The sequence below is a fragment of the Phyllostomus discolor genome, chromosome 6 (genome assembly GCF_004126475.2).
Source record: "Phyllostomus discolor isolate MPI-MPIP mPhyDis1 chromosome 6, mPhyDis1.pri.v3, whole genome shotgun sequence".
Lineage (NCBI taxonomy): Eukaryota > Metazoa > Chordata > Mammalia > Chiroptera > Phyllostomidae > Phyllostomus > Phyllostomus discolor.
In genome coordinates, this window is record NC_040908.2 from 26,825,917 (window position 1) to 26,947,812 (window position 121,896).

Genomic DNA, 121,896 nt, shown 5'->3' on the forward strand with positions numbered 1-121,896 from the left:
CCTTAAATTATTCTTATTTTTTAGAATTCCTTTCTCTTTTTACTGTTCTGATTGGGTGTTTCCTGCTACCTTATCTTCTAAAATCACTGATTCAATCATCTGCTTCATGTAGTTTGCTATTGATTCCTTCTAGTGTATTCTTTATTTCAGATACTGTGTTCTTTATTTCTGGCTAAATTTTTTATGGTTTCTCTGTCCTTTTTTATGCTTGTTGTCTTGTTGTTGAAGTTCTTACTAAGTTCCTTGAGCATCCTTATAACCATTGTTTTGAACTACCAGTTTCAAAGTGTCTTATTCTGTAAATCCTTGATTATAGAACTTCTGTCCAGCTAGCCTTCATTTGATTATTCAGATTTATTTTTCCATAATTTAGTTGTAATTCCATTTTGGTCCTAGGAGGAGGTGAGTATACCTGCTACCTACTTTGCTGTCATCTTGGATTCCTAGATATATACCCACTTAAGAGGCTAACGACTATAAAAATCACAGAATGAGTAAACAAAGGATTCAGTACTAATTTAGCTTTTCTAATAAATGTGTTTAAAATAAAATGTAGGGTCAAAAGTTTAGAGACTTTAAAGTTAGATTAGTTATTTATATTTTTGTTTTTAAGTATTAGTAGTTCTATTAGTACAATAGCTTTCTCTCTTGCTACTTATTATCTAAAATTTCATTAATATGAAAGGATATGAATAGACATTTCTCCAAAGAAGATATACAAATGACGAATAAGAATATGAAAAGATGCCCAACATCATTAGCCACCAGGGAAATGCACATCAAAATTACACTAAGATGCCACTTCACCCTCAGTAGTATGGCTAGAAATCTAAAAGTCAGAAAATAGCCCTGATTTGTGTGGCTTAGTGGGTTGGGTATCAGCCCACAAACCAAAAGGTTTCCAGTTTGATTCCCCATTCCCAGTCAAAGCACATGCCTGGGTTGTGAGCCAGGTCCCTGGGTGGGGGTGTGTGAGAGGCAACCAATCAATGTTTCTCTCTCACATCAGTGTTTCTCTCCTTCTCTTTCTCCTTCCTTTCCCCTCTGTCTAAAAATAAATAAGTAAATAAAAATAAAATCTTTTTAAAAGTCAGAAAATAGCAAGTATTGGTGCGGATGAAGAGAAATCAGAACCTTCATACACTGCTGGTAGGTCTGCAAAATGTCCAGGTACTTTGAAAAACAGTCTGGCAGTTCCTCAAACAGTTGAACATAGAGTTAATGTATGATCCAGCAATTCCACTTCTAGGTATATACCTCCCCAAATGAAAATGTATGTCTACACAGAAACTTGTGTATGAATGTTTATAGAGCATTATTCATAATAGCAAAAAAATTAAAATGACCCAAATGTTCATCAACAGATAGACAATAGATGCACAAAAGTGATATATCCAACCCTGGCTGGTGTGGCTTAATTGGTTGGAGCATTGTTCCATAATTGAAAATTTGCAGGTTTGATTCCCAGTCAGAGCACGTAGCTAGTTTCAGGTTCAATCTCCAGTCAGAATGAATGCAGAAGCAAACTGATTGATGTTTCTCTCTCACACTGATGTTTCTCTCTCTCCCTTCCTTTCTCCTTTCTCCTCTCTGTAAAAGCAATGAAAAAAAATCCTCAGATTGAGAATTTTTTAAAATGTAGTATATCCATACAATGGAAAATTATCTGGCTATAAAAAAAGGAATGAAGGCCCTGGCTGGTGTGACTCAATGGGCTGAGCAACTGCCTGCAAAACAGAAGGTCACCCGTTCAATTCCCAGTCAGGGCACACATGCCTGGCTTGTGGGCTGAATCCCCAGTTTGCGGGTGTGTGAGAGGCAACCGATCAATGTATCTCTTGCACATGGATGTTTCTCTGCCTCTTTTTCCTTCCCATTCTCCCTCCCTTTCTGCCTCTCTAAAAGTAAATAAATAAAATCTAGAAACAAAAAAAGGAATGAAGTACAAAAAGGGAATAAATGAACCTTCAACAACGTGAATGAACCGTGAAAACATAAGGTTAACTGAAAGAAGTCAATTGCGAAAGATCACACATTATATGGTTCACTTGTATGTTAATGCCTGGTTGGGGGGATGGGGGATTAGGAGTGTACAGGTATAAGGGCATGATAGTTCAAAGATAAGGGGTTTCTTCTTGAGATGATGAAAATGTTCTAAAATGATTGTTTTTTTTCTTCTGAAATGATGGTTGCATGACTTTGAATATACTAAAAACCATTGAATAGTAGTGCCCTTTAAGTTGATGAACTGTATGGAATGTGAAATATAGCTCAATAGAGTTGTGTTCCCCCAAAATTAACCGTGAGAAAAACCATTTTAGAGAGAGACTTTTATAGAAGGGGAGACGAAAGCCCCAGAGAGAGAGGTAACTGACCTAAAGTCACACAAAAGCTGGGACAGGAACCCAGGTTTCTGGTTCCTGCAGTAGAGTGCATTTCATCCCCCAAGAATAGTGATACAAGACCCCTTTTACTTCTGAGAACAAATTCCAGTGATCATACCAAATGCTTTCAAACTAGCGTCAGCTAAGGAGGTGAAAAGAAAAGTACTCTATCTACAATTCTGCTCTGAACAATGTCACTCTTTGTGGAAAGAAATGGGAAACTGAACAGAATAAGAGAGGAGAAATAGAATTCACTTTCTCACTCTAAACACTAAACCTTTTATGGGCAGACTCTGAAGTGGTCATACCAGTTGTATAGGCTTTTATCAAATGCTATGAAGATATGATAGACGTGAATGAGGCAAATCTAAGGCCCATGGCAAGTCCCACCTCCTCCATGAAACCTTCCAAATAACTTCTGTCCTAACAGTCCATTATATTCATTGCACGTTTTGGTAATTTTTTGTATTTCATTTTAACTGTAATTTATCTTTTTATACAGAATGTGGCAGAAATAGTTTCAGTTGTGAGTATACAAAACAAAATTTATTATAGTATTATTTATTAATTATTGTATTATTTTCCATACAAACTGTAAACCTACTTTTGTCCCATCCTGTATTATTCTTCCATGTTTCTTCCTTAAATATCTCACTCATATAAGTTTTAGCTCCTTCAAAAGATTGTTATTCTTTTTCACTGTTTTCCACTTCTTTATGCTCCAAACTTTCTTGTGTACAGTGATACAGTAGTCAATAATTTAATCGAACTAGTCCGTTTGCCTTTAATAATTTCAGTTATTTGGTATTATAAGTACAGTAAAATAATATAAGTAAATCTAGAAATATATTAGTAATTCCATAACTAATGATTTTCTTTCAGTTTACTAACATATTTCATATATGTAGTTTTTTTTGATGTTGAGGTAATGCCTTTAATCTTTACGCCTCTACTTTGTGAATCAAGTACATATATTTGAATTTTGTTTACTAATGCTATTAAATTTTAAGAACCAACTGCTGGTAGAAGAAATGAGCAATTATTTGAACTGCTAAAAGATAAATTGAAGCTTATCAAAAATCTTAAGAGTTTATTTGAGCAAAATTTAATTCAGATCAGGAGCACCAAACTGGCATGTGCTCCACCCCCAGGAGCTGGAAAAAGATTGTATAGAGAAAAGGCAGAAGCAAAGCAAGGAAATTATTTGATAGGCTACAGCTTAAATAAACAATTGGTTTATTTCAGAAAGCCTAGGTGGCTGTTTGTGATTGGTTGTCTTAGGTTTTGATTTCTTAGCCTTGAAGCATTTACGAGCTTGGGTTTTAGTTTGCTCACGTAATGCCTACTGAGACATTAGAACCCCCTCAGTCTAAGGGGCTCCTTGTTTAATTAATTTAACAATTGCTATTTCTGGATTGCATTTTCTGAGAATTAAGGTATTATGTGGCTCATCATTCCAAATAGTCAACCTGAAAGTCAGGGCTTTAGAAAAAAATCTAAATTAAAACAAATAAATGTTTTAAAAATGTGTATCAGTTAAGGCTTGACTTCAGTCACCTGTAATAGAAACCTTACTACAATACTATCTTAGTCAAATCAGATTTTAATGTTTTCACATAGCAAGAAGTCTAGAAGCAGATAGAGTTGCTGGTTTTAGCAAATAAAAATACAAGGCGTCAGTTAAATTTGAATTTCAGTTAAACAATGATTGATTGATTGATTGATTGATTGATTTTTAGAGGGCAATAGAGGGAGAAAGAGAAGGAAGGAAATATTGATGTAATAGAGAAACATCGATCAGTTGCCTCTTGCACACGCCCCAACTGGGGACTAGGCCTGCAACCCAGGCACGTGCCTGACTGGGAGTTGAACTGGCAGCCCTTTGCTTTACGAGACAGCGCCCAACCAACTAAGCCACACCAGTCAGAGCTGGTGGGATATTTTCTGTCAATAACAAACCACTTGTTTATCTAATTTGGAGCTATCAAAAACAGCATCACATGATGACCTTAGCCAGTTTCATTTTTCTGTACCAGTACAGAAATATTTTCACCATGACTAATGCATTTTTAGTAATTATGACTATAAAGATGAATTCTCAAAGAAAAATAGAAACTTAGTTTTACCAAGCTTTTTCATTTTGTTTTGTTTTTACAACTTGGCTGCCTGTCTTTATTAAGGTAATACTTACTGGATTTCTAGTTACAATAAAAGATTCATGTCTAGCTGAATAAGCAGCATAATTATTTTGTCATGGAGTAATGAAAATGAACATTTCCTCAATTTCTCGGAGGGGATAGTTTTAACAAGCTCTACAGAAGCTATCATTCACATAAGGTCACACCAAATAGAAGTTTTGCTCATTGAATTAAAAATAGATCAGCTCAGTGACTCAGCAGGTAGCTTACTGCAGTTGCCCCAGAGAACATCCTAATTCTTCCTTGTACTACTTCTCAGTGAAGTATTCATGTGGCTTTATGGGGATTAGCTCGTTCAGCTATTAGAAATAAGATCATAGTATATCTAGGACATTCTGTGAGATACAAGGCCCTCAGAGTATTATGGACCAAATTCTGTTTAACTATATGTAAGCACATATTCAGCATAACCATTTACATTTCTTGTGATGAGAGTATCACGGGTCAAATTATGGTTAAGTGTAAGTAAGCACATATTTGAAGATTTATGTTCCTTTTAATATATTTTCAGTAACACAGCTAAACTGAAAGTGTGTGGTGGAATCAGGTTACCAAAAGTACTTGACTGGGCTGATTTTTGGAGCAATGCCTGTTTCATTATTCTGTGGGCCCTCCTACCTGACTTCCCTTCCCCCTGACTAATGGGAAACCTCAGGGGGCCTTGAATGTTTTTCCTTTTTTTATTCACTTTCAGACAGTGGCCAAGTCACTTTCAGCCCTGGGACAATCAGGGGTGGTCTTCCAAGTGGAGCTGTAGTTCTCCTGACAGGAGACATGAGGAATAGAAGCCCTACCTTCCCCCAAATATTTCCCTCCAAATTACTGGCTACCAATAGGGAAATAACTTTAAGCCAGTACCTTCCATCAACATATATTAATATAGCTGGCGTCTATCCACTTGAAAATCACCATCGCATAGTCCCAATATATTAGGGTACTGGAGGAACAATCAGTAAAACTAGGTCTTGACCCTCCTAAGGGCTTCATGTAGCTCCTGACTTATTAGATCATTGAGTAAATAAATAAGTAGTTTATGATGTAGGAGAAAAGAAAAGTAGAAAGATAGGAAGTGGAAGAACCAGGTCTTGCATGGCCTTGCACTGGAGAGTCAGCCGGGGTAGCAAGTCAGGGAGAAGGTGCAGCTTAAGGGGCCTAGGGACTTTGAAGGAAGGGGGAGAAACCAACTCGGAGGCTCTGAGAGGTGCAGAAAACAAGTTTCATTTTCATAGAAATTTAACCTACAGGTAACCTTGGAACTACTGCCTGGTTCAGCCCATTCGGACCTTAGTGGGGCCCTCAACATAACAGAGGTAGCTGAAATTCGTCTTTAGCAGGCCGTCTGGTTTCCTTCTGAGTATGTTTTTCCCCCAGAATCACCAGATTTACTGTACCCTCCCCACACCCCCAGTCACGTGGGGACATTTCATCCCTTCAGTAAAGCTTTAATTGAGAGTAAAAAGTTAAGGAAGGCTTCATTGATAAAGGTTAATGTGAGATCCCTGCTAATAATATTCACATTTTAGCACAGGAGTCTGGGAAGTTCTTAAGACTATTTAGATCAAACCACTAAACTGCAATGTAATGCCAGCCTCTAAGGTTAACTTAAAAGATGTGACATTAATTAGACAAGAGGCCCTTAGACTGAGATGGTTCCAGCACTGTGGTGGCCTACAGAAGCAAACCGAGATCTAAGCCTATAAGTACCTGCAGGTTACAAAATTGAAACTCAAGGACCACCAATGACAAAAATGACCTTATATAGTCAATTAATAATTTAGATTGCTTTCTCCTTTTCTCTGTCAAAGTTTCTCCTTGAGTGGTATTCCTAACCACTTCCAGTTTGGTGCTGCCTGATTCCAACCACTTTTTTTTTTTTTTGCTCAAATAAACTCTTAAAATTTTAATATGCCTGTTTTTTTAAAAAAAGATTTGTTTATTTATTTTTAGAGAGGGAAGGGAGGGAGAAAGAGAGAGAGAGAGAGAGACATGAATATGCGGTTGCATGAATAGGGGCCGTGGCCTGCAACCCTAGCATGTACCCTGGCTGGGAATAGAACCTGCGATACTTTGGTTCGCAGCCTGCGCTCAACCCACTGAGCTATGCCAGCCAGGGCTGCCTGTTTGTTTTTTAACAAAGGTTAACCTTACTCAGAATCTCAGGTCTCTGAGACCTCAAAATTTTACCTTTTGCACTGTGTGCTATTTACCCATGTAAATGGCTTTCCACTCATGTGTTCAGAATGAATGCTATTTGAGGGGTGAGGGGTTGTCAATTATTTATCTGAATCAGAGCATTTAAAAAAATATTTATACTTCCCCTAAGAGTAGACCTCACAGGGAAAAAAAGGTTGGGGAGGGGAGATTGATGATTTTCTAAGTATTTTTCAAGATTTGTCTAGTTTGCTTGGGAGCGAGTACTAAGGCAGATTTGAGGATATCCTCCATTCACATACTGCTCGGAACATTGCTGTTCACAGCCTCCAAGAGGCAGACACTCGTCTGCTGTCTTTGGACCCCAGGATGTGGCTCCTGCCTGACACTGGTCTGGTTGTCAATGGGCTGAACCTCAACAGCTTAACAGTGAGTTGCTTCCAAGTTCTTGGAACAGAAAGTTGTCAATCATTTCACATTCACTGAATCCTTCTTGGCAAAGAAATTGTGAGTTTCTATAAACTGAGTTTATATCAACCCAAGAAAGGGACTTGAAAAAATTTACAAAGCAACATAAAAATAAATAAATGGAACAAAGTTATAGTGTATAAAGTCAATCTAAGAATGTATACTGGTTTTCTTAAATGCTTGAACAAATGTGAAGGCAAATCCAAATTTTCTCCCAGCTCAAAATGAGCCATAAGACTTGACTCTTCTCCTTCCTCTTTCTAAATTTCTTTCTCTGACCTTTTCAAATGTATGTAAGTCTTCTTAATGGCTAAATAAGCTTCTGGCCTGTCTCATAACTCAGGAATGTTTCCTCCTCCAGGGCCTGGGAGCCATCTCTTTGAAGTGTAATCAGCAAGGAAGATCAAGCCCAGTCTCCCAGTTTCCTGGGAGGAGTTAGGTCTACATCATCATCTGATTCTAAATTGCTAAACCTATATAATGGATTGAATGGGTTGTATCCAGGTAACCATATAAAAGAGGGAGATTCATTTCTGTCCATGCATTTCCTGTGGAGGGTTACCTGTGCTGGGCATTAAATTCGGGTTTAATGCTTATTCAAATTTGAACATTCCCACTTTTCTACCAGCGTGGATAACTTTTCTGGCTTGAGAGGTGATTTTCTTTGTAATTATGCTTTCACGGCACAAACATGATCTCAGTTTTCTGGCAGCTCAGGTGTTGATGCTCATGTCGATGAAAAAGGGGGTTCTTTGGACAGTAACCTCACAATGTGATCTGATCGTAAATTCCTAATTGTGCAGGTAATGGTGGCTGGTCACACCCAGGCCCATAACTTCTCTACTGAAAGGTTTTTAGCCAGCCTTGTCCATTGTTCTTGTGTATCTAGGACAATACACTTTTGAAACCTCAGAAGTAATACCCCTCAATGTATCAGTCCTCAAGAGAGCACATAATCCTGTTAACTCCCCTGTACTCCCATCCTGCCTTAGTTGCTCTAATGGAGACACCTCCATTATGTTTCTCCTTGATTTCAAATGCATAAAAGAAGCTGAAAAACTATTAATATCTGGAGAATTTGAGATCTTGTTTCCCAGTGTATGTTGTCAGTCTGGCTCAAATAAATTTTTATAATAAATTCTCTACAGGTTCGGACATTTCTTACATTGACACCCAGTAGGTTCCGATCCTGCCACTAATCCTCTGTTTTCTTTAAGTAATGGAAAACCAGGGCAGCGTAGTGGTCAAGGATGTAGACTCTGAAGTTAAAATGCTCAAGGTCATTTGGAAAGTACTTTGAACTTCTTCTAAGTTTACATTTCCTTACCAACTTTTGCAAGCTTCTGTTTCCTCATCTCTAGAACTGTGAATCAACAAAGACAGACTGTTGCTGGAAGGAGAAGGGCGTGCTGGGCGGGCCGTAACAACTGGTGTGGACCAGGGTTAATCTGCCCCTGGATGCTAAACTCCCTGAGGGATGAGGCGGTGTCTCACTTTAAGGTTTCAGTACCCAACACAGTACCTAATACTTAACAGTTTCTCAATAAATGTTTGCTGAATGAATAAACAATGAATGAGTAAATCTCATAAGCGAAGTTTCAGAGGTCACAAGGCTGAAACACGGAATGTAGAGAATAACAATGGGAAATATTATTAAGATGTAAGTTAGGGCCATAAAGTAGGCAGACTTAGATGCTAGGCTGATGAATATTAGCATTACTCCGTAGGCAGTACGGAACCACTAAAAGTTTATGGGCAGGGGAATAATATGCTCATAGCTAAACCTTAAGAAGAGTAAATAAGTACCTATGTCTAGAATGAATCAGTTGTGGGACTCCTAAGTGGGCGGGAAGATGTTTCTAAAAGAAGGTGATGACATCATTTAGATTAGAGCAGTGGTTCTCAACTGAAGATGATTTTGCCCTTCCAGGGACATTTGGCAATATCTGGAAACACTTTTTAAAAAGATTTTATTTGTTTATTTTTAGAAAGAGGGTAAAAGAGGGAGAAAAGGAGTGAGAGAAACATTGATGTGCAAGAGAAACATCAGTCGGCCGCCTCTCACATGTTGTAGAGACCTGGCCTACAACCCAGGCATGTGCCTTGACTGGGAATCGAACTGGTGACCTTTTGGTTTGCAGAATGACGCCCAACCCATTGAGCCACACCAGTCAGGGCAATGTCTAAAGATATTTTTGATTTTCATAAATGAGGGGGTATTATGGGAATCAGTGGGTAGAGGCCAGGGATACTGCTAAACATCCTACAATGCACAGGACAGCCCCTACAGCAAAGAATTATCCTGTCCCAAATGTCCATAGTATCCTGCTAGAGAAACTCTGGGTTAGTGGTGATTAGAACAGATACAAAGAAGGAAAAGAGTGGGGCAGACGTGGGTGGCACTGTGGAGGTAAAATACACAGAATTTATAAGTGACTGAATCTGTAAGGCAGAGGAGGAAACCGGATTTTTAAAAAACTCCAAGATTTAAAGCAGATAACTAGGCAAATGATGATATCAGGAACAGAGATGTAAGAAGGAGGGCAGAAGAAGTGAGAAAGTTTAAGAGGAAATGTCAAATTTGTTTTGTGTATGAGACTTTAACCGGATACCTTAGCACAATTCCAGAGGCAGTTGAAAAAGTACCTATGAAGTGTAGTAGGAGGCTGAGGCCAGAGACATAGGTTTTAGGAGACACTTGATTTGAGTTATTGGTTAAAGGCGGCAAGCAGATGAGTTTTCTGAAAAAGAGCAAAGAGGAGAAAAGGTCCAAGAATTTTGGAAGACTGGGGTGGTTGGGGGGGGCGGTGAAAGAAAGACTGGGAGAAAAATGCTAAGGTCTATTGTTATAAGACTTAGTAACTTTCATAAAATCATATTATTTTTCAGTATATTTCTCCACTTCAACTAATTTCCTCTGACAAATCCAACACATTAATCAGAGTACCTGGAAGTGAGGCTTTCCTAACTGTTTCTAAACTCTTGTTAAATCCATATCAAAGAGCCTCTTGTTCTCTTGTTTTTAAATAACTGTTGTATTAAATTTCTCAAATCCTCTTATAAATCCCCGACTTACTCTGTAGCTTGGCTTAATAGAACAGTATTTTTGAAGCATTCTTTTTCCTTTTATTTTGTAACCATCTTTAGCATTTAAGAATTGTTTAGAAATCATTTTCAATATTGGCCTTCTGCAAAATTGAGAAATAGGTTATGTGATTTCAGAGCACAGCAAGCTTCTGGCTCTTTTGCTGTCCACACAGGACAAAAGTGTGAGCAGGAGTAGGTCTCCCAGCTCGGCCACTAGGAAGCCACGTGACCTTTGGTAATTTTCTTCCTCTCTTAAAGAGTTTTTGCTGAATTATACCATACCTACACAAAAAGCTACATGTTCTGTCAGAGGCTCATGTGAAACATTTAACACAGTGGTTGCCCACAGATCCGTCCGGCCTACTTTATTGCCCACACCTTTGGCGTAAATTCCTAGGCACAATTTAGAAGCACTACAGATTTTTAAAAGAACTTTCCAAACTTTTCATTCTGAAAGTGTCAAACCTAAAAAAGTTGAAAAAATAGTACAATGAGAATCCGCATAGCCTCACCTAGATTCACTTATTAACTTTTGTGACATTTGTTGCTTTATCTGTGTCTGTCTACCTATCTACTCATCTTCATTTTTTTTTTGCTGAATCTTGAAAGTATGTTATAGATATCATGAAACTTTATCTCTAAATACTGTATATCTCCTAAGAACATTCTGCTATATAACCACAATAATGTCTTACTCCAGAAATTTAACATCGCTACAGTGTATTATCTAATACATATTCAAAAATTTAAAATTGTTCTCCAAGTGCTTTTTATAAGTTTTTTTTCCCCAAGCTTGGATTTAATCAAGGTTCATGTCTTTCTAGTCTACTTTAATTTAGGAAAGTCCTTTGCATTCTTTGGTCTTTTATGATCCTGATAATTTTGAAGATGACCTGCAGTTTGTTTTGTAGCAGCCTTGCAATCTGGAATTGCCTGATTGTTTCCCTTGATTAGTTTTGGGTTAAGTATTTTCACAAATAAACTACACAGGTGATGCTATGTCTTTCTGGTATCACTTCCAGAGACATACAATATCAGTCTGTGCCGTTATTAGTGATATTAAATCTATCACTTAATTAAGGTGGTGTTTGCCAGACTCCTTTGTGAAAGTGGCTTTTCCTCTTCTTAGTACCCCATGAGGTGGTGCTTTGAAGGCGAGCACCTAGCCTCTCTGTTGTGGTCTTGGGGTCCTTACCTGGCCTACCCTTCTGGAATTCTTGCCAGTTTATTGACTGTGGTTCACCAGAATTTTTTTCTTTTTGAGTATGTAATCTAGACTTTATAATTTAGGGTTGTTTTTTCTTGAGTAAGCCAGAAATGGCTTCTGTTGTTTTCAAGCACCCTGACCCCCATAATGTGAGAAAACATTGTGTAAAATTCCTGCCTCACTAGGGTAAAGGCTGGCATTATCTTGAGGGTTTCCTAAGTCAGAGTATTGTTTTACTGAATGTAATACACCACATAAAAGCCATGTGGCTATGGGACCTCCAGAGTTATCTGGGTTACATGTAAAAAAACATTGCTTATCAATACGTGTAACTGGTGGGCCCTGGCAAGGCTTGTTTAGCTCAGCCCCTCCTAGGTCTCACAGACAGACCCTATACCCAGCCAGAGACTAATCATCGCTCCCTAGTTGCACTGAGAATATGCTAATCATGATGCTTAGTCATTGTGACAACCTGTGGACAATGCAGCAATATGGAACTAGTGAGAGAATAAAACAGTAAATCTAAATCCTACCTGCTGGATCCAGATGACCTAGATTTTACAACATTAGGTCATTCTGCTGGAATTTCAGGGTGCCTTGGGCTGTATTTGTAAATATAATAGCTATAATAGCAAAAAAATTCTAGAATCTCAATAAGCGTAATGCAATTCCAGTTGGTGTTTGGCAAATGGCCTTCCATGGAGTAACTCAGGTTTCCAGATTTCTTCCATCTCAAGGTCTGCCATGTTCTGGGGCTTTGGAGTCCTTTGTTTCAGTGGCAGAAAAAAAAAATCACTCAGGGTTTGGGTTTCAGTTTTCGAATTACATGGTTTATTGAATCAATTTTAAACACACAGCAAGTAGCAAGAAAAAAAAGAATGAGGCAGGTAACTAGAGTTAAAATAAGGTGCCAGCACAGTGGACAGACCACCTGAATTCGGTGTCATGCAGTGTTCGTGTATCCTGTGTCTTTCTGCCACCTCAGCCCACCCTGCTGATGGTCTGAATGAGCAAAGAGACTCAGCAGGTGGAAAGAGTCGACTCATACTACATCTGTTGGAGAGAAGCAGGGGCAGGCACAGCTGGCCAATAGCTATGCAGGAGAGTTTCATGGGCCAGGCTCAAAGTGCTGTATTATCACTTTTGCCTGAATTCCATTGACCAGGACTCAGACCACACTTATCTGTAAGGAAGGCTAGGACAGACAAAGAGACAAAGAGCTGCTGAGCAGACAGTCGTTCTCTCCCACAGAGGCTATCAAAGGCTTGGTAAACCCCCAACCCTGGGGCCACCTGTGAAACCGAAAGGGATTGTAGATACCAGAGAAGCTGCAGTCAGGAAACACCCCCAGCTTGATGGTTCTGTTTTGGGGGGGGGGCGCTGGTTTGGCCACACTGCTACAAACTTTTACTTGTATTAAATATATGTTGATGAGTGCTATATTTCATTGCGGCCTCAAACTCACACTCCGCTGCCAGAATACTTCAATGGCTAAGAAGCACTACCTCTACTTTCTTAACGTTTATTTAGAAATGTTGAAGGTGTATATAGCTAGTTACTTAATTGGGAACAGTGTGTGATCAGTTTTATGAAGGAGCTGAGCTCAGCAATGTACAAACAGGAAAGTGACCCCATTCATCAGCAGCAGTTGTAGGCAAATTTCACCTGGGTGAAATCTCAGGCATTATATCCAGTTACTCTCAGATAACAAAGGCCTTTGGTTTCCTTCAAATGTAAAGGAGTCTTGTCTAAGTTTTTAGATGTATGTGTGCCCAGGAGGAAAGTGACAGAGGTTTGTGAGCAAAGACTATCAGAGGTTTGGTGAACCCCCACTTGGAGTTTTACCTTGAATGAATTAATGAAAAAAAAATTAAGTGTGCTGCTCACTGGCATGTTACAAGGAAACCTACAAGGACTAAAATGAAGTGAAGGCAAAAATTCTAAGAGATAAAGTGAGCACCAAAGCTGGCCTAGCCCCAATGTTTCTAAAGGACTTTGGTGACCTTGAGCTTCCACTTTGATGTCTGCACAGTTTGGGGGACAGGAGATAATGCCTAGGGCCTACCCAAGTAGAGAGAGTCTATGAGAGATCTCCATAAAACTGGGACCCCAAAGATCTGAAAGAGAAATACACATTACCCAGAAGTGGACAGCAAGAAAATTCATCTCTCTTAAATTTGACCCTGGGTAAGGACAATAAGACCAAAAATCTCCCCTGAGCATTTGTAACACAAACTGGCTTCGAAATGGATTTTCAGTCCAAGAGCATTCTCCCTGTGATATCTGAAAACCTCAAATGATCATTGAACTTGAAGTGGTCTCAGGTTGGGGGTTCTCCCAGGCTACAGGCAGGAGGACTGAAGTTTCAACCTGGACCTCAAAGAAATTCCACAGATAAAATGCCAAGGCCAATGATTCAGCTCATAGTAAAAGATCTAAAACTCAAGGAAATAAGGCACTTGAAGTGAGAACTAGCAGAAACAGAGGAATCAGATCTAAAAAGATAGCAGACATTGCAATAGTCAGGCCCAAAAGTAATATGTGTTTAAAATGTTTAAAGAAATAAAAGAGTGACTTGAAAATATGAGCAAAGAACGAAAGACTATGAAATTGCTTAGGCAGATATGTAAAGGGCCAGATAATTTCTGGGGATGACAATTTTAATAACTGAAGTTGAAATTCAGTAATTAAACTGAATTCACTCGGTAGGTGAATTAAGCGTCAGAATAGAAACAGCTGAGGGGAGACTTTGTAGAAGAGCCCAGTCAAGGCTTATAACCACATAACTCCAGTCCCGTCAAGGACAATTTCAAAATTCCAGACATGTTCAAAGCTAAACCTTCTCCACTTCCCCAGCTCAGGCCTGCTTCAGGCTTCCAAGCCAGAGCTGGTGGGGGTGGGGGGCCTTGTCAGCTGCTTCCCTCCTGTCACATGGCCTCTCCCACTTCTTAGGGCTGTTCCTGACCTCTGTACCCTGTGCCGGCGGAAAAAGGATTAGGGGAAAAGCAACCAGTCCTGTGGGCCTGGTACTACGTCATCTTGCGTTGGTGCCCTCTGGGTATGGAGACTGTCCAAAGCTGAGCCTTTCTAGATTTTTTTTCTCAGAAGTGCCCCCTCTTCCTCCACATAACCCGACTCTACCTCCCTGAGGTGGACAATACTTCTCTGGCTGCCAGCTTCTGGAAACTCCTTCAAACCTGGGCTTCTGGTGTTTCCTTCACCTCTTGGGAGGTAGGAGGCAAGATTCCCTTTCAGATGATCCCAGGCCAATGCTTTTTCTGGATTCCACTTCGTTCCCTGGGACATTATCCCCTCCGCTGCCTGTAAGTGAAAGTCAAGTTCATACCCAATATGGCCCTGCAAGCAGGGCAAGCTTCAGCCAAAGTCTCCAGCCTCCATATCTGGCGAGGATAAAACCCATGTCCTTCTTCCTGAACCCCAGGGGACAGATTCTGGAAGGTCTTCTGAAGGTGCCTCTCATTCGGCTTGAGGTGACAAGGAGCACACACTCCTCCCTGACCCTCTGTGAAGTGGGGGGAAGAAAAAACATTTTCCAAAGAAGTCCTCTCCTCTCCCCGCATCTTTCCTACCTCAGCTTCTGTATCCTTTCAAGGTAAACGGTGAGTTCATGAGAGCCAAAAATGTTTGTATATTCTTAGCAGAACCAGAGTGACTTGGGAGTACTGGTCAACCATAGTGTTAGTTTCAGCTCAGGGAGCTTGTTCAAAATGGAGGGAAAAGTGCCATACGAGCATCCTATTTCATTGGATTTTATCACAAATAATTGAAATCATTGTATTTTTAAATGAAACAGAAAAAATGCAAGTAAGATACTATGATTTCTCTCATGTCAAAAGTTCAAGGCTGAAAATGCAAACCATAGAGGGGAGAAGATATTCACAATGCATATTACAAAAGGTAATGCACATTTCTCAGGATACATAAGGAATTCATTCAAATCAGTAGAAAAATGGAAATATACTCAAACAGGCTCTTTACAAAAGAAGATATCCAAATAGACAGTAAACACAAAAATGTGCTCAACTCATTAGTTATCAGGGAAAAGCAAATTAAAATTACAACAATTTATATACCATTACACACTCACCAGAATCATCAAAATTAAAAACAGAAAATAACAAGGGTTAATGAGAATATGAAGAGGGCAACATTTTCCAATACCAGTTGCGTGGGAGAGTAAATTGATGCATACGCATGGGAAACTGCCTTGCGGTAGCTATTAAATCAGAACATTTGCCCTAGCAATTTCATTCCCAGGTGTTTACCAAATAGAACATACATGTGGTAAACTAGAAGATGTGCGAATGAGTGCTCATAGCAGCATCATTCATTATAGCCTAAGGCTATAAACAATCCGGACATCTGTAGATAATAGAACAGATGCATAAGCTGTGGTACATTCATAAAATGGAATACTATGCAGGAATAAAAATGAATGAACTACTATTACAACAAAGTTGATAAATCTCACACAGGTAAAAGAAATTGAACACAAAAGTATTTATACTACACAGTTCTATTTACGTAAAGCTTGAAAACAGGCAAACCTGTGGTGGTAAGAGCCAGCGGAGTCACTGGGAACGGGAAAGGGAGAGGATAGTGACGGGGAGAAGGGCTGTCTTGGGGCGCAGGTCCTACCCAGTTTCGTGCCCCATGAGTGGTGCATGGTGTGCTCACTCTGTGGTAATTCGGTGAGCCGTACACTTACGGTTTGTGCCCTTTTCTGTGGCCATTTTGTACTTTGACAGAAAAGAGAGTTTTTAAAGGGAAAACGAAACAAAATAAATTTTAAAAAAACCAAACAGCTAAAAGAAGACAAAGACCAAATGTGGGTCAGAGTTTATATAGAACACTGATTTTGAGTCCATATTGTATCCTCACTAGATTAGGGATACTGAACAAATCACCTAATTTCTTTGAGCTTCAGTTTCTCCATATATGAAATAAGAATGATATCATAATACTTCCTCAGAGGATTCTTGTGAATGTCAAATGAAATAATTGTGTAAACTGTGCTTTGAAAATAGCAACAAGCATCAGTTATAATGAGACACATTGAATAATACAAAACTTCAAGGTCAATGGTTCTTCATAAATTGTTCTTTTAAGAAATCATAACATCCAACTGAGAATCAGGTAACAGGCCTCCCATACAGTTTAATCCTCGTGAGTCACCAACAGATGTACTGTATGGCCACACGGATATGTGAGTCTAACAAGATAAATTTAGAAGCTTTTCATGGCAGCAAAATAGTGGCCTCAATATGATTTACTTGTCTCAATGGACAAGTGTAGGAAAGACTCTTTCGTAGTACTTTTAATCTGGGTGTCTCAGTTACAGCTATTTAGGTTGCAAATAACAGATACCAACTCAAGGTAACCTAAGCAAAAAAGAATGTAGAGATGTCTCACGGAATTCAAGGACAGTGAAGTAGTTGGGCTTCTGAAAGCAGAAGGTATCGGGTCCTAAAGAACCAGGTGGAGCTTGCTCCCTTGTTTCTTTAAGGGCCCCACTTCTCCAAGGGCACCTGCTTTGCTCTTCTATCACAGCAGACTAGCCCTCTCCACTTCCCCAGAAGAGAGTAAGGATGGACGGTCCTGAAACAGCTCTGAGTGGACAGCCTTTCCTCTCTACAGACCAGACCAGGGCAGTTTCTTGGCCTCAAATCAAATTTTTGAGGAGAAAACCAGTTTGTCTTGCCTTGGAAAGAATTAACACCCTGGTTTGGTTAGCTGGCCAGAGGTACGGTGTCATGTGGTACAAATGTGTCTTTTAGGGCCCACCTCACTGGATTAGGGGTAAAATTCTCAGAGGAAAGGGTTTATGAGAGGGGAAGACACCCATGAAAGTTTGTGTTGCAATTTCTGAAAGATTTTAACTGTGGTTGTTGCATCAATCAGGTTGCCTGCCTTCTGTCTTTCCTCTTCTTTAAGAGCTATTCCCCAACCCTGAGAATAGATATTAAAACACATGGCCCTTGTTATCCAGGACAGCTGATTGGGCCAGGGATTACTATCTGGTCCATTCCAGGCCAATTGTATTTTTCCGTCAGAAATTTGGAAATGATATGTGAAGGCTGGGTCAATTACTCATGGGCACTGGTCTTATAAGACCTCGGGAGGTTGATGCTGGAGTAGCCATGACTATACTTACACAGTGAGATACAAACAGATGGATGGAGAAATGGAAAAAAGAGAGACCGTGCTGGCTTTCAGGAAAAGACTGACTGGTTTCTGACATTCCAATTCCCAGGTTCAGTCCCGCACCGTCTTAATTACTGGTCTGCTGCTGGGTTCTGTGAAATCATCGTTTCTGCTTATCATAGATACCTATCTAAGCTAAGCCAGCTTGAGTAGACCTATGTCCATTGTAATCAGGGGACCTGAACATATTTGAAAACATTAGCACCCAGTGACTGTTCCTTCTACCCCACACAGACACGAAGTGATTTTTCTTGGACCTCTGATCACAGTTGTACAAAACCAACAGCTATTTTTAGATTTTCTAGTAAGACATTACTTAGTGCCACCATGTTTGGCACAAAAAAGCATTAACAAAGAAATATGACACATGGTCGGGTCCTCAGGGACTACAATCTGGTTGAGAGGAGAGTACATAGCACACCTAAAACAATTAGAGATTAGCACAAAACAGTGTATCATTAAGTATTAAATTGCACAGTGCAGAAACATTTCTACCTTGCAAGAAAGAGAAAGAGCAAGATCCTTGGGTCTGTAATGGAGATGAGAGAGGAGGGTAAAGGCTTCCATAGTGAGCAGACCAGCAGGACAGGAGAAAAGGGTTCGCATCTCTAATTGGTAGGATATTTGCCTAAAAATAGCTCTCTTATTTCTGATTACTAGCTTCTAGTTGATGGTGAGCTCTCTTGTAATGTTGGGAAATTATAAATGCACACTGCTTTAATTGAAGTTGTCTGCTCTGTAATCTTGTAGCATTTTCAATGCACAGTCTACTTTCACTAACTTTAGCTTGATATAATGAGATTAGAGTCCCTAGAGCCAATCAGCTATTTGTCCTACTCGATGAAGTATTTCTCAATAAACATTAACAATTATGTCTGAAACCTCAAGTTGGCCCAAATTATTGTATGTTGGCCTGTGTAATGGTGATTAATAGCAAATAAACCACAGTACAGTCATCTAAATGTGAACAAACATGCGTCTTCATGTAGCAATAGAAATTCACAAAGTGCTTTACTTTATAATATAATCACCATGGGGGGAGGGTTGGATGGAGGGGCTGGAACGGGAGTAGGGGGGAGAAAACTGTACTTGAACAATGATTGAAATAAAAAAAAATAATGATGTAATGAAAAAAAAAAATATAATCACCCTGCAGTAATTAAATAGAAGTAATACTAGGAAGTTATAGTAAAAGAAAATTGTTACTATACTTGTATATAGTCTTCTGAAACACACACAAAAAAATAGCCAGGAGAAAGAAACAAAAATGTACATATATTCTATATGACATTATTATGAAATTATTATAATTCTAGAGCTGACCTATATAATTAATAAATAGTGACCTTTATTTGGTATTACCTTGTCATAGATTTTATGAACTTTGTGATAACAAAACCACCAAAGTAGTTGTCCTATATGGGTGGGTAACTACCATAACATAGTTTGAAAGCTATATTTAATTTTTTATTGATGACCAATTGTGTACCAAAATAAGACAATGAAAACTATGCTTTAAAATATGGCTATTTGTTTTACTCTATAGCTATTTACTGTATCAAATTTAACCTTCAAGTGCAGTAACAAATATAAGTAGAGAATTTTTATAATGCATTCTCTTCATCCTTTATCTTTTTAACACTAATTCTCTGAAAAAGTTAATTTCACTTTATTTTTTACTATTTTATCATACTTATTGTGGTGACATTGGTTAATAAAATTATATGGGTGGTTTCAGGTGTACAGTTCTATAATACATCATCTGTATATCATACTGTGTGTTTACCACATCAAGGCAAGTCTCCTTCCCTCACCGTTTATCCCCCCATCCCCTCTTCTACCTTCTCCTACCCCCTTTTCCTTGTGGTAATCACCATAGTGTTGCCTGTGTCTATGAGTTTTTCTTTCTTTTTTTTCTGTTTTTGCTTAATCCTTTCACCTTTTTCACCCAGGCCCACAACCTCCTTCCCTACTGATAGCTGTCAACCTATTCTCTATCTACAAGTCTGTTTCAATTTTTTAAAAAGATTTCATTTATTTTTAGAAAGAGGGGAGGGGAGGAAGAGAAACATTGATGTGCAAGAGAAACATCGATTGGGTGCCTCTTGCATGCCCCCATCTAAGGACTTTGCCCGCAGCCCAGGCATGTGTTCTGACAAAGAATATAACTGGCGACCTTTTGGTTCCCAGGCCAGAACTAAGCCACACTGACCAAGGCAAATCTGTTTCTATTTTGTTAGTTTATTTTGTTCGTTAGATTTCATGTATAAGTGAAATGACATGGTTCTTATCTTTCTCTGACTGGCTTATTTCACTTAGCATAATGCTCTCTAGGTCCATCCATGCTGTTGCAAAGGGTGAGATATTCTTCTTTTTTAGGGCCAAGTAGTATTCCACTGTGTAAATGTACTACTGCTTTTTTATGCACTCATTTGCTGATGGACACTCGGCTGCTACAAAATCTTAGTGATTGTAAATAATGCTGCAGTGAACATAGGGGTGATACATTCTTTTAAATTAGTTTCTGGTTTCTTCAAATGTATTCCCAAAAGTGGAATCAATGGGTCATAAGGTGGTTCCCTTTTTAATTTTCTTATAGATGTCTCAAATGTGTCTTTTTTTAAGATTTTATTTATTTATTTTTAGAGAGGGAAGGGAGGGAGATAGAGAGAGAGAGAGAGAAACGTCAATGTGCGGTTGCTGGGGGTCATGGCCTGCGACCCAGGCATGTACCCTGACTGGGAATCAAACCTGCGACTCTTTGGTTCACAGCCCATGCTCAATCCACTGAGCTACACCAGCCAGGGCCCCTTTTTAATTTTTTGAGATAATTCCATCCTGCTTTCCACAGTGGCTGCACCAGTCTGCATTGCCGCCAACAGTGCACGAGGGTTCCCTTTCCTCTGTATCCTCACCAATACTTGTTGCTTGTTAATTTATTGATGACACAGGTGTGAGGTGGTATCTCATTGTGGTTTTAATTTGCATTTCTATGATGACTAGTGACATTGAGCATCTTTTCATTTGTCCTTTGGCCATCTGTATGTCCTTTTTGGATAAGTGTCTATTCAGGTCTTTTGCCCATTTTTAATTGTATTGCTTGATTTTTGGTGTTGGGTTGTATGAGTTCTTTATGAATTTTGGATATTAATCACTTACCAGATATGTCATTGGGAAATATATTCTCCCATTCAGTGAGTTGTCTTTTCATTTTGTTAATGGTTTCCTTTTCAGTGCAAAAACTTTTCAGTTTAATGTAGTTCCAATTATTTATTTTTTCTTTTCTTTCCCTTGCCCAAGGTGATATATTAGAAAAAAATATTGCTATAGAAATACATGAGGTTTTACTGCCTATGTTTTCTTCTAGGATTTTTATGGTTTTGAATCCTACATTTAACTCTTTAATTCACTTTGAGTTTATTCTTGTGTATGGTGTAAGAAGGTGGTCTAGTTTCATTTTTTTTTGCATGTATCTGTCCTATTTTTCCCAACATTATTTATTGAATAGACTATCTTTACCACATTTATGTTTTTGCCTTCTTTGTCAAATATTAATTGGCCATAAAGCCATGGGTTTATTTATGGGCTCTTTATTTCATTCCATTGATTATGTGTCTGTTTTTATGCCAACTCCATGCTGTTTTGATTACTATGGCCTTGTAGTATATTTTGATGTTAGGTAGCATGATTCTTCTACCTTTGTTTCTTTCTCAAGATTGCTGTGGCTATTCAGGGTCTTCTGTGCTTTCATAAACTTTTGGAATATTTGTTCTAATTCTATGAGTTATGCCATTGGTATCTTTTTGAACTTTTCAGAGTTGTTTTAGAAGGATAGGTGTTCTCTGAATTTTTGTTAAAATTCACCTGCGAAGCCATTTGGTCCAGGACTTTTGTTACTTGGGAGTTTTTTTTTTTAATTATTGCTTCAATTTTACTAGTTGTAATCTATCTGTCCACATTCTCTGATTCTCTCTGATTCAGTTTTGAAAGATTTATGGTTTTAGGAATTTATCCAAATTGTCCCATTTGTTGGCATGTAGTTGTTGATAATATTGTCTTACAATCCTTTGTATTTCTTTGGTGTCAGTTTTTACTTCTACTCTTTCATTTCTGATTTTTTTAAATTTGGGTCGTCTTTCTTTTTTCTTGATGAGTCTAGTTAAAGGTTTTTCAAACATTTTTATCTTTTGAAAGAACAAGCTCTTAGCTTCATTGATCTTTCATATTTTTTTATACCCCATTTCATTTATTTCTGCTTTGATCTTTATTATTTCCTTTCTCTACTCATTTGGGCTTTGTAATTCTTCTTTTAGTTCTTTTATTTTAAAGTTATATTATTTATTTGATATTTTTCTTGTTTCTGGGGATAGGCCTGTAATGCCAAGAATTTCACTCTTAAAACTGCCTTCTCTGTGTCCCAGAGATTTGGGGTTGTTGTGTTCTCATTTTCATTTATTTCAAGGTATCTTTTGATTTCTTTCTTGATCATATCATTAACCCATTCATGGTTTAGTAACATGTTATTTAGCCTCAATGTTTTTGTGTGTTTTTTAGATTCTTTTTTTTTGTGATTGATTTCTAGTTTCTTACCACTATGGTCATAAGATGCTTGATGTGGTTACAGTCTAAAATTTATTGCGACTTGTTTTGTGTTCTAACATGTGGTCTATAAGAATAATTATCTTTTAATCTTTGGTGACTTATTTGATCTTTTACTTCAAAGATAATTAGCTGTTCTTTTAATTTTTAAAGAAAATTTATAATTTTTTGTACTATATTTTTTGAATGAACACATATCAAAGATTAATTCATTAATAAGAAAGCCAGTAAGATGGTAAAGCCTTGTTCAAATTGTATCTCTTTAATTTTTTAAAAGTAGTTCTGTTAGAGCTGTGTCCATTCCTCATCCTAGTAATTGAAATTATATTCTATTTTTTCAATGTTATAGTTTAGAGATATAATGTTGGCAGAAATATAACCTAAAGAAAACTAAAAACACATTTAGATGAAAATGCTAATTTAAAATAGTAATGATTTTGTCTTTTTTTCAGATTGGCAAAAAACTTTATTTTTTAAATTTTTAATTTTATTGATTATACTATTACAGTTGTCCCATTTTCCCCTTCACTCCCCTCCACCTTGCACACCCCCTCCCACCCATATTCCCCTGCTTTAGTTCATGTCCATGTGTCATACTTATAAGTTCTTTAGATTTTATCTTAAAGTACTTTTAGAGGTGCTTTTTGAAATCATTTTACATAATAAACTCAAAATGAAGGCTCACAGGTGTACTTCCAAAACACAACCCAAAAATAAAGCAAGCTAAAATGTATTGTAAAACTTCAGTTTTTACTTTGTTTTGCTATTTATTGACTTGGCAAAAAAAGAATTTTGGGGGGAAAAAGAATATTTGGGAAATATACCAATCTGTAAATACCCAATTCTTAGACAAAAATGAGGGGTTTAGAGGGGGAAACCCCAGTATTTATTAAGCTTTGTGCTATGCTAAGCAATCACGTAACTATCTCACAGTAATCCTTACTGTACAAAGTAGGCATGATCTCCTTCTTTTGCAGCAGAAAATCAACCTCACAGCAGCTAAGTAACTTGCTCAAGGTGTCCTAGCTAGTGATTGCTGGACCCCATTTATTATCTTGGAAATTCATACTTTTCTCTTCTCCTTTCAGTGGCTATTTTATTTGGAACTATATCAACTGGTAATTGGGTTAAATTTCAAAATTTTGGAATCCCAGAACAGGACCTTCTTTTTTCGTAAACAAAAAAAACCCTGAGAAATATTTTTCTTATAGAGTTATTTAACATTATTAAAACTATTTGCACACCTGCCTATCTCTTTAAAAAATCAATCTCAAAAAAAGAAGAAGGACTATTTTAGATTAAAATCATCTAAATAGATTGATGAAGTCCAAGACATGGTACCTTCAAATATGGAAAACTTTTTCCTACAAAATAGAACAACAAATGAGATGTGTAAAACTTTTTTTGATCCTGGTTAGGAAAAAGACAGATATAAGAGATATATATTTTGGGGAAGTTTGGGGGAAAATTGAATAAAAATTGAGCATTAGATGACATTTTTGAATTAATTATTGATTTTATTTGATATGATAAGTATTATAGTTATGTAGGAGAAGCTTCCTTTTCTTGGGCCTGTATACTGAAGTATTTAAGGGTTAAGTGTTATGGTATCTGTGGCTTGTTTTTAAATGATTCATCAAAATATAAAAAATATGTATAGATAGATCACTGGAGAGTGATGAAATAAACACAGTAAAATGATAACAATTGTTAGATCTAGGTGGACAGTATACAGATCTTCACTGTAATTTTCTTTCAATTTCTCTCCACATATAAATATGTTCATAGTAGTTTGGGGAGATAAGAACCTAGTCTGTAAACTTCACTTATCCTCAGTTTTTTTTTAAGGATACTACAAATTATATAAATTAAATAGACAAACTTCTATCAACTATCCTACAAATTCACATCAGTTACTTTCAAAAGGTGAGTTTCATTCATTTGTTGAGTACTTACCCAGTTGAGAACATTCTGTTTGTGCAATGCTGACTCAAAAGTGATGTAGAAGACAAGGATCCAGTGTTTGCAATTAGGATTAGCACATGTTGAAAAATTAGAAAAATAAAATAATCAACAAGTTGTGGGGAATTTGACTAATGGGAGATCTCTGAGGACTATAGTAAGTGAGGTCCTGAGTCTATCCTTTAAAAATGGGGAGAATTTGAACAGGAATACAAAAAATTCTGTTGAAAGGATCAAACTGAGCAAAGACATGGAAGTGAGGACGGCTTTAGTATGTTTTGTTAATCAAAGTGATAAAACTGTCATTCTAAACTTCAGATCACAAGGAGATAACTGGTATTTCTTCACTGAGTTGGTATAAATCCAGACTGAAAGTAAGAAGTGTTCAATGCAACTGTATTACAAGTGAATGCATGACTTCCTTTAGGTTTTTGAAATATTGAAAATAACTCTCAGGTTCCCTTGATTACTTTCAGGCCCCATTGCAGGTGAAAAGACCTTAAACTGCTAGCTACTAATATAGGGGTGGTAACATTTATTGTTAGTGGGCATTCGGTCCTTTAGGGGTGAGGAGATGATGGTCTGGACTAATATGGTAGAAAGTCACTAGTGGCAGCTAATAAAATAGTCCTGATGTGAAGGCTAGGCTGGGCCCCTCTACGAGTGTCTCCAATGTATGAGGGAGACAAGCAAATGATCCCTTTGTACATTGTACTAATCTACGCAGGCCATGACCTCTTTGAAGTCATTCTCCGAAGTACAGTCTTTAGTTCTTAAGCATCTCAGCCAATTCCAAAGGCACTCATTTTCACATAAAACTAAAATCTACTTTAAACCTACTGAGTTATTAAGGGTAACAAAGTTCTGGTAGTCAGTATTCTAGGAAGACAGGGTGCATGCAAAGCTCTATAGCATATGTGCATATAGGGTTGGTAGAAAATCCCATAATTTTCAGGAAGGACACTTCTATTTCAGAGTACTTTATCATATTGTTTTAGGTTGGTTATGGTTTTTTTAAAGTTCCTATTCTTACATTCCATGCTCAGTTAAGCTTTATGACTATCAGTTTGCTCTGGGGTTTTGATTAACTGTGTATATATGATAGTATATATTTGCATCAATAGTGTTTTAGTATGGAATTTTCCCATGTTTACAGACTAGGATATACAGACATTGTTCAAACAATAAATAAGCCATACTAGAACTGCAAAAAATAGATGCATACATAATCTCCCCAAATTTTCCCACAGAGTGACACTTCACTGTTATCCCCAACTTTTTTTTCCATTGGAAAAAGAGAATGAAGATCAGGAACAAGACAAGGCTGTCCACTTTCACCACTTCTATTCAATATAGTACTGGAAGTTTTAGCCACAGCAATCAGACAAGAAAAAGAAATAAAAGGCATCCAAATCGGAAAGGAGGAAACAAAACTGTCACTGTTTGCAGATGACATGATAGTATACATAGAAAATCCTATAGACTCTACCAAAAAACTGCTTGACCTAATAAATGAATTTGGCAAAACAGTGGGCTATAAAGTCAATATCCAGAAATCAAAGGCATTTCTGTACACCAACAATGAAATAGCAGAAGCAGAGATCAAGGAAAAAATCCCATTTGAAATAGCAAAATGAAAAATAAAATATCTAGGAATAAACCTAACCAAAGAGGTAAAAGACCTGTATTCAGAAAGCTATGTAACACTCAGGAAAGAAATCAAGGAAGACACAAACAAATGGAAACATATACTGTGTTCATGGATTGGAAGAATTAATATCATCAAAATGTCCATACTACCCAAAGCAATGTACACATTCAATGCAATTCCTATTAAAGTACTAATGGCATATTTCACAGACATAGAACAAACACTTCAAAAATTTATGTGGAATTATAAACGACTCCAAATAGCTGCTGCAATTTTGAGAAAGAAGAGTAAAGTAGGAGGGATCACAATACCCGACACTAAACTATACTACAAGGCCACTGTAATCAAAACAGCCTGGTACTGGCATAAAAACAGGCACATAGACCAATGGAACAGAACAGAGAGCCCAGAAATAAGTCCAAGTCTCTATGGTCAATTAATATTTGACAAAGGAGGCAGCAACATAAAATGGAAAAAAAAATAGCCTCTTCAACAAATGGTGTTGGGAGAACTGGACAGCCACGTGCAAAAAAATGAAACTTGAGCACCAACTTACACCATATACAAAAATAAATTCAAGGTGGATAAAAGACTTAAATATAAAAGGTGACACCATTAAAGTCCTAGAGGAGAATGTAGGTAGGAAAATCTCAGATATTTCACAAAGAAACTTTTTTACTGACTTGTGCCCTAGAGCAAGGGAAGATAAAGGAAAGAATAAACAAATGGGACCTCATCAAAATTAAAAGCTTCTGCACAGCTAAAGAAAACAGTATCAAAATTAAAAGAGAACCAACTGTATGGGAAAACATATTTGCCAATGATACCTCAGACAAGGGTTTAATCTCCAAAATATATAAAGAACTTACAAGACTGCACTCTAAGAAGACAAGGAATCCAATTAAAAAGTGGGCAAGGGACTTGAACAGACACTTCTCCAAGGAGGACATACAGAAAATCCAAAGACACATGAAACGATGTTCAATATCGCTAGCTATCAGAGAGATGCAAATTAAAATCACAATGAGATACCACTTCATACCAGACAGAATGGCCATCATAAACAAAGCAACAAACAACAAGTGTTGGAGAGGTTGTGGAGAAAGGGATTCCTAGTGCACTGCTGGTGGGACTGCAGACTGGTATAACCACTATGGAAAGCAGTATGGAACTTCCTCAGAAAACTAAAAATGGCTCTGCCTTTTGACCCTGCGATTCCACTGCTGGGACTCTATCCTAAGAATACTAAAACACCAATCCAAAAGAACCTATGCACCCCAATGTTCATAGCAGCACAATTTACAATAGCTAGGTGCTGGAAGCAACCTAGATGCCCATCAGTAAATGAATGGATCAAAAAACTATGGTACATTTACACAGTGGAATTCTATGCAGCAGAAAGAAAGAAGGAGCTCCTACCCTTTGCAACAGCTTGGATGGAGCTGGAAAACATTATGCTAAGCGAAACAAGCCAGGCAGTGAAAGACAAATACCATATGATCTCACCTTTAATAGGAACCTAAACAACAAAACAAAGAAACAAGCAAAATATAACCAAAGACACTGAAATAGAGGCCAGGCTGACAGTGCCGACAGAAGAGAGTAGAGGGAATTTAAGGGGACAGTGGGAAGGGTTCACAGGAACAAACTTAAAGGATACATGGTCATAAACTAAGGGGAGGGTGGTGGTGGGAGGGAAGTGGGGAGGGGTGGGAGGGGGGACTGGATTGGGAGTAAAAAGGAGAAAACTGTATTTGAACAATGATTAAAATAAAAAAGAAAAAGAAAAAAGAAAAAGACAATGAGTACATAGGAAAGCAAATGTGGGGTGTAAATTTTTCCAGAGTTTTCTCTCCTGCCTAAAGCTGTCATTGGCAAAAAAAAAAATAGTTTGAGACCAGCTGCTCTATTCTAATTACCTGCCATTAATAAAATCCAAAAGCCTTTTATTTTTTTGGACCAAATAGTGGTCTGAATTAAATGGAGTAAATTTGACAGATACTATGATCTATTAAAAATCCATCTGTTTACATTTTTTCAGTAGAATATAAAATTGTTTATCTGAGAAGCAAACTAGTGATGACACCCTGATCACAGAATTTTTCTAAAAAGTTTATTTTAATGATCAACCATTTAAAAAAACAACCCATTGAAGTAATGTAAGAATTTTTTGCTGCACTCATGGTTAGAATTGACAATGTGATATACTTTGGGTGCAAAAGATGGCTCAATTTTTCTGAGCAATGACTGTTTAAAAGTGTTAAATTGCAAATTTATATTTGCATTAATGAGGTCTGTCCAGAAAAAGTCCAACCATTTTTAACATAACCAGAATGGTTTGTGCGACATTGATGTGATCTGGCATCCAAGGAGAGGGAACTGGAATACACATGTGTGAACAAGGACAACTTCATTGTATTAGTCATTGGGAGTGGTAGGTACCATTGAGTGAGCATGTGTACTGTGTGGCCTTTGCATTCAAAATGACTGAGTAGAGCAATGAATCTGCATCCAATTTTGTGTTAAGCTTGAACATTCCTCTGTGGAAACTAAATTATTCAGATGATTCAGAAGGACACAGCTATGGGCAACTGGTGATTGGCAACTTCATCACAACAACACGCCCGCTCATGCATCACATTTCGTGTAGAGTTTTTTGGTGAAACATCAAATCACCTAGGTGACTCAGCCCCCTACAGCCCAGATTTGGTGTCCTGTGACTTATGGCTTTTCCCAAAACTAAAATCACCTTTGAAAGGGAAGAGATTTCAGGCCATTGATGAGATTCAGGAAAATATGACAGGGCAGCTGATCAGCTGATGGTGATTGGGAGAAATGTGTGAGGTCCCAAGGTGCCCATTTTGTAGGGAACTAAGGTGTCATTGTTCCATGTACAATGTTTCTTGTATCTTCTATCTTCTTCAATAAATGTCTCTATTTTTCATACTCTATGGCTGGATACTTTCTGGACGGACCTCATATGTTACATGAAAATATCAAATATATAAGAGTATTAACTATTTGCTATAAGTGTATGATGGTATGCAAATGGTAAAATGTCTTTTTAATTACAATTATTTATTTTAAGATACCTAAACTCTAGAATATTCTTTGTTTAGGGGACAGGTTAGGTTACAAAAATTTAGAATGAGTGATTGCTCACTGTTCTGTGTAATCTGACTTTACAACTGCTCATACGGTTATAAGGATGGGCCTTAAAAGATGCTATTGCAGGCCTGGTTGGTCTAAAACAGGCAACCCAGCAGTGTGTTTGGCCCATGCATTTTTTTTAATTAATTGAATTAATTCTTAATATTGAAAAGCTGGGAAATTTATGTAAAAATCCAGATGTGAGGTTTCTTTGGGAGGGGAAGGAATGCTTTTGCCCCACTGGGTCTATATTTACTGTTCAGACAAAGTGGTGAATCAGCAGGCTCTTTAACTGGGTACCTGTTATTCCTGTCTTTGATGCTGAGGATTAATTACCATTTAATATCATGCGAGCACTATGTGTTTTTTTTATACTCACCTTCTTCACTCATTTCCTTCCTGACTTCTTAGGCATTTGAGTGTCTAGTATCCAAGTTAGCTTACAGAGGCCTTGGAATATTTGTGGAATGTGGGCTTAGTCCCATATAAAAGTGGAAGGGAGTTCCAATTTCAGTATTGCTGCCCTTATATTTTTAAGAGACTCCAACTAACACTGATTTCTATTCAACTATAATTTCACTTGTCAGCTAATGATATTTCGCTCATTGAAAAATACATTGCCTTATTATTTCTCTAGCTATGTTCTGTGGAATGCCAGGAAATGCTGACTGGAGGACAATTGCCTTCCTAGGCAATTAAGCTTGAGTAGCACTGAATAGAAGAGTCCCCCTTTTATGCTGAATGCATAGAAGCAGCAGATTGAAGGCTCTGAGAAGTCCTGAAGCACATTTGTTTTGCATCTTACAGATATGAAAACTGAGGTACAGGGAAGTTAAGTGACTTTCTTAGTGTCACCTTGCCAATGAGTGGCATCACTGAGATACAACTGCAGGTCAGATGGCTCCAAGAAAGGAAGGGTCTACCTTACTCACATTACTTTATAAGAGTAAGAAAAACTCTTTAAATGCCCCTACTTCCTGTATATTTCCCCTCAAGTATCATTAGCCTGATTGTATTATTTGCATATTCCTAAGCCAATCACCCAAAAGGGGGAATGAAATTATCATGGATAGTTTAGACTAATCAAGATTAATGCCTGGGACTGGAGAGTACCACATTTTTTGGACCATAAGATGCACCCAAGTTTTAAAGGAGGAAGATAGGAAAAAAAATTTTGAAGCAGAAAATGTGGTAAAATATTTAATAACATAAATAACATAATATTTCACCAATGTCAATGTAAACAGAACTCAGTAGCAGCATTAACGACCATTATTCCTCCCAAATTTGGGGGGCGGGGAGGGAAATGTCTTATAGTCCAAAAAATTCTGTAACCAAACTTATCCCTGAGTATCAGCTGAGTGAGGTTCTAGAGCAGGAAACAAGGTCAAGGCAGGGAGGCTGCTAGAAAGGCAACCAAGGGTGTCTGCTACAGGCTGAAGTACCATGGCATCTTGGGATGGACAGATCCAGAAGGCAGCTGAGGATCCACCCAAGGAAGGGGCTGGATCCGCATGTGAGGCTCAGAGGCGTTAAAGCAGTGGCTGTGGTCATGTGAATGGGGCAAATTGCCAAAGAAGGTGGTATAGAAATCAGAGGGCTGGACGCTGAACCTTCAAAAAGTTGAGGGAACGGACGGTTGAGAATTATGTAAGCTGTGTGACAGGTACATGGGTTTCATTACATAATATTACTGTCTATTTTTGCAAGAGTCTGAAAATTTCCCTAATAAAACTTTTTAAAAAACAAAGTGAAAACCAAGCACAAAAACTTTGGAGACTCTCTATCAAAGAGCTTCCTGTCCTTGCTTCCCCAGCCCCTCTCCTCTTGTCTATGGTGTGAACCCACTTCCACACTTTGAGACAAGTTCTGGTAACAAGCAGGGAGGATAGAAAAGGCCTTAATTTGGCTTCTCAGTGGTTTAGTTTTCAGCCATTTCTGCTGCAGGTCTGTGCTGGCTCTTACAGGAGTCTCCGGCTTCCTCTCCCTTTGCCATTTCTACTTGGCTTCAGAGCCTGAATTTCTCAACTCTAGTCTCCAATCTTTCTGTGGCCAGGTCTGATAAAATACCTACTTCTAGATCAGTTATCTAACTGCTGGGATGCCTGCTATTTACCAGAAATGTAAGGCCTTTATCTAAAGGACCTTAAATGTGGGCCTTGTTATGAAACCTTTTAAACTAATGGCACTCAAGTCCTGCATGTCCCTTTCACCATAAATTTTTCATTTGAGAATATTCTTATAGCTATTTCCCTGAACACGTGTTCTTGGAATAATCAACCTGTGGCTTTACTCCTGCATTCATCTCTTTGATGTCTGCTCCATCCTGAAAGTCTGCTTAGACTCTTAAGATGAGCACTCATGCCCAGCTTTAATCGCAGGAGAAAAAGAACTTTCAGATAAGTAAACAGGAAAGGAGTGGTTGCAGATGTGGAAGGAAAATAAGGGAAAAGTAGCACAATGTTTCCTTTAGGTTTCTGAAGCATGTGCAAACCACCATATTGCATAAGCAAATGGCAATGCGACTAAGAAGCAAAAGCTGAAGAGTTGGCAGAAATGTATAGTTTATTGTAAAAAGAAAGCAAAACATAACAAAGCAAATGGATAATGTAAATGAACTTGGGCATACATGCTAAGCTGCTTACATAAATGGCTGATATTAGAGTTTTCCACAGCCAGACCTATTTAAACATTTTGTAGTTTTGCAGCATTTATACAGTTGGGCTCCAAGTGAAGAGTGTCTCCGATACCACCCACTGTGTTATAACCATAATATCAATCATCTCATGTGCGTGACACACACTTTAAAACACAAAGGAGCATCTGGCGCTGAGGCAGCCAGTTTTGGTCTCCAAGGCCTTGGGGATTGCATGCAGGATGGTGACAGCTTGATCAACTTCCTCTCTGAGGAGGAAGTTGGCTATGGGGGCCCACCCAGTCTTGGTGGGGTGGCACTGAGGAAGGGGAAGACATCCAGTGGACTACTTGAGTACCTCTAAATTCAATTAAAAAAATACTTACTGAGTGCCTACTGTGTACAACACACAACAAAGAAATAATGCCCTTGCTGATTTGGAGATTACTGCCCATGAGATGGGTCAGTGAGAAGCTAGGCAAATTCCTTGGTGAGTGGAACAGGGAAACTGAGACAGACAGCTGAACGCAGTGGGTTAGCAATTTGCAGCCAGATGCAGATGGTCACCAGGGGGAAGGCCCTCAGTTTCTAAGGGGGCAAAACTGGGAAAACAAGGACCTCGCCCACAGGGCAACTTCTCCCCTGGCCTTTCCTCCCTGGAGATAACATCAAAGCCTCAGTTGGGTTTCAGCTCCAGGCCCAGAAAAGCAGCAAAACTAGGTGGGCATTGCCAGGCCCGCTGCAATGACTAAAGACCCCCTGCCCTGCCACTGACCAATCATTGGGCATCATGACCCTGAAAGGGCACACCTGGCGGACTGATGAATATTCTGCTGAAACCCTCCCCTGAGACCTCCCCTAAGATTCTTGCCTGCAAGAACTAGATAAAACCTCAAGACAGAGGGCCCAGTGTGTGCTACCTGCTCCATTTCCTTTTCCTTCTTCTCCCCCACTTCTTTCTTCACAGGCAAGTACCTCCTAAACTCTAAGGCAATGGGCAGCTGACAGCATGTCCCAGGCTGATCCCCTGAACTTGTCCCTAAGCTCCCTTTTCTCTGAGTTCTCTGTGCGCTAAGGCAGCCCAGCCTAGGCTCTCCTGTGGCTTCTTCTATGCTAATTCCTTCCTGTTTCATTGCCCCCAGCTTTAAGAAATGTATCCTTATAGTCTCCTGGTCTTGTGTTGTGAAATCTTTCCTACACAAAGTCAAGAGTCCACACACTACAGCTGGCCCTAGGCGAACCCACTCAGGACCAGGACCCTGTTTGGTAACACTTGTAACTTTTTTCCCCCAAAAAAGGTTCCTTTGGTAAATCCTGTGGACCCTACTCAGAATAATGCTTTTAAACACATAAAATTAAGTTCGTAAGATCTTAAATGAAACCAATTATATTGAAATAGTCATCAAACTTAAAAAAACAAGCACATATGTCGTAAAGGAGGGGTGTCCAACCCACGACCCATGGGCCACAGGTGGCCCAGGATGGCTATGAATGTGGCCTGACACAAAATTGTAAATTTACTTAAACCTTTTTTTTTGCTCATCAGTTTTCCTTAGTGTTTATTTATTTAATGAGTGGCCCAAGACAACTGTCCTTCCAGTATGGTCCAGAGACGCCAAAAGGTTGGACACCCGTCAGATAAAGTAATGTAATATGCTTCTTTATGAATACTTTAACAAAATCTAATAGTGAGTCCAACAATTCCAGTAATTTCAAAATAGTGTTGAGTGTAAATGATTATTTCGAGAGGTCTGCAACACCTCTAGTGTGATATGAAAATATCAGTACTTTCTGTTGGTGATAAAGTCAGGTACAGCTAGGGCTGTAAGTGCAAAAACGTCATTTCTTTAAAGTCGACCTTTTCTCCTTTTTTTCCCCTCTTGATCCAAACTGGCCTCATCCCATCTAACAGCACCGTGACTCACCTTCCTCCCTTTCCCTTGCCTATCCACTCCCTCCTTAATCATTACGGCCTTAGGATATAAGGTCCTGGTTAGCATCAGTCTTAGGAACAAAGCCTCATGTCTGTTGACCACAGAAACAGGGTTTCAGTCAAACTGAAGATAACATCTCCACTTCAGTTGTGTTTCAGCCTCAGGCCCATGAAAGCAGAAACACATCTTCACAAAACCAGACAGAACAACGCCCTGGCTGACATCAGGACCTGATTCAAAGATCAACTACTCCCTACCCTGGCCCCAACCAATCAGTTGAGCCCACGACCCCAACTCCCTTAGCTACAATGACTCATAGTTTTTCCCCCGTAGATAATCTGTCCCAGTGCAAACCATCTGGGAGCCAGTCTTAGAGATTAGCTCACCTGTGACCCCAGGCTTGGTGCCATTTCCTTAAATAAACCTCTACTGTCTTTGCTACAGACTCATGTTTGTACTTTATTGGGCTTTGATACGTGCAGGCAATGGATCCCTTTAGTCTGGTAACAGTGCTGCTGTGGTTTGTTGTCTATATTTGTAAGAAAGAAATGCTAAATTTCAGTAGAGGTTAGTAAAAATGTGTAATTTTTTTCCTCATTCAAGTCCATCAACTGGTGAATTCAATCCCCTTAGACTCTGTGGACACCAGGCTAAGAACTTCTCATCCTGTGTGTGTGCATGCATGTGCACATGCATGCTTGTATATATAGGCATGCTTGAATACATGTCCTTCACAGAGGGTAGAATGTTAGAATAATAAATTACCTGAATAATTAAAAAATGAGGCAGAATAGGGTAAGTGTTCTAGACTTGGAGCAGCAAAGTGCAGTAACTATTCAATAGAAAAAGGAAATCAGAAAAGGCATACAAATCTTAAAGGGGAAGAAAAGAAAGTAAGGAAAGGCAGGCATTTTCTCTTCTAGGTCATCTTTTTCTTCCCATCCTCCTCCTCCCTGGCTCATTAGACTGAGGACACCTGGCTTATCTTTGGAGCTAGCCTCAGGTGCAGCACGATTTAGAGCAGACCTCAAATGGTTTTGTCTCAGGACCCCTGTGTTCTCTTACAAATGTTTGAGCATCCAAAGAGCTGTTGTTTGTGTGGGTTATATCTATAAACATGTACTAGAAATTAAAATTGAGAGCCCTAAAAACATATATGAATTCATTAAATAAAAACACAGTAGGTGTTCATATAAATAGCATTTTTGGGTGAAACAAAACTATATTTTCTGAAACAACAAAAATATTAGTGATGGCCCTGAATGGTGTCACTGAGTTGGGTGGGCATCATCCCGCAAAGTGAAGTGTCACTGGTTCGATTCCCGGTCAGGAACGCGTGCCTGGGTTGCAGGTTCTGTCCCCAGTCGGGGTAAGTGCAAGAGGCAACTGACTGATGTTTCTGTCTTTCTTTGATGTTTCTCCCCCTGTCCTTCTCCCTCCCTTCCTCTCCCTCTCTAAAAATAAGTAAATAAAATCTTTTAAAAAATTTGTAGTGAAGGGCACTGTCTATATTTTTGCAAACTCTTTAATCTCTAGTTCAATGGAAAAACTGGAATCTGTACCTGATTTTGCAATGTGTTATATTGCTTCTGCAAAACTCCACTGTTTTCCTCACAAAGAATGAGAGTGAAATAGGCAAATAATGTCATGGTATCATTGTGAAACTAGTTTTGAACTTGTGCACCTCATCTTTAGACCATACTTTGAGAACTGTTGATTTGCGAATTTCTTTTAATATCTCTCTTCTTTGTTTTATGATTTGAATTTTCAATGACAGAAAAAGAATAATTATATTACCAGAAGTAAATGGTAAAAAAATTCAAGTATGTGTGTCCTCAACAGCTCTTTCTGTTCCTCCGGCTGTCCCTTCACCTCTGCGGATAATATATGACCTATGTGAACAACATCAAGAGGCCCCAGTAGGGTTTGGCCAGTGAGAAGCACTCACAGGAGACGAAGGGTCAGGGTAATGAGACCTCTGCACATAACCTCTCCATCTAGATTTCTGCAAACCCAGAATCCTCATCCCTTTAGCCATAGGGGTGATAATATACCTCCCTTTTACTAACCCAAAGGGATTAGACCTTATGACTTGTCTCTACCCTGTCTGCACCTTTGGAAATAGTCCCTTTATTACACTGTTTTCAAAATTCCTAATTCCAGTGCATCATTTGTTCCTTGCTGACTCTGACTAATGCAGGCTGTGAGAATTATATGACATTAAGGATAAACTTCAGTTAAAGTATTCTCTATGGCATCAGATCTACTTGATTTTAATGGAAGTTAGAAAGCTTGAAAGCCCTGGTGTCTCAGCATCTGAGATCTTTATGGCTCTGGAAAAAGAGAGGTGGGCACATGGAAGACCTACTCGTGTCTGCAAAGACTTCTTGGTTTTGCCGTTGCTTGAGTTTATTTTCATCTGTGCATCAATAATACAGAAATATAGCTGTAAAAGTATTTATAAATGCTAATGTGGCCATGTTTCTGGGCAGAAGAGTGCCAGTGTCAGGCAATTAAATCATGATTGGTCTAAGTCGCTGGCTCTCAGAGTGTGGTCCCTGGACCAGGAGCAGCTACTACCAGAGGCAGTAGTAGCATTTGTTAGAAATGCAAGGGCCCAGGGCCCAGGGCCCAGCTGAGACCTACTGGATCAGAAACTCTGGGGGTGGGTCCTAGCAATTTGTGTTTAACAAGCCCTCCAGAGGATTCTGATAGCTTGGTAGTTCAAAAGTTTTACTGTTAACAACTCACAATATCTCAGTTCCCTAATTTTCTGGCCTCTCTTGCACTAGGGGTGCTCATATGATTCCCTCCCACCTTACTGCTTTCAACTTGGACATTTTATCTGAAGCAGCAGTAAACATCCTGCAATCTTTGGGCAACAAGATAATTGCAAAAGCACTGACCCTGACATCACTGTTGGCCTCCAAATGTCTTACTTGCTATGTAAGAAAATGCCATCTCACACCCTTCAATTATTTAAGCCAACATTTAGGTTTGCTGTGAGTTGTGGCCAAATATATTTGTAAATCGTATGACATGGTTTTTTACAAAAAACCTTCCTCCTCACGGTGATAAGAATTTTGAACAATATTTAAATGTTGACATGAGTATTTAAAATGGAGCAGAGAGCAAAATGCTTATGGGTTTTAAAGATAATTTTTAGCACACGTGGCCTAATTCTTGCTAAATCCCCAGGCACCTAGGGATGAAAGGGCCTCAGTGCTAAGCGACACCTCCTCTGGAAATGTTTGAGAAACCCTTTTAAGAGAAACTATGTGTGGTTTCATGAAAGTCAGTGTTGATCATTCCTGAGAAAGTAGTAATGGTCAATAAAAGGGAAAACTTGTTTCCTACTATGTTCATAACACTTCTAAAAACAAATCTGTGGGTTGTTCTCCTCACATTAAACAATTCTGACACTGCCTGGAGTTAGCACAGCCCCCACAAGTATGGAGGCTCAGTCCCACAAGGCTGCCCCCAACTTCGGAAGCCAATCACAAGTCCTGGGCTGTGACCTGCCCTTCGGACCATGCAGCTATAAACCTCGGGTTACCCAAACCTGTCCTTTAGTTCACCAACTTGCTGGAATGGCTCACAGGACTCAGGAAAAGCATTTTACTTACTATTGCTGGGGTGCAACTTAGAAACAACCAAACGGAAGAGATACATAGGTTTGGAGGGGCTTGGAGCTTCCATTCCCTCTCCGGGCTCACCCCCCAGCCAGCACCTCTCCGTGTTTACCAAACCAGGAGCTCTCCACACCCTCTCATTTCAGGGTTTTATGGAGGCTTCATTAAGTCAGCATAATTGATTGCATTATTAGTCGTTGGTGATTAAGTTCATTTCCAGCCCCTTTCCTCTCTCCAGAAGTCCAGGATAGGGCTGAAAGTTCTAGCTCTCTCATTAGATAGCTGATTCCTCTGGCAATCAGCCCCCATCCTCCAAGTAACCCCAGTTAGCATAAATTCAGGTACAGTTCAAGTGGGCTTATTATGAATAGCAAAAAATGTTTCTCTTATCCCTATCACTCAAGAAACCACAAGGGTTTTATGAACACTGGGTCGGGAACCAGGGATGAAAACCAAATATATATTTGTTATTATATCACAATATTGCAGGTAACTTCAAAGGCAGTAGTGCTTATCATCTACCAAAGTACCTGATTCACAATGAATGCTTAATAAATATTTGTAGAGTTGGAACTGGTAGGTTTTTTTCAGTGTTGGATTTTTTTTTTTAATGAAGAAAACAGGCTTATTAGTGGAACATTTGCAGTGGTTAAAAAGGGAATGGATGGATCTACTCAGATCAGACTACTTCAAGTTTTGTTACAATGTAACAGTTATTTTATTATTCTTTTGTTATTCTGTAACAGTTACAGAATGGACAGGGGGAGGGGTGGCAAGATACTGTTACTGAAACATGCCCCCTTCCCTGGGGACCCTCTGCTCTAGGTTCACCTTTGCCTGCCACTGATATGAACTGTGCCTCTCAATGCCAGAGTTTGGTGAAAAGGAAAGGAACTATTTATTCAAAAGTTATACAGGTTTAGAGTAATCTTAGAATGCCGCCGTTAAAATCCCAAAGTTCCTTAAAACACCCACAAACACACACAGTCCTTCCTTCCCTCCTTTCCCCAGTCAGGCCAGTCGGGGGTACCGTATCTCAAGGAAAAGAAATAGAAGTCCCTAGCTCAGCTAGATTCCCTGTTCCTCCCAGGAATCCGTCCTTGGCTAGGCAGGCCTCCCGCAGTCCCCAGCATCATCAACTATGTTGCCTGCATGGTCGCCAGTTCTTAATCTGAAACCACGTGGCTTTTTGAGCCCACCAGCAAGAGTCTTTTCACCCCTCTCCTTCCCATGTGCTCTTGCATGTTCTCTGTGTAAAGGCTCTGCCCCACATGGTGGCCCACCTTTAGTTTAAATCCCAGCCTGGTACCTCCTCTATAACTCCATTCCTGAGTCTTCCCCAAATCAGCTACACTTGCTAGCACTCCCTCAGTTTTCAGCCTCTCTTGGCTGCTATAGTAAGTCTGGGCAGGCATGGCCCCGTGGTGTGGAGCGAACCATTTCTAAGCTCTCACGCAGGCGCTGTAACCAGGGGGATCTGCCTCCTAGTTATATCATGGGTCAAAGTTATGCATACCTTCTGGCTCCATTCAGGCTGGAAGACTGGTCGCTGTTATTGATATATAAAATAACCATTTTTGCATATCGGGTAGAGAAGCTGGCCTGCAAAATAACTCTCAATGGTCCTGTCCTTTCTCCCAGCCAGGCCTATTATTCTATATTCCGGAACACCCCAAGTTCTGGACCCTGTTACAATTTGGCACTGAAACTCCTTGTCAAAGAGAGCACAGAAACCTGCATATTACAGGCATAAAAATATGCTGACTGTTGAATAAATGAAATATCTTAGATTCTAATTCAACTGAGACATGCCCTGTATTATAGACCATATTCCATTTAATCTTTGAAATAATTGTGTGAAGTAGGCAGCCCTGGATTACTAGTGACTCAGTGTGTGGGCTTAGTACACCAGCAAAATTGGGGCACTCAAACTTGTTTGGAGAAAATTTATATTTGATATCTTATTTAAAAAAGAACATCAGAGTACTGTAGCCAACATTGGCAAAATCAGAACTTCTTTTCTACATTACATTTAGTATTCTTCCCATCGTAATTACACATTTTGTAGAACAAAAAGCTACAGGCTCAGAGAACTTAGTTACTAGCCTAAGTCACACATCTAGTTAGTAGCAGAGCCCACTATGATGTTATTCAGTGTTTGTGATACTTATATATAGAGGTGGGCAAAACTGGGTTTACTATGCTATTGTGATGTTCTTTTGAGTTAATAAAGTTATTCTAATAATCATAACCTGCATATCTTTTTCCATACAAACAACTATAAACCTATAACTGTAAACCTACTTTTGCCCAACCCTGTATTTATGATGGCACATACTAATTTTCCTTTTGAAGTTGTGAATCTTTTGGGCCTTAGTGTTTAGTGTTCTAATCAAATAAAGCATACAATGAAGTTAATCTAAATACCTGTTTTGATCAGTTATATTCTAATATGGGACAGTATTCAATATTTTTATTTTTAACAACTGAAAGAATGATGCGCAAATGTTATGGTAGAATGAGCAGCCAGAAGGGAAATGAAGACAGGAAGGAGGGAAGCCCCTGAAATTCTGTGTATTATTTCCACTGTCTGGGAAGAAAAGCATTTGAAATTGTGCTTTCATCCCAAGGCCTGAAAGGCTGGAAATGGCTCACAGTGCCCAAAGGAAAAAGCCCATTAACATCTTTGGTTATTCATGCCTCCTGCCCCTCAAAGCTGGCACCACTTTTACCTGTCTATCAATATGTAACCCCCTGACTCCCCCCATCCTGCTAACTAGGTAACTCAGAACAAAGGACTCACTCTCTTTGGCCACTTGGCCTCTGGCCACCCGTACCCTGCTTTGCCCTGAACCTATGCCTTCTCTCCACTCCCCCGACACCTCAACAAGTCCTGTTTTCTTCCATGAGAAAGAAAATATCACCAGTAAAACCTGCTTGCACACTAATAGATTTGCTGATCTGTAATTCTTTACGGCATCGGCAAGAAGAAACAGGTCTCTTCCAGTAACACAATCATTGGCCTGACTAAATGACTGAGCTTTGTGTTAGTTTTGAGATCAACCAAGGGAAAGTGAAAAAGGAATCAAGAAGACCAAGAAGCTTCTCTGATGCCCTTCCAAAGTTGCTTGGATTCTCAAGTCAAGGGTCCCCAGATATCTTGGAAGCTAGAGTCTAAGACTCTCTTTCCCCTCTACAGTGTGTCAGGCAAAGGAGTGTAATTTAAGAAATTTTATTCTATATATCATTTAAGAAATATTTCCCGAGAAGTGTATGATACCATAGTCATAATAAAGAGGACAAGGGAAAGATACAATCTAAATGGGACTACTTTTTCATCTTTGTTATTTTCTTTTCCAACATGCAGTAGTGGGGGCACGAATTTTAGTTTATGGCACCCTCATTACCTATGCTGGAGGGTCTCAATCATTGGCATACATAAAAAGCACCTGGGGAATTGTTTAAAACCCACCTTTCTAAGTCGTGTTCCCAGAGTCCCTAATATTATAGGTGTGGGTGGCCCCAGGTGATTCTGAGGCTGGTGGTTTAGCTATCATGCTATTAGAAACACTATCCTTATATAAACTTGAGTAGATCAGAAAATCTGAATTCTAATCAAGACTTTATTTCTGCCATCCTCACCATAGCCTGGGCAACTGTCCTCTTCCTGTCTTCTCTCCAACTGCCCTTCTCTCCAAAACATCCACATCCCCTAAACTGAATGGCACTCATCCACATCCCCTTAGCTTAAATTGTCTGCCTAAACCAATTCACACAAAAGAATAAGGTTCAAAATCCTCTTTCAGGGCATTTTCATTAAAAAGAAAACAAAACATTATCTTAAACTATTAGAACGTTTTCATTACACTTTAGTTTTGTTTCTTTTTGGGGGGGATGGGCTGGGTAATTAGCCTAGCAGTACCTTTAAGTCTAATTCGATTGCTGGAGGAATCATGTCCAGTTCTTTTACTTGCTTATTGAATCATTAATTTAAACTCAATTTGTGTCTGTGTGAAGCCTTCCTCGGTAAACCTATCAACAGGGATGATCCTTTATGTCATCACCATCCCTTGCACGTTTCAATTATAGCACCTATCATCTTATACTGGGGTTGCTTAATTTACTTTTGTATCTCTAACTCTACGTACTGTACCTGGCAAATAGCAGACGCTAAATAACTGTGAAATGAACGGGTGAATATCAAAATCTAGGATGAAGGTTTTTAAAATGAATGTTGGCTGAGAAGCGAAACACGGAGATGGCAAGGGCTAAATGCCAGACACTGTGGGCCTACAAGAAACAAAAATTACCATTAACAGCACAGAATTCTCCTGAAGGGCTCACCTATCCCATTTTCTCAGGTCGTTTTTGGCCTCCCCGATACTCCAATTTCCCGCTCATTAAACTCAATTCTTTTCCCTTTCTGGGGACAGGTCAGGCAGGTATCCTAGCTCAGCTGCTCTGATTGGTCCGTGATGATTTCATTGTTAGGACACATCCGGGCTTTTCTCCTCTCCGCAACACCTCCCCCAGAGCCCTGCCTCCCGAGTTTCCCTCTCTCGCGTGCGCCACACCCGCTGGCTGAAGCAAAACAACCGCCACTCCCAGACCTCTCGTGGTCCTCGTCTGCGCCATCCCTCCCGACTCTGCGCCTAAGAAAGGCTCCAGTAACCTCCAATGAGGGCCTAGCAGACTTTGTTAGCCAATCACCAACCAAGCCACCGCAATCCGGGTGGGACTAGGCCTCCACACCTATAACTGGACAGCCCGTTGGCTCCTAAATGACGCTTGTTTTACCAAAGGCTAAGAGATCAAAACAGAGAGGCATGGCCCTCGCAGAACTGTAAGGCTCTCCCCAGGCTCAATGGGTTTGACTGTTTTCGAAGGCGAGCCAATCGTTTTTCGGATACTTCCCCGCCTTTTGCGCGTTCATTTAAAAAAAGCCGGTGTGACGGACTTGGAAATTGTCTCAGTGACGGACACATACCGGAAGCCAATGACTGAAGGCTCTGGCCACCTTTTAGACCAATAATAAAAGAAAATCTCTCTGGCTCGGCTTCGTGAGGCGGAGCGCAGGTGGGTGTTATTTGATTGACGGCGATTTCTACTTATGGCTGGTAGGGTGGGTTGGTCCCTGAGGTCCGGTAGGTATGGCAGAGGCGGGACTGAATGAAGTAAATGGTAATGAAGGGTTGGGTCTCACTCAGTGGGCGGTGTTTGATGGATAGTTGACCTTGCCAATTGAAGGTGGTTACAGATACCCAATGGAACGGTTGTGGGCGGGGAAAACACAGTACCGATTACAAGGGCAGCCGGAGTGGGCGGTAAAGCGGTGATTGACGGCCTGCTCAGCAAACCGAGGACAGCAAGAGGCCAAGCGGCGTCCTAATGGGACGAGGCTGGGGGCGGGGCCTGCCGAGGGGCGGGGAAGACCGGGGTGCGGGGTGGGGGTTGCAGAAGGAGCGGAGCTGAGCGGCTGCTGCTCAATGGCGGAAAAGCCGCCGGTGCTCTGACCGCCTCGTCCCCCTAGCACTTGCGGGGGAGTTTCTTGCCGGCGCGGTTGGAGTCTCTGTTTCTCAGGGTTTGGTGGCCGGAAGATGCTCCAGAGAGACGAGGCTGCGGCGGAGGAGGTGGCGGCGGCCGAATCGGCAACGGCGCTAGGGTGGAGAGAAGGCGGCAGCGGCGGCGGCGGCGGCGTGCGGGGCCCGACGGTGTAAACAGCCCCGGAGGTGGCGGAGGCGGTGGCCGAGACCCCCAGGGGGAAGCGGCGACTGAGGCAAGGTCGCGCCTCCGTTGGAAGCCTAGGCTGAGTGCAGCAGGAGGGCTCTGCGGCGGCGTGAGCGGACGCCCTAGACCTCGCCTCTCCCTCGCTCCAGGTAAGGCCGCTCGGCGCCCTGCCGCAAGGAAAACCGCTCGCGGGCACCGCCGAGGCCGTAGACGGTTTTCGGGGTGTCGCGGAGCAGCGGCCTCTGCTCACCTAATTCTTGCTTCTTTTCTTGTGCCGCAGGGTAGGGGGAGCGGAGCGCCGGGCCTGCCTCCTAGGTAGGCCCCTTCCCCAGCCGCCGCCTCCGCGCTCTGCCGAGGCTGGGAGAGACTGGTGGTAGGGAATTTTAGTTTACTCCAACGCCTGGAAGTAAACTGCTTGCTCCTGTTCTCTGCTTCAGTCTGCGAGCATCTCACGAAAGCGCCGGGGCCACCCCAGGCCTTAACTCATCCCTTCCTGGTGCATGCCTGTTTGAAAACACTGCCTTTTCCCATTTGTTTCCTCATCAGCTTCTGCCCTACTTTGCGCTCCACTTCACTTCCTTGTTAAATCTCTCTCGTTCTTATGTGTCTGCGTCTCGCCGCCTCCTTCCCCTTAGTGGCTTTAAATCGTTTCTCTTTCTCTTCTCCGCAGACTCCGGGCTTCTCTTCCCTGCATTCCCCAGCAATCCTTTTCGGATGTCATTATTTTTAACCATTAAAGTTCTTAAATGAAATTCCTACCAGTTTAAAAAAATAACAATTTAACCGAGGCTACCACCTTTAAAAAATAAATTATCAAACGTAGAATGTGAAAATAACACTGAAGGAATATTAAAATGAAGAGCTCAATGAGTGTTGAAAGTAGTTATTATATTTTTCGAGCTTATGATCTCAAATGTCAGATTTAGCAGAACTAGAAGATTTGCTCATCTTATTTGGCAAAAATGCTTCTTAAGCGTTCGATAGTAGTCCAGACTCGTCAGTATTCAAATTAGCTTAAAAATGACTTGAAAACTTTAAAAACAAGATATTATAGGAACAGTAAGGAAGCTGTTTTGATGAAGTCACAGTTAAAGACCTTTTAAAATAGGGTCCGCATGTTTAGTGTATCAAAATAAAGTTGGCAGGAGTCTTGTAAAAGGATTATTTAGGAATTTGAGTAGTCTTAGTGTTATGTGGCTATTTTGGGAAAAACATTCTTTTTCTGTTAACAAACGTTTACAGCTCCTGTGATGTAGAATTACTGAGGTTTATTGTGGGATTAACACAGGAACTCATTTTATTGAGCTACTGCATGAATGTAGAAGTGGTAAATTGTTCAGGAAGACAGTGTAAGCCAGTATGTTGTAGGAGATGGAGAGACATGCCATCGACACTGAATGTTAATAGACATTATTTAATTTACTTCTCTGTTGTGCAATAGTGAAGTTCCTATTGTTGGCCTACTTTTAAATAGAGCATTTCTGAGTAAATAGTCAGGCAAGTTACTCTAATTATAGTAGTCCTTTCCAAGTGAACGAGCTTTTCTTTTTTTAAATATAGTTGAAGTTACAGTATTAAAATGGTGATTTTTAAAAGAAACTTTTTTAGGCCCCCTGTAAGCACATGTTTCAGTAGAACTTTTAAAAGTATTCAGAATTTTTTTTTTAAGTTTACATATTTTGTTTTAGGGATAATCCTGAGTTTTACTGAGCTTTATACTTTTAATTTTTTTTTGTTTTTTTTTAAATGCTTGTTTGTGTTTTCTCCTCTTCATTTATTTTTGCTCTGAGAAAGTCTTATCACAGATTCTGCAGTGGTTCTTTATGTTGTTGCATTATCAACATGAAATAGTATTTTTATTTGATCTCATACCCATTAGTTAAGATCTTCCCAGATTCGTATACATTAACCTTTGGATTTGTTCATGTTATGATTATTCCCTTAGAAGTGAACAACAGAGCTTACAACACCTGTTTTCTTACTGGGTGTCTTCATTTCTATGAAGATTCCAAGAATAGGTTGAAAAGCCTTTTTAGTTTACCTGCTAGTCAGTCATGTCAGTAAATACAATTTTATGTTAGTGTTTCACATATTATAACCACCAAATTCCTTAAGATTACATCATCCGAAGGAATGGTGTAGTGTCTAAATAGCTGTGCTTCTAAGAACACCTGAGTCACAAGTTGATGTGGTCAGGAAGAGTGGTACTTTCTGGAAGTTTATTTTCTTATTATGTCCATTTTTAAAGGACTGTTGAATTAAAATGCGATACTGATAGATTATCTTTTGGCACTCTTGGGAGAGTAGAATTTGCCATGGGATAGTTAGTGATTGTGGAAATTCATTTAAAACTGGCTGAGCCAATAGTGGATGGATTGCAGTCATACCATTATACACGGGTTGGTAAACATTTCTTTTATTGTACATGATACTGAGAGTGAATTTTTCCCCTCATATTCATTGGTTTTAGTTACACATGTTATTTACATTATATGAATATTTGTATGTTACATATAACTGAATATTTGTGACATGACCTGGCATAGAAAGTAAAATAGTATAATTCTAACTCTACAGTTTAACTTATTAAAATGTGACATGTATTTTACTTTTCCTGTGAAATATGCCTTTCACAAGTTCGCGGATTTAAGCAAAAATTAGTTGGGAAACAGCTGGTATCATCAGACTTGTGATGGTTATTTTTTTTTATTTTCAAAAGGAAATTTTACTAAAATAATGTACTTAGATTAAAATGTAAAATTACAATTAGGGATAAAAGACTTTGGAAGAATATGGTTATTTCTGATTTTCAGTAATATTCTTCATTGTACTTGATTCTTTTTATTTTTCCTTAGGTGAACTAATTTTAGTATTTGGAATGAAACAATACTGGTATTTACAGTTAGCTTTACAGTTATATTGTAGAAAGTATATGTGTGTGTATGTAGTCTGTCCAGAAGGTATCCAGCATATAAAATGAAAAATGGAGACATTTATCGAAGAAGATACAAGAGTTACTATGCACAGGACAATGATGCCTCAGTCCCCTTTAAAGTGGGCACCTTGGGACCTCACATAATTCTCCCCATTGCCATCAGCTGCCCTGTCATATTTTCCTGAATTTCATCGACGGTCTGAAATTTCTTCCCTTTCAAAGGCGATTTTAGTTTTGAGAAAAGCCAGAAGTCACAGGGCACCAAATCTGGGCTGTAGAGGGGCTGAGTCACCTGGGTGATTTGATGTGTCACAAAAAAAAAAACCTCTGCACAAGATGTGATGTGTGACTGGGTCCATGTTGTGATGAAGCTGCCAATCACCAGTAGCCCATTGCTGTGGCCTTCTGAATCATCTGAATAGTTTAGTTTCCACAGAGGAATGTTCAAGCTTAATGCAAAATTTGGTGCAGATTTGTTGTTCTACTTGCTCAGTCATTTTGAGTGTAACAGCCACACAGTACACATGCTCACTCAGTGGTGTCTACTGACCTCACTGACTAGTATAGTGCAGTCATCCTGGTTCACACATGTGCATTCCAGTCCACTCTTCTTGACTGACAGGTTACATCAATGTTGTGCAAACCAGTCTCATATTAACAATGGCTGGACTTTTTCTGGACAGATTGTGTATATATAGTATCAGGAGAATTGAGGATTAAGAGACCTGATTAATTAGGCAAAATTAGATAAGATTATTACAAACTGTGTAAACTCAGGAATTACAACCGAGACTACTTCCCATTTCACTATCCTGTACTCAAACTAAAGAGTGAAAGTAAAATAGAGTAGAATTTGAAAACAATTGGTTTTCTAATTTTTGCTTGTGTGTCATAAAATTTATAAAATGACAGTTTGTTATCAGCTTCTGCTAGCAGATTTATCAAGTAAAGAAAAGGGTACATGGGCTTCACATTCTGGCTTTGTTTTGTTGGTTACATGTTTACATCCAGATATTGATTTAAAGTAACTTTTGGTCTTTTAGATTAAGTTATGTATACTAGTATCTCTGGTTGGCCATTTTGGAATCTTTTTTTCAAATGAAACATTTCTGATGTGATTTTACTTTGTATAGATTTGACTTGGGTTACATTTTTCAACATGCCATCTGTATTCTCCCACCCCCCACCAAAGAAAACCACAATTTAGACTAACTTGAGTGATTTTATCAGGTAGTTGAATCATTTTTATGATTAAAAGAAGACTTTACTAAATTCTGGATAATGTTTTGAAGTTTTCCAAGGTGTAGTCTATATACTGGAGTTTCATTTCTCAGACCAGATTTTAAGATACCTAGGATTCAAATACCAGGGGATAACTCATTTTTTTTAAGTTTTCATTTAAATTTCAGGGTGTTTTATTTCTCCCCTTCAACTTAATAACAGACAAATATTTTGGTCTGAATTATGTATGGTAAGTCATAATATAGGAGTTCTCCAGTAGCTTTTTATTCTTTGTAGCTAACTTGTGACCATATCTACAGTGTCTTACTTCTCGGTACAACATCCACCTTACTTAACTTACAAAGTTGTCTTAACAATCGTAGTATTTTAACTATATTTTTAGGCATTTAACATGGTTTGTAATATTTAAAGAACTGTTTATCTATTTAAAGCTTTTATGACTTACTAAATAGTTTAATATTCACTTGCTAATAAGAAAATATAATCTAAGTGTTCTTTGGAGCAATGTTGAAATATCAAGATTATATTTATTGGCTTTAAATTGATTTATTTCTTAAAAATTAAAGATCTTAAAGTTCAGAGACAACACTAGTTGGAAAACTTGGTTTTCATCAAAAAGAAGATCTACTATAACATGGCCTGATATTTAAAGGAGAGAGTGACAAACATTGACAGTTTTCTATAGATATTGTTTAAGGAACTTACCCTACTTTTAGAGATGGGGCCAATTATTGGCAGCAATGTAGGGAGGATAATGCCTGTTGGTAGTACTGCTTTGTTTTGTCTGTGTAGAACATTCTCCACTTCAAAATAGCTTGTGAATGAAAAGTGCATTTGATAGAAATATGAAAAAAACATTTTCCTTCATGGAAAGCTTTTATAATGTGGTCATGGTGTCTGGTATAATCAAATTTATGATATAAGAAAAAAACCCAAGTGAATAGATTTTCCTTGTTAGGTAGTACGTACAGTAGTCCCCCCAAATCCACAGTTCTGCTTTTTGCAGTTTGAATTACTTATGGTCATATTATCTGGAAAATATCCAAAAATATTAAATGGAAAATTCCAGAAATAGACAATTCATAAGTTTTAAATGGTGTACCATTCTGAGTAGTGTGATGAAATCTAGAGCTGTTTCCTGGTATGTAAATTATCCTTCTGTTGAGCATATCCACCTCACTTCACCTCATCACCTAGGCATTGTATTACATCATCTCAATAAGGGTGAGCACAGTACAATAAGATATTTTGAGAGACTCATAACTTTTGTTACAGTCTGTTGTTATACTTATTCTATATTGTTGTTAATCTCTTACTGTGTCTAATTTATAAAATTTATAACAGGTATGTGTGTATAGGAAAAAAGTATACATAGGAATCAGTGCTATCTGTGGCTTCAGGCATCCACTGGGGGTCTAGGAACATACCCTTCTCGGATCAGGGCAGTCTACTGTACCTGAGAAGGTTTGATAAAAGGTGGTATGTACAGGTGTACTCCTAGCATTGAAAAGAGTTACTGTGTTTTGCCATGTATAATGTGCTTGCATGTTTTGTACACAGTATACATGGGATACCCATGGTATTTAATTATTATACTCATATATAATGTGCGTCCTTATTTTTCCCTCAAAAATTTGGGCCAGCCCTGGTTGGTGTGGCTCAGGGGATTGAATGCTGGCCTGAGAACCAAAAGGTCGTTACTTCAACTCCCAGTCAGTGCACATGGTCCCCAGTAGGGGGGGATGCAAGAGGCAAACACATTGATTTTTCTCTCCCTTTCTCCATCCCTTCCCCTGTCTCTAAAAGTAAATATAATAAAAATTTGGGCCAGAAGTGTGCATTATACATGGCAAAATATGGTAATTAATAGATGTTCTTATGAGTAGGAGAATCTAGGAGTATCCATATTGCTCATGGGTGCTTAACCTTTCTTGGCAAAGAGTTTTGCTTTTCCCTTCTTCTAATAAAGCAGTGAACTCTGAATTAGGAATTGGCTTATCTGTTGAACACAGTTGACCTTTCTTAGCCCCTTACAAAGAGGAAATAATTAACTCAAAGCAACTTGAGATGATAGCCTATATGGGAGGGGAGATCAAGTTTAGATATGAGAGGCTTTCTATTACTTTTACTTTAGGCTACCAACCCACAAGGAAGTAAAAGAGTTCAGTATAGTTTAATAGTATTTGGTCTATAGGTAACCTGCACCCCCAAATTTTATTTTTATGTTTACTGAGTGCTTTTTAATATGTGAGGAACTATTAGAGGCTGGAGACTAAAGAAAACCGACAAAATCTCTGCCCTCATAGCTTTTCCATTTGATAACAAACTCCTTTCCTTAATTTACATTGTGACTGTTTCCTTTGTGGATGGCATAAATTATGATCGGAAAACCTGGGATCTGTGGTGTTTTCTACACTGCTTAAAAGCTGTGATTAGAAAGAGCTTCACTATTTTTAGCAGAGAGGAAAGAAGAGTTTTTCTGTAACTGGACAAAAACTGGAATATGAAAAGAGGAAGTAGGAAGAGGGAAATACTGTTGTACCTAAGATTAAAAATAAGCCAAAAATAGAAAAGATATTATATTATGCATGAGGACAGCTGGGGGCTTCAGGTGTTTCCATTCACTGTTCAACCTTGAATAGATAGTTCCTGGACAGGAGAATGGGAGGAAAGTTTGGATCATGGGAGCAGGATGAACAGCACCTATAGCAACACTGAGTTAAGTAATTTGGGACATACCTATAAAATATATATTGTGATTTATATTTCAGAAAGACCCTATTTCTGTTCTTCGTATTATATAGCTGAAAGATTAGCGATCAGTAGTGTCTAAAATACATTGTCGCTGACTTGTGACTGGCACTTCTGTGCTTCGGTTATTTGACAGTTCTGTTGAAGATAGCTGATGGAGCCAATCTGACTCTTAGTTTATTGTTTTGAAATTGGTTTGTCTGTATAATTGTTACTGTTTCCCTTAATTCCATAGTTGGTGGTATATTACTCAAAGTTATGCTTTTGTTTCCTGCATTGTAAATTTTTGCATGAGAATATCCTATTGCATCTAGCTACGAAGCAGGTGCTTCATTTCTTCTTCGTGTTCTATAGCTTTCTTAGTGATGGTTCAGTTTGGTGAAGATGTCTCCCGAGTTGACACAAACGTTGTGCACTTAAAATAAGTGTGAGAGATCTTTGGTCTTTTTTATTTTAATGTATATTTTTTTTTGTTTGTTTTCATTTGTGAGTCATTTAGTTAGTCTCATGTAATTTTGCTTGTTTCAGTGAACTGATATTTTATTTTAAAGCAAGTCAACTTGTGTGTTTATTTCAGTGCCCTAAATAAGAATGAACACTAGCACCATTCATGACCTAAGAGATCATTTATAGCACCCAAAGAAGCTTTCATATTACTAGTTTCACATTTACCACATTTTTTGGTAACTATTTATCACTATCAAAATGTTGATGGGGTGCTAAGTTTAATCACCAGATTGAGGTGGTGACTGCTACATGTGTCAGTGGACAAGAAACATTTTCTCTTTTGTAATTACCAGGTTATTCATGGCATGTTTTACTACTATGCAAATTCATTTTGCCTTCAGACTTTCACTTGGATTTACTGATTTCTTTTTGAAAGAAAGGATCTCAACTGAATCACCACACTGTGGCTCATTGGCCAAATTTGGCCTACTGCCTGTTTTTGTAAATAAAGTTTTATTGGAACACTGCCATGCTCATTTGTTTACATATTTTCTATGGCAGCTTTTCCACTACAATGGCAGGATTGAGTGATTGTGACAGAAACCATATGGCCCTGTAAAAGCCCAAATATATATATATTAATATATATATTAATTGGTTCTTTGAGGAAAAAAAATTGCTGACCCTTGATCTAGGATATATGTATTGTTTTCTTTTTTCCCATTGTGTTAGTGGTGGTATAAGATTGGTGTTTATATATTTGGTGTTTATATGTAGCTTCTCTCACACCCTAAAATATTATTTGAGGTATAATTGCTTTTAACACAGTTAAAATTGTGAAGTTTTTGCTTATGTCTCCAACATAAAGTATAGCCAACATAGTGTTATACATGTTATACAAATTCATATTTTAAAAACAAAGCAGTTGTAAAAACGTATAAGGAATAATGAACACCAAAGTACCCACAACCCAGCATAGTTTAAGAAAAAGACATTACCAGTGTAGTTGAAGCCCTTCTGTATATTAATCTTCCTGTTTTTTCCATTCTTTCTCTTATCCTGAATTTTGTGTCTGCTTTCACATACATGATCTCAGTGTAAGTTTGTTATAGCTGTGTCTGAATAGCATATAGTGCTGTTTTAAGAGATTTTGTAGTTTTTGCACATAATCATATAGAACTCTTTTTTTTTTTTTGCATTTTCATTTAACATTTTTTGAAGTTCTTGCTGCTATGGTCCTTTTTAAATAGTATTTCATATGTATTACGTAGTATTCCATTGTATAATTATAACACATTTTGTCTAGTCTCTTTGGATGAACATTTGGGTTATTTTTGTAATTGTAAACAATAGTGTTAAAACATAATTTACATGTTATTTTTATATGTATATGTGACAGTTTCTCCATAGCACATACTTAGCAATATAATTGCTGAATTGTAGGCTGTTCTCCCTTACAACTTACCTAGATATTTCCAAATTTCTCCCCAAAGCACCAATTTGTACTTCCACCAGTGGTATGTAAAAGTTTTCATTATCAGTGTTGTCCCATATAAATATAATGTTGGCCATACATGTAACTTAAATTTTTCTAGTGCCACATTAACAAAACAGGAACAAGTCAATAGTCAATTGTAATAATATATTTTATTGAATCTAGTGTATCAAAAACAATCTCAATAGGAATAATGACACATTTCTGCACTGTTTTTCTTTTAAACCTTTGAAATAATGTATATACTTTATAGTTAACAGTAAATCTCAATTTGGATTAGCCACATTTCAAATTCTGAGCAGCTACATGTGGCTTGTCATTAGCTGCTGTGAGAGCCAGCACAGGTCTGTGCCTTGTCTACATTTGGTATTGAGTCTTTTTTTCCCTTCACTCTAATGAGAGAGAAATGCTGTTTCATTGTGACTTTCGCTCTGTATCATACTAGTTTTCCTGTTTGGAAATTTGCTTTTTCCTAGTGAGGGAGAACATTCTCATGTTTTTTTGCCCATTTGAATTTCTCTTTTTGTGTAGTTGCTATTATTGTTTGTCCTATTTTCTATTTTCTGCTTGTTTTTTTTTAACATTTTTAAAATTGTTCAAGTACAGTTTTCTGCCTTTTCCCCCCACCCCTCCCCATTACCCCAGCCCTTCCCACTTCCCTCCCCTGTTTCCACATCTGTTTTTTTCTTAATGATGAAATCTTACAGGCATACATATAGATTTATTTTGGTGTTTGGTGTTTTCATTAATTGCTTTTAAGATTTTTGAAGGATTAATTAGATGGTATATCTGTAAAATTACATTATACATTTTAACCTAAAGGTAATTTTAAAATAACTCCAAAGATATTTGGATTGAAGTGAATGCTTGGAAGCATAGAACAGTCAAACCCCGGTTCTTGAGTATCTTGGTTCTTGAACAGTTCGGTTCTCAACCATTTGTTCATGGAAAAAATGTCTTAGTTGTCTAACAAAACTTCAGGTATCAGTTCTCTTCTCTGACAGCCCTTTCATACCGATACCTATATGATTAGTCAGGCATCTGTCAGATGACCAAGGAGATTTGGTTTTCGAACAAATCGCTTGTCGAACAGTTTTCTGGGATGAATTGAGTTCGAGAACAGGGGTTCCACTGTACTTTAACAGTAATTTGGAGTTGGGGTGACAGGGTGCTTGCTTTATACTTAAGGTAAACAATCTTTACATATACGTATATTTTTTCTCCATTTCTCCCTTCTTTCAGCTTAGTCTACTCCTAAATAATGGAGTTGATTCAATTATTATAAATATATAATATTTACAAAAATACAAATATTAAAATATATTAAATGTGAAACTAGTAATATGAAGGCTTCTTTGGGTTCTATACTACTGTTTTCCTTAGCTGTAAGCCCAAGGACCCCTGGAAGAGCTAGACTGAATGGATTGTGGTCTAGAGCCAAAGAGGCTTTCAAAAAGGTCTGCAGGGGCTTTATGTGGAACATCTGGATAAACCAGGTGATAAATGTATGAATGTGCTCTCTGTCTGTAGTAAGTAGATGTAATTGGTTGGGTGCTTTAAATGTGAAGCACCAAAAGTAAAATTGCTGGAAATCAAGAGCTGCTTGTACTTAAATGTTATAGTAGATGATGGAGGTTAATCAGTGTTCCAGTAGATTTTTAGCTCTCTGTCAATTTAATATTTTTTGTGAATGCTGGAATGGCTGACTAGGATATCCTTTCTTGAAGAAGCGTCTTTCAACATAATATGTATTTTACTCAGTATCTGCTGGGTGCCAGTGTTAAAAGTTAGGGTAGGAAGGGGTATGGAAATCCAAGGTGTTAAAAGAATGTGGATAATTGTGTAGGACTAATGAGAGGGTGGGATGAAGGGTTGGGGATGGCATTAAGAAGGAGCTGTTATTTCATAGGTTAGCTCAAAAGAAGGTCAGACAAAATTGACTAAGGTGGGAAATGACTTCTTGCACAAGGCCTATGCAGGGCAGATTAGAGAGGGAAGTTCTGCACTGGGTATTTTCTGTTTAATGTCAGTTGGGGACTAGGAAACCACTACATCTTTTTGGGACAGTTAAGGTATGGTCTAGGGAAATCAAGCTGGTGGTAATCTTCAGGGTGGTTTGAAGCAAGGGAAGTTGAAGTCAGTTGAGCCCAAATAGGAGACTATTAGATAATCCCCGCAGTAGGAGATGATGCTCAAAATTAGGCTGGAGGATAAAAGAGACTCTTAAAAGAAACATTTGATGAAACATAGTGATGATGTGTAGGGGTTGGATTTATACATACAAGATTTATGGTTTCTGGTCCTTGGTACTAGAAGAGGGATTATGAATAGGTAGATTAATAGGTAGCTAATGGAAATAGGTAGGTTGGGATATGAAGGTGCTCAGTATAGAGTGATTGCTGAAAGAGTGAGATTGGATCAGAGGGCAGATGGCTGTGTTTTTGGTTGAAGGCTAATTACTGTTTTGGAAGGCTCACTTCCCTCTTGAGTGTAGGAGACTGAAGGAAAAAGAAGGTAGTGTGAGTGTTTTAATTGCTAGTATTTTGAAAGTCAGCAGAAGTGTTGAGTTTCAGTAAGGAAGGAGTTATCAACAGTGTGATGTACCACACAGTACCTTATTTTGAGAATGCTACTTTTTAGGACCAGGCTGATGTAAGAGCTCATTCTCCCAAGCAAGACATCAGTGCGTGAGTTGTTTTACCAGGAATATTGGTGATTTTTATACTGATATGGTTATATGTTATATCATGACAAACATTCAGTAGAAAGCATTCCATGTTATGTTGGTCATGATGTTATCAGTGTAAAAAATAGGGCTCTTCCATGGGGTCACGAGAAAAGCATTTTGGGGGCCCATTCATGGAGAATGAAAATATAGTGGTAAGATTTATTGGAGTAGAAATGAGGGACTGCCCCCCAGGTGTTTCCAGTGGCTCGTCCATGACCAGGTGGCTCAGCTCTGTCCCACTGTGGAAGAAGTCATGCCTTGTCTTCACCAAGCCCAGAATAAGGGACAGGGTCCAGAAATTCTGTGCCATTGACTTGGTGTTGGCAGGACAGCCAAAGCTTTTGTAGTTCAGTTCAGCCTCTATCTATTTGCAGCGGTACTGCTGCTTCCAGGCCCACACTTGGGGGCCCGACTTGGAGCCATACTCTGCTGCTGTGGAGAGAGCATGTGAAGCAACAGGCAAATGGTTGCTACCCAGACAGACCTTTGTTAAACTTTGATTATATTACCAGATTGGCCAAAAAGTCCATTACATATTTTCCATACAATGGCTCTAGTAGCACTTAGGTGTCTTTAACTTTACTTGAAACAATTTTATTAAATTGTATTGTGACAGCTGTCATATCAGCATGCATTAAAAAACCAAAACATCAAAATTGGTGAATTTGTTTGCAGCCATTTTAATACTGAAGATGGAAGAAAATACGCAACATTTTTGGCACATTATGCTTTATTATTTCAAAAAAGGTAAAAATGCAAATGAAATGCAAAAAAAAGATTTGTGCAATGTGTGGAGAAGGTAATGTGACTGATCAAATGTGTCAAAAGTGGTTTGTGAAGTTTTTTGGCACTATTGACAGTTTGGCCAAGTAATTCTTTGCTGTGGGGCTGTCTTATGCAGTGGAACATGTTTAGCAGCACCCCTGACCTCAACCCACTAGAAGCCAATAGCGGGAGATGGCTGACATACTCAGAACATCCAAATCAGTAAATTTGCTGAGTGAAAATGAAAAATGTGTCTTTTATTTTATTATTTTTTAATATTTTATTTATTTTTAGAGAGAGGGGAAGGGAAGGAGAAAGAGAAGGAGAGAAACATCAATGTGTGGTTGCCTCTCATATGGCCTCCACTGGGGACCTGGCCTGCAACCTAGGCATGTGCCCTGACTGGGAATTGAACCAGCATCCCTTTGGTTCACAGCCCGTGCTCAATCCACTGAGCTACACCAGCCAGGGCAAAAAAAAAAAAAATGTGTCTTTTATTTTATGGAAAAAAGTGTAATGGTCTTTTTGGCTAACCTAACACCTTGGTCTTGGAGAAAGGCTTTCTTTCAAAGTAACCAGTCTCTTCGTAATTCTAGGAGGGCTCATGCTAGGTCCTCCTCCGCTCCTGTCTCTCTCCTACATCTTCCAGGACTCTGTATCCCTTATCCAGTCCAGTCTTTTTCCCAGTCTGGGCACCTACCAGGAGCACATGGTTGTCTTTCCCCTTCCTCTCCTCCCCCTAGGCATGTTATCTTTACTTTTCTCTTTTTCTCTGCTAAGGTACAAGGGCTTTCTTTTGCCTCTGTAACTTGTTTCCTGAGCCCACTTCTTTTACTTCTGTGACTTCCTAACTAAATTTTGTGTTATAGACTTGGCTCTGAATTCTTTCCTAGCCAAAGCTCAAGTATCCAGGTTGCTGAACCAAGGTCCAGTCTAGCGCCTGGTGCCCTCTTCCTGGGTCATGGTAGATTCACTGTGGATCATAGGACTATAACTATACATTAGAGTCATGTTCTGTTCCACTTCACTAACTACTCATACATACAGCACTAAAATGATTAGGCAATTAAACCTATAAATAAAATTTCTTTTGAAAGTCTCATTAAACCTATGTTGTCTGATATTTTTCTTAATTTGCTTTCTGTAATCTGGAACAATTTACGAGGGAGAAGAAAGAGAACAGCGAGAAGTAAAATCATGTTGCCCTGAACTTACTGTCATAGCTGATTGAAAAACTACTGGGATTAGTAACAGCAGCTATTTTATTCCTGGGCTTCTTTGCGTACTTTAAAAAAGTGATTTCTGTCAATATGTTTGAAATCAGTCTTGTAAAACGATCAAGCAGAAAATCATGACAAAATCCAAAATACGTTTAGCCCGTGTTTCATCATTGAGGTCAGTAGTCAGGTGCAGATAGGACATGAACTCCCTGTGATTTTAACAACACTAGCTGAAAGATTCATTGTTATGGTCCAGAGGGAAATTCTTTTACCTTAGAATATTAAGCATTAACCAGTTGGTGACATGTTCTTCACACAGACCTACAGTACTTTTAGGTTTTGCCTCACCCTTCCAAATCTATAAAGACCTGAAGTTTTTAAAAACCATGGAAGCAGTAAGGAACAAACTTATAATAAACATACGTGGCTGGATCTCAGAAACATGCTAAGTGAAAGAAACCAGACACAAAGGAAGGAGTACATAGTGTATGATTCTATTTACATGAAATTCTAGAAAAGGCAGAAAGAACTCTTCTACCTGCAGCACATCAGTGGTTGCCCAAGTCTGGAGGTTGTGGCGAGATGGACTTCAGAGGGGCATGAGAGAATTTTTTCCAGTGATAATACTGTTCTGTATCTTTATCGTGGTGTTGGTTACACAAGGTTCTATATTGTCAGAACTCATCAAGCTATATATGTAAAATGGGTGCATATTATTATATGTAAAAAAACAGCAACTAAGGGTCTTCAACAACACTTGGACAGGATAATGGAACTTTATGGATTGGACTCTAATCTGAGGATTTCATAGGGAATTGGCCTCCCCCTGCCCCTGCCCCTATAGTAAAGCTGTTTAACACTAGTATCAATAGCACCTGATGTGACTAAAGGAAGCTGTACATAAGAGAGGGTAATTCTGATAAATTCAGTGATTTTATTATATTTGAAATATAAGCAAATATGTGTATGTATGTACAAAATCAACTAAAATGTTCTATCTAGTTGAATTTTTCTTTTTTATGTCTGGAAAGTCATTGAAAAGATTTCAGATATGAAAAAGCTAATAAAGAATATTTAAATACAGTTGAGCCTAGTTGGGAAAACTTGAGAGTTCAAGATACTGTCATCCATAGGATAATCATTCTCTAAACAGATGTTTTTTGGTCTGTTAACTTATGTATGGATCCTGACACATAAACTGTAACTTCTTTTCCATTTGAATACATTGGATTTTATTTGTGTATTAGGTTGGTTATGGTAGACTAAGGTATGCCTTGTGGATTCTAAGGGTAGTGATAGCTGATACTTCTAAAGCACTTTTTGTCAGGCACTGACCTTACACAGTTAACCTGGATTATTTTATTTATGTACTACAACAACTCTTGAGATATGGTTGCTTTTATTACTCTTTTCTCAGAAATAATTAGGTCATGGTCACAGTGAGTGGTCAACCTGGCATTTGAACTCAAGTCTATTTTGTGCTAAAGCTCGTGTCTTAAAAAAAAAAAAAAGTCTTGAGAGGGACAGTGGTGATTTAAAAGAGAGGGCATGACTTGGGGTTTCTGTAAATTCTGTGACTCCTGCTAAATGGATTTTTGATACCCAAGAATCTGGTGTTCCTACCTTTTTGATAGTCCGTGATGGATCTGAGCTAATGGCCCTGGTGGCCATTGGGAATGAAGTTTCTGCCATTCCTCCAACATTCTGGCTCTTTGCCCTTAGAGGACCCTTTCTCGTTTCCTTCCTCATCCTCGCTCCTAACATCCTTAAGTCATTGTCTCAAGTTGGGTTCCCCTGGGAGGCCTCATGGGAACAATACCCCCTAAGTTCTTGAGTGTTCCTAGAGTTTGTTTATACTTTTTTATACTTGAAAGTTAGTTGCTGGGTGTAAAATTCGTGATATTTTCTTTACTTGCACTTTTTTTTTAATCTGCACCTGAGGATATATTTATTGAGAGAGAGAAAGGGAGAGAAACGTCAATCAGTTGCCTTCTGCCCGTGCCCCAAGCAGAGATCGAACCTGCAGCCTTATGGTATATAAGGCAACACTCCAACTAACTGAGCCACTCAGCCAGGTCTCTCCTTGTGTATCTTAAATATCATTGTTTTCTGACATAAAGCTTTGGCGTCAAAATTTGACAACAATCTGGTAGAGCCTGAATGCATATTAGTAGTCACAGTTCAAATATGCATGTAGTCTGATTTTTATAACACACTATATATAGCCAAATAGTGATAGGGTTTTTTTCCTCATCAAATTTCCAGCTAAAACAAAATACCACTGACGACACAGCTAATTCCATTTTATGACCTTCCTTATCGAAGGGCTAGGGGAGTGGTACTGTTGCCCTGATTTGAATTTTCTAGCTACGCTTTTGAGTTAGAACAAAAACATTTAAATTATTCTCATATCTGGTGAGCCTTATTTATCATAAATTAATTTCACAAAATCTGTGACTTCGTTTTCATAATCTATCTAGAGCTGTACTTTTCAACCAATAAATACTATTTGTTAGTGAGCAACTATGTTTCCTTTAAATTTGTTTTGCCCTTAGGTTTCTTCATTTCTAAATGTCATTTATTACCTTTATAATTGGCTTTTTTTTTTTAATTTAGAGAAACATGTTTCATGTTTTATAATGGAGAACTAAAAAAAATGAGGTTAAGTTGATTTTCGTGATCTATTGAGTGGTCTGTATAGCTCAGTAAAGATACTTCTGTATTGAACGATTTTAAAAAATTAATACATGCACAATTTAAAATAAAACAATTGTGTAAAAGGCTTATAATGAAGACAATAAATACGGATCTCCAGAAAAAAATTTTGGTAATATTTGTGCGCTCTTCTGGTAATTGTGTTATCTTTAACAAAAATGTTTATACAACTATTTAATTATTTTTTGAGCTAGATATTATCATTTAATTTTCTGCTGTGGAACTTCAAAGGAATTTTCTGTTTTCTAGTTTTGTTGATGGGAAGTCCCATGGCATTTTGATTCTTATTTTCGTGTCAGTGACTTTCCACCCTATTCTTGGCCCAAAAAGCTTTTCTTTTTTAATGAACAACTTTTAATTGTGGTTAGAAACACATAAAATTTAATAACCTCTTTTAAATGTACGGTAGTCTTATGTGTATTAACATTGTGCTGCAGGTCTCCAGGACTTTTTCGTTCTGCAGACTGAAACCGCACCCGCTAAACAACGGCTTGCCTTCGTGTCCTCCGCTCCGCCCTTGGTAGCCACCTTTCTTCTTTCTGTTTTTATGAATTTGACAACTTTAGATACTTCGTATAAGTGGAGCCATACAATATTTGTCATTTTGTGCCTGTGTTTTTATGGGTTAAACAACTTTCGATACCTCATAGAAATGGAGCCATACAATATTTGTCTTTTTTTGTGACTGACTTATTTCATTTAATATGACGTTCTCAAAGTTCATCCATGTTGTACCGTGCAACAGAATTTCCTTCTTTTTTAAGGATGAATTCATTGTATGTATATATTATACTTTGTTTTCATCATTCATTCATTACATTTTCATTCATCATTTGCCACTGGACAAGAGTTGCTTCCTTGTCTTGGCTGCTGTAAATAATGCTGCTGTGAACATGGGTGTGTGAATATCTCTTCTAGACATTTCAGCTCTTTGGGGAGTGGGATTGCTGGATCATATCGTAGTTCTATTTTTAATTTTTGGGAAGTCACTGTATTATCCCCAAAAGCTGAGTTCTGAACTTGTCTAGGAGTCTTTCTCTACTTTTAATTGCTACTTGCAAAATCTAAACTGGGGATCCTTCCCTTCTGTTTTGTTGGTTAATCACCATGCGTACATCTGTTTTACAGCTTCCAAAGACTTTTGATGTCTGCTCATTGATGGTGCCCTCTTCTCTTTCCTAAGTTTTCATTGTTTGTTGAAAATAATCCCTTAACTAACATTTTGAATGGTGTATTAGGAGGGATGAGTGATAAATTGCTGTTTCATCTGCTTTGAACTAGAACTTCCTTTATCCCGTGGGCTAATATATCAACATGAATGATTATTTTCACTGTAAAAATATTCAGTAAAGAATTAGATACCATAGGATATTTGTTGGTATGCAGATCATTATTTAGCAATAATATAGAGACATTTAAATATATTGGATTTTGGGAAAATATTGAACCTTTAAATTTCATGACTTGTGTTTTATAGCACTTTTGAAGCTTTTCTTTCCTTTGCTTGGTTCCTAAAGGCTTTTTTTTTTCCTTTTGTTTTGAAAGTAATTTTAAAGAACTCTTAGTTTAGTAGGCAGATAAATTTAAATGAGTTGATCTTTTATTTGTAAGTGTTAGACCAGGCATCTGTTAAAACAGAAGTGACATTTATTTTGGCTAAACAGTTTCTGTTCTGCATATGTGTTTACATAGCTTTTTCACACTCCATAAATTGAACAGAACAAGTACTCATATTTTTGAATTGACTAAGTTTTACTGTAAGATTTGTCAAAGAAATGGCTACTAGTGACCATTAAATAGTAATAGAAATTGGTGCAGGAATATTGTGTTGGAATGAAATTTTACTGAAACATTAATTTTATATCAGTGGAACTTTTTGAATAGAATGAATATCTTTCTGCAGCATGAAAATTTAAGTTGATTCTTGTCATAAGGATCCATGTACCTATTGTCAAGATTTAATAGACACTAACTTTTGCTATGTTTGCTTCAGACTCTCTCAAAAAAAGCCAATTTTATCTAAATATTATCACTCCAATTTTATCTAAATATTATCAATCCATCTCTTTTTCTGCAGAAGTAATTTACAATCAAGTTGCTCTTTATAGTAGTTTCAGTTTTTATACTAGAGCATGTCTTTAATACTTTTGCTGTATGTTCACACATCTAAACTTACCTGTGTCGTAAATTTTGTAATTTTACATCATAAGTAGCATCACACCTTATCCAGCTAGCTTTGTGTTTGAGATTTATTCATGGTGATAAATGTAGATGTAACTGATACTTTTAACTTGTGTAGAATGTTACGTTGCATCAGCATTGTTGTGTGCTTTTCCTTGTGCATAAGTGGGAGTTTCTCTAGGGTGGGTACTCTATAAATGGACAATTACACAGGAAGTTAATATGCATCTTCACCAGCTGTTACTCTGAGTTTTCTGATGTTCTGGTCCTTGATTCTCTATGGGTGACCTGTTTTGTTTTGTTTTGTTTTGTTTTCCTCTCTGGGATTTTTCAGGGTTTTTATCTTAACAGTATTTTGAAATTTCAGTTAACTTTTTATTGTTGTGGTTCTACTTTTAGTTTTGCTAGACACTTTCAGTTACTTATGTTTTAGTGCTGGGAAATTTTTCTGAATCATGTCCTTAAATTCTTTTTGCTTTTCTTGTTCTGAAATATCTTAGTTCTACTTTGAACTGATCTTAAAACTTTCTTACTTGTATTCTCTCCCATTTTGAGTCTCTTTATTTTGGGGCAGGAATCTTACCGTTTGGGTTGTTTTTCCAACTTGATTTTTGTAACCTTTTATTTCAAAAAGTCCTCATTTTAGTTCATAAGAACACTTTCTTTTACTCTGAAAAACATTTTTATAACATCTCATTCTTGTTTCACAAATACAAAGCTTTATTTCTCTTGAGGATTTATTTATTTATGCTACTGTGCACTGTTTTTTCTTTCTGATTTGTGTTTTATTATGCTTCTCATGTTGGATGTTTTCTTTCAGTGTCTGGTGATCTTTGCATGACTCTTCCTGTTGAAGTTTGGAAAGCTTTTGTGAGTGGACAAGGACTGACATTTGGTAGGCCTCCCCGTGTGTAGGGTGACCTGACCACTCCGTTTTGTTGAGTGTTCCTGGATGTGAGCTGAAAGTACTTTCTCCAGCACTACCAGATTTCCTCAGAGAGTAGTAAAACTGTTGCCTGCCTGAGGTTTACAAAATTTCTGAAAGTTGAGTTGGGAAAGAAGGATGGAGGTTTTCAGCATTCATTAGGCAAATTTATAGCTTAACTCTCTGGTTTTCAGTAAGGCTTCTTATCCTGACTCTCAACTAAATCTGCTGTCTCTGAATCCAGAACTTTTGTAGTTCTGCCTTTTCAAAGCAAACTTCTGGTCTTTTGCCATGTGTGGTAGTTTTAATACATGTCTCAGATTCTTTTTAATTTTCCTCTGTGAGAGGTTGGGTCTATGTCCTCTACTCCAGACTGTGAACTGGCCTAGTGACTTGCGTGTACCTGACTGTAGCACTGGTGACACTCAGAAAAGGCCAGGTAGTTTCTGCCTGGTCCCTGTGGGGCATTCCTCTGGGGAAAGCCAGGTGCCCTGTGTTGAATAAGAAGTCTGACTCCCCGGGGGTGGTCAAACCTGAGAGACCATGTGCAGGCTCTCCTCAGCTCAGCTAAGTCCCTGTTGAATTCCTTAGCGGAACAGTTCCCATCTACTGCCAATCATTAAATGAATTGGAATTTAAATGATTATCACTAAATTATTTGGAATTTTTATGCAATGGACATGTGTCTGTTCTGTCCCATTCATTTATTTTAATCCAGGTGAACTCATGGGTATTTATTTTATACTTTGGGTTATACTTTATTTTATTGTTTATTTTGTTGTTATTTTTGATCTACCATAGGCTAAGAGTGGTGAATTAGGTTTCTCTGTTTTCGGTTCTTTCCTCTTGTTATACCTGTAATTTTTACTTAATGGATTTTGGAATTGTGTTGTTTGGTTTATCACAACACTTAAATTTTCTTTGTGGTTGTATTTCTTTTAAACTGGGTATGTCCTGCACCCTGAATATGACCTAAATTTGCTATGAATTTCTTGGCCATGATTTCTTTTTTATTGCATTAGTTGTCTTTATGTTTTTATCTTTCATGTTCAACCTTTCTGGGTTTCCTTATTGTGGGTGAGTTTTAAAATATAATATGTAGCCCTGGTTGGGTGGCTTAGTTGGTTGGAGTGTCATCAAAGGTTTTTTGGTTCAGTCTTCGGGGGACGTACAGGAGGTAACTGATGGCTATTTCTGTCTCACATTGATGTTTTTCTCTCTCTCTAAAATTAATAAACACACTGGGTGAGAATTTAAGAACAAATAAAATGTAGCATGTAGATAGATGGGTTCTGTTATGGAAATTCTTGTTTTTAATAGGTGAGTTTATATTTATTAACATGACAGTGTCTTTTGAATTGTCTTTGCTGTCTCTTTTTAATGTTCAAAAATTTAAAATATTTTACTGTCTTTCCTTTTGAGCATGCTTTTTCTTTCTATGACTTAGATATTTTATAATTTCTGTAGTTCTTCAATGGCTATCTTTATAATTATGTAATAAATTGAAATTCTATCTTAATGATATCTAAAAGATACGGCAGTTAGCTTACTTCTCATGTTTTCTACTTTGTCTTCTACCACCTGCTTTTGATTCTTTAATTACCTCTCTTTAGTTAATATATCTCTTCCACTTTATTTAATGCTAAAACAAATTGACCCTCTTTCCCTATGAAAGAGGAAATTCACATATATATGCTATCTTTACCTTCACCTCTTTCCTGTACCTTCCAGCAGTGTTAGTTATTTTATTTCTACTTATGATTTATGTTTATCATCACTTCTTTAGTCATTTTTTTATTGTTTATTTTCCCAAAGTCTTTATTGGTTTACTTTTTGGGGGAGAGTAGAGAACACCCCCTACTGGGGACCTGGCCTGTGCAACCCAGGCTTGTACCCTGACTGGGAATCAAACCAGCGATATTTTGGTTCACAGGCTGGCTCTCAGTCCACTGAGCCATAACAGCCAGGGTACTGTTGGTCACTTCTTGTTTAGCTGAATTTGCTCTCTTAAAATACATATGATGATTAGGTGTGTCCGGAAAAAGTCCAGCCATTGTTAATATAATGAGAACAGTTTGTGCAACATTGATGTAACTTGGCAGCCAAGGGAAGGAGACCGGACCATGCATGTGTGAGCAATGACAACTTCACTGTACTGCTCAATGGAGCAGTGGATGCCTTTGAATGAGCATGTGTACTGTGGCCATTGCATTCAGAATGACTGAACAAGTAGAGCAACGAATCTGCATCAGATTTTACGTTAATCTTGAACATCCCACTGAGGAAACTCTTTGGATGATTCAGAAGGCCACAGCTATAGGCTACTGGTGTGTGGCAGCTTCATCACAACAACATGCCTGCTCATGCATCAGGTCTCAGTGCAGAGTCTTTTGGTGACATCAGATCACCCAGGTGACTCAGCCCCCCCTACAGCCCAGATTTGGCACCTGCAACTCCTGGCTTTTCCCAAAACTAAAATCAGCTTTGAAAGGCAAGAGATTTCAGATTGTCGATGAGATTCAGGAATATATGACAGGGCAGTTGACGGCAATTGGGAGAACTGTGAGGTCCCAAGGTGCCTACTCTGAAGGGGACTGGGGCATCATTATCCTGTGTACAGTGTTTCTTGTATCTTCTTCAATAAATATCTCTTTTCATATTATATGACTGATACCTTCTGGACAGACTGTGTGTGTGTGTGTGTGTGTGTGTGTGTGTGTGTGTAAAATAAAGGGCCTAGGAGAATGAGATTGCATTCATGTGTGGAGGAAAGCTTTTTCTCTATCCCTTTGTGTTCAGTGATTAGAGGTCTTGTGAATTAAACTGAAAAAAATGTGGAGAAGCAAGGAAAAAAGACGAAGTTTATTTGTGTATGTACATGGGAGCTCGAATATGTGATTAGAATTTAGTTTGTATGCCACTTTAATGAGGAAGGGGAAGGAGGGGAGGGGTACTTGTAGAAAAACAAAAGACAAATAAATAGGTCTTTAGGAGAGTTGATGGGAATCTTCTGGCAATGTTTGATTTCTTATCGCAGTGCTGACTTCTCATCTCAGGCAATAGCAGTCAATCTCCTCTGTTAATGAAAGACTTCCTTGAAGGGGGATTTTTGTTCTATTCAGTTCTTTTGGAAAACTCTGCTTTTTAGGTAGTAAGAGGAGTAGAGTTCAGAAAAAGCCTCTTTCTGTATCTGTTGATTTTCTTAAAAATTATTTTATTGCTCTTAGAGAGTGAGGTAAGGAGGAAGGGGACACACACACACACACACACACACACACACACCTATCCTGCTCCACTCATCTGTGCATTCACTGGTTGATTCCTGAATATGCCCTGACCAGGGATTGAAGCCACAGCCTCAGTGTGTGGGGATGACGCTCCAACCAATGTAGCTACCTGACCGGGGCCATCTGTTGATTTTTCAAATGTCTTCAAGTTAAAATAATTTTTATGCCACTGTGATATAATTTGCATCTTCTCAAATGTTTGAAAGGACAGCAGTTTAGTTAGATTTAAAACACTTGTGTCATGCTTTGCTTCCTTGAAGTGTTTGACACTGCTCCACTTCCCTCTGCATTGCACATTGGAAGACTGGAACTAGCCTGATATATCTATTTTTTCCTGCTTTAAGTGGCTTTATTTAGGAGGGCATGGAGGAGAGTGAGGGACTGACTTTCCATAGGATTCTTTGTTTACCTTTAAAATACAATATCCAATCGCTTAAATATATTGTACTGTTTTCCCTGTAACCTAAGTTGTAAATATGTTTTCCCCAAATTCTTGGGAGACTTGGTTGTGTAATATTTCATCCTGTAGATGAGGTTTTATTATTAGCCTCAGCAGTGACTTGCCGAAGGGCTGCCCTGTGCATTGTAGGGTGTTTTATATGGCTTTCCTGGTCTCTCGTAGATTCCAGTACTACCCATGCCAGTTGTGACAATTAAAAAATGTCTCTAAACATTGCCAAATGTCCTCTGGAGACTGGTTGAGAACTACTGCTCATAGAACGGAGTAGATTTACTCCATTCTATTCTTAGAAATGTAAGTTATTTTGGCTTGGCTGGGTGGCTCAGTTGGTTGGCATGTCGTCCACACACCAAATGGTTGCTGTTCAATCTCTGGTTGGGGCGTGTACTGGAGGTGGCACCTGATTGATGTTCCTCTCACACATTTTTTCTCACCAGTTTTTTTCTCCTCTCTCTCTGAAATCTATTAAAAAATGAAAAACAGAAAATCCATATCCTTGCTTGAGGATTTAAAAAAAAAGGTAGTTTTTTTCCCAGTGTAAATAGCACTGTAATGCACAAAGATTTTTCTTTTTTGATCTGTTATTGTGAATTACATTACTGATTTTCCAAATATAGAAACATTTTTCTATTATAGAGGATTGCTTAAAAATATGCTGATACTCTTTTTGTTTAATCTTTCAAAATAATACAATATTAATGCACAATTTGGGTTAAGATAACTTCTCAGAAGTGGAGTACTGGGTCAGAGCTCTAATTATTATATAATCTGGTTATTTTTAGGATATGTTTCTAAGCTATCCTAGCATGATTGTCAGAATCACAGGTGGAGAGGTTTTCCATACCAGTTTATAATCCTTGCCAAAACAAAGGTTGATATAAAGTATTCTACTTAACTGGGGCTTGCCTTCTACTTTAATTTTTAAAAATAAATGTTTAATTTTGAAATAAGTTAAGATGGGTAGAAAAGTTACAAGCTAGTAGACAGAGTTCCCATATAATCCTCTAAATTGGTTTTCTTACATTACTATGGGGTATTTGTCTAAACTAAGAAACCAGTATTGATACTAATCTATTGACTAAACTCCAGACTCTATTTGGATTTCACTAGTTTTTTTATTAACTCTTTTTCTGTGCCAGGACCCAATCTGGGTACCAAATTTAGTTCCCTGGCATTTTGAGTCTCTAAATGTTTATGTAATTATTTTGATTTTAAAGAAAAAAAGTTTTTAACGCATTAACCACGTAAGCCTTGAGATGCAAATTTCAGTTCTAGGCTAGTCTGCTTTGGTTTGAATCCTGATTTGCCACTTAAATTGTGTTATCTGGATATACTAGGTATTTCAATATTCTCAATTGTAAAATCAGAATATTAATAGTACTAACTTTACTGAATTGCTATTTGATATAAGTAATATAGTACACATCAATCTCTTAATATAAAGCCTGGCATATAGAGCTCACAAAAAAACCTAAGTGTTATTATTATTGCTATTTATGTTACTTTTTAATCAAAAGAACAGAAACCTTTAGGGAAAAAATCTTGTCCATGGCCTAAATCATCCGACACCACCTCAACCTTTTGACAGGAAGCAGATGGGATGGACAGATTGTGTTCTTTTTAACTAAAGCTTGCCAAAGTCCATGTGGCTGCTCTAAGAAAGTGTGCCAACTGTAGAAAGGAGAGGGGGATTTTGCAGTGTCTGAATGTCTTTTGAAATTTTATGGTTTGCTTTGTCTATAAAGATTTTTGCCTGAAGGTTCTTTTAGAATTGTTTGCTTTTTTGATACTTTTTTTCTAAAGGGTAGAATTTAAACGAGGTAATATTTATAAGGCATTCTGTGCCTGCTACAGAACGAGCACCGTGGAAGTATTTCCTAATTCCTTAGTGACTCAAACAAGATAAAAACATGATTACTTGTTATAATGAGCCTCTGGAGCAAAAATTAATTGAAATAATAAGTGGCAAAAGGACCATTCGTCCCCTCAGATTGGTAGTCACCTGGTTGTCCCTGAAGGGACTTGGTTTCTGACCAGACCTCTGCATTCGGCTGCATTGTGCCATTGAGATTTAAGCAGCTAAAGTTCCTGCCTTTGGTTGAAGGGCTGGTAAACACACAAGTAGTACCTGGCATTTGTATTTGCGAGGGATAGAGTTCATTAAGTATCCTTCCACTGTGATTGTACCAGTTTATTGAAAGTATCAGCAGTGTGTGTTTCTATTTCATTGTGAAAATGATTTCCAAACCCTCTGATCTTTGCCAGTCTGATACATGAAATGGATATCTCAATATAGTCTTAATTTTCATTTATCTTACGAATGTGAGGCTGGGCATAGCTTAAGATCCATTTATGGGGGGTGTTTCTGGTCCATTGTTCTATCATCTTGGTCATTTTCTTACTGATTTATAGGACCTTTTTATATATTAGCAAGATTAGCTTATGGTGTGAAATGCAATTCCTTAAATCACATCATGTAGTGTTCTATTGTTTTACTTTAAGCTTCTTTAATTTAGTTTTTTAAATTAAACATTAGCATAGTTTAAAGAACAAAATAGTTCTACAAGCTCCTTCTCTTCTTGGAAAACATGCACCAGAATCAACCATTTTGAACTCTTTATGTTTCTGATTCCAGTGGGATTTATTTTCAAATCTCTAAATCATGTGCTTCTTGTTTTCGTTTTTTGTTTTTTAAGTTTTAGGAATCATTTATCCCATCACTGAAGGTGAGATTTGGCACTTTCACTCCACTACCTCAGACATACACCCATACTGTTCCTGTTCTTGCTCATCTTATCGAGATAGGATTACTTTTATTTCCTGTACAGTTTCTTGCTTTCATTGGAGTTCAAGTTTTGTTTTATGTTTGATTCAACCCCAAATTTTCCCTCAGCTGTCATTCTGTTTTGTGAGCTTTTGTATGAAACCTTTTTCTCTCCCTGGAAACCTAACAGGCCCTTACCCCCAGTGTTCTGAATTTTTATAATGTGCCTTTGTAAATGTCTCTTGTCCGTTGTGCTTGGCACGTTGGGGGGGGGGGGGTGGCTTTCTGTCTTGAAATTTGTGTGCCTTTTGTTTGAAATTTTCTTATTTTTAAAAATTTTCTGTGTTTTCTTATTTCTGTTTTTTGGCCTTTGAACCTCCTGGATTGATCCTGTCCTGTATTACCATTTCTGTCTGGTGCCCTGATTTCTGGGGGTTCCTACAACTTTTATCTTCCCAGCTTTTTTTTTGTGATTATATTTTTACTTTTATAGGACCTCTTTTGTTTCTCTGAATGTTATTGTTTCTTTTTTAAAAAGCGGGCATTGAATAGCTGATTGGAAGCTCTCAGACCGTGGGATTTGGCTGTGAGGGTCACTTCAGGGTAGTTTTAATTTGGCTGACTTTTTGAGTAATCTCTGATGTTAGTACCTTTAAATCTTCCCTGTAGGGTTGGTGGGATTCTTAAGAGTATAAAGACTATTCTCATCTTTTGTGTAGAGGATATAAATTTGCCAGCATTTTAGAAACCAAATGTCTGGAAAACATTAAGTATGTAAACTTTCACTTAATTTTATGTTTCAAGTCTAGTTTCCAGTCCTCGTACCTGCTTGGTATTCTCCAGCTCCAAAAATCCTATATTTACTTTCTTCAGAAATAAGCCTTCATCTTTTTGGCAGCGAGGAAATGGTATTCATTCATTCAGCTACACTTAACCTGAGAATTCTGGGGAGCCAACTACTTACTACTTCAGTTGTTCCTCTTGTTCTTAGCCCCAGTTTCACTTCCACTCCTAGAAGTACCACCAAAGCCTGTTCCTTTTGGTGCATTCCTCAGTTTTAACTAGGTTACTTCTTTATTTCTTCACAACTGGCTTAGGGTTTTTTTTTTTTTTAATCCTCACCTGAGGACATGGTTCTTCAAAATTGATTTTAGAGAGGAAGGGAGGGAGACAGAGGGATGAGAGAGAAAACATTGATCAATGGCCTCCTGTAAGCACTGAGACCGGGATTGAACCTGCAGCCTTTTGGTGCATGGGACGTTGCTCCAACCTTCCAAGCCACGGGGCAGAGCACAGCTGGCTCAGGGTTTATTTGTTTGTTTTTTATCCTCACTGGAGGACATGCTTACTGATTTTAGAGAGGGAGAGAGGGAAGGAGAGACAGTGGGAGAGAAACATCGATGGGTCCCAGGACTTGAACCTGAGACCTTTTAAGTTAACTGGACCATGCTCTAACCGAGCCACACCAGCCAGGACCAAGTGGCCTAGGTTTTAGCTTAGTATGCCACTAAGTCAGAGGTCTTAGTTCTTTTACCTTCCAGCTTCACAATTTCATTGCTATCTTTTCCACTGCAATTAATTTTATCTTTATGGATGAAAAACCCCTTATCACAGTTGAATGGGATTTCAGAACAGAAGAGAAACAAATGCTTATATTCAGACTTTCATCTTTAACTGGAAGTCCTTTATATGAATCATGAAATATTTTCATTCACTCAGAGATAAGCTTGAAGCAGGTAAGACTAAATTCTTGGCCTAATTTACGACTGTTGTTTTTCATCAGTGTGTTCATCAGCTGTTAAAAAGTTCTTTGAGAATCTAATGAATATTTTGAATTCCCTTTAAGGGGAAAAATGTACACAATACATCCATGGAGTATTGTGTGCATATTTTATATTTTAGAATTTGTATCCTGTCACTCCTAGAAGGTGTTCTCTACTGAAATGTTTTTACCTCTTTTGTCAAGTCATTCTTCAAGGCAGACAATGCCCAGCATTTGGGAGAGGCATTGTATTCATTACATAGAAAGTGAAACTAAATTTTCCCAAAAGATAACCATGCCAAATTAGTGACTTCTTCCTTTAAAACCAAAAAACTAAAATGCAAATTTGGTAAATAATAAGAATGTAACAAGCAAGCTTAGTTTTGTTTAAAGGTAAGTTTCAGTAAGACTGGTTTGAATAAAAGGTTAAAATTGAAACGTGGTTCTGTATGACATAAGAACATACATTTAGAGTGTTATAAATATTAACATTTAATATAAGGCTTTTCTTAAAATATTATATGTAGTTATTGTCTTGTGTGAGACAGACACTTCCAGGAGTTTAGAAGGATGATACATAATTTCTTTGATGGAGAAGTTCGTAAGATTTTATATAAGAGGACATACTTGACTTGAGCCTTTCTCTCCCCTTTTTTCTCCCCTAATTTCTCTCCCCTTTCGGGGACTCTATCTCTTATTACTACTACCCCTCAGTCCTCAGTACTGACTTACGGAGGGCAGAGCATTCAGCTTACCCTTCAATGTCCTCTCTAGAACATGGGCATGAAACTTTTCCTCCTTAACTTGACATAATGGAGGTAAAAGTTAACTTTTAAACTTCATTGAAGAGAGAAAATCCAAAAGGAAATAAACACTGAACACAGTAACCAAATGTATAATCTAGTCTCTGCCTTGTCTTCTGGGAAGCACAGCTGCTTCTTTGTAGTGTCACTCCTGGATTGCTGTCATGTGGGCACCATGTTAGTAGCATCCATTACCCCGCATTTCATTCCTGGATGCTGACCTCCCTGGAAGTCTTTCTCTGAGACATTGAGGCTTTTCTATGATAACGAGGGGATGAGTAGTTTTTTGTCTGAAGCTTTCTTTTTTTCAGTATAATACAAGAATGTCTGTTTCATTCATGAAATCTACTTCAGTTCTAGGGGAGATATGGTCTTCTAGCCATATAACTTTATCGTATTTATTGGAAGTGGAAGTGTTACTTTTTAAACAATGTCTCTCAAACTAATTTAAAAATATCTCTTGACACTTATTCACTACTTGTTTTTGGCACTGCAATAAAGAAACATAAATTACTATTTTGGAAAATAGTAGGGCCATTAATTATGCAACGTAGCATGTGCTAAGTGCTAAATGGGTGGAGAAGTGTTAGTGAAGTTTAGTAGAGCACCATAGGGAAAGGATTTCTGGAAAAGTTAAGGTCCAGACCTGCAGAGGTAGAGTTTAGTTAAGGCGGGAGGGCACGATTTTAAAATAGTTCAATGTCCAAATTATGGTAGACAAAATAGTCCTGCAATTGATTTTAGGCTATATTAGAATCAGTTACTACAGATGTTTAGTATAATTTTTTTTCACTCTTACATTTATAACTCACTTGTTTTAAAAAATGAAGCTATATTCTTTGTTGACCTGTTAAGTGTTTCCCACTGTGCTGTCAGTTATCTTTTCTTTGCTTTTTTATTTATCAATTTTTAAGGAAAGGAGAGTTGGGGGGTGGGGGAGACAGACAGACAGATACACCGAGATCAAGAGAGAAACTTTGATTTGTTGTTCCACTTAATTCATGCATTCATTGGTCGATTCCCATGTTATCAGGACAAAGCTCTAACCAACTTAGTAACCTGGCCAGGGTCTTGTTTTCTTTATAAATGTGAAATATAGTTGTGCTTAATTGTAAATTGAGGACAGCTTTTTGAAGTAAGTCCGTCTTGCAATGCAGTTATTGAGAACAAATCAGCCAGTCTGCCAGCAAAAGCTAGGGACCTAGAACTTTAAAGTCAAAGGAAAATTTTTTTAAAGCTTAAGATATTTTTTCTTGTTCTTTGTCAGGAAGTTGTATCATTTAAATAGATTGTTAACTAAATGCACTATATTTAGTGTTTTTAAGAATAGTAGAATTTTATCCATTGAATCTTACTTGGGTGTTTTGTAATTGGAGATTAATTAGCCTTTTTTCTTCTCCAGCAACTATGAATCCAGTTCTTTACATGAATGAAGTTCTTATTCCTTAGATATTTTTAAGGGACAAGAGAAAAAAGTGTCTTCAATTATATGGTGATGAGCAGTGTTAGTACTTTTTGTATGTGTGCACTTGCATATATTTCACCTTATTTTGAACATTGTAGCAATATTTCAGTTTGAGTACTTGAACAGCCTTAAAAATTGCTTTTAACTATAATTTGACTTGTTACATGTGAAGGGTCCAGCTTCCACCTTCATCCCCTTTCAGATTTTGTTTGTAAGCAAATGCAAAGGTATTAGTGTTTTACGTGGAGGCTTATTCTAGAAAAAAAATATCAACTATAGATACAGGTCTAAATTTTGGGCTCTAGAACTCTTCTAGATTTGTTCTTCTCCGTGAAAAGCACAGTTCTCAGTTGGGTTAGCTACTTGCTCAGGCAAGAAGGGGATTTAGGTCCCAAATCCATGATTCTAAGGTAAGTAGACAGTGGACATCTCAGAAGGAAATAATGTTATTAGGATTTCAGTGCTTCTGCTGCCCCTTGAAATGCTGTGTGTACACCCCCCCCCCCCCCCCCGCCATACCAAATTAATTGGGTACTTACTCTTTGGGTTTTTTTGTATATGCCTGCTGATTCCTTTTCCCACTTTTATCATTCAGATTTCTGCTTAGGCTTTTTCCTTTGGAAAATTGGAAAATGTTTAACCACATATTCTTGACATACCTGTACTTAGGTATGTCATCACTGTATCCGGTATCACAGGGTGCCTTCATTAACTGTGCATTGGTCTTTTTTTTTTTTTTTTTTTTTTTTGTAAAGAAAGCTTTAAATATAGTTGGTATACAATATTTATTAGTTTCAGGTATATCTGTGCACTGGCTTTATCTCACCCCAGACTGTAATTTCCTTTAGGGAAAGGGGCATTTTATTCCTAGTACCTGATACAGTGCCTGGGGTAGTAGGCACTCAGAAAATGCTTGAATGAGTGACTATTGTACTATTGTTATATGTACTTCTAAATTAATTAAAAGGTATTCCAAAGTGTGAATAATTTATTGCTATATTTTATGCACTGGTTATACATGACAAATTTTAGAATTGTTCTAAAACAGAATGCTGTATAAATAAACACCTGAAACTTTTTAAGTGATTTTTAAGATGTGATTAAAGTGACTTAGGCAAATTACTTAGATAAAAAAAATAGTGGTCTCTTTCCATGTATGAGAACCCATATTAAAATTTTTTTTTCAGATTCTTATTTTATATTACAGTTACTATGTACCACTGATTAAAAAAGTAAACAACAACATGCTGATATGAGTTCACTAATGTCTTTTTCTCAAAGAAGAGAGTGGAAAAAGACACATGTAGAGAATATCGTTTATTCAGTCTTTAGCCAATGCTTACTATTGCCTATATTCTCAGACTTGTAGAAACTCTGAGGCCCACAGAGTTATATAGATCAGGGATCTCTAAAGTGGGTTTGCAGGGCCATCCATTAGTACTAATTAGAACCTCTGTTTATTATCTTTCATCTTGAAAAAGGCAAATTACATTTAGTACAGTGATTGACACTGGCTTCCCCACACTGTTAGTATGTCAAATGGGCTGGTGAGTGTGCCTCAGGAAGGGTAGAATTTTCACTTCCTTATTTGTATACAATACTGTTGTAGCACATTGAGATTTACATGTGATGACATTGATTTCCGTATGATCTAGTTTTAACCAAAACGCCTTAAAAAATGAGAAAGTAACTAAAAGACTCATACCAAAAAATCAGATTATGATTATAATAAAGTATATAGAAGCACACAACATTAAAAATGTTAGCACTAGTCTCAGTATAAGGTCTTATGTTGTAGAAACTATGGTGTAGTCAGATCTGAAATATCAACCTCTAGGAAAAAATCTGAGCTTATCAAAGAGGATTATTTGACGTATAGTTCTGTATTTACTGTTGTTAAAACTGAACCTTGCCTAAGTGTACAATGTGGCTTGACATATATAGCATGAAATTATATTAGCAAGGCATTTAAAAAATGCATTCTGAGGATAAAAACTTACCCTTATGAGTTTTCCCCACAGAAATATTTGACTTGACAAAGCCATACAATATTAAGTACAGCACTTTAAAAAATTTTATTCAATTTAATTAGAAATATTTACAAGGCCTTTTGAGGTTTCTAGTTGAGTAGTAAAAGAATTATTACCACTGGGGAAACACTTGTTTTTCCTGGTTTGGTCAAAATGACTGACATAATACATGTAATGTATGGCAGATATTAAAATTCCTTTGAAACGTGAGTAGTAAATATTGCTGATTTGAAGACATTAGCATCATAAGAGTTACACACATGAAATATTTGCTTTCAGGTTGATTACAGTATAGTTGTTTATACTGTAAGTTGTTACTTTCTCCTTAGTGTTTGCTAAGCTGCGTTTCAGCGATACTTTTTTTTTTTTAAGTGGGGAGAAGTGAATAGTAAAAAGCAAATAAATGCTAGAAAAATGTATGTTCTCAGCATAAATGGCTTCTCTAACTTCTCTAATAAAGACAGCTTTTTTTTTTTTTTTTTTTTTTTTTTTTTTTTGAGACAGCCTTTTATGGAAGAAGAACCATAGTTGCTTGGGGAAAAAATCCTCACTGTCACTTGTAGGCAAATTACTGCTGCAAAGAAATTGAACCAGGAGTTTACAGAGAGCTGTGAGAGTGTCATTAATGTAGTTTTAGGTCATTTTATAAAAGCAAGGCCTTTCAAATATTGTGTTATTTACAGTGTTTATAAATGAGATGAGAAGTGACCAGAAAAGTGTATTTTAGCATTTAGGGGTTTGTTGATTCTCTCATAGCAAAAAGTTCTTTGCTTTTGAAGAGTTATGGAACTTAAGAGTTCATAATTCTGCCCTGGCTGATGTGGCTCAGTGGATTGAGCGCCAGCATGTGAACCAAAGGGTCACGGGTTTGATTCCCAGTCAGAGCACATGCCTGTGTTTTGGGCCAGGTCCCCAGTAGGGAGCACTCGAGAGGCGAGCACACACTGAGGTTTCTCTCCCTCTCTTTCTTCTTCCCTTCTCTCTAAAAATTAGTTTTTAAGTTTAAAAAGAGTTGCTAATTCTTCAGAAGTATACAGAGAATTTGGATAAAAGAAAACACACACCTTCACACACACTTTCAATCTTTTCACTTAAGATAAAGGTTACTTTTTAAGAAAGTAGTTATTTTAAAGAAAGTGGAATTAGCAACAAAAAAAAAATTTGGAAAATAACTGTTTGGAAATGGTTTTGTGATTTTTGTTGGGAGGAAAGATTATCTAAGCCCTAGCCAGTGTGGTTGTGTTGGAGGAGCATCGCCATGTAAATAGAAAGGTCACGGGTTTGATTCCTGGTCAGGTCACATGCCTGGGTTGTGGGTCCCCTGGGTTCCTGGTTGGGGCGCATTGGAGAGAGGCAACCGATGGATATTTCTCTCCCTCTTTCTTTCTTCTTCTCTTCCCCTGTCTCTAAAATCAATAAGCATATCCTCAGGTGAGGATTAAAAAACAGGGCATCTATATTAATTAACAAATATGTATAGTTAAGTACTTGGGAATTTAGATATATGATGTGATGGGACATGGGTGTTCATTTTATTACTGTTAAATTAATACATTATACATATTCATGTGTATGATATTTTATGATATTTTAAAAATTAAATCATTACGGGACAACCCCAACTTTAAAATGAGATCAGTTTGGATTCTTAAAAAATATATAAATTTGCAAAAGAATACAGTCCCTTATACATCCAGCCGGTGACCTAAACTTAAACTCAGTCAGTGAGGTACTCATTCCCTGGACTTTGAATCTTGAGCAAGTAACTTGGCAGAGAGGAAACAGAAAGGCCGGAGTTACTGCTGCGTGTACAGCATCAAGCAAGCAAGGCTGCTGGTGTGACTTTGACAGTGTTTGCTGCCAGCCTCGGGGGCTTTGGCTCCCTGACCCGATGGTTTTCCCAGCTTGCCTTCCAGGCCTTCTCTGATTCTGAGGGTTCTCGATAGCTCTATTCAAGACCCCTTCCCGCCTTTCTTCATTACCAAATTAAAAACAAATTTGAAAAGAGAAATTTCTGAATGAGGAGTTCTTATGAATTTTGACCCTATTTGTTGAAATGTAAAAAAGCAGCACCTTAATTTCAAGAATATGAAGATGATAGAAAGGACAACAGATTTTTTTTTTTTATAATTGGTAGATGGTATTGAAAAATGTTTTGATAGATATAGTTGTCAATTTACATTCGTGTTTAGATCTTTGTAAGTTGTCTTTTTTCAGGTGAAATAGCCATTAAAAACAAGAATCTAAATTAAAATGTACTTAGAACTAGGCTTTTAAATCATTTATCACTGTATTAAATGAGCATGTTCAAAAGTAAGCATATTCTGTCATATTGTTCTCAGTATAAAATAAAATTTTGTATTCCACTTGAATGAAAATTAATTTTTATATATTTAAAAAATCTTACCCTTTCAAAATGTTTATATTTTATATACAATTTATTAGTGCAGTGTTACATATGAAAAATTATTAAATTTCTATAATGTTTAAATATTCTACATATAGGATGGTTCATGAGGGTTTTACAAATAGCGATATATAATTGTACTGTAAAGTTAGGTCATAACCATAGATGAAAATACCTCACAAAGATACCTAGATCCAAATGAAAGTAATTGATCTAGACTAGATTCTCTCAAGATGTGATTCTTCAGTCTCCAGCATGCTTTTTTGAAGGTTTAATCCAAGATCTAGTGTAGGGGGGAACATCTATGGGTATGGGGATGAGGCTATGGAATCTTCATTTTGAGCAAATAATAACAGCATGCATTTATTTAATGGTGTATATTACTATGTTTCAAGTGCTGTTCTAAGCACTGCACATTAACTCATTCTTCATTGCGACCCTGTGAAGTAGAGGTGCTATTGTTATTCCCACTTGATAGGGAAGGAATTCAGGGTACAACAGACTAAGAAACTTACTCAAAGTCACACACCTAGTGAGTGTTAGGGCTGGGACTATATGTACGAAACATACTAGGGCATGGATGTAGTGCATTAGAGAACCACTGCTCTAGTCCAAGCCATTTGAAATTGGAAAAGCTTTATTCTAAAATAATAGTGTACGTGGGAAGGGAGGGTGATGCATCGGAGTACTTTACAGTTACATCTCTGGGCTTTCAGTCTTTGTCGGCCAGCATTGAGTAAAAGGTGTCCTGATGCTACTTCATGGATTATAAAACTCAGCAATATGTATTCTTTAGCACATCAAAAACTTATATTTGGTTTTAGCAGACTCCCCAGTAATGGATTTCAGTCAATTCAAGTAAGGTTTTCAACTTGGTATGTAGTATAAAGTTGATAAAACCAAATATATGTAGAATGGAGATTTTATGTCTTAATTGAATTTTGGGGTTGGCTTCAGGATCACAAGTGGGCAGGAATCTTGATTACAGTAATTGTTTTTGGAAGCCTTTGTAAAACATACTGGCGTACTTTTTTATGAACAAGGTGTTGCACCATTCTGAATTGTCTTATACAGGGTCCAACACAAATAATGCCCCTTTTTTATTACAAAATCATAAATGTATAACTGTAACATAACAGTATCATATCAAGCACACCATATGATGTTTTAGGTAAACTGTTCAAATTAAAACTATAAATTATTACATCCATATTATTACCCTACCAACTACACTCAAGCAGATGTTACTTCTGCTGGACCCTGTATATTGAATCCTAAAGTTATCTTAAAGTTGGGTTTAAAAAAAAAACAACCAGGTTTTATTTCTTGGTTTTCCTTTCTCCTAGAACCGGGGTTCTCAACTTGCTGCAATATGAAGCACTAGAGAGGCTTTTAAAAATACCGATATCTGGGTCCCACCACCAGAGATTTCTGATTTAGTTGGTCTGACCATTGTAATGTGCTAGGATTGAGAATCCATTGTTCTAGAAAAAGGCTGTGCAGGGGATTTTTTTTCCTATTGTTTCAGTAAATTCAGATGATGCTGAAAAATACACTTTGATAGGAGTTACTAGGGAATAGGTGGGATATTATAGATGAATTTTCTATCAGAATTAAATATATAATACCTGTATATTTCTTTCTTTCAGATTCATTACAAACATGGGTGCATTTTTGGATAAACCCAAAACTGAGAAACATAATGCTCATGGTGCTGGGAATGGTTTACGGTATGGCCTGAGCAGCATGCAGGGATGGAGAGTGGAAATGGAAGATGCACACACAGCTGTTGTAGGTATTCCTCACGGCTTGGAAGACTGGTCATTTTTTGCAGTTTATGATGGTCATGCTGGATCCCGAGTGGCAAATTACTGCTCAACACATTTATTAGAACACATCACTAATAATGAAGACTTCAGAGCAGCTGGAAAATCAGGATGTGCTCTTGAGCCTTCAGTGGAAAATGTCAAGAATGGTATCAGAACTGGCTTTTTGAAAATTGATGAATATATGCGTAACTTTTCAGACCTCAGAAATGGAATGGACAGGAGCGGTTCAACTGCAGTGGGAGTTATGATTTCACCTAAGCATGTCTACTTTATCAACTGTGGTGACTCACGTGCTGTTCTGTACAGGAATGGACAAGTCTGCTTTTCTACCCAGGATCACAAACCTTGCAATCCAAGGGAGAAGGAGCGAATCCAAAATGCAGGAGGCAGCGTAATGATACAACGCGTTAATGGTTCATTAGCAGTGTCTCGTGCTCTGGGGGACTATGATTACAAGTGTGTTGATGGCAAGGGCCCAACAGAACAACTAGTTTCTCCAGAGCCTGAGGTTTATGAACTTTTAAGAGCAGAAGAGGATGAATTTATCATCTTGGCTTGTGATGGGATCTGGGATGTTATGAGTAATGAGGAGCTCTGTGAATTTGTTAAATCTAGGCTTGAGGTATCTGATGACCTGGAAAATGTGTGCAATTGGGTAGTGGACACTTGTTTACATAAGGTATGTAAGTCTTTTTGTTATCATTGAAATGCCCTATTATTGAAAAGACATGGTAAGTAAAATGAAGCAAACTTAAATAATTTGATATTTTTAGTATTTTCATTAGAGAAAATCTGTATATTTTTTAATTATTTTCTTCACCAGAATGAAACTTCTCTTTTTTTCATTTTCATTTGCTTCAACCTTCTAATTTGAAAATTAGGTTGAATAAATTTCCTTGGCATTTTTTTTTAAGTACTTTATGGCTTGTTCCTATAGCAGAGCTTCTATACAAATGACTTTAATTCAAGTTCTGAACATCGGTAATAGCTGTCTTAAGCTGTGTATGAAGCAGTTTGATAAAATGTATATAGTGTAATGCTGTACTAGTTATACAAAAGACCAAGCGCCACATAAAATATTGGAAGATACACTAGAAACCTAAGTCGGGTAAAGTTTTGTGATTTAGTTTTGAGCCTCCTAACAAGATAAAAACAAGTAAAAGTATGAGTTGTATGTTTCTTATTGTCTAGTAAAAGACACTTTCTCCTAGCAGTAAAATCTGAAAGTTTATGTGTGACTCTTACGTAAGCACTATACAACATGCTGGTTAACAGCATACTTTTGTAGATGATGTCTAAATTATTTTCATATACTTAGATGTTTTTATCATTACTGATTTTTTAAAAATGCTAATAAAAATGTAATCCTGTGGATTTAGATTTATATTTGTAAAATTCTGTGAATCTTAACTTGATAAGGTAATGGGAAAAAGAAATCCAGACAGGTAATTAGCAGTTCCCTTTGATGTCTTTAAAATATTTAATAGCTCCAAGTAGGGTTTTTAAGTTCTATATCAGTTAAAATATAAATGATCTATTCAGTACCTGGAATATGCAAGTGTTCTATGATTCTGATTAAAAAGATATCAAGGCAAAACTGAATTTTTGATTACATGAAATAAAGGTATTGACTTATTTATTCTGTCCACAGTAGAACCATTCTGTTTCCCCACCATTAAGTTGTGGTAGAAGGTGTAGGCATAGCCAGAAAGTTTCTCAAGAAGGATCTCTGAGTCTCTGGTAATGCCCAGGTTTTCGTGAAGTATCTACTTATTTTCCATAGAAAGGAAAGAGTCAACTTCAAAAAAAAAAATTACAGGCTGTTATTTCTAGCCACAGCTTTTTTTTTTTTTCTAAAAGGATTTTTAGTGATGGTACCTCTAGCTCTTCTGATTTTTTAAGCACATGGATTTTTTTTTTTTTAATTGCTCTGGATAAGTTAAGTGTAGAGTATCAGTTGTCACTGGTTGAATAGTAAGTGGCTCTAAAAATGTCTTTCTCTTTGAACTCAGTTGGAGAGATTCTGACCTACAGCTTTTTGAGGCAAAAGCAAGCATATGTTTTTTCCTTACTAGCAAATAAAAACAGGATTTTCCTTGATTATAAAAATAATAGGTGCTTGTTACTGCACGAACCCAGATAATACAAAATATATCAAAAAACAAAATTTTGCTAAAGTTGGCCAGTTGTATTGTTGTGGTATGTATCTTTCTAGTCTTTTGCCAGCCTCTGAATGTCTATATTTTTTATAAAAATTAGCTCATTATACTTGCTATTTTACAATATACTTTTTTATTCAACAATATATTGTAGAGAAATCTCCATGTTCATAAGTATTGATCTAAATAATTTTTCATGGTTGCACAGTATTCTTTTGAGTGAATGTCATGTAGCTTTGAGAGAATAACCAAGAATCCATGAGACCCGTACTTTGAAGGAAGGGAGTTTGTATTTTGGATAAACTGCACTCTTCCATTTGCAAGGATGTTAGTTTTCAGGAATTTTGACCCCACCCTTCTGAATATGGGGTTTAAATGATTCTGGGGACATAATTCACTTGATAACTGTTATTTTAAAGTGTTTAAATATGCCAGCTGATCGTTTTAAAAGATTCTAGACAGAGTTCTAGAATCTCAGAAATCATAAATAATAGTAATATGGACAAGAGGTTGGAATATGTGATTTGATTTTAGTGGAAGTTGACCATCACAGTTCCTTTGAATGAACCTGCATTCAAATTGAAATCAGTTTTGAGAAGCTTAGTTAGCTGTTTTGTGTTGAGACATAGCAGATTTATGAACAATTCTATGTCAACTTTTGCAGTTAAGTAGACCTTAACCATTCCTATTTTCCTAACTACATGATTTTGTCATTCCACTTGTTTGTGTTGTAAAACCAGGGGTTAGCAATTTTATAAAACAATTTGAGTAAAATAGAATATGATTGCTTTGAATTTAGTTTGAAAGATTGAGTATAAATTTTAAAATCCATGGAAAACACTTAGAACAGTGCTTTGCATTTAGCGATTGCTCAGTAGGTGGTAGTCACTCAGTAGGAGTAGATCTGATTTTTAAGTCGATTTTTCCTGATAATATATTTAATGAAGTGTTAATATTTTCTAGTACTTCTAACACTTGTCATGCCCTAATAGTTTACCAGCACTTTTATATGTTAACTTGTGAAATCTAGGGAAATTGTGATAATCATCATAATCACAGTAGTATCAATAAATTACTAGCTCTGTGAGCCAAATGCTATTCTAAGCACTTTGCACTTTGTAGAACTCATTTAATTTTCACAACCATTAAAGGTGTAGGTAGCATTATTCTTGTTTTTGATAATTATTCTTCAGGGTTTCCATTTTACAATGTGAAGCTATAAATAAATACAGGATGAATATATACATCCTATCAGGTAGAAAACTGAGTATGCAAGAATTATTTGCATAAAACCAAAAAAAAGGAAGATCTTTTTCAATTACTGTATTAAAAATTATTGAAACACATTCATACTTAGTGTTCAGGGGAAAGTCATCTTTGTGTAGAAATACAGGCAGCATCATTCAAATCACACATGCTCAAGTGTAAGTGTAAATTACTTCTTTTAAATATCTTAGGATACTGAAACTCTTGACACTACTATTAATTTCTAGCTGATAGGGTGTATGTTTTATAACTTACTAAAAAATCAAATAGAAATTATGTATATATGGATGAATGGATGGATAGGTAGGTAAGCTAAGCAATGCTAATGCTATTGTTACCACAATAGAAAATGACTAGAAGAAACTGGGATTTCTAAAAGTATGAGGTATTCTGTTTATTCATAAAATTGCTTTAAAAAGCATTAATGTTCAAATGAATCTTGAATATCTGTGGTTTAACATTTTGGCCTGATCTAAACTTAATCCTCATTAAATCCTGATTCTTGTGAAAGAAAATATACTTTATTTTTGCAATTTGAAACCATAATGTGCATGTGTGTATGTGAATACAGCCAATGCACCATTTCTAATGTTAATCATTATGAAAGTTTTGATGAATTTAATTAAGGAATGAAAATAGTTAAGGCCAATTTGGAAATCCTGTTCCTTCCCCTTACTTCACCAATATTGAGAATCGGATAATATACTTAAGATGGTTCTGATAATATACTTAGGACGGTCCTCCTAGGTGCTGTCACCACTGCCCCCTCCATTTAACATGAGAGTCTGTGGAGGGAGTTTACTTTTTTTAAGTCCTCCTAAGACCTGATCTCCCCTGTCTTCAGATTTGTTCCATTGATTTTTAGGAGGTGGTGGCACAAATTCGTCAAGGCCTACTTGTCTTTTTGTCTGTGTCATGTGGGTTCTGAAAAAGTAGCAAGTCTGAACCAAACAATGCCCGCCTAGATTCTTGTCATAATAATGGAAAAGACTAGAATGGATGTGGCCCTGGCTTTTTTCATTTGGGTTGACAAACTCCGCTATCAAACAAAATAACCTACTGCCTCCGTTGACTTAATTTGTTTTTTAGAATGGTGAATAGAAAAAGGTGTGTGTTTGAGGGGTGGCTCAAATAGTTCTTTGTAATGAAAATGAATGTGTTGAATATATACCTTCTGAGTGATTAAATAAACTGGAATTGCTTAATGTAATTCTTTTGAAGTAAACAAAGTTAGTAGACTATAAAATGTGATTATTTCATGTCCTTTCTTTAATATACAGGGAAGTCGAGACAACATGAGTATTGTACTAGTTTGCTTTTCAAATGCCCCCAAGGTCTCAGATGAAGCAGTGAGAAAAGATGCAGAGTTGGATAAATACTTGGAATCACGGGTTGAAGGTAAGAAAGATTTTTTTTTTTAATTTAGAAGGAAAGGAAAAGTACTCTTTTTAATTTCCACCTACCTAAGATTTACTATCACATCTTGGACCAATATGTGGGGATGTATTGGCACAGAGAAAACAAATATGTCTGTTATGCCACCAAAGAGAAACATAATTTGAAAATAGTCTGTTAAAGCTTACTTTTTTTTCTTTCCCTGATTACATATTTTTTAAAATTTATTTTTATTTATTTTTAGAGAGATGGGAAGGGAGGGAGAAAGAGAGGAAGAGAAACATCAATGTGTGGTTGCCTCTCACATGCCCCCTACTGGGGATCTGGCCTGCAACCCAGGCGTGTGCCGTGACTGGGAATCAAACCAGCGACCATTTGGTTAGCAGGCTGGAACTCAATCACTGAGCCACACCAGCCAGGGCCCTGATTACGTTTTTAATAGTAAGTGAAGAATTCAGTGAAATTTTCCTAAGGTTATCATGAACACCAAGTGGTGTAATTCCAGTAACACTGATTTTTCCTTCCCAAGTTAATTACAAAAATACATTATCATATGTTTTCATCATACTGATAAAATTAACTGGTGATATGAATGACTTATTTTTTTTACTTTTTATTTTGCAATAATTTTAATCTTAAAGTTGCAAAAATATTATAGAGAGCTCCCATGTACATGTTGTACCTTTTACCTAGATTACAATTACCTTTACCTAGATTCCCATTTGTTTACATTATAACTTATTTTAATCATCTTTCTATATACTCTGTAACATACACTTTAGTTCTCTCTCTCTCTCTCTACCTCTGTCTCCCTGCCTCCCCTAGTTGGTTCAATTTTCTGATCCACTTGAGAGTAAGTTGCAGATAAGATATCTCTGTACTCCTTCATACAAAAAGGACAGTCTCTACATAACTATAGTACAGACATCAAAATTAGGAAGTTACCATTGATATCATACTACCATTTATTCCATGGATTCCTATGAACATTTCCCTGGTAGTTCCAGTAGTGCTCACTGTTGGACGTAGTGCTGCATTTTACTGCTGAGCCTCTTTAGTCTCCTTCCATGTGAAAAAGTTGTATTGTGTTTTTCTTGTTTTTACTGACTGTGCTATTTTCAGTAGTACAGGTTGGTTAGTTACTTTGTAGAATGTCCCTCAGTTGGGGTTGGCTGATGTTTGCTCTTCATATGATTTAGGTTATACATTGGCAGAAATACTCGAGAAGTGATGCTAGGTTCTTCATGCATCATTGTCAGGAGGCCCGTGATATGGTAATCTTAACTTTCATCACTTCTTGAGATGTCTTTCAGGATCCTCCATTGAAAAGTAATAAGTATGTTTGTTATGCTTACTAGTAAGTGTTCAGTAGGGAGATACTTGAGATTATGTTAATGAAAGCAGTTCCTTACTTTCTGGCATAGGTTCATTTTGTATTTCCCTGCACCAGTCCTTGAATAAGCCACTTTGTCAATGACCTCTTTCTCTTTTTTTAAACTTTTCTTTTTATTTAGTAATTGGAATTTGTACACTAGTTGTGCTGTTGGGGTGTTTCTGTTCCTATATCTTCACAAAGAATAGAGGTACACACACACACATTTATGTCTTTATTTCTCCTAACTTCTTCCTTCCTTCTTTTTTCCCTTTGCTCCTTTTTTCCTCCTTTCCTACTCTCCTTCTTCATCTGTTTCTCCCACCAATAACTCTAACTCCTGTATAGTACTGCAGAGTTCATTTTAGTTTTCCCATGTTATATTTTTTACTCCCTTCTACAGTGGTTCCTACTACTATTCAAACAAATCTTCTGTCACAACTAACTGCTCGGACAGCCCATGCTGGACCCTGCTGCTGTCACCACTGTCCTCTCTACCCCCTGGGAATTTGCCTTGTTTGGCCCTGTCTGAAGTTTTGGGGGCTAAAAATCTGTTATTCAGGAATGACCGGGGGGAACTTTATCTTTAATGTAATTGCTGATACATTTGTGTTTAAATCTGCCATCCTATTTGTTTTCTTATGTCCCATCTATTTCTTTTTTCTCCTTTCTTGCCTTTTGAATTGGTCAGCATTTTCTGTTTTAGTTTGTCCCTGCATTTGCTTATTAATTGTGCATTCTTTTAAAAATTCAGTTAGTGGTTACACTGATAGATTGAGAATGCATTAGAGATTATGACAAGGTCCCCAACTTAATGCTACTTTTGGATTTTATATGTGCTGTTTTTCAGATATAAAATTACTTTTTATGAAGTTATATCACTCTTGTTTTCCTTGGTGTCATTCTTACAGAGTTCTTTCCTCAGTTCAAGATTACATATTGACCTGTATTTTCTCCCAAAACTTTTATGGCTTGACTTTTTAAAAAAATAGGAAATACATTTGAGGTCATTATGGTATGACCGGCTTATTGATTTTAGCTTCATAAGTCATGTGTTGGATATAGTAGCTATAGTAATGGGTGAGAGTTTTCAAATGTGTAATTACCATAGGAAAAACTACATTCTTTTGCAGATTGTGTGGGGCAGATTTCTTGATGGAGTTTATCTTTTAATAGAGATCAATAATATTTTTTTTAAGTAGAAGAAAAGTCAAGTAGTAAGCAGGGAATAATAGGAATATTGGTTAGGAAGGTCTCTATGAGGAAAGACATTGGAGGGAAGTAATTTTATATGGAAGAGTGTGGCTGTCCTAGGGGGAGAGCATTCCAGGCAGAGGGAGCAGCAGAGACCAAAGAGGGAATGTGCTTAGAGACAGCGGCTGGATTAGAATGAGCGGGTAGAAAAGTGGCAGACTTAGAATGGTTGCTGAGAAGCGGATTATGTATTGGTTGGCCAAAACGTTCGTTTGTTTTTTTCTCATAAGATGGCTCCGTTGGCACTTATTTGTCTTTAACTTCATTCAAAACAGTTTTGTGAAATGTTTTCTGACAGCTATCACATCAGCATACATTAAAAAACAAACGAACATCAAAATTGGTGAATTTTTGTGTAGCCATTTATATAGAGAAGATGGAAGAAAATAAGCAACATTTTCGGCAGTTATACTTTATTATTTCAAGAAAGGTAAAAACGAAACTGAAACACAAAGAAAGATTTGTTCAGTGTATGAAGAAGTTGCTGTGACTGCTGGAACGTATCAAAAGTTGTTTGTGAAGTTTTATACTGGAGATTTCTTGCTGGGCAATGCTCCACAATCTGGTAGAGCAGTTGAAGTTGATACCAATCAAATCAAGACATTAATAGATAATCAGTGTTGTACCATGTAGGGGATAGCCAACATACTGAATATCCAAATCAATAAAGTTATTGGTGAAAATAAAAAATGTCTTTTATTTTACTGAAAAAACTAAACAGATTTTTTGGCCAACCCAATGGAGTCCTGTAGACCAAAATGAAGGCTTTGGAGTTTATTCAAATGGGGATGGGAAGGTACTGGAAGATTTTGAGCACAAGGGTGACTCGATCTGAATTTTTCAAAGGATCTCTGTGGAGAAGAGATTGTAAAGAGGGGAGAAGAGATTGTAAAGAGGGTACAAGAGGGAAAGCCAAGAGATCAATTGGAATGATGCATTCACGTAGGGGACAGGCTACGGTGGGGGATTGGATGGCAGTAGCACTAGTGGAGGGGTGTGGAAACTCGTTTATTCATAAAGTACTAGCCTGAAGTGGTTCTCGGGCGATTTTTGTCCTCCAGGGGACATGTGGTAATTAATGTCTGAAGACATTTTTGGTGTCATAACTGAGGAGGGGCCACTGGCATGTAGTAAGTAGAAGTCAGGGCTGTTGCTTAATATTCTCCACTGCATAGGATAGCCTCCGTGGCAAAAAATTGGCTGGTCTAAAATATCAGTCGTGCTGAGGTTGAGAAACCTGTTCTGTAGAGATACATGTGTAAGGTAGAAAAATTACAGCCCTGTGTTCATAAAGCTTACAGTCTGCAATAAACATTGTATGCAGTGGGAGTGTGTGGCAGTGCACCCAGTGTAGGCTTGTGAGAAAGTGATGTAGAGTGGAAGAATACAAGTTACCTGTACTTTTAAAAGGGTTGTTGATTGGTTTGGCATAAAAAGTGTTCAAACTAAGGGGAAAGTACGTAAGAAGATCTAGAAGTAGGAGAAGGCTTCTTTGAATAGAGCCTTTGGAGATTATAGGAGTAGGGCAGAATTGAATGGGAATGTGAAAGTTAAGCCTTCACATGGTTTCGTGACGCATGGTTAAACAATTTGTATTTTACTTCTTGAGAGCTGCTGAGGATATTGCTTTCTATTGTCTTGCTAGAAAGTTGCTGTTGTCTGGTTTTTGTGGAGTTTATGTCTTGATACTGGCCAAATAATCATGTTTTAAAAATCTGTTTTCCATAAATTATAAATATAATAGAACATGTAAGCCCTTGCTGGTGTAATTTGATGGATTGAATGTGGGCTGTGAGTCAAAGGGTCAACAGTTTGATTCCCAGTCAGGGCATATACCTGGGTTGCAGGCCAGGTCCCGACTGGGGGCCACATGAGAGGCATCCACACATTGATGTTTCTCTCCCTCTCTTTCTTCCTCTCTTCCCCTCTCTCTAAAAATAAATAAACAAAAATTTTTAAATATATTTTAAAAATGGAACATGTAAATGTTTGATTTTGTTGTACGTATTAGCAAGTTCTGAATTTATTCTCCTGTTTTATTTTTAATAAATTACATAACTATTTAGGTATTGAAAAACCTGTAAGACTTTGTAATTACTCTCCTTCAAATTTTTATCCATCCATTGCTTTTGTTTTTCTATAATAGTATTAATACATTTCATATTATTTTATATAAAATTAGATCAAAATGTCTTTTCCATGTAGCTGTGCTATGTTCGTAGGCATAATTTTTAGTGATTATAAAGCATTTCACTAGTGACTGGCTATACCAAAAATTTTCCTTTATTTTTAGACACTTAGTTTGTTCCAGATTTTGCTTTTATGAATAATGCTAGAATGAGCATATATATGTAAATAATTTTTTATATTACCTTTTATTTTTTCATGTGATAGCAAGGTAAGTTTACTATTTATATTTTAACATAGGTACTACCAAATAGTAACTTATTTTACCTCTATTGGAATACTAAGTTATCACATTAATTTAGGAATTTTCTTTTAAAATCTACAGAAATTATGGAGAAGTCTGGTGAGGAAGGAATGCCTGATCTTGCCCATGTCATGCGCATCTTGTCTGCAGAAAACATCCCAAATTTGCCTCCTGGGGGAGGTCTTGCTGGCAAGTAAGTAGAACAAAAAGAACTAATTTTGAGTTTGTTTATAATGAATAATTAAATAATTGTGGGTAAGAAGTATATCAGTTACCTAAAGATGAAATGGGTTGATGGTTCTTTTACTAGAGTAGAATTCTAAAATTTTATCCAAAAGAGATTTTGTTAAAGGAATTATGTATCATATTCTGAGGATCAAGGTCCTAAATCTTTTTTTGATAATTGAGAGCAACTGTGTTGTGCAGATCAAATTCTGAGTGAAATGTAGAAACTGGTCTTGGCAAGTAGTTTTTGTGGCAGTTAATTTTTGTTATGTCAAGATGCAGTATTATTTTAAATACTCAGGTTTAATAATTGTAATTAATAAAACTAAAGTATTTTTTTTCAGGCGCAATGTTATTGAAGCTGTTTATAGTAGGCTGAATCCACATAGAGAAAGTGATGGGGTAAGTTTTGTTTTATTAAGCATTTTAATAATTTTATAATATAAATATTACTAGGTATGAATATATTCATATGATGAACTCTGTAGTAAGTTATTACTGCTTTTCATTTTAAGGAGTCAGTTAAAGTTTAAGGAAATGAATTGAAATGGAGGTAGAGGTGAAGTTCTATTTTGTAGGTAGGTTTGCTGTCACTTGATGGGTATCAAATACCTTTTTGTTCGAGCTCTGCTTATTTCCTCCTTGTATGTCTGCCTTCTCTTTTCCTTCTCCCTAAATCTTAATTTTGAGGCAAAGAATGTGCTTTTAAAAGTCTTAATTTCTCACCCTGGCTGGATATAGCTCAGCTGGTTTAGAGCATCATCCCCATACACCAAGGTTGCGGGTTTGATCCCTGTTCAGGACATACGTATAAATCAGCTAGTGAACATATAAATAAGTGGAACAAACTGATGTTTCTCTCCTTTCTTCCTTCCTTTTTCTCTAAAAATAATTCAAAAAATTATTAGATATCTCAGTTTTTCCTTTGGCAGACTCCTACCATCACTAGAAGTTAGTGATAGTGAATGAGTTGTTATTTTACTTATTTTTAAAATTTTATTTACTGATTTTATTTACTTATTTTTAAAGAGGGGGGAGAGAGAAAGAAAGGGAGAGGAGCATCAAAAGTGTGCTTGCCTCTCATGCACACGGCACTGGCGACTTGGCCTGCAACCCAGGTGTGTGCTCTGACTGGGAATTGAACTGGCGACCCTTTGTTTTGCAGCCTGGTTATTTATTGATTTTAGAGAGAAACATCGATTTGTTGTTCCTTTTATTGATGCATTCATTGGTTGACTCTTGTATGTGCCCTGACTGGGGAGTGAACCCACAGCCGTGGTGTGTGGTGCCGATGCTCTAACCAACTGAGCTTCCTGGCCAGGGTGAATGGGTTGTTACCTTAATGACCAGACTTCTCAGTGCCCCTGTGTGCCCAGCTGGATATCTGAGGGTAATTCCTCTTTCTAATCTTACTGTGCTGTGGGTTTATGTGTTTAACTGACATCACCATTGTTTGTTGTGCCCTCTCGTGTCTCACAGAGCAAATCTCTATCCCTTTGCCTCCCTTTGAAATATTGATAAGCTGTCCACTACTCTGTGTAGTTTTTGTTTGTTTGTCTGTTTGTTTTATGGCTTGCTTTATTTTAGGGTTAGTGCCAGGAGACAAAACAATGTCTTTTTTAAATTGCCCTAAATTTCAAAATCACTAATTCAAATAAGTATCTTCTCACGGTATTTTTAAGTTTTGAACATCTAAAAATGAATAACTTAATTTTTCACATGTATGCTTCAAAGAATTAAGGGAGCCAAACTTAGTAATGAAACTTGTTGAAAGAAATACACTCACCCTCCAGTCTCCAGCTTCTCTTGGCAGGCCTTGAGAGAGACATCAGCCACTGGTAGTAATTATGTAGCATCTCAATTGCGTTATTTTCCAGGGTTCTTTATGGCACAGCAATTTCATATGATTTCTTTTTTCTTCACAATGAAAGTGTACTGTCGGGAAATTCTACAGTTAATACATTCAGTGGGTTGAACATACATGATACTATATATTGATAACAGCAGAATTTGTGTCTTGGTCTAGAGCAGTGATTCTGAGTCTTTCTTTGTGGCAGTTACCTCAGAGTATTAAGAATTCTATCCAAAGCTGTGAAAATTAATTTTAAAATAAGGATATATCATGTGATACATTTAGAGAATTCCAGACAGACAATTGATAGGACACTGACATAACTAAAAACAGGTAATTGGGAGGTGAAGAATGTCTTATACCTCTTTAGCAAGATTATAGGTTCTCCATAGCACCCACCACCATGATTAGAAGAAGTAAGCCCTCAATAATTAGTTATGGATTCATTTATTAGCGATAGAAGTACTTCTGTTTTCTCAGGTATTTGAACTGCAACCCCAGTTTGTAATCTTAAAAAAATTATTATACCTTCCTGAATTTCTTGCTCTCTCAAAAAGTTGGCTTTGTCTCCAAACAAGATTTTTACAATGTTTTATAATACTAAAGTTCTGTTTAATATATACCAAGGATTTCTAAACTTTTTTTAAAATAGAAAATACTTATATATAACTTTATAGATAGTAAATATAAATAGGCAACCGAACCTTGAAGCTGAGGGGAAATGCTCAGGATATGAAACTTGCTCTGAGTATGATTATTATGTGAATTAAGGAGATGCATATTTGATTTCCTTTAGATATAAGCGCTGTGTTTATACCAGCAGATCAAACTTCATCAAGTCTACTGTGTAATGAATTGATGTAGGGAGAAGACTACAAAACATAAGGCATGGCCCATCCCTATTCTAAATGTAGCTTGCAATGTAGTAGATATAAATGCACACGAGTTAAATAATAATATTTCCAATCATTTAGTATAGAATCAAAAGAAATGACAATCTAGACTGTGAGTTAATTGCCATGTGAATTGTATAAGGACTGCTGGGAAAATAAGATCTTCAGAGAAAAGATAGGCTTTGAAGAATGATTTGCATGGCAGAAATGAAAGGAGGAGGACAATAGATAGCTCGAGTGGAGAGAGGAGCCAAGAACAAAATATAAACTATGTTTGAAGGAAGTGACATGATTTTGAGTGGAATACAGAACTGCTATGGTAAAAAACAAGAATTTAGGATATCAGTATTTTCTAAGAGACCTGGAGAAGACTTTCGAACTTTTATGTTTTAAATTAAGGTGCCACCGTATGTTTGGAGCATAAGCATGACAGGCTTAAAGGAATATCTGGTATTTTAGTCTCTTAGAAACATGTGAAGTATTTGATGAAAGATGCTGGACTTTAGATAGTTGTGAAATAATTGCAGAGATCAGATGATAAGTACAAATTCACTATAGATATATGGATTAGAGAATTCCCTTTTCACTATGAAAATTGGCTTGCAGCCCAGAGACTTATTTTGGGAAACATTATTCTTTCAGAATGATCATGACCTTAGAAAAATGTTGAACCATAACTACAAGTAGTAGAGATATACTAAAAAATACAAAAGAAACAGAACAAATGAAGGAGTTACAGATGTTGAGTTAAATTATTAGCTCGTGACCTACTGTAGCAGCAAATTAGGCACAGATGTGCTGCACACACGCTCCTCAGATCTGTGCCGTGGGGAAGATGCTACCAGGAAGTAGAGCGTGGCAGGGGCCAGTAGTTAACCTGCAGAATAGGAGAGACTAAAGTGTGCTAGAAACTCAAAGGAGATGACAGTTGGGATGCATTATAAAAGTTAAGCTTTTAAAAATAACAAGACTTCAAAGAATAATGCTAGTCATAGTGAATCAGAGGTACATTTAGATTCCTAAAGTGTCTACTTTGTATTATAGAATTGTTCTGATGTAAGTGCCTATAAGGGATACCTTTAGAAATAGGGATTCATTCTTTTTTTTTTTTTTTTTAAGATTTTTAAAATTTATTTTTAGAGAGGGAAGGGGGGGAGAGAGAGAAGAGAGAGAGAGACAGAGACATCAATGTGCGGTTGCTGGGGGTTATGGCCTGCAACCCAGGCATGTACCCTGGCTGGGAATCGAACCTGGGACACTTTGGTTCCCAGCCCGCGCTCCATCCACTGAGCTACGCCAGCCAGGGCTGGGATTCATTCATTTTTATTTATTAAAAACAACCTTTGGGTCAGTATTCAAAAAGCTGAGTTGAATATACGTAAGAAATTAAGTCATTACAATATATTAAGAAAGTTCACTATTTAGGATAATCTTATTAAGTTTACTAAATGTATTTCGTAGTTCGACTCTTTGGAATATAAGCAATATTGATATTTTCCCAGCTTTTAAAATCAAAGTCTATGGAAAAAAGTCTAGAAGAAATTCTTAATCAAGGAGTTCATGATTCCCCCAAAAGTTTTTGCAAGTATATTTATGTATGTTCAAACATATTTAAAATAATTTTTTTCCTGAATCCTCACCCAAGGATTTTATTACTTTTAGAGAAAGAGGAAAGGAGAGAGAGAGAAATGTCGATGTGAGAGAAACATAGGTTCGTTGTCTCCCGAAGTGCGCACCTGGACAGGGGTTCTGTGCCCTGATTGGAAATTGAACCTGCAACCCTTAGGTTATGGGACAGTGTTCTAACCAACTGAGCCACACTGGCCAGGGCATACATATTTTTTAAATTATGATTTTGTCTACGATTTTCATAAGTTCCTCAAAGGAGTCTGTGACCCTGAAAGAATAATTGCTTATAAGCCCAAAAAGAATAAAAGTACATTTTGGCTCTAAGGTATTCTTATATTAGGCAGAGCTCTTAGTTCACCCTCCTTTTCTTCTTGTAAAATGCTAGTTTGTGGTTTTTTTTTTTTTTCTTCCAATCCATGTCCATGAACTAGTTTGTGTTTTATAACTAGAATATAAGTTCTGTAAGATAAGAGACTTCATCTGATTCACTTATGACTATAATCCCAGTACCTACAGCAGTGCCTGGCTGATGGTGAGAGCTCAATAAATACTTGTTAAATAAGAAATCTTTCCTCCCTTGCTTTCTCCCTCCCTGCTCCTCTCTCTGAAAATAAATAAATAAAATCTTAAAAAAATAATTATAGTAAAGCCCTCACTGGTATGGCTCAGTGGATTGAGTGCTGGTCTGTGAACTGAAGGGTCACCCATTGGATTTCCAGTCAGGGCACATGCCTGGGTTGTGGGCCAGGTCCCCGGTTGGGGGTGTGCGAGAAGCAACTGATTGATGTTTCTCTTGCATATCAATGTTTCTCTCCTTTTACTTCTCTCTCCCTTCCCCTCTCTCTGAAAATAAATAAATAAATCTTTTTTTAAAAGAAATAGTTCTATTCACTTCTAGTACTTCCTTGCTAAGACTACCCTTCAGTCATATGTTTAAAAAATAATTCGAGGTTGCTAATTGGTATAAAAGTGTATTTTCAGAGCTTTATATTTTCCATGGGAAAATGTTATGTTCTTCCCTCAAAGAGGACTTCTAATGCTTTTAAATTAGTACATCACTGATCAAGTAGCTATATAAGTAAGGACTTGTATTTACCCACCTCTTATGTGCCAAGCCCTATACATACATACATACATATACATATACATATACATATATAATTATAGGCAATTGCCTGAACACCCTTTTTATATAAGACTAAGAATCAGTGAGATGAAGTAGCTTACCCAGGTCACAAAGCTAAATAAATCACGTAGCCAGTTTTGGATCTAAGAGTAGCTCCCTGAACTTCTCTTTATACCTTTCATGCTGCCTCTTTAAGCTATTTTGAGATTACCTAAGTTTCTGTACCCTGCTGCTGTGTGTCACCCAAGAAAAATCATTTCCTGTTCTTTTTTGTGTGAATCTCATGTTTAGTAGTCATAAGATACTCTGTTTTTAATGAGGAATATTTTATAAAGTTGTTGAAAGTCAGCAGTCAAGTCCAGTGTTTTAATCCATTACTTCAAATTTAAATACACATTTTTATTTATCCCTGGGATACAGAAAAATTTTAAGGCATTTGGATTTTTGAGGAGAGGAATGATAACAGCAAAAGCCCCAAAGACTCTTCCTCCATACTCTTTTTGCATCAAGTGTTATATACAGTTTTCTTTTTTATTTTATTTCAGATAAATCAGTTACAGTAAAGATAGGCTGCTTGTTACATTTTTATATCACAGTCTTAGAGCTTTATGAACAGTAGATTTTTATAAATTGTTTCTTGTTTACTTTTTCAATGGGGAAAGCATTTTCATGGAGACGACCTGTACAGTACCTGAGAACGTGCTAAGTATAATCACTATTTCTTAAGGTATGATTTGACATACCACTTCTTAGCTGTGTGGTCTCGACCATTTTAAGCAAATCTCTAAAATTGTTTTACACTGATTAAATTTTACATAATCCTTGCAAACCACATCTAACTTATTAGGTTCTTCGATGGTCATTGTTAGTTGTGTCTCACAAAATCACATTTCAGGATCTTTAGTTCTAAAAGTTTTTTTTAGTTGACAAGCAGGGCATAGGACCTCACAAAAAACTCAACATATACTAGCATAGTAAATACCCTAGTATCCTTTACTTTCCTGTATTGTTTTAGCTATTCTTTGAAAAACTTTCCTTATAGCAACTCCATTTTTTAATGCTGAAATTAATATTAACCAGTAAAATTTTATTTTTAAAATATGCTTAGGTTTCCCCCCCCCTTTTTGCTCTGTGCTTCATATATGTACATTCCCATGTCTTCCTGGGTATAAGACAGTATTTTCATAATGAGAGGTTTGATTTTTAAGTTGTGTTAGTCAAGGTAATTGTTAAACCTTTCAAACAAAAACTGAGAAAAATATTCTAAATTCCCATCTCCATAATTGCCTTACTTTTATTTTGCGGAATAATTTTAACTGTCCTATTTAATATGATTTTTTATCCTGTAATTACATTAATCTTTCTGTATCAAGAAAATACATTATCTACTTCAATATGAAATGATTTGTGGTCTAGTTCTATAGTAATTTTAACCAGTATTTACTTAGTAAGTTTATATGGGGCACTTACTATGCAAAAACTTACCCTAATGTACTCAGCAAACAGTCAGAGAGACATTGATGTTAATTACACCTGTACACAAATCTGAGCTCTGTTACTTGTATTGTCACCCTGACAAATACCTTAAATCTATCTGAGACTTATAAAAATTAGGGTTGCAGTGCCTATTATTTAGAGTACCTGTGAGGATTAAATGAGTTCATGTATATAAAGTTCTTAACACAAACATTAATTTTCCTTCTCTAGAGGGTAGGGAGGATACAGAAAGTAATATGAAATTATCTTGAATTCAGTGAACTAATGGAGATACTTGTGAACAGTTGCAAGGTGAATTGCTATATTAGATGTGTATACATGGATGCTATGAATGTATGAATTCAGGTGAAGAAGGTACAGCTACGTAATAGGTTCCTTTTTTGATATTAATGAAACTCCATAGGAGGGTTATGTAACATAACTTTGAAGAATCAAATGAAATGGCTGGGGAAAGCATTTCACCCACCTATCATCTATCTAGTACAATAGGGAAACACAATTTGCTTTAAGATAAAATGACTTTTAAATGTGGTTAATAGCTGAAGTTCTTTTCAATTCAGTGGTTCTGTGATGCCAGCCATTGTCAATCCATCCCTACTTAATTTACAGGTTTGGTTTTATGTGTTTTTTTTTTTTTTTAAAGAACTGCTTCTGAACTGCTGCTAGTAACAGCAGTGCACAGAAATGTAGATGATTACTGTAATAAGAAAGGTGTCAGATGGAGAGTGAGATGCACTTCTCCTTTGAGCCTACCAAAATTAACTGAAACACAACTAATATAACAGCCTTTGATCCAACCTTTTCAGTAAGTTCAAGTAAGTAGAGTTATGGGTGTCCAACCTTTTGGTACCTCTGTACCGCACTGTAAATAAGAAGAGTTGTCTTGGACCACACATTAAATATACTGTGACACATAATCACAGAAAATCTAATGTTTTAAGTAAATTTACAATGTTGTGCTGGGCCACACTCACAGCCATCTTGGGTTGCATGTGGCATTGGGCACCCCTGGCTGTGGTCCTCACCCTTGTTTATCAGAACCACCTGTCAGGCTTTATTATTATTATTATTTTATTATAAATCACCCCAACTCACTGAATCTGGATATCATGGGATGGAACTTTGGCATCTGTATACGTAATTTTTAAAAGCCTCGCAGGTGATTCTGCTGTGAAAACCAGGGTTGACCATCACTTTAGCTGTGTGTAAGTCCAGTGCCCGACTGAAGCAGATTTTGTTTCAATGTCAGGAAAAAAAAATAGAAGTTTTCTATTTATATATAAATAGGGAGTTTTTATTTTTATATTTTCTTTTGGGAATGGGGGTAGTTTTATGCCCCTCATTAGAAGTTCTCTGTGATACACCAGTCAGTAAGTAGGAAATTAATTGCCTTTTGGAACACCTGATTAAAGACTGATAAGGTTTATGATTAGCAAGCACTGATCTCATTGTTCCATCTTAACCTTTCCTAAAAAGATTCAAATGAGAAACTTTATTTAAGGAAACCTGTTTATTTAATACAGAAGGAAAGGTAAATACAAAAGATCTTAACAGAATATATTTTATTATGTTCTCTCCACACACATTTTCCTAATTAAAAGAAAAGTTATTTTGACAGTTAATATGCCTGATGTAGAAAATTGGAGACTTTAAAGAAAACAAAGCATCTGTAACTTCGTTATCCATCATGATCATTCACACAGGGGTGGGCGAAAGTGGGTTTGAATTCAGCCACCTCAGGAGACACTGGGGCTGACCCAGGCAGGTCACTGAAATCCCGATGTGAATAATGAAGGCCGGCTAATAGAGCAGTTACAAGATTGTACCTGAGTGCACTGTGCCATTATGACATTCTTTTGAGTTAATGCGACAATCAAAACCTGCATGTCTTTTGTCCACACAAACAGCTGTCAGCCCACTTTTGCCCAGCCCTGTGCATTGCTGTGCTGCTTTTCCACCCAGGCAGCTACATATGATAGCCTAAAATGAACAAGTACACAGTCCTGTGTACATACACTATCCAGTTATTATCTTTTGCTTTTTGCCTCAAGGGTACTTTTTATTAAAAAGTATTCAAGTACTCTCATTTTTCTAGTAAACATTGTCCTTTATTGTGTGGTTATATTAGTATCATCTTTGTCATAGAATTATAGAGTAACAGTCTTCAAAGATGTTTAAGAATTTGCGTCAGGTCGTCTATATTAGTAACCATTTTTGTATTTCATTTTCCTAACATGATAAAAAGTCTCAGAAGTTTTCTTACAGAAAAATCGAAATGAGCATAGTGAAGACCTTCTGCCTAGAGTCAACAGTTCGTAGTATTTTGCCGTGTTTACAAAGCGTGCATGTATACACTACTTTTTTTTTTTTGACTGATTCTTTTGACAACAAATTGCAGGCATCATAGTATTTCATCTCTAAATATTTTGGCATGCACCTCTTAAGAATGAGGACATTTTTCTACATAAGCATAATGTTATAGCTAAGGAAAGTAATAATAAATTTAATAATGTAATTTAATATCGAGTACATATGTTCTCAGTTATCCCTAGATTGGTGATTATAATTGTTATTTTGTGCCATGGTCTAATCTGATCATTAGGTTACCATTCAAGCATATTAAGCAAGTCTTTAATCAAGCCCCGTTTTTTCCCCTGTTGACACTGAATATGAGGATTCTGAGCCCGCTTTTTATACAATGTCCTACCTTCAGGATCATGCGACTGTTTCCTTGTGTCCTTTAACTCGATCGTCTATTCTCTGTTTCCTGTAAACTAGGAATTAGCTTTATTAGATTTATATTAGACGTTTCTGGCAAAAATACAGGATGTGGCTCTGTGTTCCCTAATTCTCACATCAGGAGGCGCACATTATTTAAGATTGTCTGGCTTTTACTCTTTCAGCTTAACTGTGATCAGCTTGGATGTTAGAGCTTGTTCTGCTAACAAGATTAAGTAGCTAGTATTGTTGAAACCTGTAAATTTCTCCAAATTTATTAAAATATAAAAGGATTAGAAGTTTGCTATTCATACCGTATTATAATGTTTAAAATAATTCATCTGTTTTTACAGATGTTTTATTAAACTCTTCAAAGATATATGCAAATAAAATTTTTAGTCACGAACACTTTAATATTTCCCAGAAATCCAGTAGGAGTTTGTGTAGTTTGACATCTTCTATCTCCTATCCAACCTGTCATTTAGAAGAAATGATGGAGAAACTAATGTTCTAATGGCCTGCTTTTCTGTCCTGTCCTATTGCTTTACACACTAATTTTCTTTTATCCTAAGTCATGATAGCCAATTGTTGTATTTTTAAGTAAGTCAGTTTTATTTAGGAAATGCTTGTGTTGCTGTTGAATTCTAATACAGTAAGCTTCAGCTTAAACTTCAAATTACAATGTAAAATAATACAAACAAGTTCATGGTAATTTGCTAAAAATAACTTGAGATATTTCAATTGGAAATTTTTATTATTTGACACAAGACTTAATACTTATTTAATAAAATGTTCTCATGCTTAGACTATGTTACTCTTGGTAGAAAAACAAGTGTTTTGCTGTGATGTTTTGAAATACATGTGATATCCTAGTTTGTCTACTGACACTGGGGTCTTGAATCTTAAAAAAAGGCCTCCGATGAAGCAGAGGAAAGTGGATCACAGGGAAAATTGGTGGAAGCTCTCAGGCAAATGAGAATTAATCATAGGGGAAACTACCGACAACTTCTGGAGGAGATGCTGACTAGTTACAGGCTAGCTAAAGTAGAGGGAGAAGAAAACCCTGCTGAAGAACCAGCTGCTACAGCTACTTCTTCGAACATTGATGCTGGAAACCCAGTGACAATGCAGGAAAGCCAAGCTGAATCCAAAAGTGATCTTGCTGGCTTAGACAGCTGTAATGAAGATGCAGGGACAAGCATGGGTGGTGAAAACATATGACTTTGTGGTAATATTTTTGTGATCTTTGGTTTGACGGTTTTTACTTAGGAAGTGTAATGTATGCATTTATATAACATTTTTCTTATTTGAATCTTGGTAAACTAGTTTTATTATCATCACATAGCCTTGTTTTTTAATGAGGCCTTTGCATACACCTTTATCAGATAGTTTAAAATTGACTTTTACAGTACTTTGAACTTAATAAAATTATGTCATTTCATATTGTATGCCAGAAATGAGGCTACCAGTTATTAAAGTCAGTAAATTCATACTAGATAGCATTAAAGATTATTGATCAGCAAGATTATAATATGTTGTGGAAAGACTTGTTAATGTAGAAGTATATTGTTTCATATTATTTTACATTTTAGTATACTCATAGTTAGCTTTGTAATGAATTTGTATTTTCTTTAGTGATTTTAGTTCTTTAAACAATGGCAGATGTGACCTGTAATGTTTTTTTCAAGAATGATTATTGGTGTGTTCTTTGACTTGTTTGTATTTTACATCTCTGTAGTTTTATTTCTAGAAGTTCTGAGCTATTGGATGTGTGGTTAATTTTTCTTTCTGTGTATTCTTTATGAAAAATAATTTTTGGAAATCCTGTGTATTATTCATATAGCATTGGTTTGTATTTCTGTATAGCCTAACTACATACATCAAAATGTATGTCGACTAAGTGTTCAGAATGAAATTATAAGTGTTTAAGTCCAAATAAAGCACACGATATGGAATAATCTGTGCATGTTGTACTTATTTTTAAAAAAATTAAGACAGTTTTGTTATATTGGAAAAATACCCATTAGGAGTTCATTTGTGTTTATATAAAACTTAGAAAACTTTTGGCTTGGCTTTTCTTCATTAACTAAAAAAGAAAAAAGATTTTGAGAAGTCTTACTTAAAGAAAATCTAGTCTGTTTCTTACTCCCTTTTGTGTTACAAAATACTAATCTTTGGGCAGAGTGAACACACACAGACTTGTCAGAAAATTGCCATCATGGGCATTTTAAAGATCACAGGACTGTCAGTGTTGCTCTGTTTATCAGATATTAATAAATGCAAGAATTACAGGGTATTTTAAATAGTGGCTGATGGGAGTTTTGTTTTTATTTTAAGTACAGATATTAGTCGTGTGGGAAATATTTTTAAAACAATTATTTTGTGACTGTAGGTCATTAACTTTTCTTCTTCATATTTATATTTATCATGTGTCTGAAGTTGCTTAAGGTACCATTAAGTTGAAACTTTGGAATCTTCTAAGGTAGCTGATGTTTTGATCTACTTTTTCCAGTGCCGGAATACTTTTAAGTGATTTAAAAGGAAGGCATTTGGTGGAAAGGGGAGGGGAAAAGAAACCCAACCAGGTACCTATCTGTGTTAGATAGAGCCATGTGTATATACACACAATGTACAGTGCGCACGCCTCTCTGTAAACATTCCTTTTCGAACAAAGAAATGAAGGTAATTTGTTCATCTAATTTTGTTTTCTTTTGAAATTCAATCCAATCTGGAAGTGGTGTAGGTAAATAATAATAATATTCTTCCTTTTTTCTTCCTGTAGGGTGCTGGAGATCTAGAAGACCCATGGTAGCCTTATAAACTTCTAAAATGCTTTTGATTCTGAAAATTGGGGCAAAAACTTTTAATCACAATTTTCTTCAATACAAGGGAAAAATATTCTTGTGGATTCCCAACGTTTTGTGATATGAGCAGAAAATCATTAGCATTTCCCATCATTTGTTCATATTGTGTTTTCTGATAATTGCCACTTGTAGCATTGCCTGTACTACAGTATTTTTGCCAACCTCAGGCATACTGGTTACATCTGTGTTGAACTTTTGGCCCTAGAAACCAACAGTTAATTTCATCACAAATAACGTTTGTGCCTGAGGTGCATGGGAATATAGTTAGCTGTACTCTGAAGATACATTATGTTTTTTTTTTTTTTTTAAACAAGACACACAACATATAAGCATGTAAAAGTAAACAATTGTATGAGATGTTCTTTTTTTCAGTTCACCAAGTTGAAAGCCTTTTGCAGCTCTGTGGCTTGAAATTTCATTTGAGCAATTTACTATAGGGTATATATTTATTATTAATGGTTATTTAATTTCTTTTCCAATTTTACCTGTATTACCAAACTGGGTTCTCCATGTCCACATTGTAATGTTGCCTGCTTTGAGATAAGTGTATCTGGCAATAATACTATAAACCCTGACAAATTTTATGCACGTATCTACTTCATCCTTCCACTCTCACTAGAAAATCTTTGAAACCAAATGGATTAATTTATGGCTATTTATAATTTGCTTTGACATCTCACTGCTGCAAATTTTTTAAATGATGAGATTTGCCTTTATAATGTAAATTGTGATTTTGGTTTTACATGTGGTTTTCTATAGTTTTAATTTTTCAGCTTTTAAGATACGACAAGTTTTGTGTAATTTGGTATAATTTTTAATTGTTTACATTATTTTAAAAGCTCAGAATATCACATTGAAATATGACTATAAATACATTTAAAATTATCTATTTTAGATCTAAGGAAATATTACAGAGATATTTTCATGGGTTCAGTAACCCCTTTCATTTTATAACATTGGGCACGGTACAGAGTGGCTGTCACATAAGGTACTTGAAGATTATTAGTTTAATTCTATTTTTACAATAACCTTGAATTCCTGAATTCTTTTTGAGTTTTGCATGTATCCAATTAATGCTGAACATGAAGAGTAAAATATTTATCTAAAAGCTATCGGAGTAGGAGAAGCAATGAATGTATCCATTTGTACATGGTTTACATGTGGTGGATGCTTTGTAAACATTTTCCTGTATGTTTAAATTGTGTTTCAGCAGGATGTAATTGCCCTTGTGTATAGTTACAATGAGTCATCATCTGGTCCTGTGTGAAATAGAATTCATGGTATTTTCTGTAACATTTTCCTGACGCTGTTTCCGGGGAGTCACACATTTGAATACAGACGGCTTCCTTGATCATTTGATTTATTGTGCACCTGATTTTTGGTCTACAAAGAATTATTGCCACAGTATATTTTATTTATTCTTTAGATTTTAGCCTTGTAAGTTAAAGTGCTTTACATGATGACGTTAAAAGCTATTTGTCCCTTTACTGGGTTTGGGGGGCTGTTAAAAGATAGGGAATGAAGAATGCAAAATGGTTTATTGTTCAACTGTCCACTCTGATCCAATCCTGTACTGATAGTACCTTTCCAGTATGATATTGTGATGTTTCATACACTGCAGTGAACATAACCAACTTGTTGCCTAAATAAAGAATTGATAAAAACAGTGTGACACATTACTATTTGGTATGATTTTTAAAATAAAAGTCCAGTTTTGAATGTTATTTTAAACATTTTATATAGTTAAAATATTATGAAGTGTTTCATATGGAACTGTGTAGGTGAATTATAATTCCAGGGAAGAATTAACCAAACTAAGAGGATAATACTAATTAAACCCTTTTCTACTCCCATAACATTTTTATACCACTTTTAAAAAATCTTTCTCTGGTAGTTTAGTGGCCCTTGAAATACAGATAACACATGAGACAGCAAAAGGAAAACTTATGTAGTATTTACTAATATCAGTTTACTAGTCCACCTCTTCTCAAATATTTTGGTATCAAGAACTACTTACAGTCCTAAAGGCAGAAGATCCCAAAGAACGTTAGCTTTTGTGGGTTACATTTATTGATATTTATTGCATTAGAAAAGAAAACCATTCCCTGTTAACATAAACAGCATTGTTTTATAAAAACAAAATTATTTTCCAAAACTAAATAGCGCTGGCTTTTGTTTTGGAAATCGGCTGGATTTTTGTATCTGCCTTGCATTCAATCTGTTGCAGTGTGACTGTTTGAAATACATGAAGAAGTCTGGCCCTACACACATAGTATTTGAAAGAGTGTTTCAGTAGCTCCAGGTAATGGCAGATATTCCTGTTTGATACATTATCAAAACTTCAGAATTGGTAGTTTCTTGAAGGTTATTTGCAGTGTGAGATCTGGAACTATTAACTCAGCTTTGTACTATGTTATATTAAAATCTGTTTGATCTGTCCTGCAGTTTGGATGGATCTTCTACTTTTTCATGATTTAAAAACATGCATTAAGTCATTTGGAAAATACTGTCAGTGTTCATCGAATTATGCAGTTCTTTAGAATATCAACATGTTACTATGCAGTACTTAAAAGTTTTTGGTTAATGTTAAACTGATACCTTGAGAAAACCTTGAGAAAAATTTTAAATGTTGGGAAGCTGCCAAGCTCATGGTGATGGATACAGATTTTTTTTTTAATTCTAATTTTCACTTGGAAGGTGACATTTTATCATTGACAACAAATATTGTCAGTTGCTTGCTTCACTCATTTTAGAGAAAATGTCTGCTGGCATAACCGTAGTCTATCAGTCTCTCTCAAGTAAAAGTCGCGCTCCACAAAGAGTGAGTGGTTCAGGGCACGTCTCGAATAATAGCCTGAAATAACCGCTCTACTCCGCGTGCTGCAGAACCAGCACTCCCCACTGCACCAGATAGGCCATTAAAAGGAGGTGAACTCAAGGATACAGTTGCAATGAAATTAATTATTATTGCTTAAGATGTTAACTGAAATGGGCCGTTTCCCCCTTTTTCTTTGGGAGTGTAGGAATGAAGGTACAAGAACAGCTAATTTGGTTGGTGCTGTTTTTAGTTGTGCTCAAGCGCCTGCAGTTGAACCCACTGTTTCTTTTGCACAATCAGTGCAAGCATCAGTACTTCGAAAAAGAATAAGTATTAGTATTATTAATAAGAAAATAGTTTTGGTTTCGTATACCTCCTTTAAAGTTCCCCTCGATTCCATACTTTCAGAATTTCTGTCCTCCTTTTGGCGACTGTCTGTTTGTTTATTCCAGACATCACAGTGTAATAGTAAGTGAATGTTAAGATAGACAAATGTGACAGAATTTACTTGGCAGGGTAGGGGAGGAGGGTATTATTGTTATGCTGAAACTTACAAAGAAAGATGAAGGTGGAATCTTGAGCATTGTACTTTTTCTCTTAGAATGTTACTTCCATGCATCTCGACCTGGAAAACTCATGATTTAAGGTTAAACCTAGCAATAGAGTTTGGTTTTTGAATGGCATGTATTTGCGTCATTTTAATCTTAGAGCTCTTCAATTACTATAGATTTGTGTTATATAAAAAGAACTCACTTCTGATAGAATTTTTAATCTATGTTTTAAATAAAATTATTCTACTGTTGGCTGAGACATCACATCAGGTTGACCAGATAAAGGTGGGACTTTTTAATAATTGAGTGGACCAGGACTTTATTCTGAAGGGGTTTTTTGTTGTTAGATTTTTCAGTTTTCTGAACATTGAACAAGGTAAGGGAGAGTTACCACATAGGTGTTACTTTGTCTAATTACGAGCTTTGGTAACTATAGCATTTCCTTAAGATACTTATTGCTTGAATTTTTGTTTTTAAATGTTTGGTTAGCCAGATGTCACTGTAACTCATTACCTTGTCAGTTTCATTTCAGGTGTCTGGGATCTGGTGTTTCTTCATAGTGCTGTCTGGCTTTCCAGCCAGCCAACTAGGGAGTTGGCCCTCATAAGGAACCGTAGTGAAATGTAAACCAGGATGAAGGTGGCACATACCCATCTTAAAAAGCTCAGTTTGGTTAGGCTTCTTTATTATTTAATGTAGCAAATATTAAAATATCAAGTTGCATATTTTGAGGTTTATTTTTAAAATAACACCTCATTTTGAAGGAAAACAGAGAACCTAAGCATTTCTCCACATTTAGTTTGCTGCTAAATAAGTACAGTTTATTCCCAAGAGTCAGTTTCTTTTTTCCTTGGAGTTTGTTGTTGTTGTTGTTAAAGATTTTATTTATTTGTTTATTTACTTATCTTTAGGGAGAGGGAAAGAGGAGTTGAAAGAGAGGAAGAGAAACATTGATCAGCTGTGTCTCACACATAGGGACCAGACCTCAACCCAGGCAGGGGCCCTGACCAGGAATCCAACCAGTGACCCTTCGCCCAGTCACCTAAGCCACACCAGGCAGGGCCAAGAGCCAATTTCTTAATGCTAAATGTAGAAGTACTTACAGAGTTGTATGAGCCAGAAATTAGTGTTAATAACTTACATTCCACACTAAGCTATCTGAAATATTTGGTGGAATAAGGACCCTACATAAGTATTCTGACATTATAAACCAAGTTTTTGTTTCCAAAAAAATTAGTCATCCAGGAAAAAAAAATTATGTATATTCTAAAACCTTTGAAAGAACACAATTGAACCAGAGTCATCAATATTCGTTGCTGAGTTAAGCTGGGTTTTTACTCAGTTCCAGTCATTTAAGATGAACCTGGAGATCCCTGGCCGATACGGCTCAGTTGGTTGGAGGGTCCTCTGTCCAGAATTCCAGCTCAGGGTGCACGTGTAGGTTGCAGATTTGATCCCAGGTTGGGATGCACATGGCAGACAACTGATCAGTGTTTCTCTCTCCCTTCCTCTCTCTCTGGAATGAAAAGTTTTTTAAAAGATTAACCTGTAGTTTTCCATTAAAATTTTTTCTTTGCTAGCCAAATCTTTCTTGTCTTGAATTTAGATTGCATTTTTAAATGACATCTCAAATTCACATTTCCTAATTGCCTTTATTTATACTTTGGAATTAATCTGGTTTAAGTAATAAGGGAAAACATTTGATAAAGATTTTAGAACATACTTCGTTTGTGGTACCTAACTCGTATTTAGTGGAAAATACCATACTGTGATTTTTCCACATTTTAAACAAAATGCACAGTGTGCAGAAAATCTGTTTTATTTTTAAGACACTTAAAAGCTAATGTAGTAATCCATAAGACAGTAATTTATTACTGTAGGCCCTAACAAAAACCCAAGTATTTTGTTTTGGTAATTTGTGTGTGCCGTGATCTAGAAGTAGTACTGTAGCTACTAATACAAACAAAGTTGCTTTTCAAGCAGCATCACCACTGATCCTCACATTTTGCTGACTTTTTTGCCTATAGGATCTTATCTCTCTCATTTTCTGTTTGTTTTATTCTACCTGGCAAACGCTAATACCAACTATGTCATTTTCTGCTCACGTGTAACTGGCCAGTGATGCTCTTACAGTTCAGGCGTGGGGGTTCATACTCTTGGTGTCAGGAGCTTACCAGCTCTATCTGTTCATATCCACAGCTGTAATGGAACACAAAAGAACCATTACTTCTATATGGGTAGAATCAAAGGTTTGGGATTTTTTTTCCTGGACTAAACCCTAAATGTATACTATTGGCAACAGTGATTTCTTTAGTTATTAAATCTGTACCACAAATGTGTTCTATTATTCTTCCCATATATCTACTTTTAAGAAAATATTCGGGCATGTATTTGAGGTGAAGAGGACCAGTACCATCCAAGAAACTACTCCAGCATGTGGATCTGATACTTTCTTCCCCTCTCTTGGGCAGTTTATGCGTGTTTTTCACTTGTGCTTCATTTCTTAAGTCTGGAAGACGGCGAGTGTGATTTATGTTAACAAAATTCCACGGTAACATGATTTAGAGGACCATAGGTTAATTTTCATGAGATTTTGCCTATGAATAAGCAACTTACAAGTAAATTGTCACAGTATAATGCTTATTTTAAATACTTAACATTTGCTATTAAAGTTGATCTCAGGTGAGACTGGTTGTAATTATTACCGTATAGCACTTCGATGCTATTGAAGTATACTCCCAGGTTGAAAGTGACTAGATTTTATTAATTCCTGGAGTTACAGTTTCTCTAGGAAGTACAAAGCTTTTTATGAAGTCTACATTTTAAAATGATGTACACTTAAACCAATAGTCTTAAGGACATTCAATGATAATGAGTTGGTCTTTTACTAGGTCTTTTACTAGTTCTCTACTTTGAGAGCAGTTCTGCTTTTTTCTTTATCCTGTTTCCTCTTTATTCATTTTCCCCAGTGTTAACATCTTGCAAAACTAAAGCACAATATTATAACCAGATACTCACAGATAAAATCAAGATATAGAAGAGTTTCATCTCCACAAGTATCCCATAGGTTGCCCTATTCCCCATCACTGAGGCCTCCCTAGGAATAAGTCAGTTCTGCTTTTTTGTGTCAACTTGTTGGGATTCCAGTTACGATTTCCTTTGAATAAAGGCTCTTTGACTTGGTAAAGGTTAAAAGCCACTAGGCTCAGAGAATATAAATATGACTAGACAAAGGAAACTAGATTGTTAATTTATTCTTTTACAAGAAAGGAATCAGTAAGTGGTGTTAGGCTGGGCTGTGAGGGATATTCACAGGTTTTCCTTTGGTGATCTACCCACATATTTTGCTACATTTAGAAGGTGGGAAGGGGTTGTGGGCTTAGGCAAGAGTCAGGTATCACCTGCCATAGGAGGTTTCTTACCTCATTCCTTCCCCTGCACATCCGCCCACCATGTTTAGCTGGTTTTGATTTTGCTGGGGGGAGTGTTTTATGGGGGAGGAAAGGAAGTTCTTTTCAACCTCAGATTTGAATTTATCTGCTCACATTACTGTACGGCACCCTGCTCTATAAAACAAGCTAAAGGTTGAATAAACTTCACTTGTGTGACTACACCACGGTGTGTCCGTGTCCCCGTTGAGGGGTGTATAGGTTGCAGCTTTTTTACTATTAAAGAACTGGGATAGTAGGCACCCTGGTATGTGTCCCTTGAAGCACATCTGCTACCTTTTTCTCTAGTATTTGCCTAGAAATATTACTCAGTCACAGGGTGTGCACATCTTCAAGTGAATATATTAAACACATTATGCTAAAGGTATACACTGAGTTACACTTCCCCTAGAAATGTGCCAAGCTTCCAGCTCCTCTGTGCTCCGCCGTCTTCAGTAACACTTGGCGTAGTCAGGTAAACGTGAAATACATCATTTAATTTGTATTTCTGATTACACGTGAGATGAATGTCTGCCTTTTTGTGTTGGCCATTTGGGTTTCCTTGTCTCTGAATTGAATGTCCATATCCTTTGCCCATTTTTGGTTTTGGTTTGTCTCTTTCTAACTTATTTGTAGGTTTATTGTTTTGTTTTGTTTTTAGTCTGGATATTAATCCTTTGTTATGTGTGTTTTAAAACCTAATCTTAAAAAATGTATGTGTGGAGTCCTTTGTTATTTATCAGTCTTTCATTATGGTTTGTGATGTCTTGTTTAAAAAAATCACCATCTCAAGTTTGCATATTCTCTGTTTTCTTGCAGGAGTTTTAAAGGCTTCCTGCCTCCCAAGCACACACATTTAGGTTTTTAATCCATCTTGAATTTACTGTTGTACAGGGTCAGGCAGAGGTAACGCTTACTTGAGTGTGGTTGGTAGGGTAATAATGTGGGTGTAATAATTCATCATTTTAACTTAAACATTTCGCCTAAAATTATAAGTATTTAAAATAAGCTTTATACTATGTCAGTTTACTTATCAGTTGCTTATTCATATGGTGTGCCTGAATGTGATATTGTCATGTTACAGAATTACATGCTTGGGATTTTATAATAAAAGATTTTTGTAATAAAAAGGCATTATTTGTGCTGGGCCCTGTATATAGTATTAAATAAGGAAGCTAATTTCTTCCATACAGCTGGCTACTTGTGCCAGCATCATGCCAGCCAGCCCGGTCAAGCACCAGTTTCCTGTATCTAAATGATCCATTTTCGTCTGACCCCGTGCCGGTATATATAGTGCCATTTTAACTGCTGTAGCCTCATGAATGCCCTTACCGGGCAATCGGGCATTGTTTTCATCTTATGTTAACCAAGTTCCTTTTAATAAAAATAGAGTTAAACCACATTCTCGAATCCTTAACAGCCTGCATACATTTTAGGATCTAATATTAAAACTTGCGCACCCTACCTATGAAAATTACTTTGTGTGTTCCCATTGCACATTTGCATTTTAAACTTCTGTAACTCGCCGCTCTGCCCACTCCCCTCGGACCGCGGCAGTGTGTGCCACGCTCTGTTGGAACCTGTGGTGAAAGGGAAAATTCAGTGATGATGATTTGGTCTTCGTTTAAAATTTGATACATCACGGTGTTTACAGTAGTCTTGATTCTTTTAAGTGTCTTATTGGAATATTTATCTGGATTACTGAACTTTGTGGCACCTCTGAAATGTCCCCCAGTGCCGTACCTTCCCCCACCCCATCACCATAGAATGTGAGTTCCAGAGCCTTTGAAAAACTGTCTCTAGACTGTTTTCTGACTTAAGGCAGGTGTCACCATGGAGGGATGTTACCACCTACTAGTTCCCTTGAGCATAGAACAGTTTTTTCTGGGGCGCTGAGTGAAATAGAGGAAACGCAGGCTAAGAAGAGAATCCGGTCCCGGCTGCAGCCAGTTGCCAGTGGCTTTGCTTCCTTGGGCAGTGAGCCAGCCTTTAATACTTTGGAAACGTAAAGCTGAGAGAAACATCCAGTTCCAAAAGGATGTTGTTTGTGTAAAAGCTTAAGTCTCCAAAGTTTATTCCAAAATGCATTCTTTTCCTTTCCCCCATTTTAACATCCTTGAAATTGACAAGGATCTTAGGTCTATGGCGTCTTACCACGGCCACCCCAGCAGGGAGACGGGCGTCAGGTACCCCTGTGCCAGTGTGGTGCTGGCTCTTCTCTTCGTATTTCAGTTCCAGCTGGTTTCTGTGCCCTGTCGGAATTGTCTTACATTTAGATGTGTTTAGCACGTCTTCAAAGTAGTTACATATGATTTAACATTGAATCAAAGTTACTGGGTAAGCAAAACCCAGAAACGAGATTTTTTTAAGTCTGTCTGAAAAATTTATTGCAGTAAGTGTAAGATAATCCTGTTAATTCAAACATTGTTTCATAGATTTATTGGAAGCATTTTTTCTTACACATACGAGAATGGAATCTTGGAGTTGATGGTACATAGTAATTTATAAGTACAAAGTTGTGTTAAGTATGCTTGGGAATAATATTAATTTAGGACAGTATTTCAGAAGCATTGGGAAGTGTGAGATTTTTCTTTTCTCCCTCCCCCCACCAAAAATAAAAAATAGAGAATGTTAACGTGTTAAATCCAGGTAACAGGTAAGAGTATCTTATACTCTCTTCTGTAACTTTCTGTATGTTTGAATTTTTAATAAAACGAAGTTAAATAATATACAGAAACTGAATGGATTTAGTGGTCCTGAGTTGCCTTTCAGGAAGAGGGCACCACTTTATAACCAGTATACAAAAATGCCCATGTTTTCTGCTTTCTTGCCAGTGTTGCATAGCGCCAATTTGGCAGGTAAAATATTGTGATTTATGTTTTATTGATGTAATTTTAAAATATTTGCTAGTGAAATGGAACATTTTCCTTATTTTGTCTAATTACGTCTTTAAAAAGCTTGTTCACATGTTTATTTTCTATAAACACGTTTGCCATTTTTATTGTTTTGAGAGCTCTAATTTATATATTTAGGAGATTATTATAACCATTATCCTATTACACGTGTCATGAATTATTCTCCCCAGTCCATTACTTGCCTTTCAGTTGTTTGTTTGTTTTTTTAATAAGGATATTGAGGAATGGGACTAAGAGCAAAAGCTGTCTGATAATCCTGAAATGACCTAATTCCTGAAAAACTATAATCTCAGTAGCATAGGTTTCCCCACACCCCCAAGTCTTATTACCTGCTACTCTGTTTCTGTGCTTTTTATTACACATTAAGTTTTTGTTTTTATGTCACCTTTTCCTACAGGCAGAATAAAGGCTTTTTCTGCTCACTGACTGGAGAGGCACTAGAGAGTGCTCAGATGCCCTGATCTGAAAACGATAGCTCTTTTTAGTCAAAAATACTCTGTTTTATTCTCCATATATTGTTTTAAGTCAAATATAGTGGGTTTTATTTTTTATGTTTTTTAATTGAAAAAAAATTACATATAGTGAACTGCAAAGATTTTAAACATTCCATTTGACAAATGTCTTGAATTTTTTTACATTAAAAGATTTAGAATTTTATCATTTTCTTTAGCAGTTTCACACTTCGATTGTGTGCATAGACAGTCTTTTCACATTCTGAGTAAGTAAATGTTTACATATGTTTTATGACTTTGGCCTTTTAAAATTATATATATAATACAAAAGGAACTCAACTCATTTGGAACTCATTTGAAAATTTTATACATATATAAATACAAAAGAAACTCACATTTTGAATCAGTAACTATTTGCATATGTTTTATGACTTTAGCCTTTTAAAATTATATATATAATACAAAAGAAACTCATTTAGGGTATTGCTTCAGGGGGGAAAATCTAATGTGATACATTTCATTATCACTTCGCACCACACCAGCTGATATGTAAGCCAGTGCTGTTTATTTGAAAGTGCCCTTGTACTGTATGTTCTTGTATATGCTTGTATTTTTTATGAGCAGTCTATTTTATTGCTTTGTACATTTTATTATCTGGTAAGGAAAGTCTTATAGTCTACTTTAACAAAAATAGAATATTTATTATTCCAGATGAACTTGTGACTAACTTGGCCAAGATCTTCCTGCCAAATAAAAATCCGGTATGTTGAGTTGTTGTCAGTGTAGGTAATACGGAGATCATTGATGCCTTCAGAGGCAAGTTCCATTCCAGGAAAATGCTACATCTTTCTATTTGTATGAATATTTTTTCATGTCCCAAATTATGTTTTGTAGTTTTCTCCACATTCTACAAATTTCTTAATTCCTTTTGTTTTGTGTTTCTTATTAATGTTATGAATGAATCACTTACTCCAATATGTTTCAAATTCACACGTTCTTAATAGACAAGTGATTTAAAATCTCTTTACACACACCCCAAAAATTGTCAATCTCTATTATTTCCACCAGATGGCAGTCCTGAACACGTCCATTTGTAAACGGGCTGAGAGCTCCCGTGGTGGCAAGAAAGGCAGAGTGGCCGGCAGACCTTCCAAGTCCCTAAAAGTACAAGGAACAAAAGGTTTTTTCATAAAGCTGAAATAAAAATGAGTCCAACATCATGTGATTATAGTATTTATGCTTCTATTAACCATTAATCTTATATAACCTATTAATGGAGGCAGAGAAGAACTGTCACCGTGTCATATTCTCTGTCTGTGTGGCAAACACTTTGGCTTCTTGGTTTCGTTCCAGGGAGTCTCATGGTGAAAGGCAGGCTTTAATCTGTCATTCCCGTTTTTCTTCTCCAAAAAGCACCATTGAAATCAGAAGTTACTAGGTTTCTAAATGTTTGTGTTAAAAGCATCTTGTGACTCTTATGATGCTTTCATGATGCCCAAATCTCTTCTGAAACAATGCACAGTATTTCTAATATTAAGAGAAGTATCTACTGGCTTATTGTACATGAGTACAAATCTTAATAACCCCCTAAATTAGACACTTTTTTAGCTTAATTCAGATGACTTCAAAGACCTATGCTTAGGATATAGAAGGTAGTGAATTTCTTGGTCAGGTAAGGAACCAGCTCAAGTATTTTCACAGTACTTTTCCCAGTCACCAAGAAATACAGAAGTACACTGCTTTTGGACAGCCGTACCTGACCCAGGGAAGCCTCCCTCGTGTACTTTTGTTATGGTTCCCTTTGTTAACTTACTGTGATATAATCAGGGAGCGGTAGTGACTGTAACTACACAGTAACTGTACATTCCCCTCTGAACAATGACATTTCCACTCTGAGATTGAACGTTGCAAGAAAACATGATAAGAAAAAAGAACAAATGTTTTTGCCCTTGAGCACAAAGGTATGCCAAGGTTAATTCTTAGTTTTCCAAAGAAAATTGCTATGTGTTCTGGGAAGTAATATAACAAAATTTGGACAGACAGTAGATAATTTTTTAATTAAAAATTGTTATTAAGTTGAGGTAACAGTTAATAAAATTGTATCGATTTCAAGTGTACAGCTCTGCACTACGTCATCTGCGCATTGCACTGTGGTGTTTGCCACCCAAAGCCAAATCTCCAGCCAGCACCATATTCTTGACCCCCCCCCCCCTTTCTCTGGTAACTACCGTATTGTTGGCTGTGTGTGTTTTTTATCTCATTTGTTGCTTTCAGTTTTATATCCCACATAGGAGTCAAATCTTACGGGGTTTTACTTTTTCTGTCTGAGTTATTTCACTTAGCATAATGTTCTCAAGATCCATCCATGGTGTCACAAATGGCAGTGTTTCATCTTGTGGCTGAGTTGCTTCCCATTGTAGACACAGTGGTATAATGTTTTTAGGGCTTTTGGCTTTTTCGGGGTGGGATGTGCATGAATCTGACAGGTAAGAAAGAATGTTCTCTCTTAGAGTGTAACTGTGCTTCACTGTGCTGGTGAAACATCTTTCAACATCAGAAATTCACACAGCATTGCTGATGGCTTGATCGCTAGGTGGGGCAAAGCCAAAATAAAGTACATGTTCTAGACGGATTCGCTTCAGAAAACAAGGCACACATTTCAGTCGCATCTCAGTGAAACCAGGGGGCGCTGGACACCAACTGCTGCTTGTGCCCTGGAGACAGAAGACTGGTCAATAAAACGCTGAACCATTTGTACTTTTACATCTTCAAAAGTTTTAACTTGGTAGTTTTGAAGAATTGTCATGTGTGTGTTCTTCAAAAATAGAGTAATAAATTTTATAGCTGGACAGATCTTTGAAGACGTATTTAGGGAAGTCACTGAGCTGGAAGAAACCTGAATGCCCGGTGGCTTTTGAGCAGCCTCTGATCTCACTGTCCAGGGACCAGACTCTAGTTCCATCTTTTTGCAGCTCTGCTGGTTCCAGTTGGTTCCCTCTTTCTTCCCTTTATTTGTCTGAACTCTTAACCACAGCTGTTACGATGACTTCCAGCATCTTCTCTTTTCTGTCCCCAGTTACTTCACTATTGCGCGTGGGTCACCGGCTAGCAGTGACCACGGAACGCTGCGGATGGCTTGCCGAAAAACATGCGAGAAACAAACACATGCACAGAGACAGACTAGTTTCTGTGGGGAAGTAGGGACGAAATGGCCACCCCCCCTAGTGGGGAGCGCCCTGATTTACCGTCCATACCTGCTTTTATTGGGCTCATTTTGCATAATAATTCAGGTAAAGTACAGTACTAATCAGGGGGAAGTAAAGAACCATAGAAAACAAGGAAGTCTGCTGGTCTGTTTTGAGTGGGGGTCAAAGAGCTGTAAGACTTTGAGGAACAAACTTCCTCCTTGGACCCCTCTCATTCAACTGAGAGCATTCTAAACAAAGGTTTCACAGTAATTTACATGTTCTTTCTTAGGCCTGATCACCCGGGGAATCTGCCCCTTTTCAGCACAGAGCTGCACCACCCTGTCATTGTTTCAGGCTTAGCACGGGAACTAAGGCAATAAGGAGATTTTCTCCCAGACGATGAGAACTCAGGCTATGTCAAAGCCGAGGAGCGAGGGTCTGTCACCCCCTTTTGCTGCAGTCCCCCAAGTCCTTCTTTTGGGGGGCCTCCCAAAGTGATCGTGCCTGGCTTAGGTCATTCCCCCCATGGGGAATCTTACCCATCTTTGGCTAACCGACCAAGCTTTTTGGGGTTCAGTTATGAATAAAGCAGCAGAAGCAGCATTCCTGCCAGGGAGACAAGCCCTTGTCTCCTTGCTGGCTTACGGTTCCAAGGGTGGTCCCTTAGCCTTAGCCTAGGCGGGGGTTTCAGCTTCTGATACCAGTCAGGGTGGCTCCCAACACTTCACTCCTCATATATGGTGGCTTCCATTGTCTTTACCACCCAGCAGCCTGTTCTCCAAAGACTCCAGTTTGCTACATATTTCTTAACATATACAACCCAGAAGCAAACATTTGTAGGGAGAACTGTCATGTCCTTTGTTCTAGTTAATACTGTCCTGTTTCACTCCTAAGTATTGAACTAGCCTTCCTGACACCCACATGGTACTGTCGGTGTCTTTGAGGTCAATTATTTTTACCGCCGTTAAGTGTCCCCCATTCTGTGCTGGTGCAGGAGGTGTTTACTTAGCCTGTTCTGCAGGACCTTCACTTACTATTATTGTGTCCTTGTGTTGGATTCATCAACCCTTTGAGGTGTCTTGTGATCCATCTGAGATATACTTGCTATTTTTTTCTTTCCAATCACTCCAGATTGGATTGGCTTCTAGCCTGGAAGGGATTCCTCGAGGGGCCTCAGCGATACAGGCTGGGTGTCTTTTATCTTGTTTTCTTAACTTTCTCAGTTAACAGGACTCAAAAATCAGCAAGTAAGAAAGAAAGAATGGAAAGGACGAGAATTCCCCAGATGTAGAGAACTTCATACATATGTATATAGATAGTATGCTTATTTGTGTCCATTTCTGTATGTATGCTATACTTCCAATAAAATTTTATTTTAAAAAGAATCATGGCTGATGCAGTAAACATTCATTGAAGCTTTCGTCTGTTAATAGAACACATGGAAATAGTTGAGTGGATGTGGTGGGTATGCTGTGGAATTGTGAACTAAAATATAGATTGTGTTTTACAAGAAGCCCACAGGGTTGTATGGGGGTGGCCTTAAAGAGATAAGCAGCCTTTTAATTGGGGTAAACTAAATTGGTTCAAACAATAGAAGTTTGTTTATTGCTCATGTATGGACCAGGATGGGTGTTCCAGGTAAGTCTGCTTCTCTGTTCCACATGGTGACTCAGGTCTGAGGTTTTTCCCTCCTTGTGGCTACATATCATCGGGGGCCCTTTGTCATCTGCATCCAGGCAGCAGAAGTGGAAAGTGAACAAGGAAAAACTACTGCTTCTTAAAGTTCTCACTAAATTTAAGAGGGATTGAAATCATACAAGGCATATTCTCTGACCACAATGAAATTAACCTACAAATCAATAACAAAGATAAGAACAACACACTGCTAAATAATCCATGTGCCAGAGAATAAATTACAAGACAAAATAGAAAATATCTTGTATAGAATGAAAATGAAAATCACAACATACTGAAATGTTTAGGCTGCAGCTAAGGCAGTACTTAGAGGGAAATTTATAGCTTTAAACACATATTTGAAAGAATGTTTAAAATAATTTAAAATAATTTAACTTTACAACTTTAGAAGTAACTACAAGTAGAGAAGAGGAAAACACTAAGGATGAGAACAGAAATCAATGAAATAGAAAAATCATAATCTGGCTCCTTGCAAATATTAATAAAATTGATAAACTTCTCTCCTGGCTGGTATGGCTCAATGGATTGAGTGCCAGCCTGTGAACTAAAAGGTAGCTGGTTCAATTCGCAGTCAGGGCATGTGCCTGGGTTACAGGTCAGGTTGCTGGTTGGTGTGAGAGCCAAAATTTTTTTTTCAAAAATCTTTTAAAAATTTTGATAAACTAATGACTGATCAGGAAAAAACAAAGATAAATTATCAACGTCAGAAATGAAAGGGGAGGCATCACCATGGAGCCTACAGACAGAATAAAAGGGTTATTGTGAAAAGTTATTACGCCAATGAAATTGACACCTGAGAGGAAACTTGAAAGTCAATGTAATTCAATACTGAGAGTAGAAAAGAAAACCCGTACCATCTTACTACGTTCAAAAAAAAGTATTTGAAAAAATTTAGGACCCACTCATGATAGAAATTATCAGCAGACTACAAATAAAAGGGAACTTGCTCAGCCTAGCAGAGGGTAACTATGTAACACCTAACATCACACTTAATGGTAAAAGACTGACTGCGTTCCTTCTAATTCACCAAACAAGGATGTCTGCTTTCACCACATGTATTCAATATAGACTGAAGGTCTTAGCCAGTGCAACAAGACCAAGAATTTAAAAACATTCAAGGTGAAACGTAACAGTTGTCTTTATTTACAGGTAACATGACTGTAAGTAGAAAATGATAAGCAATCTATGAATAAGATACTATCGCTAACAAAGAAGCTTAGCAAGGTCACAGGATACAAGGTCAGTACACCAAAATATCACATTGCTATACAGTAGGAACAAACAATTGAAAATTGAAATAACGTTAATAGCATTTAGAAGAACATCAAAAACCATGAAGCCAACAATTTAATGAAATGCATGCAAGACCTGAACACAAAAACAGCTGTTTTGAGATGAAGGGTGAAATAGCCCTGACCAGTGTGGCTCAGTGGGTTGGGTGCTGTCCCACAAATCGAAAGGCTGCTGGTTTGATTTGCGGTCAGGGCACATGCCTGGGTTGTGGGTCCCGTCCCCAGTCAAGGTGCATGAGAGAGGCGACTGATTGATGTTTCTCTCACATCAATATTTCCCCCCCTCTCTTCCTGCCTCTCTCTCTCTCAATAAAAACCTTTTGAAAAAAGACCTAAATAAATGGAGGGAGGTACCATGTTCTTGGGTAAAAGATTCAATACTAAGATATCAGTTATCCTGGAATTGATGTATAGTTTAAATGAAACCCTAATCAAAAATGCTTCACAGCCATTTTTTTTGTAGACTCTGACAAACTGATTCTAAAATTTATATACAAACATTACAAATGGACCTGGAATACTCAAAACAACTTTGATAAAGGAGGATTAAATTGGGATTCATACAACCTGACTACAAGAATTACTATAAAGCTACAGTCGGTAAGACAGCGTGGGAAGAAGAAAGAGCAGAAGAGGGGATGAGGACTGAGGAGACATCTGAATGCCTGTGTGGGGGAGGGGTGTACCTGCGAACTGGAACTTGGTCCCACTCACAGACTGCCATGTGAGTGGTAACACCCCCATGGTGTTTGGAAGCATGATCCTCAGGATTCTACTTGCCATATTTTTATACAATATTTCTCAATATTTTTACACTGACATTTATTGAGCTACCTAAGTATTTATTAAATGCCTACATGGACATGTTTATAAACAAATAAAGAAGCCCATTGTCTTTCCTCCAGGCAGCCCATCTTAAAAAAAAACAACAATGTGCTTTTGGTGTTCAGTGATATACATAACAGGGGGACCCAGTAGAGGGTCCAGAAATAGCCTGTGTACGTGTGCATCACCTGCATATAGTCACTTGGTTTTTCTCAAAGCCGACACAAGTCAGTGGGGGAAAGGAAAGTCTTTTTATCTAACAGTTCTGGAACAAATGCATAGATATAGGCAAGAAAGAATGTCAGCCCTGACCACCCAAAAATTAACTCGAAGTGAGTCACAGTCTTGAAGAGCTGAAACTAAATTTTCTAAATAAAACGTTGGAAATATTGATCCTGCAGAGAGACACCACTAAGCAGTGAACAGGCAAGCCCTGGGCAAATCCCTGTTGAAGTACCAATGGCACATTTCTCAGATACGGAACGAATGTTTCAAAAATTTATATGGAAACATAAATGACCCTGACTAGCCTCAGCAATTTTGAGAAAGAAGAACAGAGTAGGAGGGATCACAATAACTGATATCAAACTATATTACAAGGCCACTGTAATCCAAACAGCCTGGTACTGGCATAAGAACAGACACATAGACCAATGGAACAGAATAGAGAGCCCAGAAATAAACCCAAGTCTCTACGGTCAATGTTTGACAAAGGGGGCAGAAGCATAATGGAGTAAAAATAGCCTCTTCAATAAATGGTGTAGGGAGATCTGGAATGGTACGTTTAAAAAATGAAACTAGACCACCAACTGACACCATGGATGTCACCAAGATGGATAAATGACAAATATAAATTGTGACACCATAAAAGTCCTAGAGGAGAACATAGGCAGGAAAATCTCAGATATGTCATGCAGCAATATTTTCACCAGTATGTACCCTAGAGCAAAGGAAATAAAATAAAGAATAAATGGGACTACATCGAATTAAAAAGCTTCTGCATGGCTAAAGAAAACATCAGCAAAATGAAAAGGAAACCAACTGTATGGAGAAATATATTTACAATGATACCTCAGACAAGGGTTTGATCTCCAAAATACATAAAGAACTCACACAACTCCACACCAGGATGACAAGCAATCCAATTAAAATATGGGCAAAGGACCTGAACAGACACTTGTCCAAGGAGGACATACAGAGGGCCCAGAGACACATGAAAAGATGCTCAGCATCACTAGCCATCAGAGAGATGCAAATTAAAACCACAATGAGATACCACTTTATACCAGTCAAAATGCGTATCATGAACAAATCTACTACAAACAGGTGCCGGCTCAGATGCAGAGAAAAGGGAACCCTAGAGCACTGTTGGTGGGAATGCAGACTGGTGCAGTCACTGTGGAAAACAGTATTGAATCTCCTCAAAAAACTAAAAATGGAACTCCCTTTTGGTCCAGTGATTCCACTACTGGGATTATACCCTGAGAATCCTGAAACACCAATTCAAAAGAACTTATGCACCCCAGTGTAGGTAGCAGTGCTATCTACAATAGCCAAGTGCTGGAAACAGCATAAGTGCCCAATAGTACATCAAAAAACTGGTACATTTACCAGTGGATCAAAAAACTGGTACATTTACACAATGGAATACTATGCAGCAGAAAAAAGAAGGAGCTCCTGCCTTTTGCAACAGCATGGATGGAACTGGAGAATATTATGCCAAGTGAAATAAGCCAGGCAGTGAAAGACAAATACCACAGGATCTCACCTATAAGTGGAAACAAACAAAGAACCAGAGACCTGGAAATAACAAATTGACAGTGACCAGAGGGGAGGGAGTGGGGCATAATGGTGGAAAGAAGGAGAAGGTCAGGTCAAGGAACACGTACAAAGGACCCATGGACAAGGACGAGGGTGTGGGGATTGTCTTTGGGAGCAGGGGTTGGATGGGGCAGGGGAGAGCAACAGGAGGAAGAATGGGGACAACTGTAACTGAACAACAACAAAAAAAATCTGATCAAGGATTGTGTTTATAATAGATTTTAAAAGGGGGTAAAATATTGAAAAGTTGAATGAGCATTTCACCAAGGAAGATGTAAAAATGGCATCAAGCACCAGTGCTCACAGTTACAAGTCATTAAGGAAATGCAGATTGTAATTCCACTACGACTCATGAGAACAACTGAAGTCACAAAGGTGGGCATTGCCAATTGTCAGCAAAACGTGGGGCAAAAAGAACACACACATTACTCATGGGAAGATAAGGCCCAACCACTTTAGAAAAGCATTTGAGTTTTGTTATAAACTTAATAGTATTCTAACTTTATAATCAGCAATTCCACTCCTCAATATTTACCCACAAGAAATAAAAACATACGTCCACACAAAAATCTGTGCATGAACGTTTGCAAGAGCTTTATTCCTAATAGTCCAAAACTGGAAATACCTCAAAAGTCCATCAACTGGTGAAAGGATACACCACATCCAGACAATGAGCGCCACTTAGAAGTGAAAGGGAACAAACCACTCTTCTTCATGCAACGACAAGGAGGGTCTCAGAAGCACTTTGCTAAAGGAAAGGTGACAGACACAAGAGACCACATCCTGCATGATTTCATTTATCTGAGAGTCAAGAAAAGGCAAAATCACAGTCACAGCAGATTGGTCGTTGCCAGAGGCTGGCTCTGGGGGAGGGGCTGGACCCCAGAGGGGCGGGAGGGCAGGCTGGGGAGTGAGGCACTGTGTGTGTCATGAATGGGGTGGCGGCTCTACAGCCATACATTTGTCAGAGGTTTTCACATTATATAATGAAAAGGTTTAGGTATTTTAT

At 37.3% G+C, this 121,896-nt stretch overlaps 1 protein-coding gene across 3 annotated transcripts; it reads left to right on the plus strand.

Moving 5' to 3' along the window:
- The first annotated feature begins 42,707 nt into the window (after positions 1 to 42,707).
- On the plus strand, positions 42,708 to 114,829 carry PPM1B (protein phosphatase, Mg2+/Mn2+ dependent 1B). 3 transcript variants are annotated; one of them, XM_028516841.1, is made up of 6 exons: positions 42,708 to 43,159; positions 79,042 to 79,900; positions 83,927 to 84,044; positions 89,180 to 89,291; positions 89,668 to 89,725; positions 101,821 to 103,581. In XM_028516841.1, exons 2-6 carry the CDS (start codon positions 79,055 to 79,057, stop codon positions 101,848 to 101,850), a joined length of 1,164 nt encoding a protein of 387 aa, XP_028372642.1. In that variant the 5' UTR covers positions 42,708 to 43,159; positions 79,042 to 79,054; the 3' UTR covers positions 101,851 to 103,581. The 3 variants fall into 3 exon arrangements, with proteins under 3 accessions (XP_028372642.1, XP_028372640.1, XP_028372636.1); XM_028516839.2 differs by lacking the exon at positions 101,821 to 103,581 and adding an exon at positions 113,135 to 114,829 and having other exon boundaries at positions 42,712 to 43,159; XM_028516835.2 differs by lacking the exon at positions 101,821 to 103,581 and adding an exon at positions 99,951 to 100,997 and having other exon boundaries at positions 42,723 to 43,159.
- The last annotated feature ends 7,067 nt before the right edge of the window (positions 114,830 to 121,896 follow it).

Coding starts and splice junctions, on each gene's coding strand:
- PPM1B (XM_028516835.2), top strand. CDS start 79,055: ATGGGTGCATTTTTGGATAAACCCAAAACTGAGAAACATAATGCTCAT. Junction 84,045..89,179: donor CTTGGAATCACGGGTTGAAG/GTAAGAAAGATT, acceptor TAAAATCTACAG/AAATTATGGAGAAGTCTGGT. Junction 89,292..89,667: donor GGGGGAGGTCTTGCTGGCAA/GTAAGTAGAACA, acceptor ATTTTTTTTCAG/GCGCAATGTTATTGAAGCTG.